Consider the following 138,033-nt stretch of genomic DNA (forward strand, 5'->3'; position numbering starts at 1 on the left):
AGCCTGAGAAATTCAACTACATTAAATAAAAAACAGAAAACTTCTGCCTGACAAATTTAAAATAGGAAAAGTCAAGAAACTAAGAACAAAATGGGGAAATTATTTGAAATTCATGTCACAAAGTGATAATTTCCTTAGCATATAAAACGCTCCACAAATCAGTCTGAAATTACCCACAACCCAATAGAAAATTGGTATTGATAAAGGGTATGATAACCAGCGGTTATCTCTATGCTTGTGGTTATAATCTCATTTGGAATTTGTTATGTTAATGAGGCAGCATTAGTGTAGGGTATCTCTTGAGTCAATCTCTTTTGAGATATAAAAGAGATTAAACAGAGCAGAGATGAGGGAAGAGAGATGCCAGGTCACATGAAGAATCACCCGGAAGCAGAAGCTCAAAGAGACAGGGACCTTCCTCCAGACCCGACAGAGAGAGAACCTTCCCCTAGAGCTGGCACCCTGCATTTGGACTCCCTAAACTGTGAGAAAACAAGTTTCTGTTTGTTAAAGCCACCCATTTATGGTATTTCTGTTATAGCAGCACTAGATAACCAAGACAACCAGCTAATAAAAAGTTGCAGCATATGAAAAGATGCTTAAACTAACTCATAATAAGCAGATGCAAGTTAAAGCTGTAATGAGGAGCCACTCTTCTCCCATCAGTGAGTTCAGTAAAAACCTATGGAGACTGGGTGTGAGGAGATGGCCAGGCTTGTTCATCAATGGTGGAGATACCAACTGACGCATGCTCTTCAGAGAAAAGTTCAGCAATATTTATAAATCTTAAAATGGCCAGAACCTTTGATCCAGCAAGTCCATGTACAGAATCATGTGTGTCTGTATATATATGGAAACCCTGGTGGCCTAGTGCTTAAGAGCTACAGCTGCTAACCAAGAGGTCGCAGTTTGAATTCGGCAGACGCTCCGTGGAAGCCCTGTGGGGCAGCTCTACTCTTGTCCTGTAGGGTCACTATAAATGTGTGTGTATGTAAATATATAAAAAAATTTTTTTTTACTTATGTAAATATATAAATGTGTGTGTATATATGTACACATATATAAGATCATGTATCAATTTAGATATGATTTTAAACTAAAAACTTAAGGCAGTGGCTCTGCACTGAGGCTGTTTTGTCCTCCAGAACACCAGGGCGAACCAGCGCCGTCCAGAAGCACGGCGGCCCCGCGTACGTCAGAGTAGAACAGGGCTCCACCGGGCTTTCGACGGCAGATTTCCTAGAAGTGCGTCATCAGGCCTGTCTTCCGAGGTGCTTCTGGGTGGACTCAAACCGCCAACCTTTGGATTAGTAGCTGACTGCTTGACCATCTGTACCACCCAGGGACTCTTGTTTGCCCTCCAAGGGACACAAAATGCTCTGGAAGCGTTCTCTGCCACCTGGGGGGGGGCACTACTGGCATCTCGTGGGTCGAGGCCGGGGATGTTGCTTGATACACTGCAATGCCTAGGACGGCCCCAAGCAAAGCATTACCAAAACCCATTGCTGTCGAGTCGATTCCGACTCACAGCGACCCTATATAGGGCCCCACATGTCAACAGTGCCAGTGTCCCGGGTCAGAAACCCTGGCTTAAAGCCACGATACGTCCCTGTAATGACACGCTAGGTCTTCAATAAATATTTTCCGATGACACGATGGATGCCTAATGAAAAAGCCCGAGGCAACGGACGTGAGCCCCTCCGCCATCTCCGTGAAAAGAGGGTGACCCGCAGGCCGGGATAGAAGTGGAGAACTGAGTAAGGGTTGCAGACGCAGCAAATAAAGCACGTGAAGCCGGTGAACTTGGATTTCAGATGAACGAGGTATTTTAGTAGCAGTGTGTCCCATACAATAGTTAGCACGTACTGGTACGAAACTAATTCATTATCTGAAATCGAAGTTCAGCCTGGGTCAGAGCCTGCAGGGGGGTGCGCAGGAGGGGCCTACGGGGCCGATAGCTGACCTCCCCCCCGCCCCATTCCCAGCTTCCTTCCTTGAACCCTGCCCCCAAGCCCCTTCCCATAGTTAAGTCCCCGGCCTCCTCCCCCAGCCTCCTCCCCTAACCCTTCCTCTCAACCTCCGCCCCAATCCAGCCAGGTCCCCAGTCCTCTCCCTTCTCCCTTCCCCCAGCACCGCCTCGCCTTTTAGCGTCTGAGGGGCGCAGCACTAAAACCGGCGCTGGGGTACACCAACCTCACGCCGCCGAACTGCGTGGAGCCCGGGCCCCTGTTGAAGGTGCGGGTGGAAGGTAGCCCGCGAGCTCTGATCCCCCACCCCACGCCCAGGCGGCCGAGGTGCTCCCTCCAAAGGACCAGGTCCTCCGGGCTGCACCTTAACCTCCGGTGGTCTGCAGCCCCCGTGGCCTCAGGTGGCCTTACCAGGTGTAGTGTGAGAAAAGGACGGTGTCCCTCGTGTGTGCGAGTCCGCTCAGGGTCCATGCGTGCACACGCAGGTGCAATCACATACATTCATGTTCCTACCACACTCACACTGTCACACTCTAACACTCCCTGTCTCACATGCACACTAACACACTCTCACACTCTAATGCTCCTTGTCTCACATGCACACACTCTAACACACCCTCACACGCACACATTCTAACACACTCTCACACACGTGCTCTCCCTCAGCAGAGGGTCATTATGGCTCTGGGGGTCCGAATGCCTGTGCCTGGGCCATCATGCCGGTTTCTGTCACAGCCGGCGGTGGTCAGGAACCTCTGGGCTCAGGCACAAGGCATGGCCTTTCCTGCTCCCACGGTTTTCTCATCAGACCAGGCTCAGCCTGTCTGCTCTATGGTGATGCAAGCCTGGCCCCATTTCTAGACTCCATGTTTGAACTATGGAGACAAACAGGCAGGACAGCCCGAGGGCCGGAAAGCAAAGCCGAGAGCTGCCAGGCTAGGCCGAGAGTCCACCCTCCATACCAGGCAGAGATGCAGGCCCCGGTGAAGACAGGCTTAGGCGGTGGGTACTGGGCCCTGTAGGAAGCCTCCCTCCCCAAGAGGTCACCAAGGAGGGGGCTGTCCTACTGGCTGATTATTAAATATGGAGGAATTTGTGAGCTGCCTGTTAAACCTTTGCTGTTGTTAGCCCTTGATTTGGCCCCTGACTCATGGCGACCCCACGCACAAGGGAACACAACACTGCCCAGTCCTGCACCATCCCCTGGACAGGTTGTAGATTGGACCGTTGTGATCCATAGGGTTTTCATTTTTAATAATTTTTATTGTGCTTTAAGTGAAAGTTTACAAGTCAGTCTCTCACATATCAACTTATATACACCTTACTACGTACTCCCATTTACTCTCCCCTTAATGAGTCAGCCCGCTTCCTCCTTCCAGTCTGTCCTTTTGTGACTGTTTTGCCAGTTTCTAACCCTCTCTACCCTCCTATCTCCCCTCCAGACAGGAGATGCCAACACAGTCTCAAGTGTCCACCTGATACAAGTAGCTCACTCCTCATCAGCATCTCTTTCCAACCCATTGTCCAGTCCCTTCCATGTCTGATGAGTTGTCTTCGGGAATGGTTCCTGTCCTGGGCCAACCGAAGGTTTGGGGACCATGACCACCGGGATTCTTCTAGTCTCAGTCAGACCATTAAGTCTGGTCTTCTTATGAGAATTTGGGGTCTGCATCCCACTGATCTCCTGCTCCCTCAGGGATTCTCTGTTGTGTTCCCTGTCAGGGCAGTCATCAGTTGTGGCCGGGCACCATCTAGTTCTTCTAGTCTCAGGCTGATGTAGGTCTCTGGTTCATGTGGCCCTTTCTGTCTCTTGGGCTCATAATTACCTTGAGTCTTTGGTGTTCTTCATTTTCCTTTGCTCCACCAACTGATGCATCTTAGATGGCCGCTCGTTAGCATTTAAGACCCCAGACGCCACACTTCAAAGTGGGATGCAGAATGTTTTCTTAATAGAATTTATTTTGTCATTGGCTAATTTTTGAAAGTAGATGGCCAAGGCCTTTCTTCCTAGTTCACTTTCATCGGGAAGCTCTGCTGAAAACTCTTTAGCATCACAGCAACAAGCAAGACCCCACTGATAGACTGGCAGTGGCTGTGCATGACATGCTTTGGCTGGAATTGAGCTCAATCATCCCTGTGGAAGGCGAGAACTCTACCACTGAGTCACCAACGCCTCACCTTCCTCAGGTCCCACGACGTGTCTCTGGTGGGAAGCTGCCTGACCATTCTCCAAGATCTAGAGGAGCAGTTGGAGAGAGGAATAAACTTTCCAGGGGAATGAATGGCACCCCACAACTCCCACACTTGATTCTCCAGCAACCCAAGGCAGGCTGGACCTGAGCAGTATCATCTTTGCAAGCTGAAATACCATCTGGCAAGAAAGTAGCTTTGCACCCCATTCTTAGTATTTAAGGTTACTGTATAACTAGGAAAAATGGGTTTTAATACTTAATGCTCTAGGATTCAGAAAATCTCTTACCATATAATGTTTAGGAGATATTTGCTTGGCAGGGATAAATATTTTATAACAGCTGTGCACATGGTGCCGCATTTCTTTATGAATGGACAAAGATGCCCTTGAGAACCATCTTTGAAAATGAATAGATGGTTCATTTTAAAGGGATTTGAGTTTTCTATACTCAAGATTGCATACAACTCTAGCCCCCCAAGAAAAATACACCAAGGCAGAACTTAATATATATACCCTGTGTGTGTACGTGTGTGTGTGAGATAGATGGCTTATGTACCATGGTGACCTTAGGTACAAGAAAACAAAGGTTGCCTGGTCCTGTGGCATCCTCACAAACATCCTTGCAGCTGTTGAACAAACCATCTCACCAAGAGTCTCCTGTGTCTGCGTTGGCCCTCTGCTTCACCAAACACAATAGCCTCCTGACCACATGCTCCAAGCTATTGTGCTCAGTTGTGGTCCATAGGGTTTCATAGGCTAATTTTCAGAAGTAGAATGTCAGGCCTTACTTCCTTGTCTATCTTAGTCTGGAAGTTCCGCTGAAACCTGTCCGCCATGGGTGACCCTGCTGGTGTTTGAAATACCAGGTTTTTTTAGCTTCCAGCATCACAGCGACACACAGCGGCCACAGCAGGACACACTGACAGACGAACTGACTGTTGGTGGGTGTATTTCCCTCAGACCCTCCTACAGACATCTGCTCTAAGGACCTCATGCGTGCGGTTCACCCGTGCAGGACAGAGCGCAGGTCTGTTCCCAGGGGCTCCCTCCCAGCCCGGTCTGTTCCTTCCCCAGGGCGCGATGGCCCCTCACCCTGTGTCGCCCACCGGCCTCCCACCCTCCCTGACCCCCATCACCAAGACAGGCGACGTAGACCCGTTGTGTCTGAATCTCTTTCACCCCTGTAACCAGTCCCCACCCTTCCTGCTTCCCTCCCTCCTCCCAGCCCCAGACCCCACCTGGAACCTCGCCCCCCACACCCCGCCCCCCGCGCGGCCAGGAACAGCAGGAACCTCGGAAGTTGGGCTCCGGCCAAGTGTGGCCCCGCTGCCGGCCCGTAGGTCGCGCCGCGTCCCTTCCGTCGCTAGGCAACCGCGGGTCCAAGTGGCCCAGGACGCCGACCAACCGTGGGCGGCGGGTGCGCTGGGGACCCCGAACCTCGGAAGCCAGCGCCATGGACCTGGTCATAACACAGCAGCTGGCTTACGCCGAGAGCCAACAAGGTGGACCCAGGACCACCGCGACCCCCGCCCCAGGGACACCCCGGGACCACTGCGACCCCCGCCCCAGGGACACCCCAGGACCACCGCGACCCCTGCCCCAGGGACACCCCGGGGACCTGCCCCGAACCCCGCCCCAGGGGCACCCCGGGGACCTGCCCCGAACCCCGCCCCAGGGAGGCCCGGGACCCGCCGCGACCCCCACGCCAGGGGCACCCCGGGACAGTCGCTACCCCTGCCTCCGCCGATCCATGCGCACTCGAGGCCCTGAGTCCTCGCACTTGCAGGATTTGTTTGACCAGAGGCGGATTTTAACTAAGGCGCTTTTTAGGCGGGCACCTAGTGACCTACGTGGTGTCTCGGGCTTTATTCGCGGAGGCGCGGACCCGCCCACCTGCGCTCCGGGGGGCGCGAGGGGCCGGGGGTGAGCGGGTGCCGAGGGGTGAGAAGACAGCGGCGTGGGTCCATCCCCGCAGGCTTCTCCCGGAAGGGCCAGGTCTCCCCCCCCCCCCCCCCCCGCCACGCCCGCCCGACCCCGGGACCTCTTGATCCGGCTGGAGGGCCTTCCCTCTCCGATGCTCCTCGACGCGGTGGCTGCCGGTGTCCTGACCGCTGCACGGCCTTCCCGACCCAATCTTCCCACCTCCTGGCTCCACAGATGCTGCCTCCCTGAAGAAAGCTTACGAGCTGATTAAATCTGCCAACCTAGGAAAGTCTGCGTTCGACCCCTCTGAGAGCTTCAGCCCGGACCTCTTCGTCTTGTGTGCAGAGCAGGCGCTCAAGGTCTGTCTGGCACCCAGGCCTCCTGGACCCCCCACGGGTGGGCCTGGAGCTGGCGCGGGCCGTGGGCCTGGGGGGGTGGGCAGAGCGGCCGCCCCCGGGCGCGGGTCCGGGGCAGCACCTTCCTAGCTCTGCTTGCAGAGCGGGAGCCCCGTGCGCTGTGAGACCGCCTCTGCGCAGCTCTGACGGCTGCCTGCTCTTCCAGATGGGGCAGCCGGATGTGAGCGAGGACTGCATCCAGATGTACTTCAAAGTCAAGGGCCCGGTCACCCAGTTTCTAGGCCGGGCGCACCTGTGCCGAGCCCAGCTGTGCGCCCCACAGTCCTCTGAGAACCTGGTGAGCCTGTGGCCCCCGCCCCCGCGCCTGCTCAGAGGCTACAGCCAGGGCATCCCTCCCCCGCCCCCCACACCCCATCTTACTACCCCTTAGTGCATTTGAGCTAGGAAGTCCTGTCTACAGTCATAATATTCTTTGTTGTCTGAAGTGCAAACTTTTAGAAGGGTTCACCCTTCTAAAACGTATGCTTTACTGTTTGTCCAGTGAAATTTATTTTTTTCCTGAGATTGCCTTGACTCTCCTCAGCATTCCATAGGGGAACAGTAAATTTTTACCCTACTTCCAAAACTGTGGCAGCCTAGACAACTCTTAGAATATTTTTTTAGCAATATAAATACTAAATTCCTTTTCACAGCCACCCGTGAGGTGGGCAGAGGCTCCAAGGCACCCACCACTCACTATTCTCTGTGCCAGGGTGCCCATTCATAGACTGTTCATAAACCTCAGGCACCAGGCCAACTTCGTGAAACTTAACATTCGTGAAATGACTCAGTGTGCCTGATGTTTCAGTGGCGAAGTTGATGTAACTGTGGATCCTGATGCCGTTTTAGGAGGAGTTCAATCATTGTGTGACTCAGTATATGAAGGCTATAAACTTTGCGAAAGGAGAGCCCAGGTAGGTCTAACCAAACTGGCTATTCCCAATTAATTATATAAAAGTTTTAGAACCAGGACTTGCAGAGTATTCTACTTATTTCGGCTGTAAGGTTTCTTTTTCTTGTTTTTGTGGTTTTATTATGTGATTGATCAAAGACTCATCTCCACTGTGTGGAACCTGGGCCTGTTCATGTGAAATTCCCTTCAGGCTGTGTCCTCTTCTCCTTCCACGGCTTTGTATAGCTAATTTGAATCTGTTTCTTTTCTTGGCCACTTGTGACCAGCCCCCAGGATGTCCTCATTCCCTTGCCACCCGGGAACACTTCTCTGTTTCCAGCATGATGGGTGTGAGTGGGCCAGGCGTGGTTTCCTTCTGGGTGGTGCCCCCCCACTGGTCTATACTGCCCCTTGGTTGATGGCCTGGCCAAGGCCTCCTGTCTCTGCAGAGGGGAGAACAGCTGCTGGGACTGGAGCAGTTTTCTACTCAGTTAATGACTTCCTATCAAAAATGAGCTCAGCCGCTAACTAAAAAAGGTCGGCAGTTCAAATCCACCAGCCACTCCTTGGAAACTCTATGGGGCAGTTCTACTCTGTCCTATGGGGTGGCTATCAGTCGGAATTGACTCAATCTTTGGTTTTGGGTCATCAGAAATAAATATTATTGAAACTGTTAAACTTGTATACAAACTAGTATACAAATTAACACAGCGCGTTTAAACAGGGTACAACACTTAAAGGCGATTTATGCATAAACCCTGCTTGTCTGTTGAGCCTGGCTCTGGCCAGCCTGAACCATGAGTACCTCCCTGGGTGGGGCACAAGAAGCCGGCTTGGCCGAGGTTCTAAGGAGAAAGGGTGTTTCCAGAGGGAACTGAGCCCCAGAGCAGGAGAGGTCAGCTGCACCACACTGGGGGACGCGGTCAGTACTCTCACTCCGGGGCCCTTGGGGGCCTGCAGAGGGGCTGGGGTGCTACTGGGAGCCTGGAACAGGCCTGGCTGTTGTGTGGAGAGCGGTTTGGTGGAGGAGAAGGGGGCTGGAAGGAGGCTCCTGGCCCACCAAGGAAAGAGGGTGTGGCGCTGGGCCAGCTGGGGCAGTGGGAAAGGAACAGAAGAGGCAGATCCTATGCGGCTGCGGCCCAAGTGGGCAGGTAGGACTGAGCAGCTTGCCGGAGAGAAGAGGGGCTCCCTTCTGGACATCACAGCCATCTCAGGAGACATGGCCAGTCACAAGCATGACTCTCAGTTCCTCTAGGCAGAGGGGATGCTGGCTGCCCAGGACAAATGCCCAGCATGCCTGGCGGTCAGTGCCTGCACTGGCCATAGCACCTTGCATCCCGACCTCCCATGGAAAAGCTGGAAAAAAGCTAACCCTGTCCCAGTAGCCCGCAGCTCTGAGTAAAACTCTGCACTGCCGAGGGCTTGTCTTGGTGATCAGCACCCCTGGGGCCTTCCGTCCTTCAAGGGTAATAGGTAGCAGGTGTCCACCTAATGACCGGGAGGAGAACATCTTCAGGTCCCTGCGGTCCTACGAGGAGGCTCTCCCTCGCTGGGACCTTCCAGTGGCTCCTGCTGCCCTGGAGGGTCTCTTCCCCAGTCTCCCCATTTTGCATTTTTGCTCAGGCACAGGGGATGACTGTGCCCCGCCCCCCAAGTCCTGCTCTTCCTCCTCTATCACCTTCCTCTCTCCCCGACCCCTCCCCTAACTGACACCTGGTCATCTCTCAGTTCACAGCAGAGACGTGACCCCTCTGGAAGCCGTCCCTGACCCCACCCATCCTTGCCCATTCTTGCCTACAGCCCCTCCAAACTGCGAGCCACTGGGGAGCCAAGGGAGGCCGAGTTCACTGTATTTTCAGGGACGCTGCCCCTTGGTCAGTCAATTGTTGATCAGTTTGTGGGATGACTGGGGAGTGAGGGTCTCTAGTCCTGGGGCAGGGGACCGCAGCCTGGCAGGGGCACAGCCAGAACCACTGGCCGCTGATGGCTGTTCCCGAGGAGGGCCCAGGGATGTCAGCCAGGCTGCTGCCATATGCTGGAGACAGAGAGGGTGGCGATTCCTTCCTGGGATGGGGGGAATCTAAGGTAAATGGGGGCCCTGAGTATGTGACCCTGGTGAGATGAATTGACAACGTTTCCTTCTCTTGCTTCATAGATATTACTTTTTGGTTTATAACGCGTCAGTCCTCTACTGGCAAATGGTTAGGCCGTTTCTCAAGCCTGGATACCGACACTACCTCATCTCCAGCCTCTCCCAAATTGTCAACGTGTTAAATCAGACCAAGGAGGAGGACAAGGACTGGCGCGCTGAGCTGATGTTGTGAGTTCAGTCACCCCTCCCTCCATCTCTGATAACTCATCAAGTCGGATTTTATTTCTAATGATACCTGTATCCCCGGATCTGTAGTCAGTCAAGTCTTGGTACACTAGAATGCTAGGGGCGGGGTGGAGGGGTAGGTCACGGGTATCCCCAGTCACTGAAAGGAAAATCAAAACATGGCACCATATGGAAGTTTTATCCTCGTACCCATTGCCATGGAGTTGATTCTCACCCATAGCGACCCTACTGGACAGAGTAGAACTGACCCATAGTGTTTCCAAGGAGAGGCTGGTAGATAGGAGCTGCTGACCTTTTGGTTAGCAGCCGAGCTCTTACCCACTGTGCCACCACGGCTACTTTATCCTTGTAGAGATTTAAAAATTTATCTTTAATCGAGGTGTAATTAACTTATTCAATAAAATACACAACTCTTAGAGATTCAATGCCGAGAGTTCGGACAAATGTTCAACATGATATAGGACATTTCCCTCACTCTGAGAGTTCCCTAGGACCCTCTGAGTCAGTTCCTCCCTGACCCCCAGGCAACCATTTTCTGATTTCTCTCACCAGGGGGTAGTTTTGTTTGTTCCTTGATTTCCGTATAGATGGAATCCTACAGTCCGGCCCTTTTTGGGTCTGGCTTCCTTTATTCGACACAACTGCCCTTGAGATTCATCTATGTTGTTGTCATTGGTTCCGTCTTGTTTCTTGCCCAGTAGCATTCTGTTGTATGGACATACCAGAGTTTATCCATTTATCTGTAGAAGGACATTTCCACTTTGAAGCGATTATGAATAAGCTTGTTAAAAACACGCATGTTAGATTTTTCTGTGAACGTATGTTGTTATTTCTTTTGGATATATACCTAAGAGTGGAATTGCCAGTTCATAGGGTAGATGTGGAAACCCTGGTGGTGTAGTGGTTAAGTGCTACAGCGGCTAACCAAGAGGACGGCAGTTCGAATCTGCCAGGCCCTCCTTGGAAACTCTGTGGGGAGGTTCTACTCTGTCCTATAGGGTCGCTCTGAGTCGGAATCAACTCGACGACAGTGAGTTTGGTTTTTGGCTTTGGGTTTAGGGTAGATGTATGTGTAAATATTTATGAAACAGCCACACGGTCTCCAAAGGGGTTGTACCATTTTCTGCTACTACCAGCAATGTATGCGTGTCTCCAGTTGCTCCACATCTTGCCAATATTTGGTGATGTTTGTCTTTTTATCTTAGTCATTTTAATTGGTGTGAAATGGTATCTTTTTGTGGTTTTAATTAGTATTTCCTTGATGACTGAAGATCTTGAGCAACTTTTCTCGTGTTTTTTGGCCGTTTGTATATTTTATGAAGTGTGTATTTAAGTCTTTTACCTGTGTTTTACTTGGTTTTTTTTTTAATTGAATTGTAAATATTCTTTATGCATTCTTGATACAAGTCCTCTGGTAGATATATGTATTGAAAACATTTTCTTCTACTGTGGGGCTTGTTTTTTCATTTTCAGAATAGTGTCTTTTGAAGAAAAGCAATTTTTAATTTTGATAAAGTCTACTTTACCAATTTTTTTTCCTTTTATGGTGAGTGATTTTTGTGTCCCATGTAAGAAATCTTTGTCTTCCCTAAGATTGTGAAGATTTTTTTTCCTGCGTTTTCTTTGAGAAGCTTTATAGCTTTAGCCCTTTCGTTTAGGACTACTCTCTATTTTGAGTTAATTTCTGTATGAGCTATGAAGTATAGGTTGAGGTTCATTTCTTTCCCTATGGATATTCTGTTTTCCAGCTCCATTGGTTAAAAAGACTTTCCTATTCCCCACTGACGTTTATTGGCATTGTTTTGGAAAAGAAATCACTGCTGTTTCTTTTGAGCCCTTGATAGCAAGTCTCTGCTTGTCCTGGAAGACAAGGCACTTCGCAGACAGACTTCCTCCCCACTCTCTCCCAGTTAGATGATCATTTCACATCCCATGGTGTATATCATTTGCTTCCTGTTCTACAGTAGAATTAAGAGTTTTGTATCTCATCTGAAGGTCGTTTCTAAAAATGGAAACCCTGTGAGCAGCATCCACAGTGTGGTGATTGCATGAATCTCACAACAGAGTGAAGCAGTGCAATTAGACGTCAAGCAGAGGGGGTGGGACCCTGTGTCCCTTACACTGGCTCAAGGTTTTAAAAACAGTTCAGAAAATACTTAGGGTAATCAACATTTTAGCAAAATAAAGACAGCCAATGTGAACATGAACATGCTGGTGCACAGGTGGACTCTCTTTTGGGGAAGTGGCCACATGCCTACCCTTGATGGCAGAGGGTCAGACAGAGGGTTGGGACCTGAGAAGCCACAGCGGGAGACTGCAGCCAATGTCATGGTACTCGTGCCTGGAGGCGGACAGGAATCGGTCAGAGTGTGTCTGTGTTTGGGGCGACACCAGATGCAGGCCAGCGGATGAGAGGACGTGTCCCAGTGAAATCACTGGACTGTTTTGACTCAGCGGATCACACCCAAGTTAGAAACCAGGTTCTATAGATGGATGACAACTTGGGGAGCTTTAAAAGCAAAAGAAATACAAATGTGAACTTGCTTTAAAATATATTTTTTTTAATGTCCCAGGTAATTGAAATGTGAGTAATTCCCTTTCCCTCTTGCTAGCAGTAATGTAGATTTCCCATCTCCTGATGGCCCGGCAATGGGGAGTCACAGACTCTGTGTTTACAGTTTAAGGAGTCAGTCAACCTTGGTGTATCTTTCTAGAATTTGTGAAACATAAAAGTTATAAAAGTTTAACAAACTGAGTACTAGACATATGCAGAAGAAAAATTTTCACCAAAGCTTAATAACTGCTATTTTTATATTATACAGGGAACTTATTGAGTGTTATCTGGACGCTGGAAAAAACGAGGAAGCTGCTACGTTTTGTTCCATGGCAGCACCATTCATAAAAACTAATGTGCCGCAGAAATATCGAAAGATATTCTCTGTTATGGTAAAGTGACATGTTAAAAAACGTGTATATAAGAAGCAATTTTCATCCAAGCCATTATTCAGAAAACTGAATATAGAAACAGTGAATAAACCCATCAAATAAGTACATCATACATGCACAAACAAGACAAATATAAACTCATATTTAAAGAAATACTCATTCATAATGTGTGAGGACATACATAGTAGCCATGACATTTTGAAAACAAAGCAGAATATTTTTTCCTCATTGTTACTCTTGGAATATTACCTCTGTAACTGCATTGAATTAAAAAAAAGAAGACGTTAATGGAAAATTTGAAAAGATACAAGTAATTGCTACAAGAATGAGTTTGAAAAGCATTCATCATCTATTAATTTTTACGTATATGGGAATCAGCTTAAGTTATATCTGAGAAACTAAACATAAAACATAGTGACAAGATACTTGTTAATTACAAATATTAACTTAAAGAGAGGAATATTAGTGAAATAATAGCTGGACAAAGTCTGAATCATACCTAATGATTTTATGTTTATCCAAATTAATATTCTGTTTCATTTCATGACAGGTACGTCACAAATTAATGGATGAGCATCATTTAAAAGAAGAAATGAAATCTTCAATTAGCCTGTCCATCTGTTTCCACATTAATATGCTAAAAGCGTAAGTTGTTTTGGGAGAGAGAGCAAGAGTCCAGTATGGAAAGTCGTGGTCCTACGCGCATGGGGTAGGTCACGGTGGCAGCGGTGGGTGAGTTTGGAGTTGCAGGGAGAAGGCAAGAGGAGGTGGAAACCTGGGGGTCATTGGTATGTAAAAAAAAAAAAAAATTTTGGTATGTAGGTGGTCTCATAAGCCACAGAAGAAGATGGCAGCTCCAACGCTGCCGGGCCTCCCCTCTGCCCACCAAAAGGCAGTGAGGCATTCCACAACCCAGAGAGTGTAGCTCCCTGTGGCCAAGTGTAAAAAGGGGATTAGGAGGAGGAAGTCACCAGTCCTGTCAGACGCTGCGGACCCTCACACCAGATGAGGCCGGACACTTGTCAGGGCAGTGACAAAACAAGGGCAGTTTGTGGGTAAAACCCTGATGGGGTGGGTAAATGAGTGAATGGGGAGAAGAAAGGTACCCTGGGAGTAGGGACAGTCATTTTGAAAAGTATTCCTGTAAAGGACAGCAGAGACCTGCTGTGCTTACAGGAAATTAGAATGAGAAGAACACAGTGTGCCTGAGAGCTGAGATATAGAAGATCACAGTGTGAAGAGGGAAGAGAGTGTGGTGTGAGTGAGAGTGTGAGGGAGAGAGGAGAGCACAGTGAGTGTGAGGGAGAGAGGAGAGCACAGTGAGTGTGAGGGAGAGAGGAGAGCACAGTGAGTGTGAGGGAGAGAGGAGAGCACAGTGAGTGTGAGGGAGAGAGGAGAGCACAGTGAGTGTGAGGGAGAGAGGAGAGCGCAGTGAGTGTGAGGGAGAGAGGAGATCACAGTGTGAAGGAGAGGAGAGAAGAGTAAGTGTGAGGAGAGAGGGGAGCACAGTGAGTGTGAGGAGTGAGGAGAGCACAGTGAGTGTGAGGATAGGAGAGCAGACTGAGTGTGAAGAGAGGAGAGCACAGTGAATGTGTGGAGAGAGGAGAGCACAGTGGGTGTGAAGAGAGGAGAGCACAGAGTGTGAGGAGAGAGGGAAGCACAGTGAGTGTGAGGAGAAAGGGGAGCACAGTGAGTGTGAGGAGTGAGGAGAGCACAGTAAGTGTGAGGATAGGAGAGCAGACTAAGTGTGAAGAGAGGAGAGCACAGTGAGTGAAGAGAAGAGAGCGCAGAGTGTGAGGAGAGAGGGAAGCACAGTGAGTGTGAGGAGAGAGGAGAGCTCAGTGAGTGTGAGTGCTGAGGGAATGAGGGGAGCAGCAGGTGAGTCCTCAGGGTGTGAGGAGAGCACTGTGTGTCTGTGGATGGAGTACCCCAGTGGGTGTGTGGGAGTGCTAGCCCTGGCCCTTGATCTGGGGAATGGGAAGCAGCTGAGCATCAGTACACGGTGGGCCCTGCGTGTGGTACCATTATAGGTGCGGGGTTGTGCTTGTTTTCCATTTTTGAGTGATGTAGGAAGAAAGTGCATCATCTGGACGATGAGGAGGATAAAAAAAAAAAAGTGGTACAAAATCATCTAGGACTGGGTTCAGGGAGAGGAAAGTGAGGAATTCATTTTAGGTGTTCTGTTCAGTGAGAAACACAGGCTCATAAACATGTAAATTTTCTTTTAGGATAATTTGAATAAATCTGACAGGATTTTTGGTGATTTAATGTTTGGATTGCTTCTAGGAAATTAGAAAACAACGAATTACCAGAAGACGCCAATATAATTCTGAAGGCTCTCTATAAGCGTTTAGGTTATTATCATCACCAGCGCGTACTTTCAATCAGAGAAGAAAAGTAAGTGTGGTGTTGTACGTTTTGCCAATTTCACATCTACATAATCATTGTACAAAATTTGGTGAAGTATAGGAGAATTTAACTAAATATAAAACAGCAACCATGACTTCCCCACAAAACTCAGCAATTGCAGATGTTTGTGTATATTTCTTTCAAGTCTTGTAGGTTTTGTAGTGTTGGTTTTGCAGTTGGGATATGTAACTTTGTGTCCTACTCTTTAGAGTCAAATTTCGTATATAGCATGAGCACTTTTCAGTCATTACATCTTCTTACACATTTCTCTGTAGCCGATAACATTCCATCAGGTGGAAGAACAATATTTTTTCTTAAACATGTCCCTGGCCAGTTTGTCTTGATTCTGTGCTTTCATAAACCATCTGTGCCAGGTAGCTCTGGGCAAGGAGCTGTTAGAGTTTAGAGCAAGTCCTGGACTGGATTCTGGGAGCCAGTGACTGAGCCAGAGGCTGAGGGAGGATCTGGAATGTTCTGGAATGTCTTCCCTGGTTTGTTCCCACAGAGGGGCAGGGGTTTGCTCCTATGCCCCCAGCAGCTGTTTGGTCACATCTCCATTAGCATTTTGTGTCTATTTAAAGAATAGAAAAGAAAAGCAACCTCTCCTTAATGTGTGGGCTGAAAGTACCTTTTTGTTTCCATTTGCACAAGGAGGTTTCATGTTCAGGCATGTTTGGGGACATTTGAATGCTCTCTCTTGAGAATTTATCTCTTGAGGTCTTGGTGATTTTGTCAACTTCTGTGCATTGCTAATGTAGGAAACGTGTTGACTCTTTTCCTACACCGTTGAGGATTTTTTAATTTTGTCATTTGAGAGTTGATTTGGGGCATGTTATTTACCTATTGCTGCGGAACAAACTACCGCAAACACAGCAGCTTCCGACAACACACATTTATGGCCTCATTGGTTCTGGGGGTCACAGTCCCGGCGCGGCTGCAGCAGAGGTGTGGGTTGGGGCCGGCGTCTCCTGGAGGCTTGACGGGGGAGGATCCGCATCCAGACTCCTGTGGCTGTTGGCAGGATTCCGCACCTGTGGGTGGACTGAGGACCTTGGTTCCCCGCACAGAGGCCTCTCCAAGTGACAGCTTGCTTTCTCAAAGCCGACAAGGAGAGAGTCTGCTGACAAGATGGGAGGGAGTCTCTTTGTCATTGGCTTCCGCTCAACATCAAGGCCTTCTATTGGCTAGAAGCAACTTACTCCCAGGGCGGGGATTTTGAAGGCTGTGGGCTTCAGCGGTGGGTCATCAGGCTTACAGGCTAGAAGTCCAGGAGGGGAGGACACAGACCCCGCTCGGGGTCACATTGTCATGTCCTTGGTGAACTCTTTTAATTATACAGATTTCATGGGCCAGTAATTGCATGTCTGTGTATTTAAAAATAACTTTCATTATTTTTTTCTCATTTCAAATGTAGCACATAATTATTGTAGAAATTTTGAAAATGGCATCAATAATGTGACCACATTTAATATTTTAAAGTCCCTATCAGTCTTCCTTATATAATTTATTATTTTTTTTGTATTTTCAAAATTATTTTCATACAGTTTTTAACTGCTTTTTCCATAGAAAGATAAATCGTGAACATTTTTGTACATTATGAAATTTTCTAACATGGAGTTTTCAGGCTCTCTAGGGTCAAGATAGTCTCTTCAGGAGATACGTAAGTCCTATGCAAAAAGTATATCACGTGTACATGTGTATATGCACACATGTACATGTGCATGTTCACACATTTGCGTATGTGTTGGTCTTTCTGAGAGGAGATCTAATCCTTCAACAGATTCTCCAAGCTGAGTGACTGAAGTCAGGCCAGCCCTGCCATGGCCTCCAGCGTCACCTTCCTCACAGAGAGGTTGCTTGTGGTTTTCTTGAGGGAAGTTCTAGAAGTGGGTTCTAGGACAGATTTTTCGGGCGCCTGGTCCACATTGCACCAGTTGTAGGTTGTTTGCAGATAAGGATGGCTGTTTCTCTGTGAAGAAAGGGCAAAAATGCCCAGCACTGCTTCAGTTTGCATTTCTTTGAGTACTGGTGAAGTTGACTGTATTTCATGTTTTTACCCGCATTTTTTCTCTTGTTAATTTCTATTTATTTCTTTTGCCCACTTAAAAAATTAGGGTATAAATCATTTTGTTATTGCCATGTAAAAAATATCTATTTTAAGATTTTAGCCCTTCAGCTCCAGTATATACTTACGTTTCCCCAAGTTTGTTTACCTTTTATTTAAAAATTTTTTTAATTGTACTTTAGATGAAGGTTTACAGAGAAAACTAATTGCTGATTAAACAATTAATACACATATTCCTTTGTGACATTGGTTGCCAACCCCATGACACCTTAACACTCTCCCCTTCTCGACCTTGAGTTCCCTATTACCAGCTTTCCTATCCGCTCCTGCCTTCTCATCATTGTCCCTGGGCTGGTGTGCCCCTTTAGTCTCGTTTTGTTTTATGGGCCTGTCTAATCTGTGACTGAAGGGTGAACCTTAGGAGTGACTACAGTACTTAGCTGTAAGGGTCTTCAGGGGCCATACTTTCGGAGTTTCTCCAGTCTCTGTCAGACCAGTAAGTCTGTTTTTGTTTTTTTAAATGAGTTAGAATTTTGTTCTACATTTTTCTCCAGTTCTGTCCGGGACCGTCTATTGTAATCCCTGTCAGAGCAGTCGGTGGTGGTAGCTGGGCACCATCTCATTGGGCTGGACTCAGTCTGGTAAAGGCTGTGGTAGTTGCGGTCCATTAGCCCTTTGGACTGATCTTTCCCTTGTACCTTTGGTTTTCTTCATTCTCCCTTGCTCCAGACAGGGTGGGACCAGTGGAGTATCTTAGATGGCCGCTCACAAGCTTTTAAGACCCCAGACACTACTCACCAAAGTAGAATGTAGAACATTCTCTTTACAAACCATATTATGCCAATTGAGCTAGATGTTCCCTGAGACTGTGGTCCCTAGCCCTTAGCCCAATAATTCCGTCCCTCAGGGAGTTTGGATGTGTCTGTGGAGCTTCCATGACCTTGCCTTGGACAAGTTGTGCTGGCTTCACCAGTATTGTGTACTGTCTCACCCTTAACCAGACTTACCAGTTATCTATTGTCTATTTAGTCTTTTTGCCTCCTGCCCATCCCCTCCCTCATAACCATCAAAGATTGTTTCTTTTTGTATGTAAACCTTTTCATGAGTTTTTATAGTTGTGGCTTCATATAGTATTTGTCTAGATTAGGCCTCATTTTAACCTGAACTGAAAACGTACCCATTAGAACAGAAATAGCATGGAATGAGCTTTCCTTTTTGTTCTTACCACTCTGTTCTGTTGGGGACCCACCACCCCCTCAGCACCTCCACTCACTACTTCACTTATAGCAGGGCTGCCAGTAGAGAAGAAAGTAGCTTCCTCAAGTGCAGTTAAAACAAAAACAATCACAACAGCCACAGCTACAACACTAGAGACTTCCTTGTCTACAGCGAGTACATGAATATTTTATTATCACATAAACACAGGAGGGGGATTCCCTTCTCCTCCTACATTCCCCACTTCTTCTACTTTCTTTCTTTTTTTTTTTTTATTAATTGTACTTTAGGTAAAAGTTCAGAGACAAATTGGTTTCCCATTCGATAATTTGTACATAAAGCTTTCCAAGACATTGGTTCCATTCCCACAATGCGTCCATTCTCTGTTTACCTTTTTTTAAAATAATTTTCCATGTACAAAGATGTTCTATTTGAGCTAATGTTTGCTGTTGTTGTTGGGTGCCATCAAGTCATTTCTGACTCATAGTGACCCTGTGCACAACAGAACGAAACACCGCCCAGTCCTGCACCATCTTCACAATTGTTGCTATGCTTCAGCCCATTGTTGCTGCCACTGTGTCAGTCCATCTTGTTGAGGGTCTTCCTCTTTTTCACTGACCAAGCATGGTGTCCTTCTCCAGGGACTGATCTCTCCTAATAACATGCCCAAAGTATGTGAGACATAGTCTTGCCATCCTTGCTTCTAGGGACCATCCTGGTTGTACTTCTTCCAAGACAGATTTGTTCCTTCTTTTGGCAGTCCATGGTATATTCAATAATCTTCGTCAACACAGCAATTCAAAGGCATCAATTCTTCTTCAGTCTTCCTTATTCATTGTCCCGATAGCACGTGCGTAAGAGGCAACTGAAAATACCATGACTCGGGTCAGGTGCACGTTAGTCTTCAAGGTGACATCTTTGCCTTTTGACACTTTAAAGGGGGCTTTTGCAGCAGATTTTCCCAATGCAATGCATCATTTGATTTCTTGACTGCTGCTTCCATGGTTGTTGATTGTGGATCCAAGTAAAATGAAATCCTGGACAACTTAAGTATTTTCTATATCATGATATTGCTTAGTGGTCCAGTTGTGAGGATTTTTGTTTTATGTTGAGGTTTAATCCATACTGAAGGCTTTGATCTTTGATCTTCATCAGTAAGTACTTCAAGCCCTCTTCACTTCCAGCAAGCAAGGCTGTGTCATCTGAATATCGCAGGTTGTTAATGAGTCTTCCTCCTATCCTGATGCCCTGTTCTTCTTCATATAGTCCATCTTCTTGGATTATTTGCTCAACATACGGATTGAATAAGTATGGTAAAAGGATATAACCCTGACACACACCTTTCCTGAGTTTAAACCGCACGGTATCCCCTTATTCTTTGAATGACTGCCTCTTGATCTAGGTACAGGTTCCTTAGGAGCACAATTAAATGTTCTGAAATTCCAATCTTCACAATGTTATCCATAATTAGTTGTGATCCAGGCAGTCAAATGCCTTTGCATAGTCAATAAAGCATAGGTGAACATCTTTCTGATATTCTCTGCTTTCAGCCTGGATCCATCTAACATCAGCAACCATATCCCTGGTTCCGTGTCCTCTTCTGAATCCGGTCTGAATTTCTGGCAGTTCCTTGTCGATATACTGCTGCAGCTGATTTTGAATGATCTTCAGCAAAATTTTACTTGTGTGTGATACTAATGATATTGTTCAATAATTTCCACACTCAGTTGGCTCACCTTTCTTGGGAATAGGCATAAATATGAATCTCTTCAAGTCAATTGGCCAGGTAGGTAGCTGTTCTCCAACTTTCTCAGCATAGACAAGTGAGCACTTCCAGCTCGGTATCTGTTTGTTGAAACATCTCAATTGCTATTCTGTCAATTCCTGGAGACTTGTTTTTCGCCAATGTCTTCAGTGCAGCTCAGACTTCTTCCTTCAGTACCATCGGTTCCTGATCATATGCTACCTCCTGAAATGGTTGATCGTTCACCAATTCTTTTGGGCATAGTGACTCTGTGTATTCCTTTCATCTTCTTTTGATGTCTCCTGCATCGTTTAATATTTTCTGTGTAGAATCCTTCAATATTGCAGCCTGAGGCTTGAACGTTTTTCTTCAGTTCTTTAGCTTGAGAAATGCCGATTGTGTTCTTCCCTTTTCATTTTCTAACTTCAGGTCTTTCCATACGTCATTACAATTCTTTACTTTGTCTTCTCGAGCCCTTTGACATCTTCTGTTCAGCTCTTTTACTTCATCATTTCTTCCTTTTGCTTTAGCTACTCAACATTCAAGAGCACGTTTCAGAGTCTCTTCTGATATCCATTTTTGTCTTTTCTTTCTTTCCTGTCTTTTTAACGACCTCTTGCTTTCTTCGTGTATGATGTCATTCCACAATTCATCTGGCCTTTGGTCATTAGTATTCAACACATCAAATCTGTTCTTGAGATGGTCTGTAAATTCGGGTGGGATATACTCAAGGTTGTACTTTGGCTCTTGTGGACTTGTTCTAATTTTCTTCAGTTTCAGCTTGAACTTGCAAATGGTTTGCCCCACAGTTGGCTCCTGGCCTTGTTCTGACTGATGATATTGAGCTTTTCCATCATCTCTTTCCACTGATGTAGTCGATTTGACTCCTGTGTATTCCACCTGGCGAGGTCCACACGTATAGTCACCATTTATGTTGTTGAAAAAGGTATTTGCAATGAAGAAGTCATTGGTCTTGCAAAATTTTGTCATGCAATCTCCAGCATCATTTCTATCACCAAGGCCATATTTTCTAACTACCAATCCTTCTTTGTTTCCAACTTTTGCATTCCAATCATCAGTAATTACAATGCATCCTGATTTCATGTTTGATCAATTTCAGACTACAGAAGTTGGTAAAAGAATCTTCAATTTCTTCATCTTTGACCTTACTCATTGATGCATTCATTTGAATAATAGAAGTATTAACTGGTCTTCCTTGTAGGCTTATGGATATTATCATATCACTGATAATGTTGTACTTCAGGATAGATCTTGAAATGTTCTCTTTGACGACAAATGCAATGACATTCTTCTTCAATTTGTCATTCCTGGCATAGTAGACCATATGATTGTCCAATTCAAAATGGCCAGTACCAGTCCATTTCAGCTCACTAATGCCTAGGATATTGATGTTTATGCATTCCCTTTCATTTTTGACAATTTCCAATTTTCCTAGATTCATACTTTGTACATTGCATGTTCCAATTATTAATAGATGTTTGTAACTGTTTCTTCTCATTTTGAGTCATGCCACATCAGCAAATGAAGGTCCCGAAAGCTTGACTCCATCCATGTCATTAAGGTCGACTCTACTTTGAGGAGGCAGCTCTTCCCCAGTTATATTTTGAGTGCCTTCCAACCTGAACGGCTCATCTTCTAGCACTATGTCAGTGTTCAACTGCTATTCATGAGGTTTTCACTGGCTAATTCTTTTCAGAAGTAGACCACCAAGTTCTTCTTCCTAGTCTTTCTTAGTCTGGAAGCTCAGCTCGATCCCTGGTGGACACTGTTTTAGGTCCTCCAGGTGGATTAACTCAGTTACTTGCTCACTAGGCCTGTAGACCGATAAGTCCTGGGTCTCCCAGGGCATGGACTGGGGGCTGCAATGGGAAGCTCAGGCTGCCATGTGGCCTCAGGATCCACTGAGTTGGTCCCTGCATCTGCCTTGCTAGGAACCAGCCTCTCGTCCCTGTGGCTCTACCTCTGGCCCTCCCTATCCTGCAGATTATTAAAAACAGCTTCTATTCCCTCATTTCTCTGTGGTTTCATGTTTGCATTTTGGTTTTATTACATTGTGGTCAGAGAGCATGGTCAGAACCCGGTCTGATTGGGATGGTTTAAGTTTCCTTGGGGCTGAGTATGCACTTAGCATTTGGTTGGTGCCCTTGGGCCCTGGAAGAGAAGGTGTGTGCCGAGCCAGCGTGGCCTCTCCCTCCTTGAAGCGTCAACTACTCAGAGTCCTCATCTCTGTGAGAGGCCTTGTAGACACCTCTTCCACCTGAGTGGGCTTCTGGATCTGCAATTCTGGTGGGAAAATGTTCTCTCAGTTTAAAACAACAACAAAAAAAGGATTGAAAACCAGTGATTTATAATTTTCCTGCTTCCTGTTTCTTGATCTGCCCAGCAGCCTGTGTGGCTGGAACACAGGAGCGAGTCAGATACAGGACCAAAAGATGAGAGGTCAGCAGGCCAGGTGGGCTCTTCCAGCCAGGGCAGGGCTTTTGGAGGTCCTGGGGCTGAACAGGTGGAGGTGAGTATGGATGGTGGGGAGCAGGAGGACCCACACTCCTTTCCAAAGCAGACTTCCCACCAGGAGGAACCCAGGATGCGAGAGAGGGGAGGATGGTAACACCAAGTCAAGACCAGAGTTTGATCATTACAACAGACTGGCCGTTCATATTTTTGAAGTAAGTCTGTGATTATTACCTAGCAAAGGGCAGAAAAGGTGCAGGCGTGGCCCCTGGGTGACATTTAGTGATGTCTAGACATTGTTTTTTTGTTGGTTTAGACACATGTATCTGCTGCAAAGGACCTCTTTAAAGTGTTGAAAAGCAAAGATGTCACCTTAAAGACTAGGACACGCCTGACCCAAGCCATGGTATTTTCAGTCTCATCATATGCATGTGAAAGCTGAACAATGAATAAGGAAGACCGAAGAAGAATTGACGCCTTTGAGCGTCTTATTTTTCTTATATTCTTAGAGCACTTGCTAAGAATAAGAGCACTTGGTGAAGAATATTGAATATACTATGGACTGCCAAAAGAACGAACAAATCTGTCTTGGGAGAATTACAACCAGAATGCTCCTTAGAAGCAAGGATGGCAAAACTGTCTTACATACTTTGAACATGTTGTCAGGAGGGATCAGTCCCTGGGGAAGGACACCATGCTTGGCAAAGTGCAGGGTCAGCGGAAAAGAGGAAGACCCTCAACGAGATGGATTGACACAGTGGCTGCAACAATGAGCTCAAGCATAACAACGATTGTAAGGATGGCACAGGACCGGCAGTGTTCTGTTCTGTTGTGCATATAGGGTCGCTCTGAGTCAGAACCGACTCGACGGCACCTAACAACAACAACAGACACATGTGGCTGTCACTACTGGGTAGAGGCCAGGGATATTGCTAAACATCCTACAATGCGCAGAACAGGTACTCCCTCACACCCCAGCAAATAATTATCTGGTCCAAAATGTTAGTAGTGCCAAGGCTGAGAAACTCTGGTCTATATTTACACCTGTAACACACTCTTGATTACTGTAGCTTTATGTTGTTTTTGCTAATTGCAAATTGGTTCCAACTCATGGTGACCTGAGGTGTAACAGAACAAAACGTTGCCCGGTCCTGTGCGATCTTGATGATCATTGGTGTGTGGGAGTTCATTGTTGGGGCTGTTATGTCAGTCCATCTCATTGAGGGTTTCCCTTGTTTTCACTGACCCTGTACTTTACCAAATATGATGTCCTTTTCTAGCAATTAGTCTTCAAACAAAAACAAACCCATTTCCATCAAGCCAATTCCCACTCATAGCAACCCTAGAGTACAGAGTAGAAGTGCCCCACAGCGTTTCCAAGGAGCAGCTGGTGGATTCAAACTGTCAACCCTTTGGTTAGCAGCCATAGCTCTTAACCACTGCACCACCACACCTCCCACAATTAGTCTTAGTCCTAATAATCAGGTATTATAAGTCCTCTTTATTCTTTTTCAAAGATGTTTTTGCTATTATAGGTCCTTTTGCATTCCATATGAAGTTTAGAATCAGCCTGTCAATTTCTACAAAATCCCTGCTGGGATTTTGATTTGGAATGTGTTCTATCTGTAGTTCCATTTGGGAAGAATTGACATCTTAACAATATTGAGTTTTCTGGTCCATGAACATAGTATATCTATCCATTTATTTAGATCTTTAAGTTCTCCCATCAGTTTTTCAGTGTACGTCTTTTCTCACATTTATCCCTAAGTATTTTATATTTTTGTTGCTCTTGTATACTGTACTGTTTGTTAATTTTACTTCCTGATTTTTTTACTTCTAGTATATAGAAACAACTGATTTTTGTATATTGGCCTTGTATCATGCAACCTTGTTAACTCACTTATTCTAGTAAATTTCTTGCAGATTCTTAGGATTCTCTTCATAGACAATCATTCAGTCTGTGAATGAAGACAGTTTTACTTTCTTCTTTTCAGGTATATGTGCCTTATTTTTTCTTAATTTTCTTATATTCTTAGAGTACTTGCTAGAATTTCCAGTACAGTGCTGAATAGAACTTGTGAGAGTGAACATCCTTGTCTTGTTCCTGGTCCTAGGGAGAAAAAACTTACTTTCACTATTGAAAAAATGTTAGTGGTAGGTTTTTTATAGATTCCTTTTTCAGGTTTAGGAAGCTCCCTTCTATTCCTAGTTTGCTGAGAAATTATATTGTGAATGGGTGTTGAATTTTGACATCTACTAAGAGGATCGTATATTTCTTTAGTTTGCTAGTATGATGGATCAAATTGATTTTTGAATGTTGAGTCAGCCTCACCTTCCTGAGATAAACTCCACTCAGGTTAATATAGCCATCCAGCTTTCTTTTGATTACTATGTCATGGTCTCTTTTTTCCATCCTTTCACTTTTAACTAATTTATGTCTTTATATTTAAAGTGGGTTTCTTGTAGGCAGCATAAAATTAAGTCTTGATTTTTAGTTTAATCTGACAACCTCTGCCTGTTTATTGGGGGTGTTAGTTGGGGAGTTTTTACCATTTTTACATTCAATGTGATTATTGATATTCTTGAGTTTAAATCTACCATCTTGCTAGATGTTTTGCCTTCTACTTTTTCCATACGTTCTTTTTTTACATCTTTTCTGCCTTCTTTTTTTTATTAACAGGATATTTCTTATTATTCCATCTAATTTCATTTATTGGCTTATTAAATATGCCTTTTTTAAAAATTTTACTGTCTGTTTTAGGATCAGTGGTATTATCAGTCTTTTCAAGTAATATCAAATCACTTCATATATAATACAAGAACATTACAACAAAGTGCTTCCATTTTCCCTCTCCTAGTCTTTGTGCTGTTGTTGAAATGTATTTTACTTTCTTACCTGTTATAAACCCCGAGATACATTATGATTTTTCTTGCTTTAAGCAGTCAATTATCTTTAAAAGAGACATAAAGAATAAGGGAAAAAATGAGACAAGAAAAAATTATTTTATATGTACTCATATAGGTAGCATTTCTGGTGTTCTTCATTTCTTGTCTAATCTCCTGTTAGTCCCATCTGTTAGTGTACTTTTCATCTCATACACTGTAGTTTTCTCTCTAGAAGTTCTTTTGGGTCTTTTCTATATTTTCCATATCCCTCCTTATCATGCTCCTGCTTTTGTCTACCTTCTTGAATATATGGAGGTTAGTTATAACAACTAACCTCAACCTTAACAAGGTGGATTGACACAGTGGCTACAACAATGAGCTCAAGCATAACAACGATTGTAAGGATGGCGCAGGACCGGGCAGTGTTTCGTTCTGTTGTGCATAGGGTCGCTATGAGTCGGAACCGACTTGACAACACCTAACAACAACAACAGTTATAATAACTATTATGTCATTGCCTCCTAATTCTGTCACCTGCTTTGTCTTGGGCCTGTTTCTATTAATCGAGTTTTCTCCTTGTTATAGGTTGTGTTTTCCTGATTCTTGGCATGTCCATTCCTTTTTGAATGGATGCAGATTGTGATTGGATGCCAGACCCTTTGTTGGGTCATGGATATTTTTGCATTCCTATACATATTCTTAAGCTTTAGTTCTAGGGTGTACTAAGTTACTTGGAAACAGTCTGACCCTTTTTAGGCTTTCTTTAAGTGCTATTAGGTGTGATCGGAACAGCCATAATCTGAGGCAATCCCCTTCTGAATATGCTACCATTTATCTTATGTATTATGGGGTTTTTCCACTTCAGCTGGTGAGAATGTGGACTTTTCCCTGCCCCCCCTTCCAGTGGGTCTGTCCCTGCCATAGGGACTTTGCTCACGTGTGCACTTTGATTGGCGTCCAGCTGCAGACTCAGGGAACCATCTATCATCTCCCTGTGTGGCTCTGTTCTCTCCAGACTCTGTCCTGGATTCTAGCCATGTCAGCCCCCCAAATTCTGGAGACTCTGCCTGGGTGCCCTCCCCACTCGTGGTCCTATAACACCTCCCTGTGTGCAGTAAGCTGAGACAATTTTAGGGCCACCTGCCTCATTTGTCCACCCCCTTTTCATGAATGGCTGTCCTGCTCTGCCTGTTGTCCCTTGCCTGACACAGTTGTTTCATGTGCTTGTCAGGAGTTTTGGTTGTTTAGGGCAGGAGGGTAAATCTGCTCCCTGTTACTCCATCATGTTTAGAAGCGGAAGTCGCCTCTTCTGGTATTTTAAAGATAAAATTGTTTTCAGCCATGTCTCTTAACTGTTTGTTGCTATTTTGGAAATGCCCTTGTCTGTCTCTGCTGTGCTCTGATGTAAGTCCTCTTGTTCTTTTCCATTCACCAACTGTCCTCCTTCTGTGCCCAGCTCAGACTTTGTCACGTCTATTGAGCCATTACCATTTCCACAACCATGCCCTTGTCACGTCACATGGGTAATGAGGGGTTCCGTTATATGAGCTATTTCTGTGAACGGGCACTGTGGGTAGAGAACGTGATCGACTGTGTCTCCGCTTGGAGTGAGCACCAGCTTCTGATCCGATCGATGACGGGAAAAGTCATGACAGTTGTCCTGTGGTAAGAAAAGGCCAAGTTTGGAGTCAGGAGATGCATGTGGCCCCCCTCCCTGAGCCTGTGCCCCCACCTGTAAGGTGCAGACACTGACCCCACTGCAATGAGCTGCTCTGAAGGGTGGTGTGTCAAACAGCACAAAGTGCCACAACAGCACAGGCCTCGTGCCCCCCAGGGGCCTCACCCACATGGGACCTGCAGACTGAGAGAAGTGGGGCTGTCTGCCCCGTGGATGCAGGGCTGTCTCTGATGCCTTCGAAGTCCAGCGTCAGTGCCCAGGAGAGAGGGTGGAGGTTCACACGAAGGCCTGGCTTGGGCAAGGATCACAGGTAGAATGGAAGTGGCCCTATTTTCCTAGGCCTGAGCTGAGCCCAGACTCTCTCCCCTGTGGTGCTTGTGCCACTGACTCCCCCTTTCCTATCATCTCTGGAATGTCCACACTTTCCTTTTCACCACTCCTTGGTGGTTATATTTTTATCTCCCCCCACAAACTTCCATATTTCCTGGCTCTGATGGAGCCCTTGTTTGACTGAAAATATATTCTACTGTGCAGTGTCTTTCCTCCCACACCCAACTGACCCATGGCTGGTGTGTTTGCTTCCAGGATTCTTTTGCTGTTTGAACTAGCCCATCTTTCATTGACCTTGAAATGTGAGGAAATTGCTTCTGGCTGCATATCAGACCTGAAGAAAATCGAGAATGCAGTAAGTGCCCGGGGCTTCTGGCACCTGCTGTGGGTCAGGACATTGGAGGAATGAGTGATTCACACAACTGTCACCAAAAGGGCTACCACATGTTGTGGGGAGCTTCCCCCAGTCTTGTTAGAGTGCATTTTACATAACTGAGATTCTATGGCTTGTGGGGTTTAACATCATACCCCTTTCTCTTTGCCTGTTACCACAGGTACCAGCCCACCTGTTGCCAGTTGTTCAAAAAAGTCCATTTAATATTATATAATATGAATGATCCAAAGCTTACTCTCCTATCCCCTGTTGTTGGACATTGAAATCACTTATGGTTTTTTGCTTATTATATAAAATGCTATATTGAACATTTTGTGCTTAAGACTTGTTTTCTGCATTTAGGATTTTCCCGTAAGGTAAGTTCATTGACATGAAATCACCAGAAATTCTCACTTTAAGATTCTTAAATACGTGTTATAATCTTTTCCCCCCTGGAAAAGCTCTGCCCTCCCCACAAAAGAATATGAGTGCATGTTTCAGGTCTATCTGTTTTTAAATTTTTAAGAAATGAAAGGTTCTTTCATAGAGCAAAGGTTTACTTTAGTAGTGATCATTGAGCATTTCAAATGTAATGCATATTTGACAACTGACTGCCTGCTGCGTGCTGGAATGGATGGGTTAGGTGTGTGACACTCTTGGAATAGTGGGCCTTGGTGGAGCTTCACTTCACTGATGAAGGGGCACTGCTGTGTGCTAGCTCCAGGTTACCTTATTAGACTTGGGTGGACCCTCAGGAAGCTCATTGCCAGTACAGCTACTAGACCACACTTGCAAGTACCCATTATGTGGTAGACAATAAGAAACAGGAAATTAGCAAAAGGGCCCTCAACCTGATAGAAGGAATCTATGAAAAATCTATAACTAACATGATACTTAATGGTGAAAGACTGACTGTGTTACTGCTGGGATCGGGGACAAGGGGAGGATGTCTGCCCCTCCCACGTGAATTCTACCTTGTAACAGAGGTTCCACCCAGTGCAGTCAGTCAAGAAAAGTAAAAGTCATCCAGGCTGGAAAGGGAGAAATAAATTGTCTTGGGAATCTGGTGGAATCTACAAAAAAAAAAGCTACTAGAATGAATAAGTGAGTTTAACAAGGTTGTGGGATAGAAAATTAACATATAAAAATTGATTATATTCCTCTATATTAGCAACAAAAGTTGGAAATTGAAATTAGAAAAAATAATACATTTTACAATAGCATAAAAAACCATAAAATACTCAAGGATAAATCTGACAAAAGATGTGTAAGACCTATGGACTGAGAAGGACAAAGCATTGCTGAGTGAAGTCAAAGATATCCTAAATAACTGGATAGAAAAAGCACGTTCATGGATCAGAAGGCTTGATAGTGTTCAGATGCCAATTTTTCCCAGACTGAACGATAGACTCACTGCAATTCCAAGAAATTAATAAGCTGAGTAAAAATTTACATGAAAATGTAAAGGACTTAGAATAGCTAAAAGCAACTTTGAAAAAACAGGTCAGAAGACTTACCCTGCCTACCTTCAGGACCTTCTATAAAGGCTCAGTAGTTGAGACAGTGTTGTCTTGGCATGAAGACAGTTACATCAATCAGTAGGACCAAGTAGAATCCAGAAATAGATCCACAAACATAAAGTCAACTGATGTCTAACAAAGGTATAAAGGCATTCAGTGCAGGGACAATTGAATAATGATATGGTTAAAAAAAAAAAAAAAGTCCTCCAATCCATACTTCACATGATATACAGAAATTAACTCAAAATGCTTCATGGACCTAAATGTAACACTTTTGAAGAAAACGTTAGAGAAATGTGACCTTGAGTAAGGCAAAGGATTCTTAGATAGGCTACCAAAAGCACAATCCATAGAAGAAGAATTTGATTGAACTTTATCAAAATTAAGAACTTCTGCTTTGTGAAAGATACTGTTTAGAGGATGAAAATACAAGCCAGAGACTGAGAGAAAATGCTCATAAATCACAGATCTGATAAAGGGATTTGTATCCAAAATATATAAAGAACTCTCAAAATAGTGAGACAGTGTCATAAAAATGCACAGAAGTTCTGAACACACATTTCACCAGTGAAGATACAAGATGGCCAGTAAGCATATGAAAAGATGCTGGACATCATTAGTCATTAAGAACATGCAACTTAAAACTACCACGAGAGACCACTACACACCTATTAAATCCCTATTAAAAAAAAAAAAATTTTTTTTTTTTTTTTTTTTAGCACTGCTAAAATTAAAAGAATGCCCATGCCAAGTGTTGGCCAGGATGTGGAGGAACTGGAGCTCTCGTTCCCTGCTGTTAGAAGTGTAAGATGGTGCAACCACTTTGGAAAACAGTTTGGCAGTTTTGCAAAAAGTTAAATATGCACCTCCCAGAAAACCCAGCCATCCCGCTCCTGGGTATTTAACCAAGACAAATGAACGCATATGTTCCTGCAAACACTTGTACGTGAATGTTCACAGCAGCTTCATTTGTCATAGTGGAAAGCTGGTAACAGCCCCCAATGTCTAGCAACAGGTGAATGGCTAAACAAACTTGTGGTGTCGCAGCCACACAACAGAGCACCTGTACTACTCAGCATAACCAGGAATGAGCTAGTGAGAGATGCAGGCTGGGGACAGGTCTCCAAACAACTGTGCTGAGAGGAGGAAATGAGACAAAAAGAGTACGTCTGCTATGATTCTGCTTGCAGGAAATTCTAGAATGTGCAAACTGATCTGTAGTTCAGAAAACAGGAGGGAAGGATGGCAAGGGGTCCAAGAGGGAACTTGGGGCTGATGTGTGTTCATATCTCAACTGTGGTGACAGTTCCATGGGTTTATACATATGTCAGAACTGACTAACTGGAACACTTTAAGTATGTGCAACTTGTTGTACATCAACTATACTTCAAAAAAGCTGTTAAAAAAGAGACAAAATTTCAGTAAATAAAAATAGTCCACTGAAATATGGAAATTAGTTTTTTATTAGTCATGTAGCTTTCTCCCCTCTCTCATGGAGCCTATGACAAAGGCTGAGGAGATACCCTAATAAATGCTTTTAAAGTACTTCCATTGTCCTCCTGAAGTTATGCCGTTGTTAGGTGATGTCGAATCCATTCCGACTCACAGCGACCCTACGCACAACAGAATGAAGCACTGCCTGGTCCTGCACCATCCTCACAATTGTTGGTGTGCTTGAGTCCATTGTTGCAGCCACTGTGTCAATCCATCTCGTTGAGGGTCTTCCTCTTTTTCCCTGACCCTGTACTTTACCAAGCATGATGTCCCTCTCCAGGGACTGATCCCTCCTGATAACATGTCCAAAGTGTGAAATGTAGTCTCGCCATCCTTGCTTCTAATTATAATAATGGCACCTATTGAAACTATAAAAAATACAGAAAACTTAGAATCCCTGGCAATGTACCTACATAAATAGCCTCTGTTGACGTTTCTGTGATGATGAGCAGGTTTCCCATGCGCCCTGGGTTGTGGTGTGTGCAGGCTTTCGTGTGCAGCCCTGAAGCTCTTGCCAGAAGGTGAACATTTTTCTGGTCATCGTGTGCTGCAGACATGACTTTGAATGCCTGCACTATATCCCATCGTGTGGTTGTATCATAATTGTTTAATCACTTCCTGCCTGCTAGACATTCAGAATGTCCTAAGGTTTATTTTGAATTAAAAGCTCACTAACGTTAAGGATATAAATGACTTTTAATTCTGAAACCTTGATGTATTTCTAAAGAGTAGCCACTGTGGTGTCTTATTCCAAAGTTGCCTGAGAGATCAGTGAAAATGAATTAACTGATACCCCAACGTGGGATCAATTTAAAGAATTTAAGATTCACAGAAATACAAGGGATGTATAGTATCCCTCCTGTCTCTGTGAAGCCTTCCTGCAGGTGTGCCTCTCAGGTAGGTGGACCGCTACGTTATGCTGCATTCTGAGATTGTGAACTCCGAGTGGGGTTTGTAAGGGGAAGCCAGGGTAGTCTGGTCTGTTGACACTCACGAGACCCCGCTGTCCCCACAACCCCTGAGCCACAGACATGGCGCTCTGGGAGCTTGCTGTGCCTCCTCACACTTGAGGGGTGTCCCAGGGCCTCACGTGCTAACCATGAAGATGTGTGCAGGCTGGAACCTTCCTGTGTGTCCAAAGAAAGGACCTTGAGCTTCTGGGCACAGTGGGTGTGAAGACATGACGCTGGTGAGCTGACCTCCTTGTCACTTGTCCAGGCCAGCTCCTGGTGTTAGTATGGTGCCGAGGCCTAGGGACGTTCTCCACAAGACCGCAGTGCCCCTGGCAGTGCAAGTACAGAGAGGGGTGGGCTCTGCCATGGCTGGGGCCCTGGGCTGCTTCCTGGTCGGTCCATCCCAGCTATGCTAGCGCTGGTGGTCACATGGCGGGGTGGCCGGGGGAGACGGCCAGAGCAGACTGTGGCCAGTGAGCTCCCTGGTATCTCCCCGCCTGGCTGAGTGGGACTGGCCCTGCACAGACCACAGCTGCCCAAGCTCCTGCACTGGTGGGCCACGGCTCTTCTATCCAGCGTGGCTGTGACCAAGCCCAAGAAAACGTGGCTAACAAATTTTACAAGAGAGAGCTCGTCTGAAGTTGGTTTAAGTTTTAAAATTTCAAGGTCTGCTGAAATTAACTACCTGCTTTCCTTGATTAAAAGGGTAAAAAATTAGCTTTCTCACTTAAATCCTTGCATTTTTTTCTTTCAGAAGTGTCTTGAGTTTTTCTTATATATCTTTGCTTCATCTTAAGATTTTTATTTGTTGAATTCCTACCTAGTACATCAGTGATGGATTCCTGGTGGCACAGTGGTTGAGAGCTCAAGCTCCTAACCAAAAGGTCTGCAGTTCAAATTCACCAGCTGCTCCTTGGGAACCCTTTGGGGCAGTTCTTCTCTGTCCTACAGGGTCACTGTGAGTCAAAATCGACTCAATGGCAATACATTTGGTTTTTTGACATTAGTGATATCTTGGGAATAGTCTTTAAGTTTAATGAAAGTGCATGATTGTTTTCATTAAAAATCTTCGTATGTTCAAAACCCATTTGTATCCTATAGGATCCAGGGAAGCTGATTGAAATTGAATGCCTGGAGTGTGAATCTGAAGCTTTAAAACTTGAAAATAAAATTAAAGTCTATAGCCGAGCAGCTGTGGAGGTAAATCTTTAAACAAGAGTCTCGGGCCACGTGGAATTATTTTGCAGATTTCCAAAGTGGGTGAGAGTTGGGTTTGTGCCAGGCTTGAGAGTGCTGATGACAGCCTGGTGGGTATGTAGGTGAAGGCTGGTTCTGGGGCCAATTCCCCCCGCCCGGCCCCCTGTGCCTCAGTTTCCCCACCTGTGAGTGGGGTGACAACATGGAGCACTAGGGAACCTGAATGATACCTGAGCCACAGGGCCAGCTGCCATCCCCACCACATGGTCCCTGGTGGCCCCCATGATGGCCTTGGCATCACGGAGGGGCTAGGTGCCGTAGACAGCGGGGCAGGGTATGGGAGCCCGCAGCTGCTGCTCGGCCCCCAGAAAAAGCGCTTTCAGCACAAAGCAGAGGAGACGCTCCTGGGTAGTAGCAATATGGGCACATAGCCCTAGTGATCAAGACGTAGATAGAGGAGTAGACAGACACTGATTAAATCACTTTCGGAAGACAGACGTTCAGGTAAACCCAGGACAGCTTTCTGTCAGGCAGCTGCTGCCTTCTAGAAACAGTCATTTGGGCATTTTTGAAGACAGGCTCGGGACGGTGGGTCTGGCCAGTATGATAGATTTCAAGTTCCAAGCTGGTGAGCATCTCCTGACCCCTCCTGCTGCCCCTGCCCCCGTGTCTGACCCTAACCTGTGTGGTCATGGAGCAGCTGCTGTGTTCTGTGCAGACTCAGCTGAGCATCATTCAGAGGCTGGATGTGGCGCTGCAGCGTGCCATACGCCTGGGCGACCCTGGCGTCATCCACGTGGTGTGCACCACACAGTGGAACACGTGCCTCCCTTTGCTCCAGCACAACCTGCGCCACCACCTGCGAAAGGCACTGACCAACGTCGCGGAGATCCTGGAGAAGGTGGACAGGTAGGCCAATGCCACATCTGTCCTGGGTTGTCCCCTCCAGCGGGGCTTGGGGGCTCACTTTGAAACTCAGGCAGCAGAGGGCTAAGGCAGAACCCTTCAATATTACGAGTAAGCATAAAACTAAATGCGTTGTCTTAGTTATCTAGTGCTGCTGTAACAGAAATACCACAAGTGGATGGCTTTAACAAACAAATTTATTCTCTTACAGTCCTGGAGACTAGAAGTCCAAATTCAGGGTGCCAGCTCCAGGGGAAGGCTTTCTGTCTCTGTAGGCTCTGGGGGAAGGTCCTTGTCATTAATCTTCCCCTGATCTAGGTGCTTCTCAGCACAGGGACCCCGGGTCCAAAAGACGCGATCTGCGCCAGGTCGTTCTTGGTCGTCTGAAGTCCCTCTCCTTTCTGCTCCATTCTCTATTTTATATCCCAAAAGAGATTGACTCAAGATACAACCTAATCCTGTAGATTGTGTCTTCCCTTATTAACATCATAAAAAACCCAAAAATAGAGGTTAGAATTTACAACACATAGGTTAATCACATCAAATCACAAAATGGTGGACAACCACACAATACTGGGAATCATGCCCTAGCCAAGCTGATTCACATTTCTGGGGGACAAAATTCAACCCATAACACACATTTTCTGAAAAAGGTATGCAAGTAGAAAGATCCACATGTATTCCAACCTTGATTGACGTTCAGGTGGTACAGCTGTCACTGTGTGTTGTGCATGGTCAGCTGCTCCTGATGCTGACCAGTGCAGTGAGGGCCAGCCTGATCCCATGCCAGGTCACCTGGAGCACCAGAGAGCTGAGGGCTAGCTGCCAAGCAGGCAGGGAGCACACATAGCTGAGGCGGAGGTGGGAGTGGCATAAGGCAGGGTAGTGGTGGTGTAGGGCCCCTCACTGGCCCCCTCCCACACCTGTGCCACCCATTTCTGGGGTTCTCCTCCCTGACCCCCTTGCACAGCTCTGCTGTCCATGCCCCTGGCTCCCATCCCTGGCCCCTTCACACACCTCTACCATCCAAGTCCCTGGGTCGCCCTCTCTGGCCCCCTCACACACCTGTGCCATCCATATCCTTGGATCCCCCATCCCTGGCCCCTTGCACACCTGTGCCATCCATGTTCCTGGGTCCCCCTCTTTGGCCCCCTCGCACACCTGTGCTGTCCGTGCCCACAGCCTGATGGTGCTGCTTCGCTGCCAAGTGCACATGGAGATGGCGCACATTGAGGAGGACGAGGACCGCCTGGAGCCCGCCCTGGAGCACCTGCGGAAGGCCATGCGCCTAGACAGCCTGGGCCTCTACCAGGACCAGCTCAGGATGGCCTCCAACCGCCTGCACCTGTGCACCATGCTCTACCAGTCGCCGGAGCGTGCTGAGGACAAAGCCATCATGGCCATCGAGCAGGTCCCTGCACCATCTGCCAAGCTCTGGGGAGACGGGTGGAATGCTGCCCAGAGCAGAGAGGAGTGTCTGCCTGGGACGGACGCTGTGGCCAGGGGTGGCGAATAGCAGGGGTGGGTGCTCAGGGACACAGGACCCAGGAGGGCAAGGGTCTCTCTGCACTGCACCTCGTTCTGGGGCAGGAGGACCCACACGGCCGGCCTCTACAGCAGCCTGAGAAGGTCAGACGACGCACTCACCACTCGGCTTATTCCCTGCAGGCAAAGAAGGCCATACCCAAGGACAGTGTCAGGAAGAAGCGGGCTCTCCTGGTGAATGCTGGCCTGGCCCTGGCTCCCGATGCCTTCCAGATAGTGCTGGACAGCGAGAATGAAGCCAAAGGTGGGTGCGTGGGTGGGGCTTCTAGGGGCAGGGGTGGGAAACGAGGCTGACGGAGGTGTGGTGGCTGCACGTGTGTAGAAGACATCACACTGCAAGAACACAACATGGCTTAGGTGCCATTGAGAGATGCAGACAAGGCCCAGGAAGTACCTCTCTTGGGCCCAGAGGGAAGCAGCTGCAAAGGCGGCCCCCACTGGCTTACATGGCCCCCCAGGTTAATGCAGCCCACGAGTTCACGTGGCCCCCAGGTTCATACGCCCCCCTGGGTTCACACAGCCCCACTAGTTAACACAGGCCCCAGGTTCGCACAGCCTCCGCCCCAGGTTGATGCAGCCCCCAGGTTCACATGCCCCACCTTCCATGTTCACAAAGCCCCCCAGGTTAATGTGGGCCCCTTGGGTTCACAGAGCCCTGAGTTCACATGGCCCCCAGGTTCACACACCGCCCCCCCTCCCCGGCTCACACAGCCCCTGGGTTCACATGGCCCCCAGGTTCACACAGCCCCCAGGTTCACATAGCCCCCCGAGTCACACGGCCCCTGCTGGCAGCCAAGCGGTCTCCACGCGGTCCTGAAGCAAAGGGCTCACCGTCTGCCTCTCTGTCTTCATGCTCAGTCTCCACTGGGAAAATCAGGAGCCGGTTCTCCTACCTCTTTGCCAAAGCACGTCACTTCATCGTCAGTGTGGACAAAGCTGCTGGACACTTACGGCGCTTGGGAAATGAAAATGACAAAGAAAGGTGTGCCCTGCCTCCCAGTGCCCGAGCACTGAGCTGTGCCCCCCTCCCCCCCGGGAAGCCCCCACCACTGAGAGCCACCAGCCTGCCCCCCACATCCCAACACTGAGCCGTGCCCCCGCCTGGGGAAGCCCCCCTCCACCAAGAGCTGCCCGCCTTGCACCCCAGCCTTGAGGTCAGGGCAGATGTCTCAGTGGGCAAGGTAAGCACCAGTTTACTTGTGCTTACTTCCTAATCTGTAGTAAACCATTTCACATGGGTTTCACCACATTTTTTGTGTGAAATGGTTGACTACAGATGGTCTGGTAAGCAAGGTAAGTACCATGCTTGCCTTGTCTATTGGATAATCCGCCCCTGCTCAAGGGGCATCTTCTAACTCTGAAACAGTAAAACCAGTAACTGGCTTTTTCTGGAAAGCACTAGTTCTAGGGTTTTCTAATTTGCCGAGGACATCTACATTTCCTCTTTTTGGCTGGGTCTTTTGGTGCACAGAATACAGATTTGGGCCGAGTTAGCCAAAGTGGCCCGGAAGCAAGGCGTGTGGGACGTGTGCAGGACAGCGAGCCGGTTCTGCCTGCTGTACGACAACGTGAAGGTCAAGAAGCCGCCCAGGATGAAGCGAGGTGCGCAGCTGGTGTGACATGTTGCCCAGTGGGGCCCACATGGCTGTCTGTCCTGTCAGACATGCCCACATGATCAAGGATGGACACCTGGCCGTCCTGCAGGCTCCTCTTTAGAGACGGGAAAGTGGAGAGGACGAGGTGGGGGCCCCAGCCCCACACCAGCCCCTGGCCCCTCACCAGTTTCTGGACCCTGCCAAGGGCGGAACTGCAGTAGGTCTACAGAGTCCCACAGATGGCCAAGTGGGCCGGCGGCCTCAGGGACTGGGCTGGGATCTGGTCGTGTCGTCAGCAGGAGGGCCAGCACTCACGTCCTCCATCGCCCGGGGCCTTCAAATGTGAGATGGTGCTTTCAGCTATGCTCCCAGCGGCCTGGAGATAACCCCCGTGACAATCACACTAACACCTACCACTGGTTACCACTGGCTGGTTCCCGGGCTCCCTGTGCCCGTCTCTGCACCAGCAGCTGTGAGCAGTTCTATGTGTCGTTCCTGACATCCTCAGTCCATCTGTGAGGTTGGGGCAGGGGCTCGGACAGGGCAGGAACTGGACTTCCACAGTCGGGGAGAGAGCTGACACTGGGTGGGGCTTGGGGACACTGTGTTGGCACTCCTGCCTGTGCTGGGAGTGAGGAGCCTGCAGGGAGGGGCCGGGGCTGGCCGTGTGGGGCAGCCCACCCCTCCCAGGCAGACTGGTTTCCCAGGACAAGGGGGAGGCAGGTGCAGGCCGAGGACCAGGTACATGGTAGGGGCCAGCACAGGGTGCAGTCCTGGGTGGCTCTGGTCAAGGGGAGGGTCAAGACACAAAGAGAGCCAGTGGGAAGAGGGTGGGGCCAGGCATCCTGCACCATGAGTCAAGAGGCCCAAGGACAGGCTAGCCTGGCTGGGTGCCCACAAGTGGAGAGAATGCTGAAGATAACCCAAGCTGCTGTCAGGGGCCCTGTCCTCTACCTCCAGGAACAGCCCCACCCATCATCGGGATTGGCTCTGTGGGGGCCAGGGTGGGCAGAAACTCTGCATCTGACTGTGTCTCAGGAGAGATGCCCTGCCTTCCGGCTCAAGCGGTGCTGTGTTTCCTAGGGAAGAAGAAGCGGGGCCAGGAGAGCTCTGCGCATGGCAACGGGGGGCAGTCGGAGCTCACCCTGCACCGGCAGGAGGCCCCTGACCTGCTGCGGAAGTTCGCGGAGGTGGGCTTCGTGAATGCTGAGGTGTGTGCTGGCACAGCCACCACGTGTCCTCCCGTGCACGGCTTATGGCCCTGTGTCCTCACGGTCCACGGCTCATGTCCACGTGTCCTCACAGCCACTGGACGTCCATATGTCCTTGGTGTGGTGGGTCAGAGAGCTCCTGATGGTCATCCTCTTAGTGTAAAGCAGATGCTTACTCCCATGCCCAGCCTTCTGTGTGCGGAACACAGGATGGCCAGAGCGGGTTGCTGTGCTGGGAAGCCGTCGGCAGTAGCGGGGACGGTTAGTGAGGGCACAGGCATCACGACTGCTCCGGGGGCCACTGCCTGCGATGCAGCCCTCTGTCCAGTCAACCCACCTCCCAGAGTGTCCCTGTCCACCCGTGCCTGACAGGCTTGGAGACCACAGGCACATCTGTGAAGCATTCGGGGAGTTTGTACTCAACGTATTAGAGGTGGTGGCTTGTCCCTGGGGCACCACAGTGGGCTGGGCTGCTTTTAAAGAGAAGTGAGCATGATGCAGAAGGACATGCTGGGAGGGGCCTGGCGGTGTAGCCCAGCATGGTGGGGACCACATCTCAGGCTCACCGTGCCCTCCCCGCCTGAGTTTTCACATCAAGGTCAGAGGACAAAAGGACTGAGTGGCAGCCAGCATATGGTGATGGCTCTCGTCATGCTTGCTCTGCAGGCCACAGTCCATCTGCTGCAGTCTGAAGGGGTACAGCTCAATGACCGCCCCATCCCTCCTGAGGACTTGAGCCAACACCCAGCCGGCTACATGGCCGCACCTCCAGAGGAGAATTCGGAGTGGATCACATACAGGTAAGGGCTCTGCCACTGTCCACCCTCAGAAAGCAGCATACAGGGTGCCCGGGGCTGCGCTCTGTCCTCCACACCGTCGGAGCCACATGGAGGGATGTCTTGGGGTGCGCCAGCTTTGTGGCAAGGGAGATGAGCCGTTCTCATGCGAATCACTGAGATCATCACGCGTGAGACGGGATGACAGATGACATGATGTAGCATTCAGCCTCCCGTCCTGGCCAGACAGGAAGCTCAGGTCGGTCTTACAGACAAGTCCAGCAACAAGGTCATCTTTCCTCAAGGGCTTTGAAATTCAGAGACTTTGGTTCTTTCTTGTTCTGTCTCATTATTTGTAAAAATAACATCGTTGTGAGTTGGAATCCACTCAGTGGCAACGGGTTTCGGTTTTTTTTTTTTTGAGGGAGATGGTGGAATGTTTAAGAAAGGGGCAGTTGTTCACACTTGCTCAGCTTAAATCCAGCTCTGCTTATGGGGACATTGTCAAGGAACACTTGGGCATTCCTCAGTAACCCCTAATGTACAAATAGGAAGAGGCAGTTGTTCATACTTGCTCAGAGGAAAAGCTTTCGTTTAGTTCCCATTATGGGAAAAGTGTCAAGGAACACTGGGGCATTCCTCAGTAACACCTAGTGTACAATTTGTGGTACTGTATGTAGGGACTTGGGTGTTTCTGTGATGCTGGAAGCTATATCACTGGTATTCAGATACCAGCACGATCACCCATGGAGGACAGGTTTCAGCTGAGCTTACAGACTAGGAAAAAGGACATGGCAGTCTACTTCTGAAAAGAATTAGCCAGTGAAAACCTTATGAATAGCAGCGCAACGTGGTCTGATATAGTGCCAAAAGATGATCCCCCCAGGTTGGAAGGCACTCAGAAGACGACTGGGGAACAGCTGCCTCCTCAAAGTAGAGTCGACCTTGATGTGGATGGAGTCAAGCTTTCAGGACCTTCATTTGCTGATGTGTCATGACTCAAAATGAGAAAAACCACAAACATGCATTAATAACTGGAACCTGGAATGTACGAAATTTGAATCTAGGAAAATTGGAAATTGTGAAAAAATGGAATGGAATGCATAAACATCCATATCCTAGGCATTAATGAGCTGAAATGGGCTGGTATTGGCATTTTGAATCGAACAATTGTATGGTCTACTATGCCAGAAAAGACAACTTGAAGAGGAATGGCGTTGCATTCATTGTCAAAAAGAACACTTCAAGATCTAACCTGACTAGAAGAGATGAATGTTTACTCCTATTCCCAAGAAAAGTGATCCAACCGAATGTGAAAATTATAGAACAATATCATTAATATCACATGCAAGCAAAATTTTGCTGAAGATCATTCAAAAACGGCTGCAGCAGTATATCGACAGGGAACTGCCAGAAATTCAGGCCGGTTTCAGAAGAGGACGCGGAACCAGAGATATCATTGTTGATGTCAGATGGATCCTGGCTGAAAGCAGAGAATACCAGAAGGATGCTCACCTGTGTTTTATTGACTATGCAAAGGCATTCGACTGTGTGGATCATAACAAGTTATGGATAACTTTGCAAAGAATGGGAATTCCAGAACACTTAATTGTGCTCATGAGGAACCTTCACATAGATCAAGAGGCAGTTGCTCGTACAGAACAAGGAGATACTGATTGGTTTAAAGTCAGGAAAGGTGTGCGTCAGGGTTATATTCTTTTACCATACCTATTCGATCTGTATGCTGAGCAAATAATACGAGAAGCTGGACTATATGAAGAAGAACGGGGCATCAGGTTTGGAGGAAGACTCATTAACAACCTGCGTTATGCAGATGACACAACCTTGTTTGTTGAAAGTGAGGAGGAAGCACTTACTGATGAAGATCAAAGACCACAGCCTTCAGTATGGATTGCACCTCCACATAAAGAAAACAAAAATCCTCACAACTGGACCAGAGAGCAACATCATGATAAACGGAGAAAAGATTGAAATTGTCAAGGATTTCATTTTACTAGGATCCACAATCAACAGCCATAGAAGCAGCAGTCAAGAAATCAAAAGATGCATTGCATTGGGCAAATCTGCTGCAAAGGACCTCTTTAGAGTGTTGAAGAGCAAAGAGGTCACCTTGAAGACTAAGGTGCGCCTGACCCAAGCCGTGGTATTTTCAATCTCATCATATGCATGTGAAAGCTGAACAATGAATAAGGAAGAATGAAGAATTGATCTCTTTGAATTGTGGTGTTGGCGAAGAATATTGAATATACCATGGACTGCCAAAAGAACGAACAAATCTGTCTTAGAAGAAGTACACCCAGAATGCTCCTTAGGGGCAAGGATGGCGAGACTGCATCTTACATACTTTGGACATGTTGTCAGGAAGAATCAGTCCCTGGAGAAAGACATCATGCTTGGCAGAGTACAGGGTCAGTGGAAAAGAGGAAGATCCTCAACGAGGTGGATTGACACAGTGGCTGCAACAATGAGCTCAAGCATAACAACGATTGTAAGGATGGCTCAGGACCGGGCAGTGTTTCATTCTGTTGTGCATAGGGTCGCTATGAGTCGGAACCGACTCGTTGGCACCTAACAACAACACAGATAGGAAGGGGCCATCGTTCACACTTGCTCAAAGGAGAAGCTTTCATCCATCTCTCCTTATGGGGAAAATGTCAAGGAACACTCGGGCATTCCTCAGTAACCCCTGGTGTACAGATAGGAAGGGGCAGTTTATATAGAACTTCCTAGATGTTTGGCCACCTGATTGTCCAAGTCCAAAAGCAGTCGTGGCATTGAGGTTGCTATATGCAGAATACCTGTTTCTTTTAATCTAGAACATTCTAAGTGTGAGCGTGGAATGAGTGAGCATTCTTATGTTACAGAAACAGAGCATTCCTGTGTTCACCATTACATGGTATCTGGAGAAAGGCCCGTTGTTCCTACTGGCTTGCCTCGTAGACAAGCCCCCTTTCACATGCCCTGCAACCCCTCTGTCGGGGAGGGTCTCCCTGCCCTGGCCCATGCACACCGTCAGGGAAGAGAAGGACAGTGCAGCCATCATTGTTTTGCAAATGAAATGCCTGAGCACTTTTCTGTCGCCTCCCTGGGCAGCTTCAGAGCTTGGGGGAGCGCAGCCCCCAACCTCGGGAGTGCTGTAACTCAGGTCCCACATGCCACCCTTGCCAAGGGGCCTGGTTCCGAAGGGCAGGGGGTGGGTGGGAGTGGTGCTGGGTGCTAGTTGCAAGAGGGGGAAGCTGAGTGGTGGGGAGGGTGCTAGGTGTGGGCATCTGGATATGGGAGCACTGGTGAGGGGGCACTGGTTGGGAGGCTGGGTGTGGGGGTAGGTCTGGGTGTGGGGTAGGGTCTCAGTGTGGGGTCAGGTCTGGGCATGGGGGCAGGTCTGGGAGTGGGGGCAGGTCTGGGTGTGGGGGCAAGTTTGGGTGTGGGGTCAGGTCCGGGCGTGGGGGCAGGTCTGGGTGTGAGGTTGGGTCTGGGTGTGGGGGCAGGTCTGGGCACAGGGGGCAGGTCTGGGTGTGGGGGCAGATCTGGGCATAGGGGGCAGGCCTGGGTGTGGGGTCAGAGCTGGGCACAGGGAACAGGTCTGGGCACAGGGGGCAGGTCTGAGCACAGGGGATAGGTCTAGGCATAGGGGGCAGGCCTGGGCACGGGGGGCAGTCTGGGCACAGGGGGCAGGTCCGGGTGCGGGGGCAGGTCTGGGAGTCAGAGCAGGTCTGGGCACAGGGGTCAGGTCTGGGTATGAGGTCAGGTCTGGGTGAGGGGCCGGGTCTGGGCATGGGATGCAGGTCTGGATGTGGGATCAGGTTCGGGAGTGTGGGTCAGGTCTAGGCACTAGGGGCAATCTGGGCATAGGGGGCAGGTCTGGGCATGGGGCAGCTGCAGGGGAGGCCACAGAGGTGACAGGCAGCCTGGACAGAGTCCATTCTGGGAGTGGTGTGGGATGCTGGAAAGGTTTGCAATAAGGGATGGGCCAGAGCTCCCATGGCTGAGCAGTGGGTCCAGGTTGGGGCAGCAAAGTGAGTGGGCACCAGGTGGTTGTTGAGGTGGGCAGAGCTGGCCCAGGCCCAGATGTGTTGGGGGAAGCAGTGGTCAGAGAGGGGCCTGGGTGTAGGGGTGAGGACAGAGGGCCCTCTGCTCTGCACAGCATCCATGAGGCACCCCTTGGGCCCCAAAGTCCCCAAAGCAGCCTGGAGGGCCTCAGCCAGGAGAGGTAGCTGAGTCCACACCTGCCTCCTTGCTGGCCTGTTCTGGAAGGTTCTGTCCCAAACTCCATCTTGTGCTGTGTGCTCACAGCACCTGGATGGAGAACCTGTCGCAGTACGCCATGAACAACTGGCTGCGGTCTGCGGAGATCGGGCAGGAGATCCAGGAGGCCTGGATTGTGCAGAACGCTGTGGTCTACGTGCTGAACCACAACCACCACCTCATTGCTGCTGGGCGCCAGAGAGAGCTGGTGGACGCGCTCTACACGCTCTTGAACATTGTCAAGACCACCGGCCACAACGGGTAGGTGGGCCGGTGCAGGACCTCACATGACCCAGCCTGGGGTGCTGCCAGCCCACTCCCATCCCCGCCCACTGCAGGCCCAGCGTCCCCTGAGCTGGTGGGAGGGGGCTGGGCTGTGTGCTCCAGAGAGGCAGGTGGCCTTGTCCAGTGAGCCGTGTGCCTGTGGCTCTGCTCTGGACTAAAACTGGATGTTGACTCGCTGCTGCTGGGCACAGAGGCTGTTCTGGCTGCTCTGACTATCTTGGTGTGATAGCATTCTCAGTGAGAAACAGGGCGGCCCTGGTTTAAACCCATGTCCTTCTATAAAGATGGCAGCCAAGAAGACCCTGTGGAGCAGTTCTGCTCCATGACACATGGGGTCGCCACGAATCGAAGTCGACTCAACGGCAGCAGGTTTTGACTTGGTGGCTGGTGCAAAGGCTCGTTCTGTTAGTAATCGCCTCGGGGGAGCAGTGGGAGCTATGGGCTTCCTGCTCCCGTCCATCCTATCGGGATGTCCTCTGGGGACGCAGCCCCACACGTAAGGACATCACAGTCCTGACGAGGGGACACACTGCAATGCCCGTAGCCATGCAAAGCCTGAGCACAGCTGCTCATGCTGACAGCGACATGTGGAATCGGTGCACACACTCAGTCCCTCCACTTCTAAGCCCTCACCCGTGCACCTCTGGGCACAATCCGACCCGGCTTGGGGAAATGAAACTGGCCATCGAGCTAGCACTGGGCGCCTTTCTACCCTGTAACGCGCTCCTTTTCCAGGGACGCAGTCACCCTGGCGATGCTGTGCAATGCTCTGGCTCGAGGCTTGATTCTCCACTGGATCCCCACACAGGCATCTGAGAAGTCCAAGAGGGTTATGCGCGCGAACCTGTTCCATGTGGCGCTGGACTCTGGTGCTACCTCTGAGATCAGGACCGCGGTGGAGGTTCGTGCCGTGATGCCTGTCAGGTCAAGTGGGTGAGACCAGGGGAGGGGGTACGCTGCCAAAGGAAAGGGCCCCAGACGGTAACGTGGTGGAAGGTGCTAGGTATAGAGCCCTGCAGAAAGGGAGGGGGACGGGAGAGCTGATGGGCAGCAGGCAGAGGAGGGATGTGGCTCTGCAGGGTGAATTATTCCCCATCGGAGGTAAAGATGGATATGAGACTAGGAAAGAACAGCATTAAAATGATGAGAATACAGACCACGTTCACGGCAGAAATGTGACAATCCCAAATAACGTACTGACAAACAAGTGTACGGAAAGATGACTTGATGACCTAGCGGAACCATTATCCCATGAAGTGTACTTCCCAGTCCAGTGGAGCTTCATCGTAGTGTGATCCACAATAATGCGTTGAAGAAGGAAAAATAACAGTCTGTCGATAGATGTTGAAAAAGAATGTGACAATCCATCACCCATTCTAATTCAAAAAAAATCTTAGCAAACCCAGAAGAGAAACAAATTCTGTAATAGGTTTGCGGGAAACTTCCAGAAGCCTGGAGCTGCCAGAGCACCCAGGAAGGACAGGAGCAGTGCTGGGCACAGGCTCTGCAGTGTCTCTGCCAGCCCCACAGGACAAGAAAAGGAGAGAAGGAGGTAGAGAGCTAGGCGTTGAGGTGTAGGATGGGGCGTGCTGTGACTGTCCCAGGGACGGGGTCAGGATGCTGCTGCGGCTGCCTGTGGTCACGGTTTACACACAGGACAGCACACGGGCCCAAGCTGATCAGAGCCAGTGAAGAAGGCCCTGGGGTGGCAGGTGGTACTAGGGTCTGGCCCTGCAGAAGTGGGTGTGGGGGCAGGGTGGGGGAGCCAGAGTGTACCCCCAGGTTTCTATTTTGGGGGCCATAGGCAGGGGCCAGGTGTGGAGGTCTGGGGGCAGGCAGTTGTCAGGACTGCAGCCAGGCTGCATCAGTATTTTCTTCATCTCAGAAGGAACAAGGCACACAAATAAGGCTCACATAAGGGATCTTTGGAAACACTGGTGGTGTAGTGGCTAAGAGTTTGGCTGCTAACCAAAAGGTCAACAGTGCAAATCCACCAGGCACTCCTTGGAAACCCTATGGAGCAGGTCTACTCTGTCCTGTAGAGTCGCTATGAGTCAGAATCGACTCGATGGCAACGGGTTGGGTTTGGTTTGTAAGGGATCTTCCTTGAAGGGAAGAGTCACAGACTCTGGGCTGGAAAGGGGGAGCTGGCGGGAGAGAGAAGGGCAGTGGATGGGGAAGTCGGTGAAGGCTCAGGGTGGCATAGGTGTGTGGTGTGGCGTGGGGGGTAGCTGGCATTGGGAGAGATGATGTGGGAGGGAGAGCCCTTGGTCAGAAAGCATGGGGGCTGGGATCCCCGCCAGTCCTGGGATGCCTGTCCTCACTGCCCGCCAGTTCCCCCAGGATAGCACCAGCCCCTCATCACTATGCAGCTTCGGTTGAGTGTCTGGCCCTCTCTGCCTCAGTTTCCCGTTGTGTACACTGGGGTAAGAGTGCCTCGAAGGGTTGAGGCAACGATTCAAGGGTGAGAGTATGCAAGCAAGGTCAGTGCTGGCAGGGATGGGCTGGTGGGGTCTGCGCACTGTGGTTACTACTACAGCCGCCTCAGGTCAGGAGGGGTGAGGGGTTAGAGGAGGATCAGCGGCCCCAGGCCTGGCCACACCTGGGGTCCTGCGAGTGTGCTCTGGGAGAGACGAGATTCACACAGTTTCTCATGACTTGAGTCTGGGATGAGCCACCAGCTCAGGATAGGCTGTGCACAAATATGCGGTTCTTCCAGGTCTGTGAGTTTGCCCTGAACCTGACCAACGGGAGCATGCCCGAGGACGTGGTACCCACCAATGTCCGGCACCAGCTCATCACCACCTGGGTGAAGGCCAAGCAGCTGCTGCAGCAGCAGATTGGGGCTCGGCTGGGCACGGACGAGCAGGTGTGCTGTCCTACATGGCCCGACCTCGGGGGGCTCTGTGAGGTGCAGTCCCCACATGTCCCAGCCCAGGGGCTCCGTGAGGTGCGGCCTCATCTCTGCTTTGGGAGGCAGCAGCAGTGAGGAGAGCTGCATTTTAGCTTAAAAGGGTCATTTCCCTTCAAGGAAGGTTTGGGCCCATTTTCCCACCAAGGTGGCTGCCTCCGAGGGCTCTCTTGGGATGGGACAAGAGGCTTCCCCTGTGGCATCAGACCATAGGTGTCCCCTCCTTCCTCCATCTCCTGGCAGCTGGACATGTGTGTCACTGAGGGCCGTGGGGCCCTGGGGAGCCGTCTCACCCTCACCCCCACTAGCCATGGCTTTGGCAGGGAGCCCCTGAGCATGGCCACAGAGGGCAGTGGGAGCAGGGTGGGGGAGGCAGGTGGTGGTCCCCACCCCATCTCAGCCTGGACTTGGGTAAACCTCTGCTTCTGCAAACTTGTGGTCACGCAACCCACAGAATGCCAGACGGGTACCCCCATTCCCTACATCCCTGTCTACCCTGCTTACATGCCAGGGTGTGTGGTTCTGGGGAGGGGGAGGTACAAAAGGTGGCCACAGGCCAAGATAGGGGAGGTGGCCTCTGTGCTGGGCCAGGTGGCCAGCAGGACTGAAGACGAACGTTTATGGAAATGGCCTGATGGTAAACGCTCCGAGTGTGCGGTCTGATTGTTGCCCTGTGACTGACATTCACAGGGCTTGGCGGCTCAGTGTTCAGTTGTGGGGCCCGCCTCCCGGTGCCCTGAGCTGGCATCTGCTTCCCTCTGCAGAGCGTGAGTGAGCACATCAACTCTGTGACAAAAGTGCTTGTCGCTCTGGAGATGTACTCGTGCAACGGGCTGGGCCTCATGGAGTTCAGCGTGCCCCCTCTGGCACAGGTAGGTGCCAACTAACACCTGACCCTCCCGCCATGCAGATAGGTGTCACCTGTCTAACACGTGACCAGCCAGCTGAGGTTTCAACCCCATGCGAATAAAAAGTTTCCAAAAATGACACTTGCTGGTATTGCCGAGGTCTATGGCATGCCAGAGCTCCGACACAGCATCTCCCACAAACCTGAGGGAGATACTTTACTTAATCCCCCTTCACAGGTGAGGAAACTGAGGTTCAGAAGGGCCCCACCCAAGGTGACACCGCTGCCAGGTGGCAGGCCCAGAACGATGTCCCCACGTGGCACTCGGTGCTGTTCCTCTCAGGGCATGTGGAGTTTTTGTTGAATGCTGCAGAGCCTTCTCTCCTGCCCTCCTTCTACCTGCCACCCTGTGCCTAAGACACGTCCTTGTCTGACAACCACCAGTCTCAGGAACCAGCTTCCATGCGTGTCAGTGCCCATGATCCTTCATGATCAGTGCATCTGTTTGGAATAGCATGTGCAGATAATCAGTCCTGTTGGGCACTGGAATGTGTCCAGAGCTTACGGAATTGACAGAGCACACCCACTTGGAATAGCATGTACAGATAATGGGGTCTAATGAACACTGGAACATGTCCAGGGCTTACGGAATGACGGAGCACACCCACTCTGAGCACAGTCGCCTATAGAGGGGCTGTGCTGTTAGAAACTCACATCACTGTGTTACCCTTCTCCTCTGCCACCAAAAGTTAGTGAAAATGGCCTCCGAGTGCAACTGGTCGGACCCCCTGGTGGAGCTGCAGACGCTCACTCGACTGACCCACTTCACCTACGCGGCCCACGACCATGAAATTACCATGCTGTGTTCGCAGAAGGCTATCCAGATGGGCATCAAGTACATTAGGATTTTTGCACCGTAAGTAAACACTCTAGTATGGAACTTCTGAGGTCCCAGTGTCACAGACTGTTTCCTGAAAACAAGTGGGGTTAATAAGAAGATCCCACAATTCAGTATTTCTTCTATATTGGGGTACAGGAAAAATATTGGGAAACGGACAAAATGATGGTGTAAGTAAACTAAATTCCTACACATCACTGTAAGAATTCCACGGGTAATATTTACAATTGATAAATAAGGAAATGCAGATAGGAAGTAAGGGTTTAGAGGTAAGCACATATCTACCACAAGAAAGCTAAAAAATCAGAAGCCATTCCCTCTAGGGAGCAAGATTGGGAGGAGAGGGGATTGTTGTCATTGTTAGCTGCCGTCGAGTCAGTTCCAAGTCACAGGGACTCTGTGCACAACAGAATGAAACCTGCGCCATCCTTATAATTGTTGGTATGCTTCAACCCATTGTTACAGCCACTGTGTCAATCCATCTTGTTGAGTGTCTTTTTTTTGCTGACCCTCTGTTTTACCAAGCATGATGTCCTTCTCCAGGGACTAATCCCTCCTGATAACATGTCCAAAGTATGCTAGTCTCACCATCCTTACTTCCAAGGAGCATGCTGGTTGTACTTCTTCCAAGACAGATTTTTTGTTTTTTTGGCAGGCCATGGTATATTCAATATTCTTCTCCAACACCACAGTTCAAAGGTGTCAGTTCTTCTTTGGTCTTCCTTATTCATTGTCCAGCTTTCCCATGCCTATGGTGTGAAAATACCATAGCTTGGGTCAGGCGCACCTTAGTCTTCAAGGTGACATCCTTGCTTTTCAACACTTTAAAGAGATTTTTGCAGCCGATTTGCCCAATACAGTGTGTCTTTTGATTTCTTGACTGCTGCTTCCATAATTTGTTATGATCCACACAGTCGAATGCCTTTGCCTAGTCAATAAAACACGGGTAAACATCCTTCTGGTATTCTCTGCTTTCAGCCAGGATCCATCTGACATCAGCAATGATATCCCTGGTTCCATGTCCTCTTCTGAAACCGGCCTGAATTTCTGGCGATTCCCTGTCGATATACTGCTGCAGCCGTTTTTGAATGATTTTCAGCAAAATTTCACTTGCATGTGGTATTAATGATATTGTTTGATAATTTCTGCATTTGGTTTGATCACCTTTCTTGGAAATAGGCGTAAATATGGATCTCTTCCAGTTGGTTGGCCAGGAAGCTGTCTTCTATATTTCTTGGCATAGACAAGTGAGCACTTCCAGTGCTGCATCCGTTTGATGAAACATCTCAACTGGTATTCTGTCAATTCCTGGAGCCTTCTTTTTTGCCAATGCCTTCAGGGCAGCTTGGACTTCTTCCTTCAGTACCATCATATGTTACCTCCTGAAATGGTTGAACGTTGACCAATTCTTTTTGGTATAGTGACTCTATGTGTTCCTTCCATCTCCTTTTGATGCTTCCTGCATCATTTAATATTTTCCCCTTAGAATCCTTCAGTATTGCAACTTGAGGCTCGAATTTTTTCCTCGGTTCTTTCACCTTGAGAAATGCTGAGCATGTTCTTCCCTCTTGATTTTCTATCTCTAGGTCTTTGAACATGTCATCGTAATAGTTTACTTTGTCTTCTCTAGTCACCCTTTGAAATCTTCTGTTCAGCTCTTTTACTTCATCATTTTTTCCTTTTGCTTTAACTACTCAGCATTCAAGAGCAGTTTCAGAGTCTCTTCTCACATCCATTTAGGTCTTTGCTTCCTCTCCTGTCTTTTTAATGACCTCTTGCGTTCTTCATGTCACTGATGTCATTCTATAACTCATCTGGTCTTCGGTCATTAGCGTTCAACATGTCAAAGCTATTCTTGAGATGGTCTCTAAATTCAGGTGGAATATACTCAAGATTGTACCTTGGCTCTTGTGGACTTGTTCTAATTTCCTTCAGTTTCAATTTGAGCTTGCATATGAGTAATTGATGGTCTGATCCACAGTTTTCCCCTGGCCTTGTTCTGACTGATGATATTGAGCTTTTCCGTTGTCTCTTTCCACAGATGTAGTTGATTTGATTCCTGTGTGTTCCATCTGGTGAGGTCCAGGTGTATAGTCAACGTTTATGTTGGTGAAAAAAGGTATTTGCAATAAGGAAGTCATGGGTTTTGGAAAATTCTATCCATATTTTCCAACTACCGATCCTTCTTCTTTGTTTCCAACTTTCGCATTCCCATCACCAGCAATATCAGTGCATCCTGATTGCATGTTCTATCAATTTCAGACTCTAGAAGCTGGTAAAAATCTTCAATGTCTTCATCTTTGGCCTTTGTGGTTGGTGCATAAATTTGAATAATAGTCGTTTTAACTGGTCTTCCTTGTAGGCATATGGATATTATCCTATCACTGACAGTGCTGTACTTCAGGATAGATCTTGAAATGTTTTTTTGATGATGAATGCAACAGCATTCCTCATCAAGTTGTCACTCCCTACATAGAGGACTATAGGATTGTCTGATTCGAAATGGCCAATACCCGTCCGTTTCAGCTCACTAACGCCTAGGATATCGATTTTTATGCCTTCCATTCCATTTTTGATGATTTCCAGTTTTCCTAGATTCATACTTGGTACATTCCAGGTTCCAATTATTAATGGATGTTTGCAGCTGTTTCTTCTCATTTCCAGTCATGCCACGTCTGCAAATGAAGGTTCCGAAAAGCTTGACTCCATCCATACCATTAAGGTCGACTCTACTTTGAGGAGGCAGCTCTTCCCCAGTCATCTTTTGAGTGCCTTCCAACCTGGGGGCCTCATCTTCCAGCACTATGTCAGACAATGTTCCTCTGCTATTCATAAGGTTTTCGCTGGCTAATGCTTTTCAGAAGTAGACAGTGGGGTCCTTCTTCCTAGTCTGTCTTAGTCTGGAAGCTCAGTGAAACCTGTCCTCCATGGGTGACCCTGCTGGTGTTTGAATACCGCTGGCATAGCTTCCAGCATCACAGCAACACACAAGCCCCCACAGTACAACAAACTGACAGACACATGGGGGAGAGGGGATAGTTGTACTTAACCATGTCTAGGTGCTGCTTGGATAAAAATTCAAAAATTATTTTTAGAAGAAAGAAACTACAAAGATGTTCCTACAGAAAGGGTTGGTGCCCATGTGCAGGTGTCAAAGCCTCCTTATAACTGAGCTAGAAGCACCCCACCTGCTTGCTGAGGGCCAGCAGCAAGCACATCGGGTGGCCTGGTTGCAGGGTGCAGGCTGGGATGGAGCCTTCGCGCCCTGCCTCCGCCAATGTCGTCAGCAATTCTGGAATTGAGTTTGATTTTTTAAAAAGCAGTTCCTGTCATTCACGAGCTAAAATCATAAATATATACATATAATAACAGGGAAAGGAGAAGTCATACAAAACTATAAAACTTGCTTCTCACTCTAGGCCCTTTGGAAACTCATTCATAGACTACTGCTGCCCTCCAGTGACTGTATGTGTCATTGCACCCATTGGGTTTCACCTCTACCCTGGGCTTCACTGTGGTTCTGTGCTGAGTCAGCCACTTTTGAGCGCCACTCTGTCCAGGCCTGGGCTGAGAGCTGCGGCTGAGACACAGAGGTGAGGGGTCTGCTCGCTGAGACCCACTCTCTGCAGTGATCTTGCTGGCCACTGCCAGAACCCGGACCCTGTCCTCAGCCTAGCAGGACATGGTACATGGTCGGTCAACCCCATGCACGCATTGCCGCTGATGAGAAGACACTTTACAAAAAGCTACACCTGTTTCAGATTTTTATACCAATTGTTTCTCTGATTTGCTGGTTACATGCAGGAACTCTAGGACGAAATTTGTCAGAGCAGCTCTTATGACAGCATTTCGCAGTGACAGCAAAAACAGTTTTCAGTGCTCAGTGAAAACCTGCCGTTACTCAGTTTTCCGTTAGTATTCCGTCTGATGTTAAGCTCTTCCAAGAGCATCTGAGACATCTCGGCCATGGCAGGCGCTGGTCAGCGTGGTCTGGCCTCGGGGACCAGGGTCACTTCTGCTGTTCTGTGGCTGAGCTGTTACCAAGGCCAGCCAGATTTGGGGGAGGGGAGACAACACTGCCATGCAGGAAAGTCCGTAGGCCCAGGGCCACAGGCTACAGCACTGTCTGCTGTGAGAGGGCGGGGGCAGAGGGCCTCCTTTCTCACGAGCCTGCTAGGTGCTGACAGTTCTCTGTGTACTCAGGCCCGAGGCTCGGCTTGTGGCGGAAATGCTGAGCACCGCTGCCTGCATCCAAGGCAAGAGCGTCATGGAGAACCTGAAGGGGCAGAAGCAGCTACGCCTGACAGCAGCAAAGGCGTTCATCGAAAGCGCAAGGTGCGGGCGTGGTGGATGAGTGTGGTCATGGAGGCCAGATTGTTGGGTTCTGCTTCATTGCAAGGGGAATTAATGGCACCGCAGTGGCCTGAAATGAAAGGTCTGGTGCTCAGGGGCACCGTCACTGAACGAAGTGAGGACTCAGGGCCTCCCTACACTGCAGGCTGGTTGGGAGCACGTGCTTAACCATCCAGGGCCTCAGCGCTGCTTCAGCACCATGATGATGGGACCCTGCGGGACCTGTGTGCTCCTAGGAGGGGCCGCTGGGCAGTTCTTTATCCGGGGAGTGGGGAATACTCCCAAACAGACTTTGAGCACACCCGATCCAGTGAGGGAGAGTGGATGGTGTGGGTGGGGGCAGCTGCAGAGGACACTAGGCTGGGCCTCCGTTGGCAGCAGGGCAGTGGGTCCAGGGCAGGGGCTTCCGGCAGCACCTGTGGTACCGCCCCCCGCCCAAGGCTCTCAGCTGCCCTGGCAGTGATGTGTGAGTGCCAGGAGCCCCCTGGGAGCTGGGGGAGGAGTGGGGGGGTGCCGGGGCTCCATGCCCAGCCCTGTCCCATGCTTCCCAGAATGGCACCTCCCATGGGTGTATGGAAGGGGAGCGGGGGAGCGGGACACAGGGACACGGCCACGGTTGGGGGAGGGCATCAATGGCAAGGCGTCACTGCGCAGTCACTGAGAAGCCCCCCTCCCCCAGGTTCGGGGGCATTGCGGGGAACAGTGCCCTGGTCATGCTGGCTGCCAGGCACTATTGGAATGCCTGCCTCCCGATGCTGTCCTCCGGGGTCAGCCGGAGGAGGGTGAGGAGCACAACCCAGAGGATCATCAGCATCATAAATAAGACGGAGGCCAAGAAGCAGGTACGGCCCCAGGGTCACAGCTGGGGAGCAGGGAGGGTGGGGCAGGGTGGGGGCTCCTTGCTGAGCTCTGACCCCTCTGCCCCTTGCACCTCCCACAAGTGTGCGTAGGGGTGCCCCCCAGGCCTGCTCTGGACCTGGAGGCCAGAGCTGAGGGACAGAAAGAAGGCCAGTGAGGTGGCAGGGATGGAGCCGGCAGCAGCAGGAGGCCAAGGCTCAGCCCTCAGCGCCCAGCTAGCACTGGTTACACTGAGTCTCTGCTGGCGGTGGAGGTCGGCCCTAGGGACTCAGCACAGCCAGCCTCGGCTCCTCTGGCTCAGGGTGAAACATAACCAGCTGTCTGTAAGAGTTTTAGAAATGTAGCTGCCAGACCTGTAGTTAGATGTTTTACCTATTTGAAAAGCAAAATGGTGAGAGAAAGTGTGACTTTCAAATGTGTGCTGTGCACTGGTTCTTCTGTAGGAAAAAGAGAAAACGCTGCCCTTGCACCAGTGGCCGACGTCGGACTTTCAGGGCAGCGGGACAACCGAAGGGTACTTTCTCCCAGGTCTGTAGACGCGACAGAGCAAGAGCAGGGCTCTGACTGTAACTGCAAATACTCAATGCTTTTAGTCCCTGCCCCTCCTCCAGAGGCCCCTCGTGATGATGGCATGTCTGCTCGGCATTTCACGCCCGGCAGGCATTGCGAGTGCTGTTCACGCGGGGCCTTGTTCAGCCCCGTGAACCCCCTCACTCTACCCAGGAGGAAGGCAAAGCCCAGGAGGGTCAGACTCTTGCCCACGCTGCCAGGCCCCGCCCAGCCGCTGAGCCCCAAGCCAGCTTTGAGAGTAGCAGATAAATCATGTTTTTCTACTTCCCTAAAAATGTAAAGATACACTCCTGCGAAAAACAGAAACACACAGCTTAGAACAAGGAAGCCATGTGTAGAACGTCAGTCCAGGTAAAAAGGAAAGAGGACGGTTTTCTGCTATACAATGATCCTTGTTCATAATGGGACATTTGTAAACGCTGCGGCTAGAAAACTGGTCTCTACCTTTACCTTTACCTTTCCATACTTTATCATCCATTTAGGGGAAGGAAATTATTTAAAACAATGAGCAAAATATACGACCAAGTGTGATGGTTAAGATTGTGTGTCAGCTTGGCTGGGCCACGATTCTTAGTGTTTTGGCAGTTGTATAATGTTGTGATCACTTCCCTGTTGAGATCTGATATGCGATCACCCCCATGATGGAATCTGCTGAGTGGTACCGGTGGGGGTGAGGCCTGGAACAGCTTACCACCCCCTCAGCCTTCATCTCTCTGCCCTCCGCCGCCTACTTCCTTTCTGCTCGCCTTGCCAAGGCTTTTGGCTTGTTCCGGATCCTTCTGTTGCTTCTTGTTCATCTAACCTCCAGTTCTTGGGACTTGAGCTAGCAGCTTACCTACCGGTCTTGGGTTCACCAACCCCTGCAGCCATGTATATCAGGAGAAGACTTGCGGTCTTGCCTTCCAATCTTAGGATTCCTTGATCTTCACAACCTGTGAGCAAGAGTCCTGCTCTCTGACCTGCTGATTTTGGGTTCGCCAGCCCCTGCAGCTACATGAATCAAGAGAAGCCCTATCCTGATCCACAGACTTGGGACTTTCCAGCCTCTATAATCGCATGAGCTGTTTCCTTGATGTAAATCTCTCTCTCTCTCTCTCTCTATATATATTTATATGCTTTACTGGCTTTGCTTCTCTACAGAAGCCAGCCTAAGACACCAAGTGTATTTAAATATTAAATTAAAATTTAAATATTAAGTGTTAAACCCCATCAGTCAAAATTGTGTGCTGGTGCTGAAAAGGAGAATGTGGGTTGGAGCCAGTGGGAGTAGACAGCCGCGCATACAGGTGTTAGTGTAGAGACAACAGACAGCAGTGCACACAGGTGGGCGTGTAGAGACAGAGCGGACAGCAGTGCACATAGGTGTTCATGTAGAGACGGAGCAGACAGCAGTGCACGCAGGTGTTTGTGTAGAGACGGAGCAGAGAGCAGTGCACGCAGGTGCTCGTGGAGAGACGGAGCAGACAGCAGTGCACACAGGTGGGCATAGAGTGAGCAGACAGCAGCCCACACAGGTGGGCCTGGAGAAATGGAGCAGACAGCAGCACGCACAGGTGGGCTTAGAGGGAGCAGACAGCAGCGCACACAGGTGGGCGTGGAGAGATGGAGTAGACAGCAGCCCACACAGGTGGGCATGGAGAGGCTGGCAGCAAGGACACTGTCCTAGTTGTCACGTGACTGGAAGAACAGAGTCACATCTACACTCTGCTCCATCTGCCAGAATTAACCCAAGATGGGTCATACAGCTGGAGAGTTTTAAAAATTCAAATTCTAGAAAGCAGAAAGTAAGGTTAAGCATAACGGATATTTTGTATAGATTTTTCTAAACTTTAAAGTGATCACAGAGCCACACTTTCAAATATACAAAAATGTAAGCCTTCTGAATAATGAAAAAAATGCAGAAAATTAAAAACAGGCTGGAAAAATCTCTGCATCAAATTTAGCAGTTAAATGGTTAATTTCTGAAAGACATAAATATTCATACTAATCAGGATAGGCTATGCTGTGCTGCAGTAACAAATTAACCCCAAAACTGCAACAGCTGAGGTCTGCAGAGCAATCTTCTTCCTCCGTAGTCAGGATGGCCCAGGAGGGGCAGGTGGCTTCTGGAGTGCTTGGTAAGCATCAGCCTGCCGTGTGCCTCTGGAAATTGACGGGAAAAGCAGCCTCAAGTCTCATGGGTAAGAGGCCAACAGATGTGACCACGGATCCTGGAGAACATCCGTTTTCCTGCAAATGAAGGAAATGCAGCGCACGCAGTGCAGCTCTGACCGTTGGATTAGCTGTAATCTCAAACAAATACATACGTGAGGGCTCCCCGCCACCTGGCTTTGGTCCCAGGCTCGGGGAGCCAGGGTTTGGGCAGTGAATTCACACAGTGGAGGAGCCTACGTGGTCCCTGAGCTTCAGATGTTGACCAGCAAAGCTCTTCCCTGCCCAGTCCCTGGCAGGAAGGCCCATACATTTCAGTGCCCCATGGTGACACAGTGTGACGATAACCACGTGCCTGTGACCTCGAAGGACAACATGTGCTGTCCTCAGAGATCCAGTGTGGCAGCATGTGGCAGGACTCCAGATATGTCTACCTCTGACCCAAGACTCCTGTTCTTGGGAGTTCACTGCAACTCAGAGGGGAAACGAAGTGACATGCCTGACTATGCTCTCTGCAGCCTTGTTTCTTCTTACAAAATAGACCCAAGTGTCCAGTCCTAGAGCTGGACCTCTGGCTGGAAGTGAGAATTGTCTGCAGCCGTGGGAGCTCGGCGCGGGGGCCGGCAGGAAGTGGTGCTGGACCAGAGCACGGGCGAGAGGATGTTGTCTTTCCTTTTCCCTTTCCTCATGGTGGCATTTTAAAGCTCATGAAAAGTATCAAGATTTCCTGAAAGAGAAAGGTCTGGAGGGCTGCAGAGGCTGTGGAAGCTCTGGTGGGTGGAGCATCCTGATGGGTCCAAAGCTGTGGGTAGCTGGTGTGAGGCCTGCCTGCCCTGGGGGGCCGCTTTGGAAGCACCTGGTGGAAGGCAAATGGTAGGAGAGGGACATGGGGCCGCCAGAATCACGTAGCTTGGAGCTGGCCATTGGAGACATGGTCATGTGGGATGACCCCGTCAAGTCCAGCTGTCTCATCCCAGAAGGCGTGGTCCTGACTGCCTGTCCACCCAGGCTTCAGTCCTGGCAGCCATTGTCCAGTGGCTCTTCTTACCTCTTACAGTCTTTTTAAGAGCAGTTCTGGTGCTCATTGCTGAATTTATGTTAATGTAGTTCTTTCATTGTTGCTGTTAGTCGGCTCCAAATCATGGTGACCCCACGTACAACAGAACAAAATGCTTCCTGGTCTTGCACCATCTTCATGATTGACTGTTGGTGTGCTCAAGTCCATGGTTGTGGCCGCTGTGTATTTTGAGTGACTTCCAACCTAGGGGCTCATCTTTTAGCACTATCTGGAGTAATAGTCTGCTGTGACCCACAGGGTTTTCATTGGCTGATTTTCAGAAGTAGATTGCCAGGCCTTTGTTCCTAGTCATCTTAGTCTGGAAGCTCCATGGAAACCTGTCCCCCGTAGGTGACCTTGCTGGTATTTGATATACTGGTGACAAAGCTTCCAGCATCACAGAAACATGCAAGCCCCATAGTATGGCAGACAGACAGTACGGCAGACTGCCAGGTGGGGGAGTGCAGTTCTGTGTGCGTGCCTGTTAGGAACACAACACGGGTGCGCCCTTAGTTCTGGCCTCATCTCAAATCTGGGAGATATTGACTTTATTATCCCTAGCACATGCACACCTTGGTCTACAATGTGGTCAAGTGCCAAATGTCCAGGGGCGGATTGACCAGTAAGCAAGGTACACATGAGCTTACTTGTGTTTACTTACTAATCTCTAGTGCACAATCTCACATAGGTTTCTCCACATTTTTGGTGAAATTGTGCTACAGATTAGTAAATAGGCACAAGTGAGCTTGGCAATCCATCCCTGTGCATGTCCATTCCTGGCTGGTGCCCTGCTCCATCTGCAGCCGGCATGAACTTTGGGAGTCCTGCATACCCTGGCCATTGCTGCGGTGCCCCGGGCAGCTAGACCGCTTCTCCCCAACCCTCAGTCACTTAGCTCTGAGAGCAAAGCCTGCACCCTGCTTCTCAGTCAGAGGCCAGAGTCAACACAGTTTACCTAGAGGGAGCAGGCTCACACTGACGGCCCGCCAGAGTGCAGGGCTCACTGCCTGTGGGGTCCACACTCCCTGTCAGCCCCTGCAAGGGAAGCCCTCGCCTTCAGGGCGTCTGTCAGCAACAGCCAGAATCTGACTGCCATGGCCTGGAGTCAGTCCCCGGGAGGGTCAGAGGGTGCCATTGGCAAGGGTGGGGCTTCTGCTGGGGGTCAGGTAGGTCCTAGGACGCAGGACCTGTGGGAGTGGAGTCAGGCACCACCGCCCCTCACACGCCTTCCCCCCAGGGGCTGAGGATGACCTCACACTGCGGGCCGCGCTGTACGGCCTGCTGTTCCACAGCTACGCTGACCACAACGACTGGGAGGGCGGCCTCAAGGTGCTGGATGAGGCCGTGCAGGTGCTGCCTCGGACACCCCACCGCCTGTGAGTGCCCTTCAGCACCCCTCCCCGGCTCCCCCTTCCCAGTGCCCCTCCACAGCACCCCCTCCCCAGCACCCCTCCCCAGCATCTCTCCCCAGCGCCCCCTCCCTAGCACCCCTCTCCAGTGCCCCCTTCTCAATCGGTCCTTCCCCAGCGCCCCTTCCCAGCGCCCCCTCCCCAGCGCCCCTCTCCAGTGCCCTCTTCCCAATCAGCCCCTCCCCAGCACCCCTCCCCAGTATCCCTCCCCAGTACCCCTCCCTAGCAACCCTCCACAGCACCCCCCCAGTGTCCCCTTCCCAGCGCCCCTCCCCAGCATCCCTTCCTAGCCCCCCTCCCCAGCACCTTCTTCCCAGCACCCCTTCCCCAGCACCCTCTCCCTGGAGCAAAATGGAGCCTCTCAGACTCCTCCTTCTACACTCAAGTGCAAGCTAACCCAAGATGATTAATCATGTGCCTTCCCCTGTGTCCCACAGGCCTCCAGAGCATACACTCACACATGCTCACATGCTCACACACGCTTATACACACACTCTCATACACAGACATGCTAACACTCATGCACATTAATATACACTCACACTCTCACACATGCTCACACTCACACATGCTCACACACATACGTGCTCAAACACTCATACATGGACACGCCCACACACTCTTACGCAGACATACTAACACACTCACGTTAATATACACTCACACACTCTCACACGTGCTCACACACATACAGACATGTTCACACACACACTCATACACAATATAACACATGCTCTCACTCACACATGCTCACACACTCATACACAGACATGCTCACACAGCCACACACTCATACACATTAATATAACTGACATGCTCACTCAGCCACACACTCATACACATTAATATAACTGACATACTCACACGTGCTCATACTCACACACACAGATTCTCACAATGCTCACACACACTCATACACCGATGTGCTCACATATGCTCACACACTCATACTCGTTAATATGCACTCACACATTCTTACACTCACACGTGCTCACACACACACTCTCATTCACACACACACTTGTTCTCAAACGTGCCTGAGCAGAGGCATCCCTGGGTAGGTTCCGATCCAGCAGGTGGGAGAAGGGCCCTGAAATCTTCATTTTAACAAACTTTCCACTTGATTCTGGTGTAGGCGCTGTGGGTCACCCATTGAGAAGCACCATGGAGATATAAACCAAGGAGAAAAAACATTTCCGCAAATACAACATCACCACCACACACCCTGGATGATACTGGAGGGGGGAGCAGTTTGCTCGCTGACACCCCACCTTGGCAGGACTGCACGCGTGCGCGCACACACACGCACGCACACACCGTACCAGAAGAAGGGAAGCCTGAGGGCCCAGCTTTCTCCCAAGCACACTGTCCCCGGGGGTTCATGCTACAAAAGAAAAATAAACATAGATGGTACTTCTCCACTTGCTTAGGATCAGAAGGTCTTTATTACTATAAAAAAAAAAAAATTTTTTTTTATACAGCTGTAAACATGTCTGGTTTTTAAATAAGTTCACCCACATCCCCATTTCCATTGAAGGACTTCATTTCCCTAGCAAGAATTCAGCAAAACAAGAATGGGTATTTAAAACACAACACAAAACCCCTAACTCACTCAGGCACCACTTTGCTTTATCTTTGTAAGTAGGAAAATGGAAGACGATTTAATGAAGTGGTAGGTGAATTGTATGTTCTGTATGTTTTCATTCAATTTGAGCATTGATGTCTTTGGCTTTTCCTTAGCTTGATTTTCAAACACATGGTGATTGTGAAGGCCAAGCTTGGCCAGAACTTCTCAATGGAGATACAGAAGTTCAAAGACGAGAGTGAGGAGTACCTGGCACACATGTGGCACCGCCTGGCGCTGAACTCCAAGAGTGTCTACGGGGAGCTGATGTGCTACCACAGCGCGATCCAGGCCCTGCAGGTGGGGCCTTGGTGACTCCAAGCGAGTCCACTGCAGAGACGGTCGGGAGGCTGCGAGGCCCTTTAGGAAGGCCACTGCTAGAGAATGGTGCTAGGGTACTCGCACAGGGCTAGCCTGAAACAAGTTTCTCTTGCTAACGAGTCGGTAGCAGGCGGAGCCTGGAGGGAGTGGGATCCTGTGTGTGGCAGGCAGCCAATGTCGGTGCATGGGAGCCAGGGAGAGTGGGTGAAGCCTCGGCAAAAATGCCAGGGCCTCTCAGGACAGTCAAAGGGAGGGCAGATGCACAGACCCGGGTGGTGGCTGCGGAGGGAGCGGGCATGGGGACGTTTGTTGGGTGGTGGGCAGCCACTCCCTCGTCCCACCCCCAAGAACCTGTGGATAAGACAGACCTGCTCCATGCATGGGGGTCAGAGTGTGGGGTTCTGGGGGGTGCGTTGGCCATTGGTTGATGCCAGAGCTCACGGGCCTGACCTAAGGACAAGAAAGCCATGCTTGCTCTCCAGGGACTAAAGACAATCCACAGTTCTCCAAGTTGAAAGACAGAACCCATTAGTGAATGTCTTAAACGGTGTAGGCATCTCTTAAACAGGAAGTTTACCAGGTGCTGAGTGGTCTTTGGGTTGCTTCAGGGTCAGGGGCATCCCTGTGAGAGGGGGAAGTGGTGTATTGGTCAGGAGTCCAGCCCTGCCATGTACTGTGGGAGTCCTCCCCTGGGCAATGCAGAGGCCCGGGTACCACAGGCACCCAGAGCCTGGTTGGCAGCTCATAATGGCTGTCTGAAGGTCTCAGCAGGTCTTGGAGGATCTCCCATGGTCTCAGCGGCTCTCAGTGAGTCTCAGTGGGGTTGAGGCACCACTCCACCTTGGGTTACTATGTCCTGGGGGCCTCTGCACCAGCCTCCTATAACCAGAGACTGAGTCCTCCCTCAAGATTGCCTCACCAGGGTTCACAGGGTCAGGTAGTGACTGGAGGGAGCAGGACAGCCAGCTCGTGAGTGAGGATGGAGGTGCCTGGACCCCTGGGCCAGAGCCTGCCCAAAAGGACAACACACTGCTGACTCCCTGTGCCAAAGAACCCAGTCCCTTCCTCCCATTGTCTCTCTTTTTAAGTGGACATTGCGGTGGTTTTTAGTGAATTCACAGGGTTGTACAGCCATCATCCCAACCAATTTTAGAACCTTTTCATCACTGCCAAATAAAAAGCGCACCCATCTGCCATCATTCCCTATCTCCCCAAGCTCCTGACAACCACTAATCTATCTTCTGCCTCTCTGGACTTGCCTACTGTGAACACTTCACATAAATGGGGTCAATGGGATACTTGTAATCTTTTGTGTCTGGCTCCTTTCGATTAGCATAATGTTTTCAAGATTCAGCCGTCATTCCTTTTCTATGGCTGAATAATATTCCATTGTGTGGAGGGACCACATTTTGTTGCTCCAGCTTCCGCTGATGGACATCTGGGTTATTTCTACTTTGGGGCTATTGTCAATAATGTTGCTATGAACTTCTCTGCACAAGTTTTTGTGTGGCCGTGTGTTTTTATTTCTCTTGGTTGTATACCTAGGCGTGGAATTGCTGGGTCACGTGGTAACTCTATGGTGAACCTTTTGAGGAACAGCCAGACTGTTTTCCAAAGTGGCTGCACCATTTCACATTCCTACCAGCAACTTAGGAGGATTGTAATTTCTCCACATCTTCGCCAACACTTGTTATTTTCCGTCTTTTTTATCACAGCCATCCATGCGGTTTTGATTTGCATTTCTTTGATGACTAATGATGTTGAACATCTTTTCACGTGCTTGCTGGCCATTTATACACCTTTTTGGAGAAGCATTTTTTCGAGTTTTTGCCCGTTGTTGATTGGGTTGTTGGACTTTTTGTTTTTGAGTTGTATATTCCGGACACTGTTTTGTGAGTTGTCTTTTCAAATCTTTTTTGCACTTTCTTGACAGTATAATTTGTAGTACGAAAGGTTTTACTTTTGATGAATTCTGATTTTTTGTTGCTTGTGCTCCTGGTGTCGTATCTAAGAAACCCTTGTCCAATTCAGGACCCAGGTCTCAGGTCCTAACGGTGCTGCCTGGCCCTGGGCCCTGGCTTCTTGGACCTCATTGGGCTCAGCCTTGGCCCAGCCCCAGCAGGAACAATGTCTGAGAGGCTCTCACCTTGGGCCTTTCACCCCTGCCTGACACTCTCTTTTCCAAATCCCCCTCCGCCTCACCTGCCCTCCTGGGCAGGTTCGGCCCATCCTGCTGTCCAGTACCTTGCCCTGGACACCCGCCACTCTACCTGAGACCGTAGCATCGAGCCATGCGCTAGGCTTGTTCCTTCTGCTATTTGTTTCCACCTGAGCCCCCAATAGATTGTAAGTCCCACGGGGGAGGGTAGGGCCCAGCTTGATGTTCAGGTGAGAGCACAGGTTGAAATGGGGGTAGACTTGCTGGGGATCCACTCAGGGGGCCTGTCAGGCAGGTGGCAGGAGGGATGGCAGGAGGGATGGCAGAAGCAGCAGGGCAAAGGGACGTCCCCTGCACACAGCACAGAAAAACAAGCAACAACACATTCCTGAAGGGTCTTGAGGAGCCCGACGCAGACCTGCTCATCGTGACCCAGGCAGCCCGTCACAGCGCCCCTGGCGAGCGAGCTAACAGCTAGCGCATCGCAGAAACAGAGCCTCCAACACTAGTTTCTCAGGATGTTGACTTGATAGGAACTGAACCTCGGTCCCTTTTCTTTGATCCCCAAGAAGCCCGAGAGTGCATGGCAGAAGGTGGACTATATCCTGGAGCTGGGCGAGTGGCTGTACTGCAAGCAGTCTCCTCGAGAGGACGTGCTCTTCCACCTCAAGTGGGCCACCGAGATCCTGCTGGCCATGCAGCTCCCCCACAGCACTGCCCAGCCAGGAGGTGAGGAGCATCTCCTTCGGCGTCAGTACTCTCATGGTCCTTGAGTCCCTCAGCAGCCCTGGGCACGAGGTGGGCTCCCACCAGGTCTGATCCCTTAGTGCCCGACAGGGAAGGAGAGAGCCCCCCTCACGCAGCCGAGCACAGTCAGTGTGGAATGACTGTGCAACAGCTGGGCAGTGCTGTGGGGGAATGCAGCCTTACTCGGTGTCAGGAACTCGTGCAGGCCCTTCTAACCGCCCCAGCCCTGGACTGGTCCTGCGGCAGAAGGGCCCACCCATGCTTTTCCCAGTACCTAACACCAGGGTCACTCATAGTGACCCTGTAGGACAGAGTAGAACTGCCCCATACTGTTTCCAAGGAGCGCCTGGTAGATTTGAACCGCTGACCTTTTGATTAGCAGCCGTAGCTCTTAACCACTATGCTACATCAGGTTCTACGGGTAACACCAGGGTATCAGCACTCGTTTCTCCGTTTCCCAGTGCTAACTCTCAGACCCCACTCATGACAACTGGTGGGACAGGGGGTGCTATGGCTTAGGCTGAGGTGGGGTCTGCTGAGCCCCATGGTGCTGGGGAGGGGACAGCCCAGGCAACACTCTGGAATCATTGGGAGTTTTAGGAGCCACAGTCCCCAGGCCCACCCAGGGGTTCTGGTGCGGTGGTCTGGGCACAGCAGACATGGGGGCTGTGGGGCACCCTGGGGGCCCTGCCCTCAAGGGCAGCACTTGGGAGTAGACCACAGGACGCCGAGGCTGGAGGGGACCCCGTGTCCACTCCTGTGGGGACCCCGATGGGGGGCAGCAAGCTGAGAGGGGACAGCTGCCTAGTTGGGCCCTAGCATCCAGTGCACAGATTGCCCACAACAGGCCCTGAAATAGGGGCTCAGGCACGAGGGGCAATGGGCACTGGACACTGTCCCCTCTGACTCAAGGGCACTGAGGGCACCGAGGCACCTGCAGACCCTCCTCAACAGCCTCGGTGACAACTCGCTGGCAGGGGTGAATGGGGGGCCCATCTCTTGCCAGCATGCTCACGCTGCACCCCTGTTCTCAGAAGAGCACATACCCCTTCAAGCAGCCCTGGAGGGGTCAGGCACCCCCCCAGTGACGGTGGAGGCTGGGACATCATCCTTGGAAAGTCTCAGGGACGTGAGGCAGCTGGACGCACTGGCCTGCGCCCACATCCTGCTGGCGCTGGTCTTGTCCCCAAGCTCACCCCACTACCAGGACTGCTGCCTGATGGCCTACACCTTCGTCAGACAGATCTGGCAGGTGAGGCTGGCTGGTCGCCAAGGCTGGGGGGCATGTGAGACCCGTGCCACTCTGTAGCCCACACTCTTCTAGCCAGAGGTCATTCTAGAACCTTCTTTGGAAAGCAGAATCCTGTTGGTCATTGTCCTGGTTATCCAGTGCTGCTGTCACAGAAATGCCACAAGTGGGAGGCCTTAACAAACAGAAATTTATTCTTTCACAGTTTAGGAGGCTAGAAGCCCAAATTCAGGGCACCAGCTCTGGGGGAAAGCCTTCTCTGTTTGTCAGTTCTGGGGGAAGATCCATCTTCCCCTGGCCTAGGAGTTCCTCAGAGCAGAGACCCCGGGTCCAAAGGACAGGCGCCACTCCCGGCACTTTTTTCTTGGTGGCACGAGGTCCCTCACTCTCTGCTTGCTTCTGTCTCCTTTCGTTTCTTGTAAGACAAAAGGTGATACAGGCCACACCCCGGGGAAACTCCCGTTACCTCGAATCAGGGCTGCGACCTGAGTACAGGTGTTGGATCCCACCCTAATCCTCTTGAACGTAACCTAATCTTGCCTCATTAACCACAGGCAGAGATTAGGATTTATAACACATAGGATAATCACATCAAATCACAAAATGGAGGACAAACACACAATACTGGGAATCACGGCCTAGCCAAGTTAATACACATTTTGGGGGGACACAATTCAATCCATAACAGTCATTCTAAGCCTCCTTTGGGAAACACAGCTGCCATTTAAAGAGAGAAGAGTCTTTCCAAACAATTTCACGACCTTCACGATGTGGGCATGTTTCCATCTGTTGGCATTGATATTCTCCCCTCTGCTTGGCTATATCACCAGCATTACAAACTAGAAGACACAAGGCCACCCTTGACTCTCGACCGGTCCCCAACCCCCTGCTGTTCTTGGCCCTTTTGCAGGGGAACCTCCTGAACCTCCACTGCCCAAGCCAAATCAGCCCGCCTCCTCCTAAAACCCTCCCCCAGCCTTTGCCCTCTACCACTGTGCCCCACCCTGGGCTGGGTGTCACTGCCTTGACAAGGTGGACAGAAGAACTGATGGTGGGTGGCTATGCAGTGCGTCAGAGTTCCCTGAGGGCCTGTGGATGCAGGTGCCCAGCTCACGGTATACAGCGGGAAGCTGGGCCTGTGTCTGCATCTAGTGTTGCAAGTTAGGGCCTCTTTCTTTCTTTTTTTTCAGGTTTCCTTGTTAACAGCAGGAAACTCAATTTCAGAAAGCAAGACTGTAGCAGCAAGTAGTTCACCTTCATTATTACCAAAAAAGGAGAAGGAGAAAGGCAAAGACAAAGAGAAGGGCAAAGACAAGGAGAAGGGCAAAGACAAGGAGAAGGAAAAAGGCAAAGAGAAGGAGAAGGAGAAGGAGAAGGGCAAAGAGAAGGAGAAGGGCAAGGACACCAAGCAGGTAGCACCACTGGTTGGTGCGTGTGGCCACTTGACTCGGCAGCCTTGGGTCAGTGTCCCAGCAGCAGGGCGGGGGATGGCACAGACTCAGGCTGGGGCAGGTCCTTACATGTCAAGTGGAGGTGGCTGTGAAGGAGGTGGCACTTGCCCCTGGAGAAGTGGCCTCACATAGTCTTCTGCCCTGGGTGCACCAGGCTTGGCCTTGGCCCTGAATATGCTGAAGGGGTAGGGGCATCTCTGGGGTGGGAGAAGAATAGATGCGAGCCCTGTGTGCACATGAAACTTCCATCCTGGAATAGTAGTTGCTCCCTGGGCTGGCTGAGGGACCGGAATGTCTGCACAGCATTGAGACCTGATACCCACCCAGGGGCTCTGGTGGGGTCCTGTACACTTCCTCACTCTGCACTCACCGAGCATGACGCGTGGGGCCAGGGTGCAGCAGAGCCCTGCTCCTGGGGCACCCGCTGCCAGCAGGGCATTCTAGATTTGGGCACCCAGGTAGATTGGATGCCAAGTGCCCTGTGCAGGGGGCAGTGGGCATCCAGGGCTTCAGAAGTAAAACCACTGTGGCTGCCCTGATCCAGGGAAGGCGGCCATAGCATGGGGCCAAGGCTGCAGGGAGCACAGTTCCCGTAAGCATCCCAAGAACATGTCTTCCCCAGGCTGGCCCCTATGTAGCTGACCATGTGAACACACATTTTCTAGCCCCACTTGTTAAAGTAAATCCCAAATTCTTGCCTTCACAGCTTCAAACCCCTGTTCCCAGCAAACGGCTTGAGGATTTGCCTGCAAGTGTGGAAGAGTGGGCTTCCTATTCCTGCCCAGAAGAGATTGTGTTGATATTTAAACAGGACAAGAGCAACCTCACTGTCAACCCATCGAGCATCCAGAAGCCCGTAAGTGGACTTGAAGGAACCGCCAGGGCTGTGATGACCCAGTATTGCATTATCCTGACTGGGAGCTGCCTCCAATGCGTTCTGCAGTGAAATATGGCCCAGAAGGAAGCACGTGTATTATTAAAGAGGGAGCAGCTCATGTCACCACCCAGACCAAGGCACAGAGCTTATTCAGCCCCAGGGCCCCACAGTCGCTTTCCCACTGCCACTCTTTCTCCCTTAACAAGTCTTGTAGGCCAGCACCTGAGAGAAGCACAGCCTTTTCTTACGCATTCACCCCCAAGAATGCATCCCTAAACATGACACTTCAGTCCTGTGTATTCATTTCCTATTGCCATTGTAACTAATTACCACAAACTTGGTGGCTTAGAACAGCACAAGTTTATTCTCTCACAGTTCTGGAGGCCAGAAGTCCAAAACAGTGTCACAGAGCTGAAATCAAGGACCATATTCTCTCCGAAGGCTCTAGGAGAAGATCTTGCTTTGCCTCTTCCAGCTTCCGGTAACCCCAGGTGTTCTTTGGCTTAAGCCCCAGAATGACTTCAGTCTTTTTCTCCATCTTCACATGGCCTCCTCTTCTGTGTGTGAAATCTCTGTCTTCCTTCCTCCTATGAGGACACTCATGTTTGAATTTAGGGCTCAACCAGATAATCCAGAATAATCCCCCCATCTCGAGGTCTTTTTTCGACGTACAAGGTTGCGTTCACAGGATCTGGATCTGATAACTTTGGAGCCGTGACTCAGCCTGTTGTTTAGCTTCATACAAACGAAATCATTCAGTACATAACCTTTTGAGTTTGGCCTCTGTCTTAGTCATCTAGTGCTGCTATAACAGAAATACCACAAGTGGATGGCTTTAACAAAGAGAAATTTATTTTCTCACAGCCTAGTAGGCTAGAAGTTCAAATTCAGGGCGTCAGCTCCAGGGAAAGGCTTTCTCTCTGTTCCTGGTCTGGAGGAAGGTCCTTATCAGTCTTCCTCTGGGCTATAATTTTCTCCATGCAGGAGCCCTGTGTCCAAAGGATGCGCTCTGCTCTGGGTGCTTCTTTCTTGGTGATGTGAGGTCCCCAATTCTCTGCTTGCTTCCCTTTCCTTTTATCTCTTGTAAGATAAAAAGGTGGTACAGGCCACACCCCAGGAAAACTCCCTTTACATTGGATCAGGGATATGACCTGAGCAAGGGTGTTATGTCCCACCCTAATCCTCTTTAGCCACAGGCAGATTATGATTTATAACACATAGGCAAATCACAAAATGGAGGACAACCACACAATACTGGGAATCATCGCCTAACCAAGTTGACACATATTTTGGGGGGACACCATTCAATCCATGACAGCTCCTTTCACTCAACATGTTTGTGGGATTCACCATGTTCATCTATGTCTATAGTTTGCTTGTTTTCATTGCTGTAGAATATTCCATTGCACAAACAGACCAAACTTGTTCACCCATTCACTTGCAGAAGGACATTCACCACTGGACGTTTGGATTTCTTCTAGTTCTTGCCTACTACAAACAGAGCTTCTGTGAGTGTGTGTGTGCACATACCACAGTACCCACATGCCCATGTGTTTGGAGTATAGGCCCAGCAGTAAAATTTCTAGATCATAGAGCACGTATATTCTCAACTGTAGTAAAACCCATTGCTGTGGAGTCAATCCCAGCACATGGTGACCCCACGTGTTACAGTAGGACTGCTCCACAGGTTTTCTTAATAGAAGCTGATCACTAGGGCTTTCTTCCACAGCACCACTAGGTGGGTTTGAACCACCAACCTTTTAGCTAGTAGGCAAGTGGAAACAGTTTACGCCACCTAGGGATATTGGCAAATTGACTTCCAAAGTGGTTGTATCAGTTTCCATTCCCATCTTCATCGAGTGAGAGCTCACATTGCTCCACACCCTCACCAAGCTAGTGTTGTTCAGTTTTTTAATTTTGGCCATTCTGGTGTGTGTGTAGTTGTACCTTGTTGTGGTTTAAATGGGCACTTGCCTGATTATAGTGAGCTGGACACCTTCTCAACTGCTTGCTGGCTATTTAGATGTTCTCTTTGCAATGTGCCTGTTCAAATTCTGTGCCCATATTGTACTAAACTTTCTGTCTTTTCCTTATTGATTGGAAGAAATTCTTTATGTATTTTGACAAGAACACCGTAACAATTAAATTAATAGCAGACCATCTTCTTCCACTTTGTGGCTTGCCTTTCCACTCTCTTAATGGGGTCTTTTAATGAATTGTTGTTGCTGTTAAGTGCCGTCCAGTTGGTTCTGACTCATAGCAACCCTATGTACAACAGAATGAAACACTGCCCAGTCCTGCACCATTTTCATGATTGTTGCTATGTTTGAGTCCATTGCTGTAGCCACTGTGTCAGTCCATCTTGTTGAGGTCCCTCTTTTTTGCTGACCCTCTACTTTACCAAGCATGATGTCATTCTGCAGGGACTGATCTCTCCTGATAACATGTCCAAACCATGTGAGACGTAGTTTCGCCATCCTTGCTTATAAAGAACATTCTGGTTTTACTTCTTCCACGAAAGGTTTGTTCATTCTTTTGGTAGTCCATGGTATATCCAATATTCTTCACCAACACCACAATTCAAAGGCATCAAGTCTTCTTCAGTCTTCCATAATTTAATGAATAAAGATTCTTAATTTTAATGTAATAAAAGCTATTAATCTTTTCCTTCATGATTAGGGCTTTTCTATGTGTTTGGTTAAAAGAGAGAAAGTTTTTTACCCCAAAGATCATGGAGCTGTTCTCTTAGAGTATTTTTGCTAAAGCTTCATAGTTTATCTTTCAGATTTAATCTAGGATCTACCTGAAGTTGATTTCTGTGTGTGGTATGAGATAAGGGATCAAGCTTCTTCGTGTTTTTAAATAAGGAGATCCAATTGTCCCCCCCAACCCCCCGCCACTGTGTCTGTCAGCTTGTCATACTATGAGGACTTGTGTGTTGCTGTGATGCTGGAAGCTATGCCACCAGTATTCAGATACCAGCAGAATCACCCATGGCGGACAGGTTTCAGCTGAGCTTCCCAACTAAAACAGACTAGGAAGACGGACTAGGCGGTCTACTTCTGGAAAGAAGTAGCCAGTGAAAACCTTATGAATAGCAGTGGCTTCAGCAATATATTGACAGGGAACTGCCAGAAATTCAGGCCAGATTTAGAAGAGGACTTGGAACCAGGGATATCATTGCTGATGTCAGATGGACCCTGGCTGAAAGCAGAGAATACCAGAAGGATGTTTACCTGTGTTTTATTGACTATGCGGGCATTCAACTGTATGGATCATAACAAATTATGGATAACATTGTGAAGAATGGGACTTCTAGAACACCTAATTGTGCTCCTGAGGAATCTGTACATAAATCAAGAGGCAGTTGTTTGGACAGAACAAGGGGATACTGAGTGGTTTAAAATCAGGAAAGGTGTGCGTCAGGGTTGTATCCTTTCACCATACCTATTCAATCTGTAAGCTGAGCAAATAATCCGAGAAGCTGCACTATATGAAGGAGAACGGGGCATCAGGATTGGAGGAAGACTCATTAACAACCTGTATTATGCAGATGACACAGCCTTGCTTGCTGAAAGTGAAGAGGACTTGAAGCATTTACTGATGAAAATCAAAGACTACAGCCTTCAGTATGGATTGCGCCTCAACATAAAGAAAACAAAAATCCTCACAACTGGACTAATAAACAACATCATGATAAATGGAGAAAAGATTGAAATTGTCAAGGATTTCATTTTACTTGGATCCACAATCAACAGCCATGGAAGCAGCAGTCAAGAAATCAAAAGAGACATTGCAGAGGGAAAATCTGCTGCAAAGGACCTCTTTAAAGTGTTGAAAAGCAAAGATGTCACCTTGAAGACTAAGGTGCGCCTGACCCAAGCCATGGTATTTTCAATCTCATCATATGCATATGAAAGCTGGACATTGAATAAGGAAGACCAAAGAAGAATTGACGCCTTTGAATTGTGGTGTTGGCAAAGAATATTGTATGTACCATGGACTGCCAAGAGAACAAACAAATCTGTCTTGGAAGAAGTACAACCAGCATGCTCCTTAGAAGTAAGGATGGTGAGATTGTGTCTTACATACTTTGAACATGTTGTCAGGAAGGATCAGTCCCTGGAGAAAGACATCATGCTTGGCAAAGTAAAGCATCAACGGAAGAGAGGAAGACCCTCAGTGAGGTGGATTGACACAGTGGCTGCAACAATGGGCTCAAGCATAACAACAATTGTAAGGATGGTGCAGGACCAGGCAGTGTTTCGTTCTGTTGTGCATAGGGTCACTATGAGTTGGAACCAACTCGACAGCACCTAACAACATCAATTGTCCCACCACCATTTATTGAAAACAGTCACTTTACCCCTTTTCGTTGCGGTGCCCCATCTGTCATGGCCCCATGTGTCTGTCAGTTTGTCGTACTGTGGGGGCTTGTGTGTTGCTGTGATACTGGAAGCTATGCCACCCGTATTTGGATACCAGCAGGGTCACCCATGGAGGACAGGTTTCAGCAGAGCTTCCCAACTAAGAGACTAGGAAGAAGGACCCGGCAGTCTACTTCTGAAAAGAATTAGCCAGTGAAAACCTTATGAATAGCAGTGGCACACTGTCTGATATAGTGCCAGAAGATGAGCCCCCCAGGTTGGAAGGCACTCAAAAGACGACTCGGGAAGAGCTGCCTCCTCCAAGTGGAGTCGACTTTAATGATGTGGATGGAGTCAAGCTTTCAGGACCTTCATTTGCTGGTGTGGCATGACTCAAAATGAGAAGAAACTGCTGCAAACATCCATTAATAATTGGAGCGTGAAATGTTACATAGGATCACTATGAGTCGGAACAGACTCGACGGCACCTAACAACGTTTGTCACGAATCAAGTGGCCTGGGCTCTCTCTTCCATCAGTTAATTGTCTATTCTGGCACCACCATCTCACTGTCTAATTATTGTAGCTTCATAACCTTGAGTGTGGCAGACAAAGTCCTGCACGTTGCTCTTCAAGAAGGTCTTGGCTAATCTTTGCATTCTTTGTTGTGTTTCCATGTGTATTTTGGAACCAGCTTGTTAGGTTTCATTTAAAAAAAAAAAAACTGACAAAGAATAGACATCTTTACCGTACTGAGTCTTCCAATTCACAAATGTGATACGTCTTTTCATTTATTTAGGTCTTCTTTAATTTCTTTTGATAATGGACTAGTTTTCTGCAAACACTGTGGAGCACCTACTGTGTGCCTGACATTATGCTTATCACTGTGATGAAGGATAAAGCTCTTTGCAGAAAAGACCCTACAAGCTAGTGGGCTAACATTTCTCCCTATTCTCTGACCCTATGTGTTGGTTGTATATTCATGTAGACATACAGTTTATACTACCTGGACCACTTGGTCAATGCCCTGAAGGAGATGTTCCTTTATGAGCTCATGATCCCAGTTCTTCAGTTGGGCGTACTCATCGCAGAGTCCGTGGTGGACAGCAAGAGCCTCGCAGACCTCTACCACCTCAGGTTGGTACAGCTGCCTGATTACGAAACCAAACCAAACCCGTTGCCGCCAAGTCGATTCTGACTCATGGAGACCCTATAGGACAGAGTAGACCTGCCTCATAAGCGTTTCTAAGGAGCAGCTGGTGGACTCAAACTGCTGACCTTTTGGTTAGCAGCTGAGCTCTTAACCACTGCACCACCAGGGAAACTGGGAAACAGTTAAGTGGCCAGAGTGAAAATGTCCTCAAAGCAATGTCAGAGTAAACAGCATTTTAGAAAATTCATAGTATAGTTGACTATGTGTAAATAATAAAGCCTCTAAAATTTCTAAAGTCAAACTAAATGAAATACTTGAATATTTAAAAAATGATATTTGTATTTTGAATTTTCTACCTGATCCTGATTTTAATAATTGCACTCTGGTTTTTAAGAGAACGTCCTTGTTTTTAGGAAATGCACACTGAAGTATTTAGGGATAAAGGGGCATGATGTCTCAACTCACTTGCAAATAGTTTAGAAAAAAATGTGTGTGTGTGTGTACATGTAGAGGGAGGAGGAGGAGAGAACGACAAAGGGAATGTGTGGGTGTGGTTGTGGGTATGTGTGCGTGGGCACAATGCGTGGGTGTGGTTGTGGGTATGTGTGCGTGGGCACACGTGTGAAGAGGCGGGAGAGAACAGTGAAGTAAATGTGGTGAGGTATTCACAACAAGGGAAGCTGAGTGAAGTAACTAAAAAAAAAGTGAAGTACACGTTAAGAATTCTTTATGGTCTTTGTGCAGTTTTTCTGTAAACCTGAAATCATTTCAAAATAAAAAGTTGTTTTAAAAGTATGAAAGCAGAACTTCACTGCCAGAAGTTGAGGTGGGGGTGGCCAGAGCACCACCAGCTGTGCCCGATCCTTACCTCTGATGGTAACTGTGAGACGATGCAGATGAATGAAATAAATAGATGAGTAAATAATAAAAAAATTCTATCTGAAATTTGTTGGAGCCACCTGTTTTTTTTTCCTAGTAATTTCATGTAGCTTAAAAAATCATTAAAAATATAATCAAATTATACATTTCTTTTTGAAGTTTACCAGTTTTTACACTGTAACTGAAACAATTTCCAGAGAGTTTCATTTTCTGGCTTACTGGCTGCTACAGGACGGCGTAACTTCCCCTTTTCACGTCGTTTCCCATAGACTCGCCCAGGTGTGCTATGACTTGAAGCTGAGAGAAGCAGCAGCTTACCATGAGGAGGTGGTTGGGCAGACATACATCGGGGAGATGGAGCAAGCAAGGTATGTTTGCTGTGACACCACGTGGGCCCTTCTCATCCAGCCCACCTGGCATGCCGAGCTAGCAGCTAGGACAGCGTGCCCTAAAGTAAAGCAAGTTCATTGACCGCGGGCATCAGCTCCACGGTGCCGTTTGCTCCCAGCTCAGAAAGCGAGGAGAGGGAGGCTTCTCGTGTGGCGGGGCACCCTGGGCAGGCTGTGTACTCCTCTGCCAAGTGGGGACAGGGCCTGTGCACACAAGTGCCCACGGGAGCTGGAGTGCACGCCTGTACCATCTGAGTGCTGGGGTCACCCTCGCTGTTTCACTCATGGGACAGTGGCCTGGTCGAGAGGCAAGTTCTGTGGCTTACATTTGAGAGATGCAGCCAGGGGCAGCCAGCCACATGCAGAGAATCCCGAGCCAGGCAGGCCCAGGCCCTCCTGCAGGCTTTCTTCCAGGGCTCTGCCCATCTACCTACTTGCCGCAGTCAGGTCCACTCCTCTGGACACTTCTAGCCACCTCTGTGTGATCAGGACAGCCCATGGATCCCCTCCCAGGACAGCTAGATGCCTGCCCCTCCCTGCCCTGCCCCCTCCCTAAGCAACCAGGCAGGTCTGGGGAGGCACAGGGCTTTTGGGGTCACCAGACCAGCCCTGCCACCCTGCTGAGTCTCCTGGAAGCCTCGCCATGCTGGACAGCGGGGTGTTGGGAGGACACTTGGCCCAGAGCCTGGGGGCCCAGTGTAAGGGTGGGGCGGGGGGAGTTGTTCCATGTAAAACACTCCAGCCACTGGTGAAGGAAGCCTGAATGCAGAGGGTGCCTCAGGGGCTGGGGCATGGGCAGGGGATCCAAAGTGTCAGAGGCCTGAGTTGGAGGGGAGGGGGCCTTGCTCGGAGCAGAGGGTGGGAAGGTTGGAGAGGTCGGTGGGCTGAGAGGTTGGGCAGAGTGGGGATGGAGGGAGCTTGACTCCAGCATGGGGTGTTGCTGGAGGGTTGAAGTCAGGTGGCTGCGCCTCACTTTTCTCAGGACCACCTGGAGCCAGGCTGTGCTGAGCAGTGGGGGCAGGGAGGGGCCCTGGTGGAGCCAGTGGCCTGAGACCAGGGTGTGGCCAGAGGGTGGTGGGAAGTGGGCTGGCCACAGCTCAGAAGGAGGCCTTGCCTTTCTGAGATGGAGGGACACCTGTGGGTAGGCAGGTGCTCAGGCAGGTGGGCAGTTGGGCAGGTGGGCAAGAAGCAGGTGGGCAGGTGGATAGGCAGGGGGCAGGGGGCAGGGAGATGGGCAGGAGACAGGGAGGGGGCAGGTAGGTGGGCAGGTAGGCAGGGGGCAGGCAGGAGGCAGGTGGGCAGGTGGGTGGGTAGGAGGCAGGTGGGGCAGGCGGGAAAGAGGCAGACAGGTGGACGGACACTCAGGTGAGTAGGTGGCCCTGAACGCTCTCCCTTTGAGAAGCGCATTGACACTAGTCTGCAGAAGCTGGAAGCAGGAGTCTGAAGCTGGGGAGGAAGATGGGCTACAGGAGTAACTAGGGCCCTCTGTGCTGCCACATTATGGGAGTTTTTTGATCTTTGTAAGCACTTGTGTGAATAATAGCTTCTCATAGCTGCCTTAACTGGAATTTCTTTGATTGCTATGAAGCTGGATATTTTTGCGTACATGCTGGTCATTGTATTTCTTCTGCTGTGTATCGTCTGTTTTACTTACATCAGCTGCAGGAAAGAAATCGCCCTGAAAAAAGAGAAAAACAAGGAGCCCCTGTTGGAGGATAGCCTGCAAATGCTGACCGAGCTGATGGTCCCAGCACAGCCAGAAGCAATCAGACCCCTTGAGGCCAAGGAAAAGGCGAGTGAGCAGTGCGGGAAGGCCAGTGCTGGCCAGTAAGCCAGATGTGTTTATCCTCTGTGCAGTGTACCTAAAATCTTGGGAAACCCAGAGATGCATGATTCATCCCCCCTGAGCGGCCTGGGGCATCTTCCAGGAAGACGAGATTCGAGTGCACGACAGACCCGTGTGGGGCGGTTGTCCATCCAGGGCCCATGCAGCAGCAGTCCAGAGAAGAAGGGTGCAGGAGAACAGGGGCTCCACGGGGCAGAGGTGGCACCGGGCATGGAATGCCCCCACTGCCAGAGAGCGGCCTCGGAGGCCTCCCAACTCTGCCTGCTGACTGGCTCTTTCGAGACCATGGGACCCTCTCCCCATGGATTTGCCAGTTGTAAAGTCACCATTCCAGCCACTGCCATGCTCTGAAGAAAGAGCAACTCCACTCTAAATTAAAAGGGGCTTTGTCCCCACGGGAGACTAGGATCTCTGTGTATGAACCAGCTGGTGGGAAGCAGCAAGGTCTGGGGCACCTTGACGCAGGCAGAAGCCACTCCCCAGTGTGGGCTGAGGGCTGCAGTACAGACCCAGCTCCGGCTTAGGGCAGCTCCCGTCACCCAAGAGACAGGGCATTTCGGGGCTGCGTGTCTTGCAGATTCTGAAGGTAAACGGAGAGACTGGGAAGGGCCTGGATGGAATGTCCTTCCCCATCCTGTGGACCCTCAAGGCAGAAGTGCTCCTGGAGATGGACCTACACCAGCCAGCAAGGTTGCTCCTCGCAGAGGCATGCCAGGCCTTCCAGGTGTGGAGCCACCTCGCCCATGGCCCCTCAGTCACCCCACCGCCCGCCCACTCACTTTCTGGGCAGTCCCCAGCCTGATCTGTCAGGCCCCGCAGGCCCTGCTGCGTCCAGGCTCTGCCCTGCTCCCTGTCCCTCTGCCCCTGCTGAAGGCCTGACGCCCAGGAGGGCCGCCAAGCGTGAGTGAGCCTCTAACAGAATCCCTGCAAGTGTCAGGAGGGCTGCAGACCTCAAGTGGCCCACAACACAGTGCCCAGCCTGCGGCCTCCAAACACCAGGAACCACACAGGTGGAAGGATAGCATGAGGCGTGCTGGCCAGAGCAAGTGTCCCAACTCCAACGGCCACCTGCAAGGTCCCTTTGACCCCCACGAGATGATTGGGCATTGGAGAAAAGGACAATGGCAATGAGGGATAGCAATCAGTGGAGTCGAGGTTCGCTTTGAAACCATATGTGGATGAGGGTACTGGAACCATGTCAGTGACCATGGGGCTGGGTGACCGGCTGTGGGGCCCATCATGCTGGCCTCTCATGTTTGTGCTTGTCTGAGAATGTCCATTATAAACAGTTCCTGTGCTGCCAAAGACGTCAACAGCCCTGACCTGTGTGTGTGTGCATGTGTGTGTATATATATGTGTATATGTGTGTGTGAGTGTGTATGACGAGCGCTGGTGGCACAGTGGTTAAAACTCTCAGCCGCTAACTAAAAGGTCAGCAGTTTGAACCCACCAGCCACCCCACAGGAGAAAGATGTGGCAGTCTGCTTCTGTAAAGATTTTCAGCCTTGGCAACCATATGGGCAGCTCTACCCTGTCCTACAGCGTCACTGTGAGTCAGAATCAACTTGATGGCAGTGGGTTTGGTTTGGGGTATATATGTGTGTATGTGTGTGTGTACATATGTGTGTAGGTATGTATGTGTATTGTGTATATGGGTATGTATGTGTATGAAAATGTATGTATGTGTGTACATGTATGTGCGTGTGCATGTGTGTATACATGTGTACGTGTGTATGTGAGTGTGTGAGTGTCCCTTTTTCTGTATCTTTTGTAGGAGCTCAATGACCCTTGTGCAGAATCAAAGTGCTTGTACCTTCTAGCTGTGTTGGCAAATAAGGAAAAGAACTACGGACAGGCAGAGAAAATGATCGAGAGGGCCCAGCGCCTGGGCGGGAACGAGGAATTTTGGTACCACTCCACCTTGACACTTGCAGAGACAATCCTGTCCTTAGAAAACGAGACAAGACAAATGCAGGTGAGGAGGAGACTGTGACGGAGAGCTGGGGCGTTCCTCCAGGTGGGCTGTGCTCTGTTGTCGCAGGCTGGGGAGAGGTCCAGGGTCTCTCCTCCCTCCCCTGGGCTATGGTCCTGACCAGGGAGCAGGGCTGTGTCGCAGCAGCACCAGGAGGCATGTTTATGCCAGCGTTCTCCACAGGTGTGCCACCTGTTTCAGAAGCTTATAGATGGCTTCACAGTCCTCAAGAAGGAGCGGCCCAACAGGGTCCCACTGTTGGAATTCATGACCACTGACTTGGAAGCCAGGTAACTTCTGTAAGAAAAACTGCCAATTAATTTAAAAATCGGGGTTTACTTTTGCTCACATACTAGTCTTTAAACCACACTTCAAACCTGTGGGGGTTCAGAGACCCAGGGAGGCCAGGTGCCCACCTCCTGACCCAGCTCTAGAAGACCCCAAACTGTCCTCTGAGCTGGAAGCTACCATCCGGGGCGCACCGTCTGGCTTGCTTGGACGCCCTGCCCGACCCGACTCACCCAGAATGGCACTGAGGTGGCTCGGGCCCTGGAAGCCAGGAGGGCCAGACGGTTAGCTTCCTCTTTTCCTGTGCGGCTTTTCCTGTCTCGAGTGTCGGGGAGTACCCAGAGAGGGGGTCTCAGATAGTCTCGTTTTGCTCCTAAATTCTCCTGGAATGGATCTGACCTAGGTTTCTTGCAGACACCTTTACAATGTGAGGCCAGATACTGCTCTTGCTGGCCAGCTGCCAGTAGTACTTGTGTTGTTTTGTGTTGCGTGGTTCTAGTGCTGTCATCCTCCGCCGTCGGTGTTGAGCTCCATCACATGACCGGGTTTCTCTCCATAAAGTTGGCCACAGAGAAGTTCGTCTGGTTTCCTTATACCAGCGCATGCTGGGTCCCGTCCTCTCACCCACTCCTTGTGCTGCGAGAGCGCTTCCCCTCCCCTGTGCTGCCTTCTCTACTCTGGGTCAGGGTGTCGGGTAAGGTGGCCCGAGAAGCCCCCGCCTCCTCACCCTCGTTCTTGCCACATGGAAATTACTCTGTGTTTGTGCACCTGTCTGGTGGGCGGCAGACTGTTGGGGACAGACTTGAACATACCACCATGTCCTCTATGATGGCTCATCTTTTAGATTTTAGTTTGTTTCTGGGCTATATTTCTGGTAGTTTATGTTTTCCTAGAAAATTTTTTTCACTAGGCTTTAGGGTGTTTTAGTATAAATTTCTATAGCAGCTTCTCTTACAACTTTTAAACGGTCTTTATCTCAGGCGTGTCCTCCTTGTTGCAGTTTATCTGGGTCATCACTCTTCTTCTGCATCAGAATTGCGGACTCGAATTTAATTGATCTTTTCAGACAACCAGGTTTTGGTTTATTGTTTTTTTTGTTTTATTGATTGTTTTTGTCGTTCTTTATTTTCTGGTTCCTCTTTATTGAATTCTTCCCGTATTGGGAAGGAGTGTTAGATTGCTGCTGAGTCACCCCTCCTTGAGCAGAACATTTAGTCCACATATTCTCCATTTTCCTTCGTAGTAAATGCATCCTCTGAGCTCCATCTGTCGGCTCCCCATCCCATAGTGAGGCATGTCGTGCCCGCACTTCCAGAGGCTTTGTACCTTCAATGTGGGTTTTCCTTTCTACTCATGAGTTACTTAGAAGAGTGTGTCAAGAGTTTCCAAATGATTGTATTTCCTGAGGTGGCTGGGGGTATTGTTCATTTCTGATCTTACTGCATTAAGACCAAATACTGTGGCCTGTTTGGTTTCCGATCCTTGAGAAACACCTGGAAGGTGTTTCTTGCAGTGTCCCTGAATGAAAGCTCAAGGTAACGACTGTGACCAAAGTCACGGACCCGTGGCTTGAGCCAGGAGCCATCGCTTAGTGAAGTGAGGACGGCCACACAGGGCCTGAGTGGCCTCCTCCCCCTCAGGTGTGTCGGCCTGCAGATCCAGGCCATCCAGGGGACCATCCACAGTGAGCCTTCCGGGTACTCAATGCTGCTGAACAAGATGGACAATTGCTTGCTGGAAATTGAGAAAAAGTTCATTAACTGTGGCTATAAAGAGAAGTGCGTGGACATAAAACTGGAGCGTGCAAAGATAAAGAGGTGAGACACGCTGCTGCAGACTCGCATGTACTGAGGGGGCCCAGCTCTCTGATGGGTCCTCAGGGGCAGCTAGGGCCTCTTGGGAGCCTCACCATCGACCACCTCGCACCTGCCTTCCCTGCGCCCCCGGTGCCCTCGGGACCCTCGCACCCACCACCCATGCCCACAGCCCTGTGTCCCACCTCGCCTCCTCTGACCACAGGCTGGGCCCTCCTCCTGGGGTTACACCTTCTCCCAGAGTCACCTCTCCTCCCCCAGGGCCTGGGGCTCTGCAGCGGCTGTTGGACCTCCTGCAGTGTGTGTTCCTCGCGCCCCCCATACCCTTTGACCTCCTGCTCAGCCATCTCTCAGCCCCAGAAAAGGATGGCAACTGTACCACCAGCCAGCCGGAGTCACTGATGCAGAGACACATGTAGCACCCCACCTCTGCACAAACACGCACACCCTTCATGCACACCAATGGCACAAACACACATAGCACCCCCCAGACACATTACCCTATCATACACACAGCACCCCACCACAGACACACTACCCCATCACACACACACACACACACAGCACCCCACCACAGACACACCACCCCATCACACACACACATGCAGCACCCCCACCTCTGCACAAACACACAGGTTTCACACCCCACCACAGACATGTCACTCCCACCACAGACACATACACATATATGCCACACATGTCAGTCCCACTACAGACACATGCACACGTACACCACACACGTCACTCCCACTGCACATACACACACCTACACCACACATAGAGTGCTCCCTAACTCCACACAACTCGCAAACACACTGCCCCACACCTACCTCCACCACACACCCACCCTATCTCACACCCACACACTCAGCCCTGGTCTCGGGAGGTAGATCCCAAGCACTGTGCTCCAATAGGTGTGGTCACCTTTACCACACAGCCCTCAGGGCTCCCCCCACCACCAGAGAGCAGCCTCTGGGGCTTCCAAGGGAAGACAGGCTCATCTGATGCCTGTGCCCATGTCCACTGCAGGAACCTGACCCCAGCAGCTATGAGGACTGCCCCTCCCCTGTCAGCAGAGCAGGACAGGCAAACTGTCTTGGGGCACCCTTCCTCTTCTGAGTTTGCTCTTACTTGGGGCGCCCCTTCTCTCCTGGGTCCACCTCGTGGGGCTTGTGCCAGCATTTCAAGAGCCACACCACAGTCAAGGGAAAGGTGATAGAGACTGGACGGCAGAAAAAGCACCTGGACACCTGTGAGGCCTAATGATCATGATCATCTTCATTATCACAGATGTAGTACGTGGTCATTGTAGGAGCTTGAGAAAATGCAGGAAGCAACAACAGGAAGTTAGCATAGTGGATACTGTGTTTTGGTTCAACTCACTCTTTTATACACAGACTTAATTTTTTATTAAAATAATAGTAGCATACCTGCATATTGTGTTATACCAGCTTTTTAAAAATGTCTACTGTTAAGATATATTGAGAATATCTTTTCACATAAAACATCTAATTGTACAATTTTAGGTCCCAATGAAATATGCAGTATAATCATATGAAAATTGCCCATTACATATTAGTTAGGACTAATCACATAATAAGGAGCCCCATTGGTACAGCGGTTAAGTGCTCATCAGCAAACCAAAAAGTTGGAAGTTTGAACCCATCAGCTGCTCCTCTGGAGAAAGACCTGGAAATCTGCTCACGTAAACATTACAGCCTTGGAAACCCTATGGGGCCATTATACTCTGTCCTGTAGGGTCACTATGAGTCAGAATCAACTTGACAATACACAGCAACAACAATGGCATAATGCTTTAACTTTTTTGTTCTAAACTCCACTCTGATGTTGTAAGGTTAAGTGCCCAAAATGAGAAAGATGAGGAACAGAAAACTGCGTGTTACCTAGAAGCGTATGACTTGACCCAGAGAGCCGTAGCTGAAGAAGAGGAGCTGTTTCGCAGTATTCAGGGTTTGCTGTCCCTTCAAGATGTAAGTGTGTATTGTATCACCTCTCTGTACCTCTCTGGTCATTGCCGTCAGTGTGCAAATGTGCACTCCTATATCTTATCTAAGGAGACTTTGGCTAAGTGCTTGGCTGCTAACTGAAAAGTCAATGTTTGAACTCACCATTCATTTCATGGGAGAAAGATGTGGCAATCTGCTCCCATAAAGATCACAGCCTAGGAAACCCTATGGGGAAGTTATACTCTGTTCTATATGGTCGCTATGAGTCAGAGTTGATGTGACACACACCACCACCACCAGCAACGACATATCTTGTAAACAAATGTGTGTCGTATCGTATCTCTGCACCTTTTTGGTCATTCCCATGAACATAAAAACACACATTTCTATATCTTAAAAACAAGCCTATCAGCTCCCACTGCTGGCTGTGATACAGCAGCATCCTAGACAACCAAAACTGGACAGACTTTCCAAGCAGCAGATGTCAGACAGTGATGAATAGAGGCTCCTGAGAGCAGGGAGCCCCACACATGCGCAAGCTCACTGCAGCCGCAGAGAGGAAAGACCTGGATCCTGATGATCACCGACCTGAGGATGGAGCCAAAAGCCCAGGGAGGACAGGCAGCTGGAGTCCACAGGACAGAATGTGAGAAAGGAAAGTGCTACCAGAGAGGAAAGTCCAGAGATTTGCAGAGAGGCCTCTGGTGCATTTAGTCAAGCAGTGGTCAACACATGCCTGGGAGCAAATTACCAAAGCTGGAGAAAGAACCACCTAAAAGGAATATAGGAAGGAGTGCCAGGCAATCACTTAGTCCTGGAATGGTCCCGTTCCCACCAGTCACACTGGAAAACCTCGTGATTCACGGAACGTTGTAGACAGAAGGGCCTCACCTCAGTCAGAGGCATAGTTTTCCTTAGATAAGCACTGCTCCAGACCCATCTGAAAAACCCTAAAAGGAAGATCTGCATCCCAGAACAAAGCTCAGGAGCGTTTATAGGAATATGAAAATGTTCGCCCTCCAAAAAGATAAAGTGCAATGTCAGGCAACCAATCACAAATCATCGGTCATGCAAAGAAGCAGGAAAGTACAGCCTATAATAAGGTCAATAATCAATTGGCATCAACCCAGAACTGACACCGATATTAGAACTGAAAGACAAGGACATTAAAACAACTATTATAACTATATTCTGTATGTTCAAAAAGTTAAGTAGAGATATGGAAGACAAAAAAAGATCCAAATAGTACTTTTACAGATGAAAACTACAGTGTGTGAGATGAAGACTACATTGGATGGATTTGATGGCAGATAAGACACTGAAGAAGAAAAGATTAGAGAACTTGGAGACACAGCAATAGAAATTATTAGAAATAAACAAAGAAAAGAGAACAAAAAGAAAAATAACAGAACATCAGTGAGTTGAGGAACAACTTAAAGTGACCGAGTATAGCTGTAATTGGAATCCTGGAAGGAGAGAAGAGGCAGGAGGGGACAGAAGAAAGTATCTGAAGAAATAATGACTGAAATTTTTCAAATTTTGATAAAAATGAACACAACCCCACAGACACAAGATACTCAATGAATCACAAGGGCAAGAAATACACCAGAACGTAACTGTTGTAGAAGAATGATAAAAAGCACATCTGAAAATCAGCCACTCTCACGTGTCTGTCAGTTTGTCCTACTGTGGGAGCCCGCGCGTTGCTGTGATGCTGGAAGCTAGGCCACTGGTATTCAGATACCAGCAGGGGCACCCATGGTGGACAGGTTTCAGCTGAGCTTCCAGACTCACACAGACTAGAAAGAAGGACCCAGCAGTCTACTTCTGAAAAGAATTAGCCAGTGGAAACCTTATGAACAGCAGTAGAACATTGTCTAATATAGTGCCAGAAGATGAGCCCCCCAGGTTGGAGGGCACTCAAAAGACAGTTGGGGAAGAGCTGCCTCCTCAAGTAGAGTCGACCTTAATGACATAGATGGGTGAAGCTTTCGGGACCTTCATTTGCCGATGTGGCACGACTCGAGAAGAAAGAGCTATGAATATGTATTAATAATCGGAACCTGGAATGTACAAAATATGAATCTAGGAAAATTGGATATCATCACAAATGGAATGGAATGTATAAACATCGATATCCTAGACATTAGTGAGCTGAAATGGACTAGATTGGCTATTTTGAATAGGACAATCATATGGTCTACTCTGAAGGGAATGACAACTTGAAGGGGAACGGCATTGCATGCATCATCAAAAAGAACATTTCAAGATCTATCCTTAAGTATAACGCTGTTAGTGATAGGATAATATACATACGCCTGCAAGGAAGACCAGTTAATACAATGATTATTCAAATTTATGCACCAACCGCTCAGGCCAGAGGTGAAGAAATTGAAGGCTTTTACCAGCTTCTGCAGTCTGAAATTGATCAAGTATGCAATCAGGATGCATTGATAATTACTGGTGATTGGAATGTGAAAGTTGGGAACAAAGAAGGATTGGTTGTTGAAAAATATGGCCTTGGTGATAGAAACGATGCTGGAGATCACATGATAGAATCTTGCAAGACCAACAACTTCATTGCAAATACCTTTTTTCACCAACATAAATGGTGACTATACACATGGACCTCACCAGATGGAATAAATAGGAACCAAATCAACTACATTTGTGGAAAGAGATGATGGAAAAGCTCAATATCATCAGTCAGAACAAGGCCAGGGGAAGACTGTGGATCACACTATTAATTACTCATATGCAAGTTCAAGTTGAAACTGAAGAAAATTAGAACAAGTCCACAAGAGCCAAAGTACAACCTTGAGTATATCCCACCCGAATTTAGAGACCATCTCAAGAATAGATTTGAAGTGTTGAACACTAATGACCAAAGACCAGATGAGTTGTTGGATGACATCGAGGGCATCATACATGAAGAAAGCAAGAGGCCATTAAAGACAGGAGAGAAAGAAAAGACCAAGACGGATGTCAGAAGAGACTCTGAAAACTTGCTCTTGAATGTCTAGTAGCTAAAGCAAAAGGAAAAAAATGAAGTAAAAGAATTCAACAGAAGATTTCAAAGGGCAGCTTCAGAAGGCAAAGAAAAGTATTATGATGACAGGTGCAGATACCTGGAGATTGAAAACCAAAAGGTAAGAACACACTTGGCATTCCTCAAGCTGAAAGAACTGAAGAAAAAATTCAAGCCTCAAATTACAATACTGAAGGATTCTATGGGGAAAATATTAAATGAAGCAGGAAGCATCAAAAGATAGAAGGCATACACAGAGTCACTATACCAAAAAGAATGGATTGATGTTCAACCATTTCACGAGGTAGCATATGATCAGGAACTGATGGTGCTGAAGGAAAAAGTCCAAGCTGCAGAAGGCATTGTTGAAAAACAAGGCTCCAGGAATTGATGGAATATCAGCTGAGATGTTTCAACAAATAGAAGCAGTGCTGGAAATGCTCACTTGTCTATGCCAAGAAATTTGGAAGACAGCCACCTGGCCAACTGACTGGAAGATATCCATATTTATGCCTATTCCCAAGAAAGGTGATCCAACTGAATGAGGAAATTATAGAACAATATCATTAATATCACACGCAAGCAAAATTTTGCTGAAGATCATTCAAAAGAGGCTGCAGCAATATATTGATAGGGAACTGCTAGAAATTCAGGCCAGTTTCAGAAGAGGATATGGAACCAGGAATATCATTGCTGATGTCAGATGGATCCTGGCTGAAAGCAGAGAATACCAGAAGGATGTTTACCTGTGTTTTATTGACTGTGCAAAGGCATTCAACTGTATGGATCATAACAAATTATAGACAACTTTTCGAAGAATGCGAATTCCATAACACTTTATTGTGCTCGTGAGGAACCTGTACATAGATGAAGAGGTGGTTGTTTGGACAGAACAACGGGATACCGCGTGGTTTAAAATCAGGAAAGGTATGTGTTAGGGTTGTATTGTTTCATCATACCTATGCATAAGCAAATAATCCTAGAAGCTGGACTATATGAAGAAGAACGGGGCATCAGGATTGGAGGAAGACTAATTAGCAACCTGTGTTATGCAGATGACACAACCTTGCTTGCTGAAAATGAAGAGGACTTGAAGCATTCACTGATGAAGATGAAATGCCACAGCCTTCAGTATGGATTACGCCTCAACATAAAGAAAACAAAAATCCTCACAACTGGACCAATAAGCAACATCATGATAAGTGGAGAAAAGATTGAAGTTGTCAAGGATTTCATTTTACTTGGATCCACAATCAACAGCCATGGAAGCAGCAGTCAGGAAATCAAAAGATGCATTGCGTTGGTAAAATCTGCTGTAAAGGACCTCTTTAAAGTGTTGAAAAGCAAAAAATATCACCTTGAAGACTAAGGTGCGCCTGATCCAAGCCATGGTATTTTCAGTCGTATCATATGCATGTGAAAGCTGGCCATTGAATAAGGAAGACCAAGGAAGAATTGATGCCTCTGAATTGTGGTGTCGGCAAAGAATATTGAATATACTATGGACTGCCAAAAGAACAAACAAATCTGTCTTGGAAGAGGTGCAACCAGAATGCTCCTTAGAAGTACAGATGGCGAGACTGTGTCTTACATACTTTGAACATGTTGTCAGGAGGGATCAGTCCCTGGAGAAGGACATCATGCTTGGTAAAGTACAGGGTCAGTGGAAAAGAGCAAGACCCTCAGCGAAATGGATTGACACAGTGGCTGCAACAATGGGCTCAAGCATAACAATGGTTGTGAGCATGGCGCAGGAATGGGCAGTGTTTCATTCTGTGGTATATAGGGCCACTATGAGTCAGAACCAAATTGATGGCACCTAACAACAACAACAAAATCAACTAGAGGAATAAATACATGTTGTACACAGAGCAGTAAAGATAAGGATGACAGCAGGCTTCTCAACAGGAACACTGCAATTGAGATGATACTGAAACAATGTTTGTAAAGGACTGAGGGCAAAAAGAACTGCCAATCTAGAATTCTATATCCGGCAAAAGTATATTTCAAAACTGAAGGTGAAATAAAGATTTTTTCAAACATAAACCCACTACTGTCAAGTTGATTCCGACTCATAGCAACCCTGTAGGACAGAGTAGAACTGCCCCAAAGGGTTTCCAAGGAGCAGCTGGTGAATTTGAACTGCTGACCTCTTGGTTAGCAGCCAAACAACAACTGCACCAACAGGGCTCCATCTTAAAATTGGCAGAGGAATAAATACATGTTGTACACAGCATGGCAAAAATAAGGATGACAGCAAGTTTCTCAACAGGAACAATGCAATTGAGATGATACTGAAACAACACTGTAAAGGACTGAGGGGGAAAAAACTGTCAATCCAGAATTCTATACCCAGCAAAAGTATCTTTCAAAACTGAAGGTGAAATAAAGATTTTTTTTCAAACATACAAAAGCTGAAAGAATTCGTCAGCAACAGATTCACACTATAAGAAAAGTTAACATCGGTCCTTCAGGCAGAAGGAAATGACACGAAATGGATACGTGGGGCTACACAAAAAAAAAGGAGTGCATCGAAAACGTAATCTGCATGGGAAACTGCCTAAGATTGTCTCTTATTATTTAAATCTTCTCTAAAAGAAAGTGGACTATTTAAATAAAATAATGGCAATGTTGTTCACGGCTTGTAACATATGTAGAAATAAAATTGTCATATAGCTTGGGAGAGGAGAACGGAAGCTTACAAGCTAAGGTTTTTATACTGTCCACAAAGTGATCTAATATCATTTGTAGGTAGATTGTTAAAGATCTTAGTAAAGATATGTACTATGAACCTTAAGGTAGCCACAAAATTAACAGAATAAAATAGGTATATCCAATAAACCAAGAAAGGATATAAAATGAATTCATAAAAATTATTCACTTGTTCCACAAGAAAGCAGAAAAAAGGAAAAAGAGAATAAAGAGCAGATGGGACAAGTAGAAAATAAGCACCAAGACAATAACTTTAAAGTTAATCATATTAATAACCACATTAAATTTAAATGGTCTAAACCCCAAATTAAAAGACAGAAATTCTCAAATCGTATAAATAAAAAAAGCAAAGCCCAACTATGTGCTGTCTACAGGAAGGCCACTTTAAATATAAACGCATAATAGGTTAAAAGAAAAATTAACATGCAAACACTAATCAAAAGAACGTTGGAGTGGCTATATTAACATCAGACAAATTTCAGAGCAAAGAATATTGCCAGGGATAAAGACATTCATTTCATAATGTACAGGGATCAATTCCTCAAGAGGGCATAATAATCCTAAACATTTATATATCCAATAACAGAGTTTCAAAATAAATGAACCAAAAACTGATAAAATCGCAAGGAGAAATAGACAAATCCACAATTATAGTCAGAGATTTCAACACCCCTTTCTCAAAAATGAATAGAACAAGTAGCCGGAAAGTCATCAAGGAAGTAGAAGATTTGAACAATGCCGTCAACCACTTTGACCTAACAGATATTCATAAAGTGCTCCACCAACAACAGCAGAGCCACAGTCTTTTCAAGTGCACATGGAACATCTTTCAAGATAAACCATATTTTAGATCATAAAACAAGTCTCAATAAATTTAAAGGGGTTTAACCCACACAAAGTATGCAGAATTATATTAGAAATAATAAGAAACAGAAAGACAAAACAGCTAACTCCACAGACACAGGAAGCAGTTAGTGGTTGCCAGGGGCTGTGGGAGGAGAAATGGGGAGCGACCATTTAATGAACGCAGGATTTCCTTTTGGGGTGATGAAATTTTTTAAAAAACTAGATAGAAGCTATCTATGGTTGCACAACATTGTGAATGCACAAGGTGCCATTGAATTATACACTTTAAAATGGTTCATTTTGTGTTATGTGAATAATACCTAAGTTAAAAATAAACTGTAAAGATATGGGGTAAATCTCCAAATATTTGGAAAGTAAATAAGTAACACACATCCAAATAACTATGAGTCACAGAAGAAATCAAAAGGGAACTTAGAAAATATTTTAACTGAATGAAAAATACTTATATAAAAAATTTTAAGATGTTGCTAACACAGTCCTTGAAGGGAAACTTGTAGCACTAAAGACCTGTGTTAGAAAAAGAAAATGACCTCATCCTCTGCCTTACGATAGCAAAAGAGCAAATTAAACCCAAAAATAAGTAAAAGAAAAGAAATTGAAGGTCACAGTGGAAATCAATGAATTAGAAAACAGAAACAAAACAATAAATTTGAAATCTGGTTCTTTGAGAAGATCAATAAAATTGATGAACTTTTACCCAAACTGATCATGAAAAAAAAAAGAGACAGGGAATAAGTAACCAATATCCAAAATGAGAGCTGTGGTATCACCAGAGTCTGTGGATTCTAAAAGGATAATAACAGAATATTATGAATAACTTTATGCAAATATATTTGACAACATAGATGGAATGGACAAATTCCTTGAAAGACACAAACTACCAAAGCCCACTCAAAAAGAAACAGATAACCCGAATAGCCCTATAGCTATTAAAGAAATTGAATGTGTAGTTAAAAGTTTTCCCACAAAGACAACATCAAGCCCAGATGGCCTTACCAGTAAATCTACCAAACATTTAAAAAGAAATGATATCAATTCCATGCAAACTCTTCTAGAAAATTGAAAAGGAGGGAATACATCCCCACTCTTTTATAAGGTTAGTATTACCCTGATACCAAAAGAAGATAATTACATTACCTCCCCCAAAAAACCCAAAAAACTACAGACCAAAATTTTTCATGAATATCGATGCAAAAATTCTAAGCAAAAATTTAGCAAGTTAAATCCAACAATATATAAAAAGAATTATACATCATGACCAACTTGGGTTTATCCAGTAATAGTTAAACAATCAATTTAGCTTGCCATGTTTTGCAAAAACTAAAAAATAAAAACCCTATGATCACTCAGTAGATGCAGGAAAAGATTTGAAAAACCCAACATCCATTTCTGATTTAAAAAACAAAAGAAAACTCTAAGCAAACTATTCATAGAAGGGAATGTCCTCAAAATGATAAAGCGTATCTATGAAAAAAACTAGAGCTAGCATCATACCTAATGGTGACAAACTGAATGATTTCCCACTTAGATCAGGAATAAGACTAGGATGTGCCTCTCACCACTTCTGTTCATCATTGTACTCGAGGTTCCAGCCAATGCATTAAGGCAAGAAAAAGAAATTAAAAGCATCCAAATTGGAAAGGAAGAAGTAAAACTGCCTTTGTTCTCAGAAAACATGATCATCTGTATAGAAAATCCTTTGGAATCTATCAACGCTACCAGTACTAATTTGTGAGTTTAATAAGGTTGTAGGACACAAAAATAATATACAAATATCAATTGTATTTTTATATATTAAGAACAAGCAATCAAATATTGAAATTTAAAAAACAGCACCTGTCCTAGTCATCTAGTGCGGCTAGACAGAAATAACACAGGTGGATGGCTTTAACAAAGAGAAATTCATTCTCTCACAATCTAGGAGCCTAGACATTCAAATTCAGGCCGCCTGCTCCAGGGGAAGGCTTTCTCTCTCTGTTGGCTCTGGAGAAAGGTCCTTATCATCAGTTTTTCTCTGGACTAGGACCTTCTCAGCAAAGGTACCCTGGATCCAAAGGACGTGCTTTTCTCCTGGCACTACTTTCTTGGTGGTATAAGATCCCTGTGTCTCTTATCGGGATACAAGATAAACATACAAAATTCAGTTGGATTCCTCTACACCAACAAAAAGGACATCGAAGAGGAAATCACCAAATCAATACCATTTACAGTAGCCCCCAAGAAGATAAAATACTTAGGAAGAAATCTTACCAGAGATGTAAAAGACTTATACAAAGAAAACTACAATACACTTCTGCAAGAAACCAAAAGAGACCTACATAAGTGGAAAAACATACCTTGCTCATGGATAGGAAGACTTAACATTATAAAAATGTCTATTCTACCAAAAGCGATCTATACATTTAATGCAATTCTGACCCAAATTCCAATGACATTCTTTAATGAGGTGGAGAAACAAATCACCAACTTCATATGGAAGGGAAAAAGGCCTTAGATAAGCAAAGCATTACTGAAAAAGAAGAGCAAAGTGGGAGGCCCCACTCTACCTGATTTTAGAACCTATTATACCTCCACAGTAGTCAAAACAGCCTGGTACTGGTACAACAACAGATACATAGACCAATGGAACAGAATTGAGAATCTAGACATAAATCCATCCACATATGAGCAGTTGATATTTGACAAAGGCCCCAAAACAGTTAACTGGGGAAAAGACAGTCTTTTTTAACAAATGGTCCTGGCATAACTGGATATCCATCTGCAAAAAAATGAAAGAAGACCCATACCTCACTCCATGCACAAAAAGGAGCTCAAAGTGGATCAAAGACCTAAATATAAAATCTAAAACAATAAAGATCATGGAAGAAAAACAGGGACAACATTAGGAGCCCTAATACATGGCATAAACAGTATACAAAACATTACTAACAATGCAGAAGAAAAACTAGATAACTGGGAGCTCCTAAAAATCAAACACCTATGCTCATCCAAAGACTTCACCAAAAGAGTAAAAAGATTACCTACAGATTGGGAAAAAGTTTTTAGCTATGACATTTCCGGTCAGCGCCTGATCTCTAAAATCTGCATCATACTGCAAAAACTCAAGTGCAAAAAGACAAATAACCCAATCAAAAAATGGGCAAAAGATATGAACAGACACTTCACTAAAGAAGACATTCAGGTAGCTAAGAGATACAAGACGAAATGTTCACGATCATTAGCCATTAGAGAAATGCAAATCAAAACTACAATGAGATTCCATCTTACTCCAACAAGGCTGGCATTAATCCAAAAAACACAAAACAATAAATGTTGGAGAGGCTGTGGAGAGACTGGAACACTTCCACACTGCTGGTGGGAGTGTAAAATGGTACAACCACTTTGGAAATGGATTTGGTGCTTCTTTAAAAAGCTAGAAATATAACTACCATATGATCCAGCAATCCCACTCCTAGGAATATATCCTAGAGAAATAAGAGCCTTTACACGAACAGATATATGCACACCCATGTTTATTGCAGCACTGTTTACAAAAGTAAAAAGATGGAAGCAACCAAGGTGCCCATCAACGGATGAATGGATAAATAAATTATGGTATAGTCACACAATGGAATACTACGCATCAATAAAGAACAGTGACGAATCTGTGAAACATTTCATAACATGGAGGAACCTGGAAGGCATTATGCTGTGTGAAATTAGTCAGTTGCAAAAGGACAAATATTGTATAAGACCACTAGTATAAGAACTCAAGAAATAGTTTAAACAGAGAAGAAAATATTCTTTGATGGTTACGAGAGGGGGGAGGGAGGGAGGGTGGGAGAGGGGTACTCACTAATTAGATGGTAGATAAGAACTACTTTAGGTGACGGGAAAGACAACATACAATACAGGGGAGGTCAGCACAACTGGACTAAACCAAAAGCAAAGAAGTTTCTGGAATAAACTGAATTCTTCAAAGGCCAGCATAACAGGGGTGGGGGTTTGGGGACCATGGTTTCAGGGGACATCCAGGTCAATTGGCATAATAAAATCTATTAAGAAAACATTCTGCATCCCACCTTGGAGAGAGGCGTCTGGCTAGCAAGGGGCCATCAAAGATGCATCAATTGGTCTCAACCCACCTGGATCAGAGGCTAATGAAGAACACCAAGGACACAAGGTAATTACGAGCCCAAGAGACAGAAGGGGCCACATGAACCAGAGACTACATCAGCCTGAGACCAGGAGAACTAGATGGTGCCCGGCTATAAGCAATGACTGCCCTGACAGGGAACACAACAGAGAACCCCTGAGGGAGCAGGAGATCAGTGGGATGTAGACCCCAAATTCTCATAAAAAGACCAGACTTAATGGTCTGACTGAGACTGGAAGGACCCTGGGGTGGTCATGGCCCCCAAGCCTTCTATTGGCCCAGGACCAGAACCATTCCCAAAGCCAATTCTTCAGACAGGGATTGGACTGGACTATGGGTTGGAGAGGGATGCTGGTGAGGAGTGAGCTTCTTGGATCAGCTGGACACTTGAGACTATGTTCGCATCTCCTCCCTGGAGGGGAGATGAGAGGGTAGAGGGGGTTAGAAGCTAGCAAAATGGACAGAAAAAGAGAGACTGGAGGAAGGGATCAGGCTGTCTCATTAGGGGGAGAGCAATTGGGAGTATGTAGCAAGGTGTGTATAAGTTTTTGTGTGAGAGACTGACTTGATTTGTAAACTTTCACTTAAAGCACAATAAAATTAAGAAAAACAAACAAACAAACAAACAAAAATCCCTGTGTCTCTCTGCTCGCTTCCCCCTTTTATATCTCAAAAGAGATTGGCTTAAAACACAATCTAATCTTGTAGATTGAGTCCTGCCTTATTAACATAACTGTCACTAATCCCATCTCATTAATGTCATAGAGACAGGATTTACAACACATAGGAAAATCACATGAGATGACAAAATGGTAGATAATCACACAATACTGGGAATCATGGCTTGGCCAAATTGATACACATATTTTTGGGGGACACGATTCAATCCATGACAATGCTATTTACAATAACAAAAAATATGAAATTTGACAAAGATGTGAAAATTTATACCCTTAGAACTATAAAACATTGCAGAGAGAAATTAAAGAAGACCTAAATAAATGGAGAGGTATACAATATGCATGATCAGAAGACAGTATTGTTCAGATGTCAATTCACCCTAATTTATCTACAGAGTCAATACAATCTTATTAAGATCACAGCAGACTTTTTTATGGAAATTGACAAATGATTTTAAAATTCGTATGGCAATGCGAAGGACCTGGAATAACCAACACAACTTTGAAAAAAAAAAGAACAAGTTTGGAGGTCTAGTACTACCTAATTTTAAGACTTATTATAAAACTATGATAATCTTGAAAGTCTGGTATAAGTGTAAAAGTAAATAAACATCAATGGAACAGAATAGAGAATCCAGAAATAGACAAACACTTATATGGACAGCTGATTTTCACCTAAGGTGCAAAGACAATTCTGTGAAGAAAGGATAGTCCTTTAAATAAATGGTGCTAGAACAATTGGAAATCCATATGCAAAAACTGAGCTTTTACTCAGAGTGGATCATAGACCTAAATTTAAGAGCTAAAACTGTAAAACTTACAGAAGAAAACATAGGAAAATACCTCTGCAACCTTGTGTTTGGCAAATATTTCTTTGCTATGACACCCAGAGCATGATCCATTAAGAAAACAAATTGATAAATTGGACTTTTGCTCTTTCAAATGACATTGTTAAAAAAATAAAAAGACAAGCCACAGTCTGGGAGGAAGAATTTAAAAATCACATATCTGATAGAGGTCTCGTCTCCAGAATATGTAAAGAACTCTCAGAATTTAAGAAAACAAACAACCCAATAAAAATGGGCAAAATATTTGAACAGAAATTTCTCCAAAGAAAATATATGGATGGTAAATACCCTTGTGAAAAGATGATGAACACTCTCAGTCATTAGGGAAATGCAAATAATAACTCTAGTGAGAAACCAGCACAGAAATATTTACAATTAAAAGACTGACCACACCAAACGCTGTTGAGGATGGGGAGGAACTGGAGCTCTCGTTCCCTGCCGGTAGGAATGTGAAATGGTGCAACCACTTTGGAAAACTTTTTGGCAATTTCTTTAAAAAAAGTGAAACGTATACCTACCACTCCTAGGTATTTACTCAGGAGAAATGAAGAAACATGTCCACACAAAGACTTGTACACGAATGTTCATAGCACATTTATTTGTAAAGCAAAAAACTGAAAACAGCAGGTGAATGGGTACGCAAACGGGTGCGTCCATACAATGGAATACTGCTGAGCAATAAAGAGAAATGAACTGTTGGCACACCCAGCAACTGAGTGAACTAAACCAGACAAAGGGAGTACATATTACATGACCCTGGTCACACAATGGTTGCCTGGGGAGGGGTAGGTGCTGGCAGAGGGAAGTGGGAAGGATTGTAAAGGGAAATGAGAAAACTTTGGGGTGATGGACACGGTCATTATCCTAATTGTGGTGATGGTTTCATGGGTGCACGCGTGTGTCAGAACTTACCACATCTTACGTTCGACATGGGGATTCGTTGTATTTCACTGTACTTCAGGGAAGCTGCTTTAAAGCGCAGCTGCACATTGGGCAGCTTTGGCCTCACTCCTGACTGTTTCAGCTGCAGAACGTAAACACTCCCCTGATGAGGAAGCTTGCTCACCTCAAGCTCAGCCTTGCAGAGGTGTCCCTGGACATGCTTCAGCTCATCTGGGAGGAGGCCCTGGAGCAGCATTTCGACCAGGGGTCGATGGATAAACTGCTTGAACACTACCTGCAGAACACCAGTGACTACACCTCCATAGGCTTGGTAATTCCAGTGCCATTCTCATTACAGGTTGTCGATGAGAGGCCCAGCGGGGCCAGAATTTCACAGTCCTGACCCAGTCAGGCTCAGAGGAGGTTCGCATCCCCAGGAGGGGGTTATTGTGACTTCTTCCGAGTCCTCATCACTGAGCACTGGCAGTGAGAGGGTTAACCCTGGGAGTACAAGGAGCCTGTGGTTCACTGAGCATCCCCCGAGGCCCTTGATCACCAGCTCCCAGCAGCCTGTGTGTTTCCAGGCCTGGTGAGAAAGGCGAGGAGAATTTATTGTTGACATGGAAAGTTATGACCTCTGTCTGTCTTTCTAGCTGATCATTGGAGGGGACTTAATTGGCTAATAAAATAGAGGTCTTACTGGGAGGTGTTTCCTATGAGATGTTTACGGCTTTCCTTCCCAAGTCACGAGTTTGCGGAAGAACTTGATTACTGTAAATTACAATTTGTTAAAAAAAAAAAAAAAGATAAGTTGAATTTGAAGAATACAATTTGTTTTGAAGGGAACATGTTCTTCCATTTTAGGCATTTTCTTAGATTTTTTGAAGTATGACTCAAATTAATGTGACATAAATTTAAATTGAACATAGTCCTGAAGTTGTACTTGATAACTGGTGTGTTTGTCAATGAACAAATATTTCAAAGATTAAATCTGCCTGAAGCTTTAGTGACCTATCCAGTACCTAAATGCTGGAGATGCCCGCCGGGGGCAGGTCCCCTCAGAGCAGAGGGCGTTTCTTGGAGGTGTTGACTCACGACTCCGGGGCGGTGCTTGGGGTGCTGACCATGTTCCCTGGGGTGAGGTGCTCTACACTGTCACGGTGGTGATGGTGGCTCGGTTTGTGTCCCTGAAGAAATGGTTCACACTGAAACGGACTCTGGCCCACATCACGCTGGCGCAGCTGAGCAGCCTGCAGCCGCTGTGCTCTGGCTGTGCCGAGATCCGAGCCCGCATGCTGGTCCTGGCCGGGAAGGCCCTGCACCTGCTGGCTGTGAACACGAACCCCGTGTGCCCAGCTGTCTACTGGGATGAGAGCCTCCCGGTATGTGCCCTGACCCCGTGTTCATTCCATGTCAGTGCAGCGACATTAGCGTGTGTACCCTGGTGGGGTGCTCACTGCTCACAGGGAGCACATGCATTTAGAATGCACCTCCCCCCCAAACTAAGGTCTGGGGTGTGGAGCGTGCATCCTGCGAATGTCCCCACCCAAGAAGAGGGTGGCCAGTGGGCTGGGTAAGGAAGGTCAGAGGCAGTTGGGGGAGCAGTGCACGGGACCCGGGTCTCTGGAGATAGGCCTGTGGGGGGCGTTTGGAAGAAGAGAGGGCTTTTGGAAGAAGAGGGGTCCAAGGACAGAGCAGAGATGTCTGTGCCAAGTCCCAGCACCCAACAGTCATGTCTCCTGACACCATTGTCCTCACCTGGTTTCCTGCCCTCGGTGCTCGTGGGGTCCCTGGCCTGGAGCAGGGCTGGGCTTTGGGGTAATTCTAATGGGCAAAAGGGCAGGAGGAGCTGGCGTCCCCAGTGGTCCAGTGAAACTGAACCAAAGGCCTTGTGGCCTGGGCCGGCTCACCTCAGCAGAGCACCCCCAGGAGCCAACCCACCAGCTGGGACCCCCAGGGGCAGCACTGTTCTTCAGTGGCATGGACCCCAAGGGACTGCAGTCGCCCATCAGCCACAGTGTGTCAGCACAGTGTAGTCCAGGGGTTCAGCTCCCCATGTCCTGCACTCAGATGAGCACATTCCCCAACACAGCACTAAGCACTGAGAGCTTATAAGCTCCAGCCAGCAAGTGTGCGTGGACTGTAGCGGGCCAGGGAGAAGGCCACTTGCTTGGCGGTTGAAACAAAGTTGGGCTACGCCTGAAAGGCAGGGTGGGGGTACTTCTCATACCTGGACAGGGAGTGGGAAGTGGTAGGACGAGGAGAGATATCAGACAAGGAGAGACTTGGGCTCATCTGCCCGGGGATAGGGGCTGGCGAAGGCAGAGAGAGCAGTCATAGTTGCCTGAGACGGGGGTTGGGGCAGCTCAGGGCTGGTTGGAGCCCACGCGCGGGGAGCAACCCAGCTGGACCCAGAAATGCAGTGATACTGGGGCCCAGAGCAGCAGCACCACCTCACAGCATTGTTCTCATGCTGGGGCCCCGAGGATTAAATCAGACTGGAAGGATGGCCCAGGAGACCCCACAGCATGAGAGGCAGTGGGAGACAGGGCTACAGCCTCAGCACACGAACCCCCGAAGAGATGGTATCCTCGGGGCAGCAAGAGCCTGAGGCTGCCCCTCTACCTGGTTCCCTAGGTGGAGGCCAAGCTGAGTAGCCTCAAGTCTCCGGATATGGAGGGAGAGAAGGGGGATGGCAAGGAGTCCAGCCGGGACCTGCCAGCCTTCAGAGCACTCCCCGAGGGGCACAGCAGGAAAGGCGCCGACCTGAAGGTACCTACCCGCACCCTGGTCTGTGGGAGCCCGAGGCCACAGAGCCTGACACCCCCCCTCCGCCCCTGTCCTGCCCCCACAGAGGAAGATGACGCTGGCACAGCGGTACCTGGCCCAGGCATCCGAGGTGTTGCTGCAAGGCCTGCAGGCTGCACTGGGCGCTGGGATCCTGGATGTGGTGGCGGCGGCCAGCCTGGAGATGGTGGAATGCGTGGGCACCCTGGACCCCACCACCACCCTCCAGTTCCTGGCACTATCTCAGGCATGCTCCCAGTGCACCTGGCTGGGAGGAGGGCTCCCAGAGCCCCAGAGACCCCCGCCCAGGGACCAGTAGAAACTGGATGTGTCCAGAGCCATGTCCTCTGAGGAGAGAGAGTGTGGTGGTACCTTTGAGACTCTCAGGGTCTCAGCCTGGTGTCCCTGAGCCCTGCCCCAGTATTGGGGTCCTGCTGCCATCCCACAAACAGCGCAAGCCTGCCAAACCTGTGTCCTCGTGTCCCTGTATCCTGAGTCCTCAGTGGGCGGGGGACACCAGGCTCTGCCCACGGGTCTGCAGCCCCTCCGGGCCCAGGTGAACAGCACGTGTGAACACCTTCGTGGTCTCTTTCAGAGCTGCACAGCCTCTGAGATGATGCAGGGTGTCCTGCTGGCTGCTACAAGCAACACCAGTAGCTCGCAGTTGGCTGCCCTGCTGCAGCTGCAGCACCAGCTGAAGCACCAGGGCAGGACGGCCACCAGCCTGTTTGCCAGCGTGGAGCAGAGGCTAGCTGCCACCTCCAAGGTGAAGGGCCACAAGCAGGGTACACACGGGCTTACTTTTTCTTACTAATCAGGGTACACACATAAGCAAGGTACACATGGGCTTACTTCTGCTTACTAATCTGTAGTGCACAATTTCAAAGATGTGGTGAAACCCACATGCAAGTACGCGCTACAGATTAGTAAATAAGCACAAGTAATTTTAAGCTGGTACATACCTTGCTGACTGGTTAATCTGCCCCTGGTCACAGGGGATGGCGCACACCTGCCCACCGGGGCCTACAGATGCTCCCACTTTCTTTCCAGCCTCAGTCCCCAAGAACGAGGCTTATAAACCCACCTGGCTCACACTCCCCAGCTGGGGGGCTCTGGTGGTCGCATCATCCCTCAAGGCTTTGTTTTTCTAGGGGCAGGGACAGGACGGACCACGTTGTGGGGCTGTGAGGCACCTCGTCAGTTAGTAATGATCCATGCCCAGCCCAGGATGTGATACCAAAGACTGTGTGTGTGCACATGTGTCTGTGTGTGTGCACATGTGTCTGTGTGTGCACGTGTCTGTGTGCACATGTGTCTGTGCATATGTCTGTGTATGCACGTTTGCCTCGTGCACATGTGTCTGCAAGTGTGCATGTGTGTGTGTCCATGTGTCTGTGCATGTATATTTGCATGTGTGCCACACATGCCTGTGTGTATGTATGTCTGTGTGTGCACTGCATGCATGTCTGCATGCATGTCTCCATGTGCCTGCGTGTCTGTGCACATATGTCTGTGTGCACACATGTTTGCACATGTGTGTATGTTTGTGCATGTCATGGATTGAACTGTGTCCTTCAGAAATATGTGTCAACTTGGTTAGACCATGATTCCCAGCATTGTGTGGTTGTCCTCCATCTTGTGGTTTTTCTTATGAGTTATATATCATAATCTCTGCCTGTGGTTAAAGAGGATTAGGGTGGGATGTACACCCTTACTCAGGTCACATCCCTGATCCAATGTAAAGGGAGTTTCCCTGGGGTGTGGCCTGCACCACCTTTTATCTTACAAGAGATAATAGGAAAGAGAAGCAAGCAGAGAGTTGGGGTCCTCATACCACCAAAAAAAAAGCACTGGGAGCAGAGTGTATCCTTTGGACCTGGGGTTCCTGTGCAGAGAAGCTCCTAGTCCAGAGGAAGATTGAATGAGAAGAACCTTCCTCCAGAGCCAACAGAGAAAGAAATCCTTCCTCTGGAGCTGACACCCTGAATTTGGACTTCTAGCCTACCAGACTGTGAGAAAATAAATTTCTCTTTGTTGAAGCCATCCACTTGTGGTATCTCTGTTATAGCAGCACTAGATGACTAGGACAGAATTTGGTACCCAGACAGTGAGGTGCTGCTCTAACAGATACCTAAAATGTCGAAGTAGTTTTGAAAGCATGAATGGATAGAAGACTCAGAAGGAAGTGAGGAGAACTGTTAACACCAGAGAAGGCACAGACGGTGAGAAACAGCAGCAGAGGACTGGCACCAGCAGAGAACTGGAAGCAGCAGAACCAGGAGACCAGCACAAGACAGCGATGGATCAGACACACAGAGCAAGAGAGCTGAGTGCCTGTGCACAGGAGGCTTCCTGGCAGAGTCAGGTGCCTCCAGGCACTTACTTGTGGAGCTACTGAGCTTTGGAATGCTTGCCCCAGCAGGGCAGATGTGGGCGTGAGGCCTGAGGGCCAAGAGGCCAAGGAGTAGGGAAGCAGAAGCTGAAGAGACAAGGAACACAGGAAGCTGAGCTTCCTCTGCCTCAAAAGGTATGGGCATGCCCTCTGGGGTTTTAAAGGTGGAGCCATGGCCTCTGGTATTTCTAAGGGTGGAGTTGCTACTCAGAAGGACTAGGAGAATGGTGCGCATAAAACCGAGGGAGCAGAGTTGCAGTCCCAGTGGGCCTGGAAGGCGGAGCTGAAGCCCAGGGCCGAGGGGCCTCCACTCAGAATCTGGAAAGTGTGGCCAATACCTAGAGTCTGGAGAGAGGGCTGTTGTGTAAATTGTCTCAGAGAATAGAGGATTGTTTTCAAAGCCTTGAGGGCTGATGTGATGTGTTCTGCTGACTTGCTTGGTGCCTATTATCCCTTCTTCCCTTCAGTTTCTCTCATTTGTGATGGAAATGTCTAGCTTCTGCCTGTTCTGCCATTGTACTTTGGAAGCAGATAACATGTATTCTAGATTTCACAGATGAAGAGGAATTTTTGAATTTTGGACTTGGAGTTGATTTAAGGCTTTTGCTATGATATGATGGAGTGAATATGTTTTACATGTGTCAAGGACATGAATTGGAGGGGCCAAAGGGTGGAATGTCATGGATTGAATTGTGTACCCCAAAAATGTGTGTCAACTTGGTTAAGCCATGGTTTCCAGTATTGTGTGGTTGTCCTCCATTTTGTGATTTTCTTATGAGTTATAAATCATAATCTCTGCCTGTGGTTAAAGAGGATTAGGGTCACATCCCTGATCCAGTGTAAAGGGAGTTTCCCTGGGGTGTGGCCTGCACCACCTTTTATCTTACAAGAGATAAAAGGAAAGAGAAACAAGCAGAGAGTTGGGGTCCTCATACCACCAAGAAAAAAGCACAGGGAGCAGAGTGCATCCTTTGGACCCAGGGTTCCTGTGCAGAGAAGCTCCTAGCCCAGGAGAAGATTGATGAGAAGGACCTTCTTCCAGAGCCAACAGAGAGAAAGCCTTCCTCTGGAGCTGATGCCCTAAATTTGGACTTCTAGCCTACTAGACTGTGAGAGAATAAATTTCTCTGTGTTAAAGCCATCCACTTGTGGTATTTCTGTTATAGCAGCACTACATGACTAAGCGCACGTGTGTCTGCATGTGCATGTGTGTCTGTGTATGAACGCGTTTGTGTACACACGTTTGTGTATGCATGTGTGTCTGTGTGGTGCGGCGGAGACGGGGCAAGGGAGGAGGACAGAGACTGTGCCAGCAGAGGTGGGACTAGAGCACGCTCAGCATTTATTTTGGTTTTGGTACACGTGTGCTTTGTCCAGCAGAGGTTGGACTGGAGCCTGTTTTGGTGCACGTGTCACATGTGCTTTGTGGACACCAAGCGGGTTTCCCAACATTAACAGCTGGAGAGCCAGTGACTTCTGTGCACCTGCCGCTCCCTTGTGGCAGTTGCGAGTCCTGCAGTGGCTCCCAGCAGGGGTCCAGGCCTGCCCTCAGCCCCCGGCGGGTGGGGAAGGATCCGAATCCTGCAGCACCCACCCCTCTGCCTGGGGTCAAAGCCCATGGTCCCGCACGTTGAAACCTAAGGTTGTGCCCACATCTTGTGAGAACAATCCAGTGTTGTTGTTTTTTTTATTAACTTTTATTGAGCTTCAAGTGAACGTTTACAAATCAAGTCAGACTGTCACATGTAAGTTTATATACACCTCACTCCATACTCCCACTTGCTCTCCCCCTAATGAGTCAGCCCTTCCAGTCTCTACTTTCGTGACAATTTTGCCAGCTTCCAGCTCTCTCTATCCTCCCATCCCCCCTCCAGACAGGAGATGCCAACACAGTCTCAAGAGTCCACTATAATTAGCTCACTCTTCATCAGCATCTCTCTCCTACCCACGGTCCAGTCCCTTTCATGTCTGATGAGTTGTCTTCGGGAATGGCTCCTGTTCTGGGCCAACAGAAGGTTTGGGGACCGTGACTGCCGGGATTCCTCTAGTCTCAGACCATTAAGTATGGTCTTTTGATGAGAATTTGGGGTCTGCATCCCACTGATCTTCTGCTCCCTCAGGGATTCTCTGTTGTGCTCCCTGTCAGGGCAGTCATCGATTGTGGCTGGGCGCCACCTAGTTCTTCTGGTCTCAGGATAATGTAGGTCTCTGGTTCACGTGGCCCTTTCTGTCTCTTGGGCTCTTAGTTATCATGTGACCTTGGTGTTCTTCATTCTCCTTTGCTCCAAGTGGGTTGAGACCAATTGATGCATCTTAGTTGGCCACTTGTTACCATTTAAGACCCCAGACGCCACATTTCAAATTGGGATGCAGAATGTTTTCATAATAGAATTATTTTGCCAATTGACTTAGAAGTCCCCTTAAATCCTGGTCCCCAAACCCCCACCATTGCTCCGCTGACCTCTGAAGCATTCATTTTATCCCGGAAACTTCTTTGCTTTTGGTCCAGTCCAGTTGAGCTGACCTTCCGTGTATTGAGTATTGTCCCTCCCTTCACCTAAAGCAGTTCTTATCTGCTAATTAATCAGTAAAAAACCCTCTCCCTCCCCCCCTCGTAACCACAAATGTATGTGTTCTTCTCAGTTTATACTATTTCTCAAGATCTTATAATAGTGGTCTTATACAATATTTGTCCTTTTGCCTCTGACTAATTTCGCTCAGCATAATGCCTTCCGGGTTCCTCCATGTTATGAAAAGTTTCACAGATTCTTCACTGTTCTTTATCGATGCGTAGTATTCCATTGTGTGAATATACCACAATTTATTTACCCATTCATCCGTTGATGGACACCTTGGTTGCTTCCAGCTTTTTGCTATTGTGAACAGAGCTGCAATAAACATGGGTGTGCATATATCTGTTTGTGCGAAGGCTCTTGTATCTCTAGGGTATATTCCGAGGAGTGGGATTTCTGGGTTGTATGGCAGTTCTATTTCTAACTGTTTAAGATAACGCCAGATAGATTTCCAAAGTGGTTGTACCATTTTACATTCCCACCAGCAGTGTATAAGAGTTCCAATCTCTCCGCACCCTCTCCAACATTTATTATTTTGTGTTTTTTGGATTAATGTCAGCCTTGTTGGAGTGAGATGGAATCTCATTGTAGTTTTAATCTGCATTTCTCTAATGGCTAATGATCGAGAGCATTTTCTCGTGTATCTGTTAGCTGCCTGAATATCTTCTTTAGTGAAGTGTGTGTTCATATCCTTTGCCCACTTCTTGATTGGGTTGTTTGTTTTTTTGTGGTTGAGTTTTGACAGAATCATATAGATTTTAGAGATCAGGCACTGGTCGGAGATGTCATAGCTGAAAATTCTTTCCCAGTCTGTAGGTGGTCTTTTTACTCTTTTGGAGAAGTCTTTAGATGAGCATAGGTGTTTGATTTTTAGGAGCTCCCAGTTATCGGGTTTCTCTTCGTCATTTTTGGTAATGTTTTGTATTCTGTTTATGCCTTGTATTAGGGCTCCTAAGGTTGTCCCTATTTTTTCTTCCATGATCTTTATCGTTTTAGTCTTTATGTTTAGGTCTTTGATCCACTTGGAGTTAGTTTTTGTGCATGGTGTGAGGTATGGGTCCTGTTTCATTTTTTTGCAAATGGATATCCAGTTATGCCAGCACCATTTGTTAAAAAGACTATCTTTTCCCCAATTAACTGACACTGGGCCTTTGTCAAATATCAGCTGCTCATATGTGGATGGATTTATATCTGGGTTCTCAATTCTGTTTCACTGGTCTATGTGTCTGTTGTTGTACCAGTACCAGGCTGTTTTGACTACTGTGGCTGTATAATAGCTTCTGAAATCAGGTAGAGTGAGGCCTCCCACTTTCTTCTTCTTTTTCAGTAATGCTTTGCTTATCCGAGGCTTCTTTCCCTTCCATATGAAGTTGGTGATTTGTTTCTCTATCACCTTAAAAAATGACATTGGAATTTGGATCGGAAGTGCATTGTATGTATAGATGGCTTTTGGTAGGATAGACATTTTTCCTATGTTAAGTCTTCCTATCCATGAGCAAGGTATGTTTTTCCACTTAAGTATGTCCTTTTGAATTTCTTGTAGCAGAGTTTTATAGTTTTCTTTGTATAGGTCTTTTACATCCTTGGTAAGATTTATTCCTAAGTATTTTATCTTCTTGGGGGCTACTGTGAATGGTATTGATTAGGTGATTTCCTCTTCGATGTTCTTTTTGTTGATGTAGAGGAATCCAAGTGATTTTTGTATGTTTATCTTATAACCTGAGACTCTGCCAAACTCTTCTATTAGTTTCAGTAGTTTTCTGGAGGATTCCTTAGGGTTTTCTGTGTATAAGATCATGTCATCTGCAAATAGAGATAATTTTACTTCCTCTTTGCCAGTCCAGATGCCCTTTATTTCTTTGTCTAGCCTAATTGCTCTGGCTAGGACTTCTAGCACAATGTTGAATAAGAGTGGTGATAAAGGGCATCCTTGTCTGGTTCCCGTTCTCAAGGGAAATGCTTTCAGGCTCTCACCATTTAGAGTGATGTTGGCTGTTGGCTTTGCATAGATGCCCTTTATTATGTTGAGGAATTTTCCTTCAATTCCTATTTTGGTGAGAGTTTTCATCATGAATGGGTGTTGGACTTTGTCAAATGCCTTTTCTGCATCAATTGATAAGATCATGTGGTTTTTGTCTTTTGTTTTATTTATATGGTGGATTACATTAATTGTTTTTCTAATATTGAACCAGCTTTGCATACCTGGTATAAATCCCACTTGGTCGTGGTGGATTATTTTTTTGATATGTTGTTGAATTCTATTGGCTAGAATTTTGTTGAGGATTTTTGCATCTATGTTCATGAGGGATATAGGTCTGTAATTTTCTTTTTTTGTGATGTCTTTACCTGGTTTTGGTATCAGGGAGATGGTGGCTTCATAGAATGAGTTGGGTAGTATTCCGTCATTTTCCACGCTTTGAAATACCTTTAGCAGTAGTGGTGTTATCTCTTCTCTGAAAGTTTGGTAGAACTCTGCAGTATAGCCATCCAGGCCAGGCCTTTTTTTTGTTGGGAGTTTTCTGATTACCCTTTCAATCTCTTTTTTTGTAGTTGTTCTACTTCTGATTGTGTTAGTTTAGGTAGGTAGTGTTTTTCCAGGAATTCATCCATTTCTTCTAGGTTTGCAAATTTGTTAGAGTACAATTTTTCATAATAATCTGATATGATTCTTTTAATTTCAGTTGGGTCTGTTCTGATGTGGCCCTTCTCGTTTCTTGTTCGGGTTATTTGTTTCCTTTCCTGTATTTCTTTAGTCAGTTTAGCCAATGGTTTATCGATTTTGTTAATTTTTTCAAAGAACCAGCTTTTGGCTTTGTTAATTCTTTCAATTGTTTTTCTGTTCTCTAATTCATTTAGTTCAGCTCTAATTTTTATTATTTGTTTTCTTCTGGTGCCTGATGGATTCTTTTGTTGCTCACTTTCTATTTGTTCAAGTTGTAGGGACAGTTCTCTGATTTTGGCTCTTTCTTCTTTTCGTATGTGTGCATTTATCGATATAAATTGGCCTCTGAGCACTGCTTTTGCTGTGTCCCAGAGGTTTTGATAGGAAGTATTTTCATTCTCGTTACATTTTATGAATTTCCTTATTCCCTCCTTGATGTCTTCTATAATCCAGTCTTTTTTCAGGAGGGTATTGTTCATTTTCCAAGTATTTGATTTCTTTTCCCTAGTTTTTCTGTTATTGATTTCTACTTTTATTGCCTTGTGGTCTGAGAAGATGCTTTGTAATATTTCGATGTTTTGGATTCTGCAAAGGTTTGTTTTATGACCTAATATGTGGTCTATTCTAGAGAATGTTCCATGTGCGCTAGAAAAAAAAGTATACTTTGCAGCAGTTGGGTGGAGACTTCTGTATAAGTCAATGAGGTCAAGTTGGTTGATTGTTGTAATTAGGTCTTTCGTGTCTCTATTGAGCTTCTTACTGGATGTCCTGTCCTTCTCCGAAAGTGGTGTGTTGAAGTCTCCTACTATAATTGTGGAGGTGTCTATCTCACTTTTCAATTCTGTTAAAATTTGTTTTATGTATCTTGCAGCCCTGTCATTGGGTGCATAAATATTTAATATGGTTATATCTTCCTGATCAATTGTCCCTTTTATCATTATATAGTGTCCTTCTTTATCCTTTGTGGTGGATTTAAGTTTAAAGTCTATTTTGTCAGAAATTAATATTGCTACTCCTCTTCTTTTTTGCTTATTGTTTGCTTCATATATTTTTTTCCATCCTTTGAGTTTTAGTTTGTTTGTGTCTCTGAGTGTACGGTGTGTCTCTTGTAGGCAGCATATAGACGGATTGTGTTTCTTTATCCAGTCCGAGACTCTCTGTCTCTTTATTGGTGCGTTTAGTCCATTTACATTCAGCGTAATTATAGATAAGTGTTTAGTGTTGTCATTTTGATGCTTTTTTATGTGTGTTGTTGACAATTTCATTTTTCCACTTACTTTTTTGTGCTGGGACGTTTTTCTTTGTAAATTGTGACATTCTCATTTTCATAGTATTTGACTTTATGTTTGTTGAGTCGTTACGTTTTTCTTGGCTTTTATTTTGAGTTATGGAGTTGTTATACCTCTTTGTGGTTACCTTAATATTTACCCCTATTTTTCTAAGTAAAAACCTAACTTGTGTTGTCCTATATCGCCTTGTATCCGTCTCCATATGGCAGTTCTATGCCACCTGTATTTAGTCCCTCTTTTTGATTATTGTCATCTTTTACATATTGACTTCAATGATTCCCTGTTTTGAGCATTTTTTTTTAATTAACCTTAATTTGTTTTTGTGATTTCCCTATTTCAGTTGATATCAGGATATTCTGTTCTGTGACCTTGTGTTGTGCGGGTATCTGATATTATTGGTTTTCTAACCAATTTCCGTTAGTATTTCTTGTAGCTTTTGTTTGGTTTTTGCAAATTCTCTAAGCTTGTGTTTATCTGTAAATATCTTAATTTCACCTTCATATTTCAGAGAGAGTTTTGCTGGATATATGATCCTTGGCTGGCAGTTTTTCTCCTTCAGTGCTCTATATATGTCATCCCATTGCCTTCTTGCCTGCATGGTTTCTGCTGAGTAGTCTGAACTTATTCTTATTGATTCTCCCTTGAAGGAGACCTTTCTTTTCTCCCTGGCTGCTTTTAAAATTTTCTCTTTATCTTTGGTTTTGGCAAGTTTGATGATAATATGTCTTGGTGTTTTTCTTTTTGGATCAATCTTAAATGGGGTTCGATGAGCATCTTGGATAGATATCCTTTCATCTTTCATGATGTCAGGGAAGTTTTCTGTCAGCAGATCTTCAACTATTTTCTCTGTGTTTTCTGTCTTCCCTCCCTGTTCTGGGACTCCAATCACATGCAAGTCATCCTTCTTGATAGAGTCCCACATGATTCTTAGGGTTTCTTCATTTTTTTTAGTTCTTTTCTCTGATTTTTTTTCAGCTATGTTGGTGTTAATTCCCTGGTCCTCCAGATGTCCCAGTCTGCATTCTAATTGCTCGAGTCTGCTCCTCTGACTTCCTATTGTGTTGTCTAATTCTGTAATTTTATTGTTAATCTTTTGGATTTCTGCATGCTGTCTCTCTATGGTTTCTTGCAACTTATTAATTTTTCCACTATGTTCTTGAATAATCTTTTTGAGTTCTTCAACTGTTTTATCAGTGTGTTCCTTGGCTTTTTCTGCAGTTTGCCTTATTTCATTTCTGAGGTCATCCCTGATGTCTTGAAGCATTCTGTAAATTATTTTTTTGTATTCTGTATCTGATAATTCCAGGATTGTATCTTCATTTGGGAAAGATTTTGATTCTTTTGTTTGGGGGGTTGTAGAAGCTGTCATGGTCTGCTTCTTTATGTGGTTTGATATGGACTGCTGTCTCTGAGCCATCACTAAGATTTAGTAGTGGTTTATTCTGTATTTGCTCACTGAGTCTTATCTTGTTTTCTTTCAGTATATGTGGATGGGCTACTAGATTGTGCTGTCTTGTTTGTTGTAGCCCTTGACTTATTTATGACCTATTACCAGCTGGTTTGGGCTGTTGCCAGATATATATGCCTGAGTCTATTCACTGTTCTTCAGTAGAATCTGATTTTGGGTCATCAAGTGTGTGCTGCACCCTAACACCTATCCACCTCGAGAAGTAGTGGTGATAGGTGTGTGCACCAGATTCTATTAGCAGCTGGGGTTCACACTCCAGAGAGGGCAGGATGCTGACAGGCTTCCCCAAAGTGTCAGTGAGGTAGGTGTGTCTCTATTGCTATCGCACCTTGGTGGGAGGGCTCTACAGCTGTACCTTAGGGCCCCAGTGCAAGTACCTGTACTGATTGGTAGGTGTCACCCTCCTTAGACCCCTAAGGCAAGAGGCTAGGTGGTCTGGGGGGAGCTTCGGTCCTCAGTTCCCTGTTGTAATCCAGTGTTTTGTTCTTGCGTCCTAAAACCGTTCATTGTTACGTTTGTGACGAGGCAGGCTTGGCAGAATCTCTGGGTAACTGAACAACACTTCAGTCTCCTAAACGAAATTCCTACCACGTTCCGGGTCCTCTTTCTGCACCATTCACGAGATAGGTAAGCCCCTTTCCCCACCTCTCCTCCACACAGGCGCAGCTGGGGGCTGTCCTGGGGAGTGAAGGGACCGTACTGGCTGCTGAGTCCTGCCACGCGGCCTACCCCCCAGCAGGTGGCCCCCTGGCAGTGAATGCTGGGCGGGCAGGCATGGTTCCCCTCTGAGGTGGGGGTGTGGAAGCCGAGTTCCTCCGTGACCCTCCCCCAGGCCTCCTGTGACCATTTGAGGCCCCAGTGGTTGGGAGCGTTGTACCCAGCCTCCTTGTCTTCGGCTCAAGGTCCCCGGTGGGCCTGGAGGGTCTGGACCTGAGGCTGTGAGGGTCACACTAACATGCGGCAGGGAGCAGGAAATCTGCCTTCACCTCCCTCTCACCATGGAGAAGATGTCCAAGTAGCCTGGCTATGGTGGTGGAGCCATGACAATTGCTGAGAACACGCTCTGGGAGACTTATTCTGTGGCCTGGCCAGGTGTCGTGGTCATCCGAGGCCTGTAGCACCGCTGCCATTGCCATGGTCACAGGGCCAGGTGCCTTGAGGGTCCTGCTGCTCCCCAAGGCCTCCGGCTTCATGTGTGGGATGCCCATACACACGCTCTGAGGTGCTGTCCCCCAGGGTGTGCCTGTGACATGCCTGTGACGTGCCTGTGACGTACCCGTGACATACTCATGACCTATCTGTGATGCACCTACTCCTCCCACAGGTCCCGGCTGTATGGTGCTGCATACGAGAGGCCCAAGTTCCTTCCCACACCTAAAGGAAAGCAGCTCCCAATGGGGGGTGAGTCCCTGCTCCAGACAAGGGTCAGGGAGCCTGCATGTGGGTGTCACCCAAGCTCCTGAGCAGCCGGGCACAAAGAAGGACATCCTGCCTTTAGGGTCCTGCCCTCGGGGGGTTGTGGGGCAGACCCATGCTCAGAGCAGCTGGACCAGGTCCCACCAGGACAGACACCCCAGCCACTTGCTTGGCTTCCCTCCTCAGCCTAGCCCTCCAGGCAGGCAGTCAGCTGGGCTGCTGGAGGGACAGCAGACTAGGATGGGGGCCATGGGCAGTTCCCTGGGGTCACACAGCTGGTTCTTCCAACCCACCGGGCTGCACTGGCCTTTCTTACTCTTGTGGCCAGAACCAGGGACCCATGTCTCCTGGCGCGGTCTCAGGGTGGGAGCTGGCAGCCCACCCCAGTGATGGGTTGGAGATGCCCCTTCCTGGACCCCTCCTCCTGTGACTGACAGGGGTGCTGAAGGCCTTTCTTACTGGGAGGCGGACTACTGGACCCCTGCTTCTCCCCTGAGCCCTCCACCCCCTCCCTGTTTGAGTCTCAGCACTTGGCGGAATGTTCCATTTCACCTACAACCATGTCCACTCTTGAGCCTGAGCCACCAATGCACCCAACCAGCACGTTCCCTGTGAGCTCACGGACCCCAAACATGTCCCCCACCAGTGCAGGTGATCCCGAGATGTGGGACTGGGCCCCAAGTTCTCCCAGCCACCCAAGGGTCAGCCACCAGCAGGGTTTGGCCCTGCCCTTGCCTCCGATGCCACTCTGACAGAGCAGACAGCTGCCCTTCGCCTCACACACGAACCTCACCGCATCTACTCCCCTGACACACAGACCTCATAGTGTCTACTCCTCTTCACAAAGACCTCAGAACATCCACCCCTTCATGACCCGACCTCACAGTGTCAACCCCCCTTACACAGGGACCTCACAGGGTCCACCCCCCTTACACAGGGACCTCACAGGGTCCACCCCCCTCACAGAGGGACCTCACAGTGTCCACCCCCCTCACACAGGGACCTCACAGCATCCACCTCCCTCACACATGCACCTCACAGTGTCCACCCCCCTCACAGAGGGATCTCACAGGGTCCACCCTCTTCATGACCCAACCTCACAGCGTTTGCCTCCCTCACACAGGGTCCTCACAGCATCCGCTCGCCTCACACAGGGTCCTCACAGCGTCCACCCCCCTCACACAGGGACCTCACAGCATCCACCACCCTCACACGGGGACCTCTCGGCGTCCACCCCCTCTATGCTCTGAACCCGCAGCGTCCACTTCCCAGCATGCCTGGCACTAACCATTGGCCCAAGGGCAGAATGCAGCCCTGCAGGTCTTGTGTCTTCTCCCCAGCAGGCTGCTGCAAGGTGGCTCGGGTGGCTGTGGACCCCAGCGCTCTTGCACACCTGCTGGCCCAAGTACGGCAGCTCCGGGAACAGCCACTCATGGATGCATACAGTGAGGACATGGCCCTGGTCACCAGCTCGGTGAGTCGTCCAGCCCCAGGTGGCTCCCGTAGGGCAGAGCAGCAAGGCTCACCCACCCCCTCAGTCCCTGAGCTGAATCTGGCCCCAGACATGCTAACAGACACATGGAGGGAGGCAGCTAGGGCTGGGAGCACCAGGGCCACCTCTCAGCCAGGTGAGGCAGGCAGGGACCACCGCAGGTGGGGAGCAGGGTGGGCCTGGGGGACCCCACACCTAAAGGCCAGCCACGGGAGATGGGGTGGCTGGCAGGGCAGGCTGTCCACCAGTGTCCATCAAGCTCGGTCCTTTTCCAGCAGGAGGGTGCAGGCCAGGCCTTTTTCCATGGTCTTGCCCCACTGCTGTGAACTGAATCAGGATTTTATGGGGTCCTCTTAGAAGCTTTCTGATTCCGGGCACTGTTCCTTTGGAAATAGGTGTCAGAAAATACTCAAATTCAAGAGGAAGAAAATTACTTTCGAAGGTTTAACAATGTTCTGAAACCCTTGGAGGAATACCTGAAGCCCCTGTTTCCGCTGATGGCGTGTCCTGAAGCCAGGTGCCTCCTGACACTCCTTGGTGTTGACCCCGAGACAGCAATCGCCGCTCTTCAGTGTGACACCAGGCCCAGAGCATCAGCCAGCTTGCCCGCAAAGCCGATGAGACCTAGGGCCAGGACCTTCCGGGGGGCTGTTAGCTTGGTGGAGGTGGAGCGGTGCTGGGGGGTGGACTCAGGGGTCCAAGCTGGTCCACAGGACTGGCCACGAGGCTGTAAGAAGTCAGGGCCCTGTTTTCCATTGATAGCGACACCGTGACCCGCAGATGCACTCTGGTCTCCGGTGTGATATTAAGACTCCACTTTATACGCTGAGCATGCTTTCTGTCTGTGCTGATTAAAGCCTGTCCCTGGGAGTGTCCCCCCTTCCACCTCCCCACCCCTGCTTCAGCCCTGGCCCAGGTGTGGGTGGGGCGGGAACATTCAAGGAAAGGAGAGGGGCCAATGGACTCACAGGTTGGTGGTAGTTCCCCGGCTTCACGCTGCATGGCCTCACAACAAGAGCGTGCACCGATCAAGCAGATGATGTACATTCTTGGTGAATGTGTGCCGAGGTTTTTAAACCTGAGCACATACCTTTGAATTTCAGAATACAGACACCTGCCTTTGTAGCAGAGCCAGGGAAGTCCAAGGGCAAAGACAAGGAGAGGAAGGCTTCTCTAGGACCTGGTGAGTCTGGGGCACTTGTGATTATCAGACCTCAGCAGCAGTCCCAAAGCTCGTCCACAAGCAGAAACTGAGCTGGGACACACTAGACCCTCGGTGAGCCACGTGGTCACAACACGGTTCTCTGGGCAACAAGACCCCCCTCAGCGGCAGCGAGCCCGTACAGGGACAGGGACCAAGTGGGGCAGCTGACCAGGACCCCACCCAGGGTGCAGGATTCCCACAGAGCAGGTGAGAAAGTTCCCCCCAAGAAGCAGCTCCATGCCGGCCAGTGACTGGAGCTCTGGGTAGGGGCTGTGTGAGTCTCCCACGGCTGCTGCAACAGAGGCCCACACACAGGCCCCAAGACAAGCAGGCTGAGGCCCCATTTCCTCCCTCTCCAAGCCCACCTAGGTTAGGTCTGCACCCGGGGCGGTCCTGAGTGTGTGTGTGTGTGCCCGTGTGTGCATGCATGTGTGTATGCTGCATTGTGTATGCGTGTATGCGTGTGTGTGCACGTGTGTACATGCATGTGTGTGTGTGTGCTGCAGGCACATGTGCTCACACTCATGGGAACTCAACACCTAGCTGCCATTCGAACCACTTCTTGCACATCTTCAGCTCCGCCCGAGGCTGCGGACCACGTGGTCCTGGTCATGGACCAGCACCTCCTGGCGCTGCCATTGGAAGGCCTCTCCGTGTTCGAGGAGGGGTCAGTGTCCTCCGTGTCTCGAGACTTTTCTCTCCAGATGCTGATGAATCGCCTCCACAAGGAGGAGACAGGTAAGACTGTCCTTAGCCACATGCACATTTAATCCCACAATGGAAACATTTAAATTATCTTTATGATAAGAGCACGTTAACTCCTGTCAAAAAATAATTCTCACATGCTGCAGCATTTTCTAGGCACTCGTTCATTCAAATATGTTTGTAGAACACCTGCTGTGTGCCAGGAGTGTTGTTATGAGCTAGTGTACAGTGAAGAAGAAACCAGGCCTGTTCTTGCCCCCATGGAACTTCCGCTCCAAAGGAAGGGCCAAGAGTAAGAAGCCAACGACAGAATTAGTTGTTTAATTATCAGGTGATGAGCCGTAGGGAGAGGACCAGTCCGGCCTGACTTAACCCTGGGCATGCAGGGGCTGGCCATAATCTTTCACTGGGTGCCAGTGACATGGGGCCCAGTCTGAAAGCTCCCCAAGCCGCACACTTAGAACACATGCTGTTTTCTACACAATGTGGCACTTCAATAAAAACCAACTTAAAAATAAATGATGGGCTTCTGCTTCCATCCAAGATGAAGTAACAAGGACCAGATTCATTCTTCCAACTGAAACAACCAGAAAACAGGCAAAGAGCATGAAAGGATGCCTTTCAGACCTGGACAGCAGGCAATGCAGGACAGCAGTCCCCAAGAGGAACAGACAAGGGGAGCCCTGTGGCTGCCCAGCTGATGACCTGGCGAGCGTTTCCAGGTTGCGGGCAGGAGAGGAATCCAGGAGAGCCAGTGGCCTCCCTGAATGAGGAGGTGTAGCTGGAGTCAGAGCAAACCAGGGCCCAAGTTTGCAGGGCTGAATATCAAAGAATAGGGACTGCACAGAGAGAGGACCTCAGAGATCTGCAGGGGGCCCCTCAACCTCCACAGAAAACTGATCTGTGCATGCGTGAGAGGAAATGCCCAGTTCAGGAGGAACCACTAAAGGAGCAGAGGGAGCAGCCCTCAGAGCTCACATGGGGCTGGAAAAGCCCATGTCCCCACCAGCCAGAGGGAGTGCTCACTCATAGACACTGAGTGGTGACCAGAAGGGTGGCCCACCCACAGAGCTTAACAGCAACCTTCAAAAGGATCAGACTGTTTGCTAGGAGCTAAGTTGCATCTGAGAACAAAATTCAAGAACACTTATGGGAATAAAAAGTACCCAGCGCCCAGCAAGATAAAATTCACAATGTCTGACATTCAGTAAAAAATTACCAGGCATGCAAAGAAGCAGGAAACTATGACCAATAATGAGGAAAAAAATCAATCAACAGAAACAGACCCAGAAATTATACAAATGATAGAAGTAGTAGACAAGGATCTTAAAACAGTTATCATAACCATATCCCATGTGTTCAAGAGGGTAAAGACTGAACATGTAAGTAGAGGCATGGAAGACCCTGCCCGAGTGCCCTGTGTGGCATGCCAGTGGCCAGTCAGGTGGGACTGGACCCTCCAACAATGCTTCCTTTGTGCGGTCTCTTGGCCAAGCCTTTTCAAACCCTGTCAACCTTTACATCTGGGAACTTGTTGCCATTTCAACTTTACAAAAAAATTTTAAATCTCACCATTTTTTTTCCTGTCTTTGGCAGAAGGCAGTGTGAAAAAAGAGAGCAAAGGCAAAGAGCACAAGAGAGCAAAGAAGGGCAGGAAGGTGGGTCAGATGGACTCCCAGATGGCAGGGCTAAGGGCCACAGTGGGGCTGGAGTGCAGGCAGGAGCGCCCCTGGGGCTGGTGGCTGACCAGCAGATGGTTGTAGTCCAGGGGTCTGTCCCAGCTGGTAGCCATCTCCAACATCCCCTTCTGTGGCTTAGGGAAGTGTGCCTCGGATCCTGCCTCCTGACTGCATTGTGGTCGACTCAGACAACTTCAAGTGTATCCTTTCTGGCCTGTGGCCTACCGTACCATCCCCCATGCTCTCACATCCCTGATGCTGCCACCCGACCTCCTTGACTGAGATGCCAGTCATCGTGGATCCCTACGAGGAGGCCCAGAGCATTGGTGAGTACCTCCACAGGGTCGCCTTGACCACAATGCAGCCGCACACCACAGTGGGGGGGGGGGCGTGGGGTTTCCATCACCTCATGTCACCCCTCTGCTTCCACCCTGCAAGGGCAGGCCTCAGTGCTGGACCCCCACCCACATGTCAGCGCTGCCATGGGCCGGATGCAATGCCGTGCCCGCGAAGACTCAGTACGTGCCACTGCATGTGCCCAAGGTCCCCCTCACTTTCTTTGCCACATCAGACACAGCCACTGTCCGTGACCCTGAGCCCCTGAGTCAGCATCTGTGCACCTCCTGGGCCCCAAAGTCTGAACAACCGCCTGCCTGCTGCCACTGCTTCTTTAAACATTTCAATTGACTTTTCTTTTGCTAAATTGGATTTCAAATCCACAAAGGAGGGGAGGAGCAGTAGCATTCCCACATGTGTGAAACTGCTGGAGGACGGAGACCAAGTTCTCCAAGCCAGATGCACAGGGCAGCTGTGGCTGTGGAAACACGCCTACCTTGAACACGCGTGTCCTGTACACACCCTGCCTGCACACACCTGCCACCAGCCCGTCTCTGTGCCCATGTGGGTTCCAGGGTAATGTGTCCTGTCATTCTTCAATTCTTCTTGCAGAAGCACTGACTCCTGTCTTCGTAACCCGGGAAATTCTGGAGAGATTCCGAGACCCATTCACGGCACGATGGGTTGGACATCTGGGAAATAAGTACTTTCCAAGGTCCGAGATCAGTGTTCCAAGGATGCAGTCCTGATGTTGTGGGTTTGAATAAGCTCACCGGCTGGAGGGTCAAGTTGAGGAAGGGAGGCTCACAGCCCCTCCTGGTGGACATGCCTCTTCCCAGGGGCTGTCCAGAGGCTTCTTCCCTCACATCTGGGCCCCGCCCGCCCCGCCCCCTCCCTGGGTCCCTCCCTGACCCTTCCTCTGGCCCCCATCCTCTTTTGGCTACCCACCCCCCTCCACATACACACCCCTCCCCCCCCACATGCCCCTTTCCTGCCAGCCTCCCTCGCCCCTCTCTCCCACCTACCCCTCCCCCCTTCCCACCACCCTCTTCCGCACTCCCTCAGCTCCCCACCCCTCTAAGCTCCCTTCTCCTGGCCCCCTATTTTGGTCCTGCTACCCCCTTCTCTGGCCCCGCCACCCCCTTCTCTGGCCCCCTGCAGGTCAGGCAGCAGGGTCTGGGCTGCTCCCAGGTTCTACCACCCCAAGTCTTCACAAGGTCGAGCACCCCGTATTCCAGTGACTCCTGAGTCTCAAACCATGGCCAGTGTCCATCCAGCTCTGCACCCAAGGGCTGTCCCAGGCTTCCCCTCCCCTGCCCATTTCCCATGGGCCAGATCATTCTGAAGCCAGTCCCTCAGTCCCCTACCCGCACCCTGCTTCATCCCCCACCACCCTGCTGATCCACTCCCCCTGCCTCCCGCCCATGCTGATGCCCCCTCCTCCTGGTCACCCCAGGCCCAGCTCCACCTCTGCCCATCCCCAGACACAGCAGCTCATGTGACATCACCACATGACACCCTTTGCTCACCACCTCCCCCCGGGCCTCTGCTGTCTGCACCCCACCGTGCAGCCCCTCCCACTGCTCCCCACGCCCCCATCCCTGAGCCCTGAGTCCTCTGGCTGCTGGCTGCAGCTGGACCCTGTGTCCATCCTAGAGCAGCCAGGAGGGAGGAGGAGGACCTGTGGCAGGGCACCTGGGTGCGTGGGTGCCAGGCAGGGCACAGGGTGCTGCTCAGGGCCTCATGCTCTTGGCCCTGGAAGTTTCCAGAAGGAGCACTGGCCGTGAGGAGCCCACCTGCACACAGTTGGTGCACATGGAGGGGAGAGGCCTACAGTGGGAGTCTTACAAAGCAGTGGTCTCTGCTTGGAGCCCCCCCGACCATGTGTGCCCCCGCCCCCCAGAATAGGGGCTGCAGGCAAGGCTTGGGTCAGCAGGGTGGGGCGGACATTGCTCAGCAGGCATGTCTGTGCCGTCTCGGTTGAGACTTCCTTTAGCCCCCAGACGAGAGCGTGCAGTGGCCACAGTGTCTGGCCTGTACCCCCTGACCACCCCCACTGCACTCCTCCTCACAGCCAGGCAGAGTGGGAGCAGCTCCTGGGCAGCTGCCAGGGCTTCTTCTTCTACGGGATGGAGAGCTTCCTGTCCCATATCCTGGTGGAAAGGCTGGCTGCCATGAACTTACAAGGTAAGGTGGGCCCTCAGCACCCCAGAAACCCCTGCTCCCCACCAGGACCCAGTGGGTACACACAGAGCCACCCAGGGACCTCCAGCAGCCCCTCACCAGGTGAACTTCCTCCCCTGCTAGGCCCCAACCAGGTCAGGGATCAGAGGGGAGGATCACCCCAACAGGCTGGGCCGCCCAGTCTCCGGGAAGGATGGGGAAGCATTTGGGGATGTGCTGGTCACCACCCGTCCCAACAAAGTTCTTGCAGTCTTGGGGGGGGCTGTCCCCCACTGTGAATGGCAGACTGGGAAGTGGCTGTCCCTCTCACCCGGGGCTCTCCATGACTGCACCAACTTGCAAGCCCACACATTTGTCCTGCTTCTCATGCGCTGGCCCGGAGTGGCTGGCTGGTCCCTCCAATCCCACATCCCAGGATCCCTCAGACCGAGCAACCCGGGGTGCCGATCACCCTAAGCCAAACGGCCTCACACTGGGTCTCAGGGGCCCCTGACATCCTCTGGTGCCGCCTGTGTGTTAGGGGGAGCCCCGGCCGTGGTGGGCGTCGGCGCGGACTGTGCTGCATGCACCCCGTCGCGTGCACCCGCAGAGCCGCCCCCTTTGTGCAGAGTGCCAGGTGATGGTGCTGCTGGACTTGGCTCACTCCTTCGAGAGCATGCGGCGGCAGTCCGAGCTCGCGGAGAACAAGAGGTGGGGGCTCCGCAGGGCGAGCTGGGTCCCTGAGCCCCAGGGGAAGGGCCCCTCCTGGGGAAGGGCTCAAGGATTTCCGTGGTGAGCCTGGGGGTGGGGTTGGGGCAGCGCTGGCTGCTGGGACAGACAGTCGTGGAGACCGAGGGTGGGGGGCCCAGCTGGGGTGCTCTGGCCGGGCACAGAGGGCAGCTGGGAGGACGCTGGCTTCAGAGCCCCATGCCAGTTCGCCCGGGACCTCACAGGGACCCTTCCGCCTGGCTCAGCCTGTGGCTGGAGTGGCCTTCTGAAACGCCGTGTCTGTTCACCGGACACCTTGGGGGTCTGAGAGCTCTGGGTCCCGTGGGGGCTGGGCCAGGAGGGGCCCTGGCACTAGCCCACCCCCTCTGCCCCTACAGTGCCCTCCAGCTGTCCCTGGAGGGGCCCGTCGAGACTGCCGCCCTCCTGAGCCTGGTGGGTGTCAGGAGCATCCTGGCGAATCAGTGGCCCACACTGCTGCAGGACAACGCCATGCGGGCCAGCATCCTGTGGGAGAGTGAGTGGGAAGCCCGTGCAGATGGCAGGGACGGGCGGCCTCCTCACGGCCCGACTGAGGGATGTCTCCCTACTAGATCTGCTGGCAGTCGGAAAGCCAACGGGGAAAGCAGTCCGCCTTCTCCAGAGAATGGGTGGCAATGACACAGCCAGCCAAGGTAAGGTCACGTGTGCCCCGCCCTCACCGTGTGTGCCCCGTCCTCGCCGCACGCCCCGCCCCCATCCCCGCCACACGCCCCGCCCTCACGGCACTCCCCATCAGCCAGTGGCTGTCCCTGCGGGACAGGCCCCCTTCTCCATTGGAGCACGGGGAGACTCCAGGACCTTAACTCACAGCCAAAGAGGGGGGGTCTTGTCCTGGGAACCACGGCCCCGTCTGCCCCCAGCACTCCCGAGCACTTACTGACGAGGGGAAGAGACAGACCCAGCCGACTGCAAGGAGGGGCCCACCCTGGAACCCACACCAAATCATCTGGAAGAGTACAGTGGTCACCACCCTGGCCAGTTCTCCTTAAGCTGCTCAGGACTCATAGTGCCAAGTGGCACCTGAGCTCGAGTCATGACCTCCAGATGAGCGAGGGCTGGACATGGCTTGCTGGCCAGCTGGGCAGGCTCCAGACCAGCCCACCTCCACTCTCTTGTGTTCCTGTGTCACCCAGAAAGTGGTTAGGAATCCTCACCAAGAAAACAAATTCCCAGCAGAAGAGTGTGCCTAGTGAATGAGGGAGTAAGTAGATGAATGAATGAATGGGTGAGTGAGTGAGTGGGTGGGTGAGTGAATGAATGAGAGAGTGAGTGGGTGGGTGAGTGAGTGAATAAGCACATAAGTCAATGAATGCGTGAATAGGTGTCAGGCAGAAGGCCAAGGTGGACCAAAGCCAACGCCCCTTCCTGACAGAAACCATAGTGCAGATGTAGACAGGCCTCTCGGGCCCTTTGCTGGTGGGAGGAACAGCACCCTATTGCTTTGGGATGCAACTGACAAAGGGGAGCCAGGGTGCCCACACCACAGCATCATCACTGCTCAGCACTGATCTGCAGGTTCTGTCCCTGCCATACGACAGGTGTCAAAAGGAAGAGACAAGGAGGGTTATCACCCTGGGTCACCTTGCCTAAGTGAAACATCAGGGCCAACTGTTGCAAAGGGGACTTGGAGCCAGCAGCTCCGATGCCGAGGTCTGCCCTCGCACACTCACAGCACAGGGAAGGAGGTGGCAGGCGTGGAAGGAGCTTCAGGCCTCGATACCCATGAGGAGGGTGGTGGGAGGCTGTGGTCTGGGGGTGGGCCGCATCCAGCAGGCGGCCCTCATCCCCGGCAGGAGAAGCGGGGAGGAGGACCCTCTGCCCTAAGTGAGCCTCATGCTAACAGCTCGCCACACTCTCCCCAGACGAATCCCCTCAGACCTCCAAGGACATGCTGGCGTCCCTCCGGTCACAGCTGCGCAGGCCAGAGGCGCTCCCTGTTGCCCTCAACCTGGTGCTGTACGGGCTGCCTCACCAAGCCATCGGATGACAATGATGGGGCGGAGCCCGGCTCTAGGATCCTACCCCTCCCCTGTCCTGCCCAAGGCAGCCCTTGGCCTCCACCTCAGCCATCACTGCTGGCCCTAGATGGGAAGGAGAGTTCTCTGGGGGCCCAGCGGGGCGGGCAGGGGGGAGTGCAGCAGGGACCCAGCCTGCCAGGTTTCCGGGAGAGGGGTGGGGACAAAAGGGGGCCACTCGGGAGAGATGTGGGTACCCCAGTCTCAGTCTCTGGGAAGCCCCCAAATGCCTTTCCCTGGGGTCAAGGGGGTGCCCCATCCCACGGTCACCTCAGAGGCCCTGAGTCACTGCTGCTCTGCTTCTCGGAAAGAAAAACGGTTATGATGGGAAGCTAGCTGTTAAGTGTTTTAATAAACAAACAAGCAAATGGAAGTGTCAGTGGTAGTGTCTGCCCCCACCCAGAAGGCCTGGAGCCCCCTCGCCAGGCTGGCGTGCCCACCTCTGCCCCTTGCTAGGCACTGACCACAGCTCTCCCCAAGAACATCCCCCCAACATTGCCGCCCATGGTGCTGGGCCAGCTCTGGGTCCCCTTGTCTACCCAACCCCTGGTCTGCCTGCCTTTCCCTTGGCACATACACCCTCTCACAGGCCTGTGAGGCCATGGGTGGGCAAGGGCAGTGAGGAGCCTGGGGAGCTCGAAACCCCCTTTCCTGGAGAAAGTAACTGAAAATAGAAACAGATGTGGCCTTGAGGCTGGACCTCGGGCTCAGAGAAGACCCAGAGGATCTGCAGAGGCAGTGGGAAGCTTCCAGCACAGCCGGAAGACAGAAGGTGGGTGAGGGACCGTCTCTGACTCTTAGAGGCCCCAGGGCATGTGTGGCAGGTCACCCCACCCAAAGCATCGGCACCTCCTGCAGTCACCGCCACAGACGAGATGAGCCCCAGGAGAGGTGACCCTCAGAGGGACTCTCCAGGCTCCTCCAGCCCCAGACTACCTTGACCCCTGGTCTGCAGACTTCCTGGGGTCACATGTGGCCTGCTTTACCCCAGCAGGGGTGTGGGACCCAGGCCTCAGGGACACAGGAGCATCTTGATGTGTGGGGGCAGGGATGGGAGGTAACGGTTCTCCCAGGTGCAGTGGAATTGTGCCGAGACCTCCTGGGTCAGGAGGTACGCCCAGCAGTCTTAAAGCACAGATTAAGACGGTGACAAGGTGTCTACACACCAGGCAGACTACACACTAAATACAAACCCAAGACAACACCAAGGACTGGCGAGAACGCAGACCCTGCTGGTGGACGTGGAATGTGCAGCACTCAGGAGACAGCTTGGCAGGTTCTTATAAAACTAAACCTGGAGCTACCATAGACCAGGAATTGCACCCCTGCATGTTTGCTGTTTTGAACAAAGTGGCTATGCAGAATTGTGCACAAGTTTGTGTGTGTGTGTGTGCTTTAGGTGAAGGTTTACAGAAAAAATTAATTTCTCATTAAACAATTAATACTCATATTGGTTTGTGACGTTGGTTGCCAACCCCATGGCGTGTCAACACTCTCCCCTTCTCAGCCTTGGGTTCCCCATTTCATTTGTCCAGGTTTCCTAGCCTCTCCTGTCTTCTCACCCTTGCTCCTGGGCTGGTGTGTCCCTTTACCTCCTACACATGGTTGAGCTATGTGTATTGGTGTTTATGGGCCAGTCTAATCTTTGGCTGAAGGGTGAACCTCAGGAATGACATCAGTACTGAATTAAAAGGGTGTCCAGGGGCCATACTCTCAGGGTTTCTCCAGTCTCTGTCAGCCCAGTAAGTGTGATCTTTTTTTGTGAGTTTGAATTTTAGTCTACATTTTTCTGAAGCTCTGCCTGGGACCCTCTGTTGTGATCCCTGTCAGAGTGGTCGTTGGTGGTAGCCGGGCACTGTCTAGCTGTGTGTACAGGTTTTTGCGTGAAGGTAAGTCTTCATTTCTAAGGGACAAATGACCAGGGGTGCAATTCCTGGCCATATGGTAAACCCCACAGGGTGGTTCTACTCTGTCCTGTAGCGTCACTATGAGTCCAAACCAGCTTGACAGGACCTAATGTGGTGAACACGTGTTTGGCTTTAGTCTGGATTGTGGTGGTGGCGACACTAGCTATGCTCTGGGTGAAATTGCACAGAGCCCCCACCCCACGCACACACACATGGCTGCTGTGAGAACGGTGAGCGCTGGATGCAACCCCTGCTCCAGAAAACAGTATTGTGCATAGCTTGTTGTAGTGTTCTATTGCACATAACATGGCCGTGAGTTGGAGCCGGCTCGACAACAACCACCACCCCGCTGTGTGAGATGTAACCCTGCAAGAAGTTGGGTTAAGGGTACACGCCACTCTATGTGCTATTCTGCAAATTCCTGTAATCATTTAGACATAAAAAGTAAAAAAAAATACATCTTGGATAATATTGAAAGATTGTGATTCTCTTCTTTTTTGTTTGAAGATGTTTCCTTTTTCAAATATATACTTAAGCTTATTCCAGTTTAAAAAAAAAAAAAAAGAAAGAAAGGCACTAACTAATGAGCAGGAAATAAATTCCGATCAAGCAGCGCTGGAAATATGAGCTTTCTTCTAGAAAGATGTTGGCACCCACCCAAACAACAAGAATAAAAGCTTCTGGAAATATTTCATCTCTGCAGCCGCCCATCTTTCACTCCCCACCGTGTCCACCCGCCTGAGAAATATGAAACAGTGAGTGCTAGTCTGCGTATCGCAGGCGTTAAAATCACTTTCTGAATTATGCCCCAGCAACATAACAAATCACATTATCAATTAGCTTCTGTAACAGAAGTGGCATTCTGTAATATATTCAAGCATGAAAAAATTGCTCAGGTGAAATTTATGTAACCCTAAAAACTCTAAGGAGAAGAAAGATCCCTTGGAATTTATTGGTAATAATAGGAGACAGAATGTAATTCGAGCGGTGGGCCGCTCTGCGGGCGAGGATGACCAGCCCCCGGGTCCCTGACACACAGAAGGAACAGGGTGGGTCAGGGACGGGGCACCCTGGCACAGAGGGCCCGAAGTTTCCAGGAGATCCTGCGTCCACATTCCCCAATGTCAGGTGACCCACGGGGGTGGGGGCAGGAGTCCGAGCTTCTGCCCCTCTGCCAGGAGATGTCACAGCTGAGTAAAGGTGGGTGGATGAAGGCTTCTGGCCAGACTGGGGTTGGTTCTGGCCCAGCCTGCCCTTAGGACAGGCTCCGTGACACGTGGCCAGTCACTCAAGGCCATCCTCTCCCAGGCCTGGCCTCCCGGCTGGGACAGCTTATATAAGAAGGGCAGACAGGGCCTGCACCCAGTCCTGGGCTGCTCATATTCACTGGCATTGGGGTGGCACCTTCTGACCCCCCTCTGCGCCCAGCCCTGTCCCCCTCAGGGACAATCACCTTTTAAAAATGTCGATTTACTTTAGGTCTTGAAGATAGTGATTTTGACATTTTAAAAATAGGGTTGGCCAGGGACTCTGGTGACAGCTGCTCACATGGTTGATGAGGTGGTCCCACTGAGGCACACACGGGGAAAGTTAAATTAGCAAATGCTGTGTTATAGACACTTTTCACAATAAAAAAAAGTTTTTTTAAACAATATGTTTCATTGTAGGAAATTTGGAAAACACAAAATCAGAGGACAAAGGAAAATAACTCTGACTTGGCCCACACAAGGGCCCTGCTGGCAAAGTGGCCTCCTTCTCCATTCTTCCCTCAGGGGCACAGGTTCCCGTTTCAGGATTCTGACATCAGCATCATGGTTTAAACGTCCCTTTCCCTCAGAAGGAGCTGCCTACAGACCACACTGAGGTCCTCTCCTGGAGCTGGGGCTTGAACCATGGGGCCTCGCACCCTTTCTCTCTGAGGGTGAGGTGGGGGCTCCTCCAGTTGCCAGCCTCGTTTCCTGAGGGCCCTCCCAGCAAGGAGCATGGGCTTGGAGCCGGTCACCTGATCAGGACCCACTCAGCCACTCCCCGCTCAGGATCCAAGGCCAAGTCTCTCACCTGCGGGTCACGGCACCCCTCACAGCAGACAGCAGAGGCAGGGGCAAGAAAGGCCCGTGTAGGCACACTACCATGTTCCTCACTTAGTCCTCAAAGATAGCTCACCCAGGCCCAGCCAAGGTCCCCAAAGCAGGCCGGGTCCCTGCGTAGTTCCCCCTAGCCACCCCCAGCCTCCCCGCCTGGTCTGGCCCCGCATGGCCCCCCTCTGTGGGCAGTGGCACCCAAGAATCCAGCTCGGCCCTGCCGGCTTGCTCCCTGGCCCAGGCAGTCGGGGCTCTGGCCCTGTCCTGCCCAATCCCTCCCCTGCCTGCCAGGCCTCCCCTCCCATCTCAAGCGGCTGCTAACTCACAGTCACAATTAAAACAGGCCTTCCAGCTTCATTTGGATTAGGAAGATAGGTGGGTTAATAAAACTCAATGTTCACAGCCACTTGTATATAAATTTCCATTAAGTTGCCTCATCCAATGCTGGTCTCTAATAGTTTAATCTCTGTATTAAATAATTAAAACTCTATTTTCAATTGCTGTGAACAATTGTTTTCCTTAATGATCTTCCCAGAGAAGCCAGTAATTTTACATCTTGTAAAAGTGATTAAATGCAGTCATTATCCCATATCTCTGAGATATGACTCAGCAACCCCAAGGAAGGCCATTTGTATTCAATTAACCATCCTTTGCATTAAGACCACAATGTGACTTCGTGCCACGGGTAACCCCATCGTCCTCTCATTTTATTATGACGATGATGAAGATAGAAGCAACCCGTTTAATTATCCCATTTCCAACAGAGAAATCAATTTTCCATACATCTTCACCCTTAAAGAAAAAAAAGGCCGAGGTTCCTGGGAACAAGCAGGCCAAGTGGAGCTGCTGGGAACGCCCTCCCAGGCTTTGGCCACAGGCTACAGACCACCAGGATTGGCCTGCGCAAACAGCCGGACCCCAGGGGGAGGCAGAGAGTAGGGTGGGGCCCAACTTGGAAAGTGGAGCCCCAGTTCCTGGGCTGGCCGGGCCGGGCCATGCTGTGGGGACTGACATGGAGCCCTTTATCTTGGGCTTCCATCCCCCTACCTTATTGAGACTTAAGCAGCTGCTGTGGAGTGGACCCCAACTCATGGTGCCCCCGTGTGTGTCAGAGTAGAACTGTGCTCCACAGGGTTTTCAATGGCTGATTTTTTGGAAGGAGATCACCAGGCCCTTCTTCCAATGATCCTATGGGTAGACTTGAACCCCTACCTTTTGGTTAGTAGCTGAGTGAGTCTGAGACACCTAGTCTCTCAGGCCCTTGTCCCCAGAGGCTGCCTGCTGCCCCTCAGCATCACTCAGAGCTGGTGCAGCCTCCAGGCCCACCTGCCTGGGCCCCCAGCCGAACTCTGTGGGGCTGCCTGGCTCATGCTGCCCAATGGGGACCTGCTGACAGCCCAATTCCCGAGCCACATTTCCCAGATCTGGGCACTGACTGTGGGGCTTGAGAGGCCAGGGAGTTTATTAAGGCCTGGATCGTGGCTCCCATCAGGGTGATTCAGGGGACACAGCCCCCTCACCACTCCATCATGACAGGCCGCTCGGCCAACACCATCTAATTGTTTGACGTTTTTATCACAATTCATTGAGACCAAAGGCGGGGGAGGGGGGGTGTGACTAGATTAATGCCCAATGCAGCCAGTTAATGGCTGGGACAGAGCTGATAGGCCAAATTACAGGGGTGCTCTTAGAGAGGCATTAAAATAATAAGGTGGAAACAGCAGGTCCCTACCTGTGCCCTAGGGTTGGTGGTCCACCCCACCCATGTTCCAGGCACCTGCTCCATGCCAGCCCTAGGTGGGGGGGGGGCGCAGGCAAGGGACCTGGGGGTGCTCACCCTAGAGCCACCTCTGGAGTGACCCTCTCGGGCACATGTCATCCCTGAAGCACTGCAGCTGAAGCCCCAAGCACAGCTGGCGGGGCCCTGAGATACCAGCAGCAGCAGAAGCTTGGCCGAGGGCTGTGGAGGGGGCTGGACCACCATATCTGTTTAAGGGTTTCTTCCTGGGGAGCCCAGACCCCTAAGTCCTAGTGGTCTACAGTGTGAGAAAGCAGCCCACCCTGCTCACTTGGACGCTCCCCAAAACCAGGCCCAGGAGAGGGCAAGCCCAGCAAGTCTAGGCAACATTCCTCTCACCCATGGGCCTCCGGTCAGAACGAAGTAGCTCCTTGGGCTGTGTGTGCCACCCCACCCCGTCACTGTGCCCAAACTCCCTCTGCCGACGTTGCAATGCTCCTGGTGCCCCTCCCTGGATGAGGCATCGCTGAGTGAAGTCACTGAGAAGCATCACAAAGATGTGAGATCCCCTGGTAACAGATCCTCCAGCTTCCAGCTGGGTGCATGGCCATTCTGTACAGAGATCACCCATCCCAGCCCCCCTCTTGACTGATGTGGCCAATGGGCTGTCCACAAAGTTGAGGTTGAATTCCATCTTTTCCACAGCAGGGCCTGGTGAGAGGCAGCACTCCCACTTTATTCTTCTTCACACTCCAAGCCTATTTTCCCAGCACTATTGACTACACAACCATCCTTCCCATCTACCCGTAATGCTCCCCAATTTTCCCCAAGTCTCCATGAATACACGAGCCTTTTCTGGAATCTGTGTGTATGTCTTTGTCCCTGTGCAGACCCACTCTGCTTGATTTTAATCATCCGAGCTTTGTAATATGTCTTCATATCTGGTCCTTGCCCCCTTTATGCTCTTCCTTTTCAAACTTCAGCTTTGGGGGACTTTAATTCTTCTGTGCAAAATTTAGAAGCAGGTTGTCATGTTCACAAAGAAATGCCACTGGACTTGAGATTAAGATTGCATTGAATGCTTAGATTCACATGAGGGCAATTTATGTCTTTAAATGTTAAGCCTTCAGATCCATGAACATGGAATAACTCTCCATTTGTTCTGTCTATTGTGTCCTTTTTTACCAGCTTCTACAGTCTGAAATTGATCAAACATGTAATCAGGATGCATTGACAATTACTGGTGATTGGAATGCAAAAGTTGGAAACAAAGAAGAAGGATCAGTAGTTGGAACATATAGCCTTGGTGATTGATAGAAGAAATGATGTCAGAGATCACATGATAGAATTTTGCAAGGCCCACAACTTCTTCATTACAAATAAATTTTTTCATCAACATAAATGGCGACTATACATGTGGACCTCACCAGATGGAACACACAGGAATCAAGTCGACTACATCTGTGGAAAGAAACAATGGAAAAGCTCAATATCATCAGTCAGAACAAGGCCAGGGGCCGACTGTGGAACAGACCATCAATTGCTCATATGCAAGTTCAAGTTGAAACTAAGAAAATTAGAACAAGTCCACAAGAGCCAAAGAACAACCTTGAGTATATCCCACCTGAATTTAGAGACCATCTCAAAAATAGATTTGATAAGTTAAACACTAATGATTGAAAACCAGATGAGTTGTGGAATGACATCAAAGATATCATACATGAAGAAAGCAAGAGGTCATTAAAAAGACAGGAAAGAAAGAAAAGGCTTAAATGGATGTCAAAAGAGACTCCGAAACCTGCTCTTGTATGCTCAGTAGCTAAACCTAAAGGAAGAAATGATGAAGTAAAACAACTAAACAAGATTTCAAAGGGTGGCTCGAAAAGACAAAGTAAAGTATTATGATGACATGTGCAAAGAGCTACAGATAGAAGACCAAAAGGGAAGAACATACTCGGCATTTCTCAAGCTGAATGAACTGAAGAAAAAAAATCAAGCCTTGAGTTGTATTAGTGAAGGATTCTATGGGGAAAATATTAAACAGTGAAGGAAGCATCAAAAGATCGAAGGAATACACAGAGTAATTATAGTAAAAAGAATTTAACTTTCAAACATTCCAAGAGGCAGCATCAGGAATCGATGGTACTGAAGGAAGAAGTCCAAAGAGCACTGAAGGCACTGGCGAAAAACTGAAAAAAGGCTCCAGGAATTGAAGGAATACCAATTGAGATGTTTCAAGAAATGGATGCAGCGCTGGAAGTGCTCACTCGTCTATGCCAAGAAATTTGGAAGAGAGTTACCTGGCCAATTGACTGTAAGAAATCCATATTTATGCCTATTCCCAAGAAGGGTGATCCAACTGAATGCAGACATTATCAAACAATATCACTAATATCATATGCAAGTAAAATTTCCTGAAGATCATTCAAAAGCAGCTGTAGCAGTACATCGACTGGGAACTGCCAGAAATTCAGACTGGATTCAGAAGATGACGTGGAGCCAGGGATATCATTGCTGGTGTCAGATGGATCTTTGCTGAAAGCAGAGAATACAAGAAGGATGCATACCTGTGTTTTATTGATTATGCAAAGACATTTGACTGTGTAGATCATAACAAATTATGAATAACGTGAAGAAAGGAAATTCCAGAACACTTAATTGTGTTCATGAGGAACCTTTACATAGATCAAGAGGCAGTTGATCAGACAGAACAAGGGGATACTGCATGGTTAAAAGTCAGGAAAGATGTGCGTCAGGGTTGTATTCTTTCACCATACCTATTCAGTCTGTATGCTGAGCAAATAATCTGAGAAGCAGGACTATATGAAGAATGGGGCATCAGCATTGAAGGAAGACTCATTAACAACCTGCGTTATGCAGGTGACACAACCTTGCTTGCTGAAAGTGAAGAGGACTTGAAGCACTTACTGATGAAGATCAAAGACCACAGCCTTCAGTATGGATTGCACCTCAACATAAAGAAAACAAAAATCCTCACAACTGGACCAATAAGCAACATCATGATAAATGGTGAAAAGACTGACGTTGTCAAGGATTTCATTTTACTTAGATCCACAATCAACACCCATGGAAGCGGCAGTCAAGAAATCAGAAGACGCATTGCACTGGGCAAATCTGCTACGAAAGGCCTCTTTAAAGTGTGGAAAAGCAAAGATGTCACCTTGAAGACTAAGGTCCAAGCCATGGTGTTTTCAATCCCATCATATGCGTGCAAAAGCTGGAGAATGAATAAGGAAGATCGAAGAAGAGTTGACACCTTGTGATGCTGGAGAAGAATATTGAGTATACCATGGACTGACAAAAGAATGAACAAACCTGTCTTGGACGAAGTACAACCAGGCTGCTCCTTAGAAGCAAGGGTGGCGAGACTGTGTCTCACATACTTTGGACATGTTGTCAGGAGGAATCAGTCCCTGGAGAAGGACATCATGCTTGGTAAGGTAAAAAAAAAAAAAAAGGTCAGTGAAAAAGAGGAAGCCCCTCAACGAGATGGACTGACACAGTGGCTGCAACTATGGGCTCAAACATAACAACGATTGTGGACATGGCGCAGGACGGGCAGTGCTTTGTTCCGTTGTACACAGGGTCGCTGAGCTGGAAGCAACCCAAGGGCACCTAACAGCAACATTGTATCCCTTAAATACCACTTAAAACATTTCGCTATAAAGGTCTTGGGCATTCTTTGCTATTTTCTAGAAGTTTATAGCTTTCATAGTAGCTGTTACAAATAATGGAAACCCTGGTGGCATAGTGGTTAAGTACTACGGCTGCTACCCAAGAGGTCAGCAGTTCGAATCTGCCAGGTGCTCCTTGGAAACTCTGTGGGCCAGTTCTACTCTGTCCTATAGGGTTGCCTTGAGTCGAAATCGACTTGACGGCAGTGGGATTACAAATAATATTCTCCACTACGTCTTCTGGTGATGTTGCTGTTATGAAGAAACGCTACTGATTTTCTTATGTGGCTCCTTCACCCAGCAACTTGGCTGAGCTGCCTTATTAATGCCAACCAAACTGCTAATACGATTCAGAAATAATGAGAGTGTAGCATCCCTTTCCATCCTTAGCTCTCTTATTCCTTCTCCTATCTTACTGCAGTGAGCAAGACACCCAGTTTGCCGGGGCAGCAATAATAGGCATTTGTCACCTTCTAATCCTCAAACTTCTTCATTAAGTATGATTTCTGTGAAGGTTTTGAATAGTCTTTATCAATTTAAGGAAGTTCTTTTCTGTTTCTATTTTCCCAAGAATCTTGAAGTCATAAGTAGGCTTTAACATCATTGATGCTTTCCCTGAGTTACTAACATGAGCTTTTTCTCCATTGGTTCAGGAATTTGGCAAATATACTGACAGAATTCTCATGCTTGTTCATCTTGATATTCCTGAGATGAGCGTTTCTTGGTTGCGACAAGATACTCGTTCCAATAGCATTGCTTTTAGTTTTCACAAAGCAGGGATCAGTCCTGCTACACAAATCCCACAGCTCGCACCTGGTCACCCTCCCACTCACCAGAGCTCTCTCTCATTCAATAGCTGTGTAATGTTCCAGTTTGTTCCACTTCTTTGTCTCTAACTAGACTTAAAAAAAAGAACCCTTAATAGCATTGCACAATAGCGAAAGATTGGAAACAATGCATACGCCCATCAGTAGGGGCCAGTTAAATAATCATGCCCAAAATACAGTAGAATACAGGGCAGGGTGAAGGAATGGGTATGCTTCCGAGTAGGAAGATTTCTAACGTACATTGAGTGTAAAATTTAGGGTGCAAAAGGGCCTGTAACATGCTTCCTTCTATGGAACACGTGGCAGAGCCCTAAAAACCTACATGTATGTTTGCTTATAAGGCTCCCTGGTGGTGCAGTGGTTAAGCACTCAGCTGCTAACTGAAAGGTCAGCAGTTCCAACTCACCAGCTGCACTGCAGGAAGAAGATGTGGCTGTCTGCTTCTGTAAAGATTACAGCCTTGGAAGCCCTGTGGGGCAGTTCTACTGTGGGGCTAGGGATGAGAGGCAGAGGAAAGGCTGGCTGGTCAGAAGTCAAGGGAGTTGTGTGGACTCTTGTGTTTATGGGTGGAACCCATTGACCTAGGGGGCTAGGGATGAGAGGGTGTGAAGGGACTGTCTGGAATGCCGGCAAGTGTGTGTGAACTCCATTGTGAGCTAGCTTGGATGGCTAGGGATAAGCTGATCAGAATACAGCTGAATGAAGAGAAGGATGTTTGACACCTTGAGTTGGTGTAGATTGCTGCACTGTGGTGGCTTGCTCTGGATGGGACTTTGTTTATGGATGCAGATGTTCAAAGTTCCAGATGGAACAGAAGATTCTTCATGACCCAGGAACATGCTTGTCTCTCCAGAGTGCTGGTTTGATACCAAAAACCAAACCAAACCTGTTGCTGTCTAGTCAATTCTGACTCATAGTGGTCCTACAGTACAGAGTAGAACCGCCCCACAGAGTTTCCAAGGAGAGGCTAGTGGATTTGAACTGCCGACCTTTTGGTTAGCAGCCAGCTCTTAACCACTGGTTTCATAGGGACAGGCAATGTAGAAATTGGCTATCTAAAATGGAGTGGGGTGTGGAGATAAAGGTATGACGTGGCTGGCTTACACGCTTTCATGGGTGTGCTTACACTCAAAATGAGGATCACCACTGAATAAATTCCTCTTTTCCTGATGGGTTGGGGAAAGATGCTGACAGGATTACATGATTCAGCTGTGAGCGTTGACTGTTAACAGGGTTAACTGTGATTGTAAAAACTTAATTTTAGAAGCTGTAAGCGTGAAAGTGTGGACTAAGGCGGAAGCACTGCTGGATTTGAGTACAGTGGCCGAACTTAAAGCCCCTTAAAGGTTTTGCTCTGTTGATAGCACTCAGCTGAATTTTATCAGAGACCAGAAAGAATGGAGAGCCTGACCAGATCAAACGGATACCTGCAGCAGACCTGAATGCCTGGTACCTGAGTAACCTCGCCCTGAGGGTTCTTTGCCCTACTGCAGGACAATTGTTAATGACTGTTTTGGACTGGTAAAATGATTGGGAGGGGGAAATTATCCTCCAAATATGTAAGAACCATGGCTAGAAATGCCAGAGGGTGGCCCGTGGTACAGTCACTTTTGTGTGGCCTCTCCCACCATGGTCTTGTAACTCCCACCCAGATGATTGGGTGGGACTGTGCAAATAAGGTAATTGTGACCCACCAAGGGGATTGGTCAGTTTTGCCATCCCACTAGGCTTAAAAGAGAGCCAATTCCAGAGCAGAGAGGGGATCTCACCACCACCAAGGAAGAAGGGCTAAGAATGGAACATGTTGTTTGGACCCAGGATCCCTGCACTGAGAAGCTCCTGGAACCAGGAGAAGGAGACAGAGAGAGAGCTGCAACAATGGAGATGGCAAGAAGTGGTGGCAGAGAAACGGCAGCAGGAGAGACCGGCAGGAGTTGTTGGCACAGCAGGCTTCTCAGCCAAGAAAGCTGAGCGCTTTCAACAGGAGGATTATTGGCAGAGTAGGGTGCCTCGGGGCACTTGGTGGAGCTAGATTTGCCAACCCTCAGAACTTCAGGCTGAGGCTTACTGGTGGAGTGGGGTGCCTTGGGGGCACTTATCGGAGATGCTAAGGGAGCTTTGCAACACTTGCCTGAGCAGGGCACAGGCTGAGGGCCAGAGAGGTGTGCTAGCCGGCAAGGCTGGGAAGAGGCTGTCCTGACGGAAGAGCTCTATCTTGAGCATTCCTGAACTTGATTTGTAACTGTTATTTTCCGAATAAACCCCATAATCATGAATATTGTCTGAGTTCTGTGTGGGCGTTGCAGTGAGTTACTGAACCCACAGAGAAGTAGAGAGCACTGTGGTTGGGATGGTTGGTGTCAGAGTTGGCAAAGATGGCGGAGAGAGGAGGCATGTCAGCCTTGGGCTGTTGATCTTGATTCTCCCCTGTTGTGAAGTTAGTGGAAGTCAGATGCCACCTCCACCCTGCTTTTACACTGCTATAAATATTCTTAAACACACAGCCTTATCAAGTGATGGTTTTGTTTCTATTCAGACAGACCCCTTTTGCTGGGTCAAAAGCTGTGGGTGTTTTTTCTTGTAGTAAATATTGCCATATCACTTCCCAAAAGGCAGTGTCTGAGAGGCCCTTTCCACACCCCAGTCTGATTCTATCATTTTAAAAGTAAATTTGAAAATCTGGAGGGTAAAAATCAGTATCTTGTGTGTTAATTAAATTGATTTTCTACACTCTGAGGTTGGGCATCTTTTCATGAATTTAGTGGCCACTTGGATTTCCTGTTTGGTACATTCCTCATCCGTATTATTTGCTCTTCTCCTCCATTGGGTTGGCCGATTGTCTCTTTTAATCCATTTCTAGTTCTCTGTACAATGTGAACGTCTATTTTTTTACTGCCATGGGATCATAAACATTTTCCCGTTTGCCATTTATCCTCAGAGTTTGGTCGTGATGTAGGGTTTTGCCCTACAGACACATTACACACTTCTGACACCAATGCCCTTCTTCGTCAATCCTGGCTGTAAGGAGCAGGTTCTAGATTCTACCCGTGTGAGGTCCAAGTCTGCCCCTACCTCTCAGCAGCCCTGGAGCCCCACCATAAGTGGGTCATAACAGAGCCTGCCTCACACGGTGCTGGTAGAAGCTGGAGGTCACTGTGTTGGCACTGAGAGGGCACAGGCAGCTCGGGGCCTGGACAGAGGGGGTGCTTGGTGACCATGTGCCTTTGCCCCTAAGTCACCCAGCTCTCTGCCCGAGCTCCTGCCCACACAGATGGACCTGGGAGCTAACCTGCTGGTGTGTGGCTGCCCCAAGCAGCCAAAAGCTCTCCAGATTCCCCCAAAGAGAAGGCAGAATTTCTTTTAAACTTCCTGGAGAAACTGGTTTTTGAATGACTCCCCTGGCCTCCCAGTGAGCACAGCGGCCTTGGTCTGGCTACTCTATGTCCCAGTGCTTCTGTGGGTGTGACACTCTCAGGGCACCCACCCTGATGCAGACCAAACAAGCACAAACCAGACAAACAAAAAAGACCACTTCTGGATCCCCTTCAGTTGCCACCTGTCGGGGACCCAATTTCTATCACCTATTATCTGCAGAAATCACAGGAGTCCTGGTTGTAAAACCAAACCCTAAGCTCCTGGCTGATGTGCCCACTGCGGCGACCTCGGTCAGCCCGAAGACGCAACGGAGAAGCCGAGGGGTCCAGGCCGGGCGGGGTGTGTGCAGGCAGCAAACTGGGGAAGGGAAGCCTATGGTGGGACCTCCAGGAATAAACTGCACGAAGAAGACACAGGGATATGGCACGTTAGAAAGGGTGTGAGGGCAGGGATGTCAGAATGGAACAAGTGCGCAGCCCCATGGCCCCAAGTGAGTCTGTCTCCTTGGTGACAGCAGCCGCCCCTCACAGGACGGTCTGCCTCAGCGCTCACCACAAGTGTCCAGTATCAGCAGAGCTGAGCTCTGGAGGGTTTGTTGAAATATTTTGAGGTGACATTATTTTGGGGACATCTGGCTGCTCTCCATTGCAAAGTGCTGGATTTTCTGATGTGGACAGTCTTGCTAGGAGCAGGGCAGTGTCTGCTGCTCCCAGAGACCACTTTTGGGCTGTCTCTGCACAGACATTGCCCTCCTGGGCAGCGGTGACATGGAACCTGTCACGCCACTCAGGGACGGATTATCCAACAGGCAAGGTAAGCACGGTGCTCATTTTGCTCGCCGGATCATCTGTAGTGAACAACTTCACATGGGTTTCACCTTGTCCTTGACGTGAAATGTTTACCTTTTGTCTTAGTCATCTAGTACTGCCATAACAGAAATAGTGGATGGCTTTAACAAACAGAAATTTATTTCCTCACAGTAAAGTAGGCTAAAAGTCCAAATTCAAGGTGTCAGCTTCAGGTGAAGCCTTTCTCTCTCTGTCCGCTCTGGAGGAAGGACCTTGTCCTCAATCTTCCCCCGGTCGAGGAGCTTCTCAGGTGCAGCGACCCCAGGTCCAAAGGACGTGCTCTGCTCCTGGTGCTGCTTTCTTGGTGGTATGAGGTCCCCAACTCACTGCTTGTTTCCCTTTCCTTTTATCTCTTGAGAGATAAAAGGTGGTATAGGCCACACTCCAGGGAAACTGCCTTTACAATGGATCAGGGATGTGACCTGGTAAGGATGTTATAATCCCACTCTAATCCTTTTAACATAATATTACAATCACGAAATGGAGGACCACCACAGAATACTGGGAATCATGGCCTAACCAAGATGATACACACATTTTGGGGGACATTAATTCAATCCATGACAGCTTGCTTACCGGGTCATCCGCTTCTGTTAGGGATTTTAAATTTGAAAAAAACCTTTGATTCTGTGGGAAGGTGCTGTGGGGTTGGGAGAGAGACAAATGCCAGCCATACCTAGAAGCAGAATCTTTGATGTGGTGAAAAAATGTGAAATTATTCACTCCAGATGATCTAGTAAGCAAGGTAAGGACCGTGCTTACCTTGTGTATTGGATGACCCACTCCTGACACCACATAGGCTCCTGGCCCTGACCTGCCTGTCACCCTGCCGACCAGCCGGCTCTCTCCTGGGCTCTCCTCCTGGCCCAGGGAGCTTCAGGAATTGTGGCAGAGAATGGACAGCCATTCACCAAAACCATCTCCCTGTGCGCTTGGACACAGAGCTAGACGCCATGTCCAGGGCTTCTCTGGAGTTCTGGCCAGTGGGAGTGGGCAGAAGTCAGGTGTTCCACCTCCAGGTTTGGGCATAAAACTCTCCTATGTGACCCCCATTGACCTATTCACTTCTTGGAGAGCTGGATGTCAATAACCAAAAAAACCTAAAACTCCCAGGTCAAATATGGCATAATCTGTTCAGCCAGGGTCTCTGACTGAGTGGAACAGAAACCCACCACAAACCCTTGCCACCAATTGGAATTCACGTGAGCAAGAAATAAGCTTCTATTGGGTTAAGCTACTGAGCCTCAGAGGTCCTTCTGTTACAGTGGCCAGCATTGCCTTATCTAAAGTATTAGCCTAGAATCCAAAAACTGAAAGACAAGTAGTTCTAATTTACTCAAGTATGAGAAATCTGTTTCCACATATTGCTTTGACTTTAGGGTCAGACTGGAGATTACACAAACCAAAGACTCCCGTCTGCTGTCTAGGAAGTGAAGCTACACTGATACATTTTAAAGTGTCTACAGAGAATTGAAATTGCATCCACATCTCTTGTAGAACTCACTGTGTTTCAATTTCTGTGATTAATGTGTAAGGTGATTCTAGTGTTTTTCACTTTAAAATTTTTGGATAAATAAAAAAAAAAAATCAGGGGCTCCCACAGCCGGGGAGCAAACCCTAAAGCCCTCAGCTGCCACCCAGCGCCACAATCCACACTGTCCTGGGCCTGCTCCTCCCAGCTCTCTGCAACTCACTCCTGGACTTTAGGGTCTCTGGGAGACCCCAGCCACCCTCAGAGGCAAGGTCCTTCGCAGAAGAGCATCACAATCCAGTAGATGATTCTAACTGATCCGTTTGCCCATCTCAGTTTCCTGTCAACCCAGGGGCACTGTGTGGCGGGCCAGTCAACTGACCCCTACCCGCTTCCAGCTGAGATGGGCATTTAACAGAGACCTGGCAGAAGTAGACAAAGGAGCTACCGAGCCAGAGGGCTCAGGTGGCACCCAGGGCTGGGGTGGAGGTAGCCCCACGGAACGCAGCCCACCTCCCTCCCCCACATACAGGTGAGGCCTCTGGGCACCCAGGGCTGGGCCTCAGACCCATCCTTGCCAGGAGGGAGTGCCCATGAGGCAGGTCTCGGCAGCACTGGCTGCAGGTCTAACACAGGCAAGCTCTATGGCTGTGTCTCCCAGGAAGTCCCCACAAGGGGCTGTGCCAGGCTGGTGGGGGGGGGGTGGGACAGGGGAGGGTCCTCCAGAGCCACTGCATGGCCAGTGGTGGTCCAAGCCCACCCTGGAATCACAGCAGAGGTGCCGATCAGGTGCTCACCACAAATCTCCCACCGTACTCCATTAGCCCTCTGGGGGGTGGTCAGACCCCGTGGAGGGCCACTGGGAGAGCTCATTACCCTCATGGAGGGTGGGGAATGAGCTCTGGGTGATCCACAGTCATTGCTGTGTCCTTCCTCAAGAACACACCACTTCTAGGGCCCAAGGAAGGCACACTCGGGGGATGCCTGGCCTGATCCAGCATCATGGTCCTGTGGTGCTGGGGGGGAAGCCTCCTCCTCATCTTTCGGTAACTTTGTGGCTTCTTGCCCAGCCTCTGGCTGCTGTGGGGCGGAGGGGGGAGGATGTGAGGTATCCGGGAGGCCACAGGTGGTGGGCTGTCTTCCAGCTTCAGAACGTCCCTCCTCCCTCTCCCACACGCCCCCTTCCCCTCCCCCTCCCTCCGTCCACCTTGGGACAGCTCGGGTGGTGCCCCCAGCCTGGTCCTCCCAGCCCGGGTTGGTGGCCCCACTTGCCAGCATTGAAGAGGGTGGGGGGCCCTCGCCCAGCTCGGCCTGCTTGGGGGTAGCTGCAGGGGCCAGATGACACAAAATTGCAGCTACTACCAAAGGCACTCCAAGACCAGGGGGTAGGGGGCTCCTGGAAGTCTTTGGCCTCCACCAGACCTGCCATACTAGATGTGGTCACCCATTCGTTCATTCATTCACTCTCGGCAGCACCCGGCGGTGGTGGGCTTGGTGCGGGACAGCGGAGAGGTGACAGCGTGCCACGAGGGGGGTCCTCAGGTGCGTTGGGGGGGGGGAGCAAGGGCTCGGAAATCCTCTGGCCAGGGGTGTGGGCCATTTCAACCCCCTTGTCCAACCAAGACCCCAAGGGGAGAACTGAAGTCCCACCGCCCAGCCGCTCTCCCCTCGTCCCCTCCTTCCTTCCCCCATTCGCCCTGCAACGACAATGAAGGTTAAAGCAGGGACCCAGGTCACGGGAGGGACACAGCTGTCTCTTCCGTAGGGAGAAGCCTCCGGGCTCAAGAAACCAGTGTCTGGGGAGAAGGGGCCAGGGATGGACCCCTCCGAGCCCAGCGTCTCCTTCCCCCGCCGGCTAGGCTGGTCCCCCGGGCCCACCTCCTCACCCCTCCCTCCTCTCCCCTACCCCCGCCCCTGCCCCCTCCCTTTCCTGCCCCCCCCCCGCCTTTTCCTCTCCTCGCCCGGCCCCTCACCTCTCCCCGCACACCCCCTGGCCCCGTCCCCTAAGCTCCCCCCAGTCCCCCGCCCCATCCCCTCAGCACCCCCCCAACCCCGGGCCCCCCGCCCCACACCTCCCCCCACCCGCCTGGCCCCGTCCCCTCAGCTCCCCCCCACCCCCCCGCCCCGTCCCCTCAGCTCCCCCCACCCCCCGGCTCCCCCTCCCCACAGCTCCCCCCACCCGCCCGGCCCCGTCCCCTCAGCTCCCCCCCACCCCCCCGCCCCGTCCCCTCAGCTCCCCCCACCCCCCGTCCCCGTCCCCTCA

The 138,033-nt window shown here is 48.9% G+C and overlaps 1 protein-coding gene across 1 annotated transcript; it reads left to right on the top strand.

Annotated features, from left to right (window-relative positions):
• Positions 1-5,611: 5,611 nt before the first annotated feature.
• CFAP46 (cilia and flagella associated protein 46) lies at positions 5,612-119,800 on the top strand. Its single transcript, XM_064269895.1, has 59 exons — positions 5,612-5,660; positions 6,316-6,440; positions 6,643-6,774; positions 7,326-7,390; positions 9,524-9,688; positions 12,529-12,652; positions 13,203-13,297; positions 14,939-15,049; positions 27,707-27,806; positions 32,893-32,991; positions 33,707-33,897; positions 35,077-35,305; positions 35,563-35,683; positions 36,298-36,421; positions 36,911-37,041; positions 38,118-38,245; positions 38,912-39,045; positions 43,336-43,548; positions 44,308-44,473; positions 46,292-46,441; positions 47,248-47,355; positions 48,080-48,246; positions 52,432-52,563; positions 53,261-53,423; positions 53,883-53,967; positions 58,455-58,593; positions 60,367-60,550; positions 63,299-63,458; positions 64,514-64,728; positions 65,916-66,137; positions 66,883-67,032; positions 72,408-72,556; positions 73,721-73,819; positions 75,500-75,632; positions 76,264-76,410; positions 77,461-77,661; positions 77,842-77,948; positions 79,587-79,763; positions 81,616-81,811; positions 95,016-95,210; positions 96,073-96,261; positions 97,517-97,651; positions 97,734-97,913; positions 98,262-98,432; positions 108,580-108,677; positions 109,375-109,451; positions 110,810-110,940; positions 111,354-111,475; positions 112,062-112,141; positions 112,739-112,900; positions 114,464-114,525; positions 114,686-114,746; positions 114,837-114,872; positions 115,495-115,597; positions 116,957-117,069; positions 117,675-117,756; positions 118,152-118,288; positions 118,365-118,445; positions 119,676-119,800. Exons 1-59 carry the CDS (start codon positions 5,612-5,614, stop codon positions 119,798-119,800), a joined length of 7,926 nt encoding a protein of 2,641 aa, XP_064125965.1.
• Positions 119,801-138,033: the final 18,233 nt, after the last annotated feature.

Source organism: Loxodonta africana, chromosome 16, assembly GCF_030014295.1.
Source record: "Loxodonta africana isolate mLoxAfr1 chromosome 16, mLoxAfr1.hap2, whole genome shotgun sequence".
NCBI lineage: Eukaryota > Metazoa > Chordata > Mammalia > Proboscidea > Elephantidae > Loxodonta > Loxodonta africana.

Bases quoted from the DNA above. Each gene is read 5' to 3' on its own strand.
- CFAP46 (XM_064269895.1), top strand. From the start codon at position 5,612: ATGGACCTGGTCATAACACAGCAGCTGGCTTACGCCGAGAGCCAACAA. The intron at 73,820-75,499 runs GTATGTTTGCTG...TACTTACATCAG, and splicing joins GGGGAGATGGAGCAAGCAAG to CTGCAGGAAAGAAATCGCCC. The intron at 81,812-95,015 runs GTGCACTCCTAT...CACTCCTGACTG, and splicing joins ATTGCCGTCAGTGTGCAAAT to TTTCAGCTGCAGAACGTAAA.